At 40.6% G+C, this 104,606-nt stretch overlaps 1 protein-coding gene and 1 pseudogene across 4 annotated transcripts; both read right to left on the bottom strand.

The window, feature by feature from the left end:
• Positions 1-4,895: 4,895 nt before the first annotated feature.
• Positions 4,896-94,426, bottom strand: LOC122654701 (regulatory-associated protein of TOR 1-like). 4 transcript variants are annotated; one of them, XM_043848909.1, is made up of 23 exons: positions 93,751-94,420; positions 66,479-66,581; positions 60,223-60,305; positions 59,983-60,141; positions 59,765-59,890; positions 59,508-59,668; positions 57,999-58,153; positions 57,730-57,874; positions 57,508-57,586; positions 57,151-57,252; positions 56,679-56,762; positions 56,452-56,562; positions 55,076-55,429; positions 54,778-54,967; positions 53,339-53,959; positions 52,832-53,161; positions 52,613-52,736; positions 22,546-22,670; positions 22,292-22,437; positions 22,079-22,180; positions 6,433-6,518; positions 5,850-5,934; positions 4,896-5,676 (listed from the first exon to the last, which is right to left on the bottom strand). In XM_043848909.1, the coding sequence occupies exons 1-23, from the start codon at positions 94,039-94,041 to the stop codon at positions 5,338-5,340; spliced, it is 4,101 nt and encodes a 1,366-aa protein (XP_043704844.1). In that variant the 5' UTR covers positions 94,042-94,420; the 3' UTR covers positions 4,896-5,337. The 4 variants fall into 4 exon arrangements, 3 of the variants coding, with proteins under 3 accessions (XP_043704844.1, XP_043704845.1, XP_043704846.1); XM_043848910.1 differs by having other exon boundaries at positions 59,765-59,881; positions 93,751-94,419; XR_006331954.1 differs by lacking the exon at positions 4,896-5,676 and having other exon boundaries at positions 5,923-6,045; positions 6,324-6,518; positions 93,751-94,425.
• LOC122654703 lies at positions 67,177-85,364 on the bottom strand (annotated as a pseudogene).
• Positions 94,427-104,606: the final 10,180 nt, after the last annotated feature.

The raw sequence follows: 104,606 nt of genomic DNA, 5'->3' as shown, positions 1-104,606 counted from the left end.
TCTAGTGTAGACGAAAGAGGGGAGGTGATGCAACTCAAAGCCACAACCGACTTGACAGATCTCATAGTCAAATACCTACAAAACGCCACTCTCCCAACTCAGAAAGATGAAGCGAGGAAGATCAAACTAAAGGCGACATATAACACACTTGTAGATGGGGTCCTGTACTAGCGCTTCCATACCCATCCATTGTTGTGATGCCTCTCTCCAAGTGACATTGAGTATGCATCGAGGAAAGTACATGAGGGGATATGCGAGCAACATCTCAGGGCCAGAGCGTTAGCATGGAAAGTTCTAAGGCAAGGATACTATTGGCCGACCATGGAGAGGGAATCCAGAGAGTTCGTAAGGAAGTGCGAGAAGTGTTAGTTCTTCGCATCTATTCTGCACCAACCCCAAACATAGTTGGCATCCCTCTCCAACCCCCTACCCTTCGTGATGTGGGGGATGGACATCCTAGGAGTGTTCCCGCACGCCACAAGAGAGAGGAAGTTTGTTGTTGTGGCCATTGACTACTTCACTAAGTGGGTAGATGTAGAAGCTCTCGCGACAATAACTGAGAAAAACATTTTAGAGTTCTTCAAGAAATCTGTCATCTTCAGGTTTGGGATTCCCGGAGTAATCGTCTGTGAGGATCTTCATATTGACCATAGGTCCGCAGCAATTAGACATCCGCAAACCAACGGATAAACTGAAGTGACAAACCGAACTCTCTTGGATGGCATCAAGAAGCGTCTGGACGAAGCAAAGGGTTTATGGATAGAAGAGCTCTACAACATACTATGGGCATATAGAATGATGATGAGACTTCCCACTGGAGAGACACCATTCCTGCTAACATACGGACACAAGTCGTAATCCTTATGGAATAGGGATTCCATCCCACCGCTTTCTGCATTATGACGAGCAAACCAACGATGATGCACTTAATTAGCGAGAACCTTGACTTATTGGAGGAAGCGAGGGAGCAGTCCCATATCCGCGTTTTAGGCCACCAACACCGGGTTGCGAAATACTACAACTCCAGGGTCAAGGAGGGCTTGTTTTGGGTCGGAGACTTGGTACTTCATGGATTTGAGGTCTCTCACCCCAGAGAAGTGGGGAAACTATCACCAAAATGGGAGGGCCCCTACAAAGTCTTAAGTGTAGTTTGCCCCGGAGCATACCACCTCGAAACACTTGACAGAGGAAGAATCGACAAAATGTGGAATGCAGAACATCTGAGGGAATTTCACCCACAGGTCTGCTACCCCGCCTAAGTATCTTTTCCTTTATAATAACACCTTTTTGCGAAATTCTTTGATTCGCAGGTCATATCTAAATCATGAATGAATATTGTGTTACACCCATCGATTGTCGTCCTCCAAGTGTTCTAGGCATGTGTTAAGGCTCCCAGGACAAGCGCCAAGGCCTGTGTTAAGGCCACCCACACCACTAGGCCTATGTTAAGGCCCCCACGATAAGCGCCAGGGCCTGTGTTAAGGCTCCCCACGCCAAGTGTTCTAGGCTTGTGTTAAGACCCCCACGACAAGCGCCAAGGCCTATGTTCAGGCCCCCACGCCAAGCGCCAATTAGTGTATGATTAGATATTTTCAAGATATAGATTTTTTTCAAGATATATAATCATTACAAATCTAACGTTATGAAAATGATCAAATATTTAAAACAAGGAATGTTACTGTTAGCTTGAACGAACTTGGTACTAGATAAAAGAGTCATATCGACTGCCACTGCCTTGTCCAAACAAGTAATATATGTTTTAAACTAACGGTAAGAAAATGATAAAAAAAAAAAAATTTGTCTTAAAGGAAAAGAATTAAAAAAAAAAAAGAAAAAAAAAAAAGATCCAGATCTCCAATTAGTGCATGATTAGATTTTTTTTCAAGATATATAGACATTACAAATCCAATGTTATGAAAATGGTCGAAAATTTAAAACAAGGAAAGGTAGTGTAAGCATGAAGGACCTTGGTACTGGATCAAAGACCCGCATCGACTGCCACAATCTTGTCCAAGCAAGTAACATATGTTTTAAATCAACGTTAAGAAAAAGATTAAAAAAAAATTATAAAGAAGAGAATAAAACAAATAAACAAAATCGAACCAGATCTCCAATCAGTGCATGATTAGATTTTTTTTTTCAATAAATATGGACATTATAAATCCAACATAAACAAAATTGAACCAGATCTCCAATCAACGTATGAATAGATTTTTTTTTGAATAAATATGGATGTTATATATCCAACGTTATGAAAATGGCCAAGTATTTAAAATGAGGAAAGATAGGATAAGAATGAGGGATTTGGGTTTTGGATCAAAGCCTACACCAATGGCCATAGCCTCATCCACAAGAAGTGAAAAAAGGTTTATCAGAATATTTCCTATGTAACTTCTCAAGATAGTCTTTTTGATCGACAATGAATAAGGATCACAATAGTCTCTCTGTCTCTCTCTCTCATGTGAATAAGGATTACAAGATTTTTGCCCGAAAAAGTGACCAAGAGTGCTTTTCCAATTCATATTGATTGTTCTAATGAATTCGACCAAAAAGTGCTTATTTATTGCTATGATCTTCAAAGAGTGTATTTTCCATTCTTTCAGGATTGTAGGACTTCGCCAAGGAGTGCTTACCCATGCATAATCACCAGGGAGTGCTTTACTGATTCATTATTTGTGTAGATTTAACCAAGAATGTCTTATCTACTACTAGGATTCGACAAGGATTAATTTTCTTGTTCTATTAAGATTTTTGGATATTGCCAAAGAATGCTTAGTCAGTCAAGAATTGCCAAAGTTCTTTTTTAGTATCAATAACCTATGTCTATATAAATAAATAGGGAGAAAGAACGCCACCTGGTCACGCACTGTAGCTTGTTCCTCCGCCCAGACACAGGGGTGCATGAAATGATCAGCGCACCCCCTTGGAAAAGCGGAAATCACCAAGGGTGAGTTGGTCATTTCGTGCCACACCACAATGCTCGACCGGGTGGTGTTTCTTTTCCCAAATAAATATCATGAAAGTCTCTTTACTGTATGAATAAAGAATTAGATCTTATTGATGTTTTTTATTGGCTCCATATTAATAAGTACTGAGGTTCCCATTCTCCTATATATGAATAAAATTCTTTCTATTTATTACCCAAAAAAAAGAATAAAATTCTTTCTATTTCTGTTTCTTCCTCACTTTGCCCCCTTTATTTTGTTTCTAAGGTTTTTTTTTCAGTTGCTTAGTAACAATAGTTGACAACATTCTGCCTAAATATTAGACACAAATGATATAAGAGAATACTAAATATTCGAGCCATAGAATTGCTCAATTTTGACACAAAGGTCCTTAGATCGAATAAGTATATTAGATCTGATAAAATGATTTTGGCGTATCCAGAATAATACCAATCCAACCAATTTCATTAATACAATATGACCAATTAACCAACCAACAATCTTACAAATAAAATCTTGTTGTTGCATCTAAACGTATAAATATTGACTAATCTGACTACATTGAACTTAGTAAAATAAAATGGTTGAATAATTGAAAAATGAGATTATCCAAGAATACACATTGATTGTTGAGATTACGCATTGAATTTCTGGTAGTAGACCCATAATCAAAAAAATGTTTGTGATTGTTGTAGAAAAAATCAAACAAAAGATACGATATAACTAGGACATTTATTGTATGAAGTCTACCCAATCCTAGATGTTGAGGCACATAATAGATCGATATAAACATCATGAGCTGTACAAGTTAAAACAATAAAAAAAAAAGTGTATACCCAGTGCACAAGTCTCCCACCACTGCAAGGTCTGGGAAGAATCATAATGTATGCAGCCTTACCCCTGCTTTGCATAGAAGTTATTTCCCGACATGAACTCGAATTACTAGTAGTAAGTAATCTTTTCAATTCAAAAAAGGAATGTCTACATTGCCGCAAAAAACTCAAGATATCATGGCCCAGTTGTGCTAAGTTAGCCTGGTTTGGATCTTCATTTTGCCTTTCCCCCTTTGAGACTTACCTCTCTTTTGTTGAGTGAGTTAAATCCATAGTTTGAAGTCTCTGGTTTGGTTAAGAGAGATTGTAGAAAACTAGCTAAATTTAATGCTATTCTCTCATGGGAGATCTAGCGCACAAGAAATAAAAAAGTTTTTAAATGTGATTCATCTATTCCATATTATGCTTGGCTAATAGGATGATGCAAGACCTAGCGGCTATCTCCATTGACAACCCCCTTCACACCAACAATCCCTCTTTGGGAACTTCTTCTTGGGCTCCTATCACAGGTTTTACAAAGTTAAACTCCAATAGTGCTTTTTCAGACGGTATATCTGCTGGTTATAGTGCTCTTATTCGGAATTATCGAAGATATTTTTTGGCTAGTTACAAGATAATCCAAGAACGACCCTTTTTTCTGAATGCGCAGCCAAGAGAATGGATCTGCTTTGAAATTGGTTATCCAAAACATAGTGACAGAATCAAACTATATAAAACTGGTGTAATGTATCAAGCAAGTATCCAAACCTCCTTGGGAAATTTTACCTTTCGTTGCATATTTTGAGGTCTGCAAATTCCTTCACCCATCTCTATGTTTTCTTAGGCTAATTCTTTTCATCTCCCCTCCTTTTAAGTGAGTGGTTATGGCCCCCCCTCTTTTCTTTGGGATGTACATGAACTTAAACGTTCTTTTATCTTTAATGGATAGTTTGTTTTCGATCCACAAGAAAAAAATAAAAAAAAATAACCTTCATAAATTAGAAACATTTTTAATTACAAGAACGGAGGTTGAAATAGGATATGTGGTGATGAGCTGAATTGAATCGAACACAATACATGAGGGAAAGTGGCGAGCATATATAAAACCCCACATTTCTGGGGCATAGAACCTATTGAACCACTTCCCAGTCTGTAACACTCAATTTATAATAATACCCAAGTATATTTCTTTTACAAATTGAACAAAGGGATTGGGTAGGAAGAAAAAAACAAAGAAAAATAAAAATATGGAAAGGGGGTGTGATAAAGAGAAGCAAATATTTACAACTTTTACCTACATATCAGATTATTTGCAAAAGCCTTCCAGGATATGCAGCATTCCTGCCCAATATGCACGACCGTCTGCCTTGGAAGCTAATGAATAGAATATATAACATACAAGTATACAACTTTCACAGATCGCCCGACCAGCACTAGACTGCAGGGGGGAGAGGAGCCAAAGAAAATGACAACCCCCACAGTGCAAATGCACCAATTAAGCCACATCCAGCCACAAATAATGCATGTGCGAGTGCCTGTCACCCTGTGTGATGAATCTCCGGTGGTGGGTTGGTGCATGCTCATCTATTTTGGGAGTTCTCATCAGCATAAATAGAGACGAGAGCATCAGCAGCACCAGCAGAAAGCAGGACCTTGTAAGGATGGAAAGTGAGACAGCTGACAGACCCAATCTTCTGGGCCATGAAGGTAGGGTAATATCGGATAGTGCCAAGTTGGTCTCCCTCAAGATTAAAAATCTTGATAAGCTGCCTGGCAGAGCCACTGGCAATAATGGGTGCATGGCGATGAATGGCCAAGGCTGTAAGTGAGCCCCTGTGAGCATTGATTGTGAGGTAGGCATCAGTGTGATTTCTGACATCTAGAAACTGAATGTCACCAGCTTGTGATGCGCTGACAATCTGCATGGGGATCATATAAGCAGTGCATCAAAACATAGTAGGGCCTTTACCCTAACTAAAAATAAGATCTTCCAGAAAAGTTATGTAAAACAAAAATGATCAACAGCATTTCAGGTAATGAAACACCAGAATTTCACCTAAATACTGGCAACTAACTTCAATTATTCATGTACCTTTGCCGGTTCTAATCCAGGTTGAAACCCAATTCCAACCACCTTCTCTACTCTCTGTATGTGTGGCCGGGTTCCACAGACAAGCCTCCAAATAAAACAGTCAACCATAAGATTAGAAAGAATGACTACACAAAAATTGTAGAAGAAAAGGAAAAGAATAAAGTGAAAGCCCCAAACTAAACTAAGCATCTTCTATGTTTTGGTAGGGGTGTAAATGAATAGCCGAAATCCGTTTCCGTATCCGTGTCTGTATCCGCTTAGCACTATCCGAATCCGTCCGAAAGCTAAACGGATGTGGATACGGATAGGTTATAGCTATCCGAAAAGCTATATTTACATGCAAATGGATAAAATATCCGATCTGTATCTGTGCCCGTATCCGTTTAGCATTATCCGAATCCGTCCGAAAGCTAATCGGATGTGGATGCAGATATAGCACTATCCGAGCCGAATCCAATCCGTTTACATCCCTATGTTTTGGTCAATTGCAGGGAGTTAAACAGCTGGCAAAACTCCCAAATTGATTAAAATCCAAGAAACATGCATTCATTTAAGGGAATTCATTCTATTTGAGGAGACTTACATTTCTGGAGTACGGACATCATATAGTCTGACAGAACCATCCACAAAACCAGCAACTAGCTGACCACCATGAACTTGAGAAGCAGACTACAATGAAACACATTAAGTAAACTTGTTAGGGTGGAACTATGGCTGCTAACAATAAGAAAAGAAAAATGCATTGCTTTATAAAATAGCACCAACAGAAGGAACAAGAAAAGAAGGTAAAAGCGAACCCAACTTTTTAATAAATAACATATTATTAAGAATCAAAAGAAGAGGGTGGACCTTGGTGCAACATTAAGGTTGCTCCATTATGACCAAGTGATCACGAGTTCGAGCCTCAGGAAACAGCCTCTCCGAAAAGCAGGGTAAGGCGGCATACATTGACCCTCCCCAGACCCCGCAGTGGTGAGAGCCTCGTGCACTGGGTACGCCTTTTTTTTTTAAGAATCAAAAGGGTAAAGCCCCCATTATAGCCTTGCCAGGCAGAAATCAGCTACCCAAAAGCCACAGCATTGTTGAACTGGCTTCAACACACTCAGAGAGGGGGGGGGGGGAGTGAATCAGCGTATATAATTTTTAACTCCAATTCTTTTTTTTTGGTAAAAATTTTTAACTCCAATTCAAACCATGTAGAATACTGTCACTGCAACTAATCCTCAAACTGTATTACCCTGACTGAATTTACAGAATTACAGCAGGACCCTGCAATCACAAATTGGCTGGGGCAATCCCAATTTTATCAGTTGACATACAATCGTATGCACTCCCGCCTCACAACCAAGATTAGCCAGCCACTAGGAGTTGCACACCCACTTTGCACACTATAGACAATTGAGATATGTTTTCATTCTGATCTTCCAAAACGCATATTTGGTTCCATCAAACAGTGTGGTCCCTTGCTTGAAGAGAAACCTTTACCTAAACCATTGTGAGTTCTAATAGTATCTACCTTAGTTGATTAAGCAAATTGAGGTACCTATGTTCTGATACCAATTGTTGAACTCACTGTGACTCTAAGAGGGGGGTCAATCAGTATCTTTTAAAACCGTATTGCTTTATCAAAATGAGAAGCGAATCGCAAAGCACACACACAAACAAACAACACAACATATAATGTGGCTCACCTTTCAGTTACATCCACGGTACAAAGGACTGCTTGGACTACGATCAAAAGCCAGTCAAAAATATATTGCACAAACAAGTTTAGTAGCACCCACTACAAGGTGCACCAACCCTAATTTAACAGCACCCACGACAAGGAGCACCAACCCCTCTTCAAGCAACCACTTGAAGTTTACAAGATTGAGAATAAAATGACATACATATGTCTTCAATAACAGAGCATTTAGTGAGGTATTTTATCTAACAACTAACCTACGGAGTTGAGTTCTTTTCAGAAGAGGAGAGTTGATGCATGTGCACTTGACTGGTTGGACAAGCATGATCGGTTTTGGAAAACCTAACCCAAATAAAACCGGTCCAAGGGTTTTTGGTCCAACAAGGGTTGGAATTAGTTTAGCAATTAGTTATTTAATTTATGTCCTTTAATGGTTTGGGTAAGCTACGTAAGATACTTATTTCAGTTTTAGCTACTAGGATTTAGTTTCCTTATTCATTTTGAGTTTCCAAGTTAGAGTTAGTTTCCTTTCTTGTTGGGTTTCTTTTATTTAAATAGATGTAACCATGCTATGAGAACTTCTATTTGATTAATGAGATTTATTAGTGAAGCTCTGTGTGAGTGTGTGTGAGCGTGAGTTCCCTCTTCCCCTTCCCCTCCTCCGTCTCATTCTTCTATTGTTCTCTCTGTGAAGCCCATCATAGCAGATCATCACCTTGGTCTGCTACTAGAGTCAATTGAGCAGTGTTGAATAATGTAAACCAGAATACCGTGGGGGTATTATGATCTCTTTGGGGTTTTATTATGTGTTTTATGTACTGCCTAGTTAAGTCGGCTAAGCTAGGGGTATTTTGGTCATTAGGATGTAATTCTTAATGCTATAAATATAAGGCTTGCTTAATCAATTCGATCATTCAAGCATTCTCTTATTTTCTGTTTTGTTAACATGGCATCAGAGCGAACTTCTCTGATCTGGGTTTTCAAAACCCCATCCCCTCCATTTTTCTCTTCCACCCTCTTCCACTCGATCTTCTCTTTCTCTCTTCTTTTTTTCTTGGTTCTCTTCACTCACTAGGGCAGCACTAATGAGGTGATCATGCGATCTAGATGCTGCCCTCAATCCAACCTCTTCAACTGATGGTTCAATCACATATCAAGCTCGATAGCTTCTGCCCTGTGTCTCTGCGATTTTTTGAAGTTCTCCCCTACTTGAATATCGAGCTCTTTTTGTCATTGGAAGCTGATTTTCTTTATTGGAGATCCATCATAGCAGTATTAGACAGCAACTATCACAGGAGTTTCAAGTTATTTGAAGCCCGTACCCATTATCGATCTCCCTTCAGGGTTTTGAAAAACCAAAACCCTGACTCTAATCGATTTTTGGGTTTTCTCTTCTTTGCTTTGGCTGATCTTTGGAGATCTTATTCAGACTACTTCAAGGCCCATGCGACACCGTTGGTGTCCCTTTCTACTGAAGATTTTCCAGATTTCCAGCATTCCCCAACCTTGGATCGATTTCTGCCTATATCGATCAGGTTTTGCTGTTTTTTTTGGTTCACGGCTGCTGCATTGACCTTGATATTTGGCTGCTCTTACATCAGTATGGATGGGTCTGATATTACATCTGCTACTTCTGGTATTGAAGGACAAAATAAGCCTGAATACCTTCCTTATGCTTCAGCTATTAAGCTTGATGGGACAAATTATCTGATGTGGTCCCGTTCTACTTACTTAACTATTGTTGGCCGTGGCCTTACTGGGCATCTCCTTGGCACTTCTGCTGCACCCTCTGAACCTGGTCATCTTCTAGACCGATGGCTGTCTAATGATGCTATGGTTATGGCATATTTGATACACTCTAAGCAGCCTGACCTCTCCAACAATTATCTTTTATTGGAAACTGCCCATCACATATGGAGTGCTGCCAAGGAGACCTATGGACAGGTAGGGAACGCTGCTCATGTGTATGAAATTCGAAAGAAAATTCATGACACTACATAGAAGGAGTTACCTGTCTCTAAATACTATGCTGCCCTAAAAGGTCTATGGCAGCAACTGGATCACTACTCTGCTTTTCAGCCTTCCACTCCTACGGATATTGCAGCCTATAAAAAACATGTGGACAAAATTCGAGTCAATGACTTTTTGGCAGGTCTGAACATTGAGTATGATCTTATTTGTCAGCAAGTTCTTAGTAGGCTTCCCTTCCCTACCCTGGAGCAACATTTTGCCTTGGTTCATACTGAGGAATCTCGTAGAGCTGCCATGCTTCATCAGTCTCCTGTTGATAGGTCTGCCCTACAGGTTGGTTCCAACACTACTCCTATTGATGCTTCTCTCACTGCTACTACTTCCACCAAGGAACCTGTTAAGTGTGAGCACTGCAATAAACCTTGTCACATTAAGCCTACTTGCTGGAAATTACACGGGAAGCCTGCTAATTTTGAAGCCAAACATGATCGTGCTAAAACTAAAAACAAGGATAATCACACTGAAAGTGTAGCTCCAGCCCCCACTGCTGAAAATGGTCCCTCCCAAGAGGAATTACAGGCTTTCAGGCGTATGTTACAGACTTCCACTGCTTCTACTACATCTCTTCCTGCCAGTTACTCTTCTCCATCAGGTTCCCACTTTGCCCATTCAGTTATTTTCTTTGCTGGTCATCGTGTATCGATGGTCTCCACTCCATGGATCATAGACTCCGGTGCCACTAACCACATGACAGGTTCCTCTAGCCTTTTCCATAATTATTCCCCTACTTCTCGCAAGGATAAAGTGAAAGTGGTTGATGGCTCCCTCTCATCTGTTACTGGGAAAGGATCCATTAGTTGCTCACCTTCTCTTACCTTGTCTTTTGTTTGCATATACCAAATTTCACTACTAATCTTCTCTCTATTAGTAATCTTACAAAAGATTTGAATTGCAAAGTGACTTTTTTTCCAGCTCATTGTGTTTTTCAGGAACTGGACTCGAGGAAGACGATTGGATGGGGTAAAGTGCACGGTGGATTGTACCTGCGTGATGATGGACACCTTCCTCCAGGAGCATTACCTTCCAAGTTATGTCAGCTTTCATCTTTCTTCTTTGAACTACACCAATGGCGTTCTAGATTAGGACATCCCCCTTTAGGGACTTCATCCCATTTATTTCCAGCTTTGGTTAATAGTTGTAATAAGGAAAAAAAAAATATTTTATGAGGCTTGTGTCTTGGCCAAACAGACACGTTCAAACTATCCTATTTCTAATAAAAGATGTTCTTCCCTATTTCAATTGGTTCTTTATGATGTCTGGGGTCCTAGTCGTAAAGTGTCTCTTTCTGGTCATCGGTGGTTTGTTACATTCATAGATTGTTATGTTATTCTAGATCCACTTGGTCTACCTGATGTACACAAAAAATCAAATTTTTTCTTGTTTTCAGCATTTTCACAAAATGATTCAGACCCAATTTAATACCACTCTCAAAATCTTGAGAAGTGACAATGGGACAGAGTATAAGGAAGGTCAGTTCCAAAAATACCTTACTGCCCATGGGATTTTACATCACACCAATTGTGTTGATAGTTGATACCCCAGCCCAAAATGGTATGGCTGAGAAAAAATCGCCCATCTCTTGGAGGTGGCTAGAGCACTTATGTTTGCTCAAAATGTTCCCTTTTTTATTGGGGCGATGCTATCCTTACTACGGCCTATTTAATTAATAGGCTGTTTTCTCGGGTTCTTGGCTCCAAGTCCCCTGTTGAGCTCCTACACGGCTCTACTTTTATTGTTCCCCCTAGGGTTTTTGGCTATGTTTGTTATGCTAGGGATACTAGATCCCCTAGAAAACTTGAGCCCCGTGGTCTCCGCTGCATTTTTTTGGGATACTCTGCCACCCAAAAGGGGTACAAGTGCTATTATCCTCTTGCATGTCGTACCATGGTTAGTATGGATGTTTTCTTTCATGAGAATCTCTCATATTATTTGTCCCCACCTCTTCAGGGGGAGAGTGTTAGTGAAGATGTGCTGACCATAGAACCTCCCCTTCTGTATGATCACCATGAGTCTATTCCTGTTCCTCCTACTCCTAGTCCTCCCTCTGCTTCAGGAGGAGAGGTTCCTATACAGGGGGACACCATCACAGATACTGTTGACATTCCTATTCAGGGAGAGATAACTCCAGTCCAGAAAACCATTAGTGAATTTCAGAGGAGGATTAATGATTCTAATGTGCAGCCTTGTACAAAGAAACATAAGCAGCTTCAATCCACTACAGTACCAGTACCCATCCAGTTGCCGAACCTGGATCCAAAACCTGCTTCTCCACCTGGTAATACTTCTTCTCTTGATCTACCTATTATTGTTCGCAAAGGTGTCAGGGCTTGCACTAAGCACCCTATATCCCATGTTGTTTCCTGTGACTCTCTTTCTCCATCTTTTCGTGCTTTTGTTTCTTCTCTTTCTACCGTTCGTATTCCTAACAATTGGCAGGAGGATCTATCAAATGGAAAGTGGAAGGCAGCAATGATGGAAGAAATGGAAGCCCTAAAAAAAATGACACATGGGAATTTGTGGTTCTTCCACCAGGGAAAAGGACTGTTGGATGCAAGTGGGTGTTTGTAGTGAAGTAGGAGGAGGATGGCACTAAGGATAGATATAAGACACGACTCGTGGCAAAAGGGTTTACTCAGACATACTGGATTGATTACCAAGAGACCTTTGCCCCTGTTGCAAAGCTGAATATTGTCCGAGTTTTGCTATCTTGTGCAGTCAATCTTGGATGGGATTTACAATAGCTGGATGTGAAGAATGTTTTTCTCAATGGAGAACTTGATGCGGAGGTGTACATGGACATTCCACCAGGGTTCTCTTGTGAAAAAAACCAAGGCAAAGTGTGTAAATTGAAGCGTGCATTTTATGGATTGAAACAGTCACTTAGAGCATGGTTTGGCCGGTTTCACAAGGCCATGATTTCAATGGGCTACAAGCAAAGTACTGCTGATCACACTCTTTTTATAAAGAGGGTTGGTGAAAAACTTATTGTTCTTATAGTCTACGCTGATGATATTGTAGTCACGGCCAATGATGGTGATGAGATCAGCCATTTGAAGACTTTTCTTGGACAGGAGTTTGAGATTAAGGATCTAGGAAAGCTAAGGTACTTTCTTGGGATTGAGGTTGCCAGATCTTCTAAGGGCATCTTTCTCTCCCAAAGGAAGTATGTCCTCGATTTATTGACTGAAACTGGTTTGTTAGGATGTCACCCTTTAGATACTCCTATGGATGCTAATGTTCGTCTCAAGGAAAATGAGGGTGAACCTGTTGATAAAGGCCAGTACCAAAGACTAGTGGGGAAGTTGATTTATCTCACACACACACGTCCGGACATTGCTGTTGTTGTGAGTACTGTGAGTTAGTTTATGCATGACCCCTACTCTTCTCATATGGAGGCGGTTCTTCGTATTCTTCACTACTTGAAGTCATCTCCAGGGAAAGGCATTCTCCTGTCTCCTCATGATCACCTACGGATAGAAGCATACACTGATGCGGATTGAGCTGGTTCTCCTGATCGCAAATCTATCTCTGGGTATTGTTCTTTTGTAGGTGGCAATCTTGTCACTTGGCGTAGCAAGAAGCAGAATGTGGTGGCTCATTCTAGTGCCGAAGCAGAATTTCATGCTATGGCACAAGGCATTTGTGAGTTGCTCTGGCTGAAGGGTTTGCTACAAGACCTTGGTGTTCCTATTCGTCTTCCTATGATGTTGACTGTGACAGCAAGGCTGCAATCAGCATTGCACATAATCCGGTACAGCATGATCGTACCAAGCATGTTGAAGTGGATAGAAATTTCATCAAGGAAAAATTAGAAGGGGGGCTGATTTGTGTTCCTTTTGTTTAGTCTACTGATCAGCTTGCTGATATATTCACCAAGGGACTGCCTGGAAAGATGTCGCATCCTAATTTAGTCAAGTTGGGCATGTTTGACATCTTTGCTTCAACTTGAGGGGGAGTGTTGAATAATGTAAACTAAAATACCATGGGGGTATTCTGGTCTTTTTGGGGTTTTATTATGCGTTTTATGTACTGCCTAGTTAAGTCGGCTAAGCTAAGGGTATTTTGGTCATTAGGATGTAATTCTTAATGCTATAAATATAAGGCTTGCTTAATCAATTCGATCATTCAAGCATTCTCCTATTTTTTGTTTTGTTAACAAGGAGCTTTGTCGAGCACTTTACCTTCAAACTCTCCTCACAGGGGAGCTTGACACCTATGTTCACTTAACCACTTTGTTTGGCTATCACTTCATCTCTGTCTCAACTTTCCCTTTCCCCTCCTCCGTCTCATTCTTCTATTGTTCTCTCTGTGAAGCCCATCATAGCAGATCATCACCTTGGTCTGCTACTAGAGTCAATTGAGGACCTTTGTCGAGCACTTTACCTTCAAATTCTCCTCACTCTCAGATTTCAGGGGAGCTTGACACCAATGTTCACTTAACCACTTTCTTTGTCTATCACATCATCTCTCTCTCAACTTCCACACTTCTCTTCTCAGTCCTCTTTTCCTTGCACAACCCTCTCTTCTTTGCACTCACTGTTCACTCGTCTTACCTTCTCTCAACTATCTCCTCTTCCTCTTCTTTTCTTTTTGGCTCTAGGGATTTTTGGGCTCCAAGACTTCTCAAGCATCTTTTCAAGACACTCCACACTGCCTTTACATAGCACAAGGTGAGTCAAGAAGAAAGATTTTGCGGAGCCATTGACCATATGGGGGACCTACAGTGTGACCCACACTAGAAAGCTATGAACTGAAGATTTCATACCATGGCCCATTGACCCTTTGCTTAAAGACCGATTTCGTTGTATACAGGAAGCTTGTTCTGGGCTTCATCCAATAGTCTGGGCTGGTCCTATCAACTGCCTAGATTTTCTGGTTGACTGCCTGATCTGCCAACGAACAATGCCAACTAAAATAGTCATATCCTATTCTCCCGAAGTCAGATTGACCTGATTCTTGAGCCAGGTGAAAGCTTACTTAGAGGGCTTCAAACTTCATGTTTTGAGTTTCAATCGAGAATAAGTGCAAGAGTCAGATAGACTTGAAGCTGCTAGATGTGCAAGAGCAGAGCCTGAAGCTCGAAAACCATATTTGTTGTTCAAGCCATAACTTTCAATCCAAATATCAGATCAACCTGATTCAAATTCCAAATGAAATATAACTTGATTTCCAACAAATCTCACATTTACCACTCTAGAACCCAACATTCAGATGCTAAGATATAAGGAAAATAAATTACTCCCCTGACATGAAACCTGCAATCTGCAACTCCGCTTGCTTCAAACATCGCATTCATAAGAAGTGAGTGTGAGGATCAATTGAGGGTGTTAACAACAATGACAATACCTCGCTCAAGAACATCATCTTACTCAACAGGAAGTACAAGTAGTAGCACTATAGGATTACAAGCCTCTAGGGACTTGGGCCATGAGCCACCCAAATAAGAGAGATCTACACAAGAGAACAAAACTGGTTAAAGCACCCTTACAATGGAAAGGAATGCCCTGAACATAATTAAGGTCCAACAGTCCCTTCCTAGCCATCAAGTCTGCCATGTCATCGACTATCCTGGGCTTTCACCGAAAACAAGTAACCATCTAAGCTGGCTGAATGTCTTATGTTTGTGAACCTCCATTAGACGTCAGCAACTGAGATTGCCATACTAATATGCTATAGCTGAAGATGAATTGCCTTGCACTATACGAATAGAGTATCCATATCTAGTAGCAAAGACCAAGCCTGTACAACGTGACAGGATCTTAACCCTTGAAGAGTTGCCCTCTCCTATAGGGCTGTATTTCTATAGGCCTGTGACTGGTCCTCAAGATTACAGTTGAGAATCAGAGGTTTAAGGAATGACTTGACTTGTCATTAATGATAGAAGCCTTCTTTATTTATAATGAGATTACAACCCTAAAAGGGTAAAAAGGAAAAATAACTAAAACCCTAAAAATAAGGTGTTGATAACTTTTCCACACGGATCTCAACACTCCCCCCCAAGTTGGTGCAGATATATCATAAATGCCCACTTAGAAACCAGAGGATGAAACACATTACAATTTAAACCTTTTGTAAACACATCAGCTAGCTGATTAACAGAACTAACAAAAGGAATACAAATGATCCCTTGTTCAAGCTTCTCTTTGATGAAGTGTCTGTCGATCTCAATATGCTTCTTTCTGTCATGCTAGACTGGATTGTGAGAAATACTAATGGAAGCCTTGTTATCACAGTAGAGGCTCATAGGGTCTTCAAAAACAACTTCCAAATCACTCAATAGTCACTTAAGCCATATGAGTTCACAAATCCCTTGTGCCATGGCGCGATACTCGGCTTCAACTCTGGAACATGATACAACTAACTGTTTCTTGCTTCGCCATGTGACAACGTTACCCCCAAGGAAGGAACAATACATAGAAGTAGATCTCTGATCATCAATAGAACCAGCCAAATCAGCATCAGTAAATGCTTCCAGTCTTAAATTCCCATTGTTAGAGAAGAGAATAGCTTTCCCAGGGGCAGACTTTAAATATCTCAATATCTGGTGCATGTCTTCAAGATGAGATGTCATGGGATCATGAAGGAACCGACTAACAATGCCCCACACCGTAGGCAATATCAGTTCTAGTATGCATGGAACGAGATCTCGTCGGTAATATCTCGTTTTTTAAGGTTCGAGACGAGACCTTATACGAAATAAAAAAAGACATCGACTCAACTGAGAATTTGTGTCTCGGTCGAGATCTCGGTTCAACCGAAACCAGACCAAACCCAGCTATAAAAGGCCCTTATCTCAACCTAGACCAGTCAAGATTTCGATAGGTCTTGGTCATCTCAATGGGAAAAGTTGTGGACTTCCAAAAATTGAACTCCCCATTTTTTTTTTATGGAAAATTACCGAATTACTCCAAGAAACTCGTGGAAACATCAATCTATAACAAGACTGTAGTGATTTGAATAAGAGTGGAAGATTCCAAGGTAAGCCCTTTTTCCGTAAACATCGATCTTATTTAAGTTGTTTTACATTTTATTTTGATAATATAAGTTGTTTTACATTAATTGTATGCTTTCTACTACTAAATTATGTGTAGAAAATAGGGCCTATTAGAGACCGTGTACATCGTAGTCTACCAACCTAGGGTCCGAAATCAAACTCCTATTTGGACTTTGATTTTTCAAAATATGATAGTGCCATTGTGTTTAAATGGGCCCAAAATAGGCTGTATACCAAGTTTCATGACCTAACTAGGTCAAAAACCCACAGAAACCAAGCAACGAGTTCAACCCAAAAAAAAAATGCACCAATTCGGTTTTCTTCCTGGACGAAACCAGGTCCGAACCGAGATCTTGAACCATGCTTGTATGGGACAAATAGACCAACCAACCAACAAGTCTTTGGTACTACTCCCTGTCCACACGATCACCCATGGCACTGCACAGCTGATGATTAATTTCAATGGGAGAATATATAGGCTTACACCCAAGCATGTTTGTTTCACTGAGAAGATCCAAGACATCCTTTCATTGGGAAATAAAAATACACTAGTTTGACCTTGCAACTTCAATACCAAGAAAGTACCAAGGAGGTCCTAGATCTTTTGTTTCAAACTCCTTTGCTAATAGTGATTTCAGATGGGAGATCCCATCATCGGTGTTCCCAGTAATCACTATATCAACTACATACACAATAAGGGCTGTAATTTGATTACCAGTCCTTTTCACGAACAATGTGTGATCAGCTTGACTTTGTCGATACGCAAACTTCTGCATAGCTTTCAAGAAGCGACCAAACCATGTCCTAGGAGATTGTTTGAGACCGTAAAAAGATTTTTGTATATTGAAAACACGGCTGGTAGTAGATGGGGATGCAAAACCTAGAGGTATGTCCATGTAGACTTCTTCGTCAAGATCTCCATTTACAAATGTGTTCTTGACATCCAATTGTTGAAGGTTTCACACAAGATTGGCAGCACATGACGGCAATGCCCTAACAAAGTTCATCTTTACTACAGGTGCAAAGGTCTCTTGATAATCGATCCCATAGGTTTGGGTGAAGCCCTTGGCAACCAAACGTGCCTTGTATCTCTCAATAGTGCCATCTGCCCTTTGCTCGACTATAAACACCCATTTGCATCCAACTAACTACTTTCCTTCAGGGCAACAAGTTCCCAGGTACCATTGTTGTCTAAGGCCTGTATTTCTTATAGCATGGTAGCCTTCCACTTCAGACCTTTGATGGCTTCTTTCAAATCCTGTGGAATAGACACAGAGGACAACGACGAAACAAAGGCCCAATAGGAGGGTGATAAAGATTCATTAGAGACAAAATGGGAAATGGGAGGTTGTGTACAAGAGCAGACTCCTTTTCTAATAGCAATGGGACAGTCATCATGTATAGGGTTAACAACATCAAACACACTATCAGATGTAGGAAAGATGTACCTGATGGGGAGGGCGAAGAATCTGGTAGAGACGCCACAGTGGGATATGATTGGTCATCCTTGGTGTCCTTTTTCTTGGATCTATTCCAAGTGTAGGTTATCATATCCAGAATAGGCTAAACCAATGTCTCCCCCTTACCATTATCAATTGTATACTACCCTTGAATTGGAAAAGTATCAATAACCAAAGGAACTAACGCCAGCTCATCCTCAAGACTCTCCTCTTGATGAGGTGAGGTGAAATATGGTCCAAACTCATGGAATGAACATTCATAGTTACATAGAGTCGGCGAGAAGGAGGGTGATAGCACTTGAAACCCTTTTGAGAGGCCGAGTAACAAAGGAAAATTCATTGAATAGCACCAAGATCTAGTTTAGATCGAGAAGGAGTGGAGTTATGGACAAAGTAGACGCACCCAAATATTTTAAGAGGAAGGGAAGAAGTAATGGTAGGGTCCAAGATAAAAGAAAGTGGTGTCTTAAAAGTCAGGACACTAGAGGGTACCCTATTAATAAGGTATACAGCAGTAAAAACAGCATCTCCCCCAATAGGTTTTAGGGACACCAGCAGTGAACATGAAAGCACGGGACACGTCATGGAGATGACAATTTTTTCGTTCGAGAATATGCCATTTTGTTCAGGTGTCTTAACACAAGATGTTTGGGAGAGTATATCATGGGAATCAAGGTACTGTTGAAACTAACTATCAATGTATTCCATACCATTATCACTGTGAAGGACCCGAATAATGGCATTAAACCGTGTTCGAAGCATGGCATAAAAGGACTGAAAACAAGAGAAGGCATCAGATTTATTGTGGAGAAAGCAAACCCATGTGAGACTTTACAATTATCAATAAATGTAATGAACCAACGAAAATCATTGCGATCAACTATCACAGTGAATAACTGAAAAAGGTAAATCACTTTTAGCATCACTAAGGGGACAAGAATTTCTATTGTGTTTAGCAAATTCACACACATCACAATGATAGCTGTTCCAAACCACAAATTTTAACTAAAACAAGAAACATGGAACATAAAATACGAAAAGATGGATGTCCTAGATGACGGTGCCAGTGTGGAGTTTTGTTAGAGCGCTATCAGAACGAAGGGTGTGAGCTGAAATAGGGGAGGGCACCGTTGGTGTAGATTTCAAGTTATAGAGACCATCACGGACCCGACCATACCCAATCGTTGCGCCCATCACCAGATCCTAAAACAGGCAATGAGTAAAGACAAAGTGAGCAAAATAGTTCAATTCAATTGTCAAACGATAAATGGACAATAATGGCACATAATTTAGGAACATGTAAAACAGACGAAAGAAAGATTGTGAGGGAACATGAAACTAAACCTTTACCCGAGATAGAGGACATAGACCCATCAGCAACACGTACCTTATCACAGCCAGAGCAAGGAGAATAAGTACGGAAAACCTCTGAGTTACTAGTCATATGGTTTGTAGCACCCGAGTCAAGTAGCCATAAGGGACATGTAGTAGAAGACATATGGAAATTACCTGATTGAGCAAAGTTGGAGACAAGAGAGAAAGAAGAAATAGGGTGTAGTTGTGTCACAAACTGTTTGATAGCAGCCAATTAATCCAGAGAGAAAGGTATCATAGTAGGAGTAGTGGTATTATCAGAAACGTCAGAGAGATGAGCCTGGGAACGAGCATTGCCCTGTTTGCTAGTATGGCCTCCTTTGGGGCATCCATGGAATTTCCAACAAGTCTCTCATGTGTGCCAAGGGAGACCACAATAATCACATTTAACAGATTCCAATGTAGAATAGGGAACCTTAGAAGAATCCACAGCAGGTGGAGTAGGAGGTGTAGTGAGTAGGGCAGATCCCACAGGAACAGACGGTTGCATCATAACAGTCCGACGGTGTTCCTCTGACTAAACAATAAACAGGCTCCATCTCTCTCTCCTTCTTAAATGTACCAACATCATCAAGGTGGACCATGGAAACTGGGTGATAGAAGTCCAGTTGCTGCCACAAAGTGGTCAAAGCAGAATAATAAGCTATGAGGGACATCTCCTTTTAGGTTGTGCCACAAACCTGACGACATATCTAATAAATCTGGGCATAATTTCCTACATGTGAGTAAGTCTATCAACCTGCATCCCATAGCTCCTTGGCAAAGTTGAGGAGGACAAAGTTGGAACTGATAGAAGGCTCTGTAAAATTGAGCAAAAAAGACATGACCAACGCATCATTGGCTAACCAGGTGTAAGCAGGAGTGTGATCTATAGGCTTGAGAGTATCCCCTATGATAAGACCAGAGAAGTCGTTCCCACAGATTGTGAGAAGACAAGCGCGTGACCAAGTGAGGTAGTTCTGGCCATTCAACCTGATAAGGCAGGTTAGAGGGTATGATGGTGGCCAGGAAGACTAGAACGACTGGGAGGATGCACATCCGTAGCTCCGGTGGAGGTGGCACTAGTATTCTCATAACCCAAAGTACTCAAACAATAAGAGAATACCAATACCAAATAGAGATTGCACAAAAGCGACGAAGATGGAATACAAGATCACAAGAACCCAACAGGCGACCAAGGAGGGCCGCAGTGAAGACAAGCGGCGACAGCACCAGTGGCGGAGAGGCCCGCGGTGAGGCGCGACGACCTGGCGGGTCGCGGTGAGAGAAGGCGGCAGCAACGCCGACAGCAAGGCACGACGACCAAGTGGGTCGCAGTAGCAGCGCAAGCAAGAGGTGGAGGCTTGCGATGATGCGCGGTAACCAGAGGAGTCACGATGGAGAGAGCAACGATAGCAGCAGGACGACAAAGGTTGTGGCGATAAGGCACGACGGCCAGAGGCGATCGTAGCAAGAGAGGTTGCGGAGAACCATGACAGACCCAACAACAGCTGTGCAACGATGGCGATGAACGGTGATCATCGAAAGAGGGAAGGCGGCGGAAGGCACGGTGAAGAGGCACTATTGGTTAGTGGGTCAGTGAGGCATGGTTCGTGGTTAGTCTACCATGCTAGACAAGGAGGCAAGGGCCCTCATGGGCGGCGGTGGTGGTGGAATGGAACAATGCTAGAAAACAGGAAAAAATTGTCTAGGGTTTTGTGCTCTGATACCAAGTTGAGAATCAAAGCTTTAAGGAATGACTTCACATATCATTAATGACAGAGGTCCACTTTATTTATAATGAGACTACATCCCTAAAAAGGTAAAAAGGTAAAATAACTAAAACCCTAAAAATAAGGTGTTGATAACTTATCCAAACGGATCTCAACAATTACACCTACACCCATGGAACTAAATCTCGGTCGAAACTGCACAACTTGCTGTTTTGACTGAGATATCTCAGTTTTGACAAAAGACGAGACGAAACTTAAGGTCAATACTGGATGCATAGTTATCAAGGCAAAAAGGCAACCATAGCGTTTTAGATGGTCAAAAATCAAGGTGACAACGCCATGGCGGCAAGGCGCCCAAGGCATCCAAGACGACCAAGGAGCCTGGACACCAAGGCGACGCCTTGATAACTATGACTGGACCGTACTAGGTTTTAACCAATTTTGACCATATTTAGAATATTTTGGTAGGTTCAACCAAAAAATACCGAGTTTAGACTAGTTTCAACCAGCCCATGTCATTTCGAGTTTGGCCAAAAAATTACCAGGTTTTGGTAGAAACCTGAGAAATCACGGTTTTGGCCTGGGTCGAAACCGGCTTGAAACTGAGATTAGAACCTTGTCTACACCCGACAACCAGAGATTGCCTAGACGGTACTCATAAAGATACAATTCACAAATCACTGCAACCACATCTCTAACCTTTTCCAATAATTTTTGCACTTCATATGATGAACTATCAAAATTTTCTTAAAACTAAATCTAGAGTCAACCAACTGCTTCTGTCAAGATGAATATCTGAGCATATAAGTAACGCAGCAAAGGATTGAAGCAAAACAAACGTAAATGTTAACTATAACCTCTAACCTGTAAGATGTCCAATCTCTGTCAAGTTTCACAATATCATTCATTTGTGTTCCTCAAAGAAAAAACAAATTAAAAAGATACCCAAGTCCATACAAAGAGACAAAGCTCACCAATGCTGAAATACTGCTTTCTGATGATGTAGGAATAGAATTAATAAGCTGCTCCTTATCCAAATCCCATAGCATGATGGATGATATCTCCCCAGAAGCATACTGGTTGTAAGTTATAACAGAAGTTTATTTAAAAGAAGGAAAAAAAAAAAAAGAACAATACTCGGAAAGAAATATCATAAAGCAGTTAACATTATTGATGTGAACATGTACCAAATATCCAGACTGCTGCTGCCAATCCACAATAGCATTAACACTTCGTTGACCAGGTCTATGACCTTGAATCGAAGAGAATGCAGTTACAAGCTTTTGTTTACTCTTCAAAGAGTAATCTTTCCATATACGGACATTTCCATCACCTATATTAAAAAATACAACGTTGATTTAGTATGGAATACATAATCCTGCAGAAGTGGCTAACTATAACCACTGTTTTCCTTATCAAACATACCAGCATTGAATCTTACATGAGGCAACAAGAAGCAACGTGTCATCTAGCTCATTCACAAGGCAAAGTTTAGAAATTCCTTTCTCAGGGAAATCATGGTTATCGAAACTGTTGAGAAGAGTAGCTTCCTCATAGTTCCATATCCTGAGAAGAAAAACTCAAAAATTAAAGAAACTATCAACCACAGTACAAGGATATATCAAAATATCAAGAAGAACGTTAAGCCAAACAAAGGCGACATTTAGATAAATGGAATTGGAGATACAGGGGATCTCCAAAACCCGGATTTAGAGATCTGCTCAATTACAATTGCATAGATTTGGAAATTTGTTGCTTGGATCGAATTCAACAAATCCACAGAACTGGATTAGCTATTCTGTTTTCCATCATTCGATGACCAAAAGATTCTATAGATTTTAACATTGTGGATTTTCATCATTCAAACTTTATTATAACAATTTTCATTCAATACATCTGATAATTTAATAAACAGTAGATTGGGAAGAGGTTCTGCCGGCCATGCAGGGGGAAGGGGTTCCTTCTACATGGAACATTTTCCTTCACATTGAAAGGTGATCTGGTCATTCTAGCAGTTCCATAGATGAGGAATCCCTGGATAGACCACATTGAAATTTGATGGCCTACCTTAATTGTGTGGCCCTCCATATGGGTTTCTGTTGTGTTTGTCACTGTCCTATTTCATCAAACAAACGTCATAACAATTTTCAAAGCAATTATTGACTTATATCGTGAGAATCAGCTGAAAATAAAATCACAGTTAGATGATGACATGGACTACATATCAATAATTCAAGGTCCACCAATCCCACCCAACACTGTCAGGAGGCAGAATAGAGGGCTGAGAGAGTACCTCCTCCAATTGGCTTGCATTTGGAACACAATTCCCAATGACAATCAAATATGTTTATTTCATTAAAAAATTACTTTAATCCTTATATTAATATGTGAAAGCATTAATCTATCCCAATATTTTAACTTAATATAATTTATTTTTATTATATTTACAACTAACTTGAGTTAATGTTATTATTTAAATTAATGACAAAAGTATGGTTGAAACAACACCCAAATGTGTGCACAATTTATTTAGAGGCCTTCTAATTATATGACCATTGGTTGTTGCACCAGAGTGCCGGAGGGCTTTAAACTAAGACAAACAACTCAGTTATCTTGTTTATCTGTATCAATTCCATTGTTTAACAAGCAAGATATATCTACAGATGAGAAAGCTCCGCTTTTTTAATCTAATAATTTCTGAAAATGCAGCTTAAACTATAACATTGAATCATTTGCAACTCTATTTGGGGAAATCACCAATCTCACCCTTTTCATCAGGCGAACCATCGCAATTGCTTATAATCAGAATCTCCAGTAAATAAAGCATGCTTTTGGTGAACTCAGAGGACTCAAAGAAAGAATTGAAAGGGCACTTCTACTGGAATGCAGAAAAGTGATAATCTGGACGAACTCTGAGGAACTGAAAAACTGGTTGACCGATGCTGATGATCATCCCTGGCCATGGATATAAGTGCATCATTTAAGAACTTTCTGATTAAAAAGGTCTTCAGGTTTGGTTACAGCTCGAGGTTAACATACTGAACACATGACATATCTATGGACATGAATGTAGATGATGCAGCCAACCAATCATAATCTGAGATTAGGAACCAAGGATTTGATTGCCCGCAACACGGGCCTACGCTTAAGCTATTTTCATGACAAACCAGGGGTTAAGGGCTTGCTGTTTTGTATATTCCAGCAGCCTGTGATGGAGAAATGAAAGGGCTGCTGCCTAGGGAAGAAAGCATATGGATAGCAGGGAGAACAGAGGTGCACTGGGGAGGGTCATAATATACGCAGCCTTACCCCTACTTTGCAGAGAGGCTGTTTCCAGAGACTCAAACCCGTGATCACTTGGTCACAATGGAGAAACCTAAACCTACATTATTACAATACATCCAAATATCAAGTACAAATCAAAAAGGCCCAAATAAAAAATATCAAGCCACATCCAATGGTGGTGAACATGCTCCTGCAGTAGAGGACCAGAATCAACAGCTTGACTAAAATATCTCTTATTTTATAATAAAAAAGAACATATTTTGGTCATAGGTTGAAATCTCAGTCAAAACCACCGAGATTTCGTGAATTTTCTCAGTTTCGACACATGCTGAAACGAAATCTTAGTCAACCTTACAGGTATACCAAGTTACGACCAAAATTTCAACACTGCAGTCGAAATTTCAGATTTGGTGACACATCTTGTACAAAATGATATATATACCTTTGGTTTAAATTCAAAATATCAATCGAAATGGATTGACATTTTGACCCTTCTTTTTTCCTAAATCACCTACAAATCTTGGTAGAACGACGTGTTGGAGAGTACTACAACACATCTACAGCAAGTCAGCAACGACTTGCTCCATTTGTGAGAGATTTGTTGAAGACTAAAACTTTCAGTTATACCCTTTTTCATAAATTTAATTTTTGCAAAAACTTGGGTAAATATTTAGTGGTTGGGCTTCAATATTTTATATGTCAGACATCGTAGGCCGATCTACGACTTCACAGAGTCGGATTTAATTTTATGTTTTAAAATTATCTGGTTTAAGAAATATTCTTTAAACAAAATTTTGAAGAAAAAAAAATATGGTTGATATACATTGGTCAGACCCCACAGAGGCGGGAGCCTTGTGCACTGGGTACGCCCTTTATACATTGGTAGAGGCTCAATTTGATATATAGTAGACACCATTGGCCAATCTTCGACATCACAGTGTCACTCTTTTTTAACCAAAATTGTTTTTTTAATATTCATGAATTAAAAAATTATGAAAAATAGGGGAAACTATTCTCTTTGTTTTTTTGTTTGAAAAATCATAAAAAAATTCTGAAAGTATTGTTTTGTATTTTCAACTAAAAATGGTGACTGATGTGTTGTTCCATACTTTGATTGATGTATTATTTTAAAAAAAAAAACTATATAAACTAGTTTTAATCAAGAAAAAAAATGGTCAAGTAAATAATAGGATATAGTTTTATTATTGTCAAAGGAGTTTTAATTGATTTAGAAAAGTTAATAATGCGGCACTTTTGTTGCAACAGTGTAAGAAGATTACATAATGGCTGCTCAGGGAGATGGGGGAAGAGACATAGTATAGAGGCATGGCATACCCATTGGAAATGATAAAAAGAAGTTGCAATGCCATTACTGTGGGAAGAAGATCCTAAGAGGTGGGGCCACTACACTGAAGTGGCATTTGGCAGGTAGATACAAAGATGTGGCCAAATGGCCTAGGGTCCCTAGTAAAGTGCAGAAGGCCTGCCCTCATGAAGGGAGGAATACAGAGGAGGTTAGATGAGCAGAAGGCAAAGGGAAGAGTTTTATTTTCTCTTTCTTTCCCACTTTTTTCCCCTACTTTAGTTCTTATACTATTCGTTTCTACCATGAAACCAAGTTGTGGACCCAAAACATATTTTATATTTTAAAACTTCTAGTTCTGTTACTGATCACCATGATAGAGATGTTAGTAGCAACCTCCTAAAATCTCAGGCCAGACCGAGATCCATGGTTCTAAGGCAGTTTCGACCGAGATATGCTGCAACTTTAAAAAAAAATCCCTTAACTCGATAGGTTTCCACCAGTTTCGACCTGTCTTGACAGAGATGTTGGTAATTTCGCAAGTCTCGACACTTATGTCCATTAAAACTTGAAGAAACCTGGCTCGAAAGCAAGACAGACATTTATTTATGCCCAATATCATTTAAGTAAATGAAATATATTTGTTATAATTGCTTAAATCTGATTTATATTGAAGGAGTTATGCATTTGTCAAACCTTATTTGATGTGCGCAAATGTTGTCAAAATCGCTCTGAATGGAAATATTTTTTTACATATCAAAACAAATGAATAATTTACCACACTTTTGGTTTTTAGCAATGTTTTACCATATTAAGATTTATGGAATTTATAGATTTGAGAAAACTCCCAGCATTTAAAAGTTGAAAATTGCACCTACCACCGAAAATCCAATTTTTATTCTTGAACTGGGAGTTGACTTTTTATCCTTTTGTAGTTTGATTTTTTATCTAATGTTATTGGATTCAAGTAGGGGGAGTATTTTCTTATTTATGAATAATATCTTAAGTAAATGTTTACATTTACTTGAATGATATTTAGCATAAATAAGTGCCTCCTTCATGAACATTAGAATAATTGGTGGCGCACGATAATCTTTCTCGTTCACATGGGTTAGGTCATGGCTTCTCCCCCTCCTAGGGAGAAGCGCCCCCCTAATCCCTCTGCAGGGGTTGTCGCTGGTGAAGCCCAGGCTGTTTCCTTTGCTGCTGCAGTGTCCAGGTCTTTGGCAACCCAGCCAGTCGCGATCGAGGTGAAGAAGCCCACATCGTATTTTGGAGCTCCGGCAGTTTTCTTCTCTAAAGATGAGATTCCCCTATCGGAGAGGGCTTTCTCGGCAGCGTTAATCGCGAAATGCAGCCACGGTAGGCCATCTCTGTTTGCACTCAAGGAGCATTTGCAGAAGGTTTTTTTCTTGAAAGGGCATGTTGTCGTCTCCTCCCTGGACCCGCGACACGTCCTCCTACGATTCTCGAACTCGGCAGACTACGTTACTGTGTGGCTGAAAGCTCATACCTACATCCAGGGCTATCGTCTGAGATTCATGAAGTGGACGGCAGAATTCGTTTCTGGTTGGGAGTCGCCTTTGGCTCCGGTATGGGTCTCTTTGCCGGGACTGCCAGTCAATCTCTATCAGGGAAATTTTCTGGTGTCCATCGCTGGTACTATTGGGCGCTTCTTAAAAATCGATGGAGCCACGGCGAACTGCACTCGCACAATCGAGGCAAGGTTCTGCGTTGAAGTCGACCTGCGACCGACGCTTCCTTCGAAAATCTGGATTGGTTATGGGACACAGGGGTTCTACCAGAAGGTTGTCTACGACAAGATTCCTCCCTACTGTATTGCCTACTCGAAGGTAGGCCACTTGTCAGAAGCTTGTAGAAAGGCGTCACAGGGGATCGATGGCGAGGGCTCGAAGGCAACTGGAATTCAGGCTGTTCAGGGCCCTCCCCCTACCGCGGTGGAACAGGGTGTTGTTGGTGACAGAAATAACGAGGGAATCTTCATTCCAAGGGGAGAGGATCCCTCCAACGGCGGTGGCAGGGTGCCTGGTCAAATTGATCAGGTAATGCCTCGGAGGCGGAGAAGACGAACGGGGCGCTGGAAGACTGTGGAGCACCAAGGCGTGGACCCTCAGTTGGTACAAGGGGAGGCGCAGCGTGACTGCGACGGCAATGGTGGCAAGTCGCTGGTTGTGAATGACCTTTGGGGAGACGCTACTCGAAATGAGGCCGCTGGCTCGCCGACAGTGTCCTCTACTGAGGGGGCAGCGCTTGCGATGGAAGAGGGTGAAATTCCAGCAGTGGCCAAGGCTGCTACTGGTAGTTTGGAGGTAGTTTCGTGTGGGGACGATGGCACTAGTGGTGCTGCTGGCCTTATTACGGAGAAAGATTGCGCGCAGTCTGTTGGAGAAGCTGCTGTGCCTTTTTTTGAAGACTTTGAGGGGCCCATGAGGGCGAGGGCAAGGGATGATGGCCATGTGTCATAACAGGTTGCACATGCTGAGCCAAGTCGAGAGGCAATGCTGGAGAGCTTCAGGCGCTTTCACGCTACCATTACTGAAGGATCCGAAGGTCCTTCGAAAGGAACGGCGAGGACAACATGGAGACAGTAGCTACAGGTGTCCGCACTGGGAGACGGCTGCCCCCTAGGACTGTGAGCCTCAGCGCTGCCCGTGTGTATAAGAGGAACAAAATTAGGAAGGCTAGGCGAGGACGACGTGTCACAAGATCCATGAGATCATTGAACTCTTCTCCCCAAGGTGACAGATGAGTTGTCTTTTCTGGAATGTGCAGGGCATAGGAAATAAGCCTACTTCTAGGCGCCTGAAAGCTTTAATATGTATGCATAGAGTGGAGATTGTTGCCATAGCTGAGCCCAAGGCTCAAGTTAATAAGGCAAGGCCGGTGATGCAGCTCCAAGAAGGAAGAAGAAGAAGAAGAAGAGGCCCAGAACTTAGAGTTTGAATAGGGAGCCTTAGATTAGGGTTATTATTTTCCATACTTAGTTTATTTTCTTGTTTTTAGATTGAACCGGTTTACAATTGGTTGCATCCAATTGGTTCAATGGGTCTAATTTAAGTGAAGTGTTCCTATTGGTTAATAGGTTCTTATATCCATGGTACTAAATCTCGTTTCGTTTCGGTGTTTCGGTCTGACCGAAATTTCCGAGATACCGAAATTTCGTCGAAATCTCGATCGAAATATGGTATTTTTCTGTGGGTGTAAAATGCCAAAAATGTCCGATATTTCCGAAATTTCCGAAACGAGATGACCGAAAATTTCAGAAAATTTCACCGAAATTTCCAAAATATTGCATTTTTTCATTTCGGACTTGCGTTTCATTTCGGACAGGTCGAGATACTCGAAATATTCGATATCTCGACCGAAATTTCGCGAGTTTTAGTACTATGCTTATATCCAATTGGCTAATATGGAATCTACTTTAAATTAGTTGTTTTTAAGTTAGATTCTTTTATTTTAAGTTAGTAGGGGTAGTTAGGACATTTACTGTTTTAATTTAATTAAGTTAGATTAGATCTCTCCCTTCCACGATTTTAGAAGGAAGAGACATTAATTTGTACTAGGATTTGGCTTAGGCCTTTATTATAAATAAAGTAGATCGTGGAGGGCTCCCCCACAGATTATTTGAATTTAAAAAAAAAACAGATTTCGTGGCTGCCATTGCTGCTGTTCCTTGCTCCCTTGTGAGTGTGTGCATCCTTCTAGATTTCAAGGTGAAAGGGTGGGTGAATTTCTGCGACTCCTTACGCCGTGACGGCTAGGAGGATCTTCTCTGAAGGTGGCTTCATCCTTCGTCACTCAAGCTGCTGCCGGTGGATTCCAGTGGTGAGTTTGAACTTTAATTTCTGTTCCTTTTCATTCCTTCTCCTTCCCCATTCGATCTCTTTAATTTTCTGTTTTAATTGCATAAACCCTAGTACTCTAAATTCTGTCCAGCCATATCCTATCATCAAAACCCCTTCAAAATTCAGACATAGCATCCTTATCCCAACCCTTTCATTCGATCCAGCTTTGGGCTTGATCAGATCTGTCCAACCCTAAAATCCCCCAACTCCATTAAACCCCAAAACCCTAAAATTCCAGATTCAGCACTTCTAACCATCAAAACCCTCCCCTATTTGGATCGAACCTTCCCTCCCCTGTTTGGTAAACTCGATCCCAAGCCCAGCCCCTAAATCCCACTTTAAACCCTAATTTTAGTAGTTTTCCTAATTTCGAAAACCCAAAACCCTAACCCTAATTCTGCAGGAATTTTAAACTGAACCAAATCCTATTTTTTTATATCAAAATAGTCCCCTAGACCTGCTGATCATTACCCTATATTACTTTCATCCATAACCCTAGCCTAAACCCTAGATTTGCCCAAAACAGCCCCAAATCTGCCCCAAACAGCAGACTTGATCAGAATCTGATTTCACCTGGCTCCTAGTAGGATTATCTCCTATTCTAGGACTACATTAGCCGGATTGGGATGGAATCGCTGCACACGTCTGATAGGATTTGGGTTTTCTGGAAGGCCATGATTCAGGTTCGTGTGCTTGAGGAGCACCCCCAGTTTGTTTCTCTGGAGTGTGTGGGTGTTAGTGGGGTTACGTTCATCTTCACCTTTGTACATGGGTTTTGCACGGTGATGGAGCGGTGGGAGATGCGGGAAAGGCTGGAGCTCTTTTCGAGGGGTAATTCCCTCCCTTGGGCGTGGGTGGGGACTTAATGCAGTAGCTTCTTGTCTGAGAAAGCAGGTGGCAGGCCGGCGTGCTCAACGTCGATTGAGGAGTTTGGGTGTTTTGTGAGCTGCTCGGGGCTTATTGATGCAGGTTACGCCGGAAATGTTTTTACTTGGTCGAATAACCAGGTAGGTGCAGGAAGGGTGCTGGCCATACTTGATCATTTCTTGGTCAATGCGGGATGGGTTGGGGCTTTTCCTAGGTGGGAAGTCGCTCACCTTAACAGGACATACTCTGACCACGCTCCTATTTGGCTATCTTTCACATCTGAGGCCAGCCAGGTCGGCTTTGCTTTTAAATTTCAGCAAATGTGGTTGCTTCATCCAGGTTTTCAGGAGTTTGTGCAAGGAGAGTGGGTTAAACCGGTAGTTGGCTCGCCCTTGTTTGTTTTGTACATGAAACTCAAGGGTCTTCGTAGTGCTCTCCACAAATGGAACAAGGAGGTTTTTGGCAATGTGCACCAGAAGGTTAGGGATGCAGAAGACTCGGTGTGCAGGGCGGAGGCAGTGGTTGATATGGGTGCCAGTGATGAGGCCAGGGCAGCCCTAGTGGAGGTAAAGGAGGCTTTGCAGGGTGTGCTCCTTCAGGAGGAAATTTATTGGAGAAAGAAATCCAGGGTAACCTGGCTGAAGGAAGGGGATCGCAATACGAAGTTTTTTCACTCCATGGTCAATATCAGGAGAAAGCAAGCTTGTGTGAGTAAAATAAAAGGGGGTGGTGGTGTGTGGATTACTGATACTGAGGGGGTGCAGGCAGAGGCAGTGAGACACTTTTCCGAGATCTTCTCTTCCCACGGGTGCCAAGGTGATGATGATTTATTGGCTTTGATTCCCATGACTGTGTCGGAGGCGGACAACAATGCTCTTTTGGTGCTCCCTTCTCTTGAGGAGGTAAAGGGGGCAGTTTTCTCTTTATCAAGCGATAGTGCACCGGGTCTAGACGGGTTCTCGGGGTAATTCTTCACAGCTTGTTGGGAGGTGGTGGGCCAAGATGTCTGGGCGGCGGTTGTGGATTTTTTCAGGGGGGGAACCTTCCCTAGGAGTTTCACTCCTGCCAATTTAATTCTTATTCCCAAGAAGGACAACCCTGAGGTAATGGCTGATTTTGGCCCCATTAGTCTTTGCAATTTTTCCTACAAGATTATTGCCAAAATATTTGTTTCCAGGCTGGCAGGGCTTCTCCCGTCATTAGTGGCGGAGGAGCAGGGTGCTTTTGTGCAGGGTAGGTCTATCCACGACAACATATCCATTGTGCAGGAAATGGCTCATGACCTGAATAGGAGGGCTCGAGGGGGCAATGTCATCCTCAAACTCGATATGGCAAAGGCCTATGACCAGCTGGAGTAGGGGTTCCTCTGGCGTGTACTCTCCAAATTTGGGTTTTGTGGCACATGGATTGCTTTGATCAGGAAGACAGTGGAGAATTGTTGGTTCTCAATAGTCCTGGGTAGCAGCATGTCAGGGTTTTTCAAGTCTTCAAGGGGGGTCAGGCAGGGGGATCCTTTATCCCCAGCCCTCTTTATTTTGGCAGAGGAGGTGCTGAGCAGAGGCATCAGAAACTTATTTGAGGAGGGGCATGCTTCTTATCTCGGGTGCCTTGGCATTTCGCACTGTCTGTTTGCTGATGACACCATAATCTTCACCAGGGGCTTGAAGAGATCTCTCAAACAGGTCATGGGGTTTATTAACAGATACGAAGGTTTTTCGGGGCAGCTAGTAAATAGGCAGAAGAGCTGCTTCGTCTTGGGGGACAAGGTCTCTTTGGCTAGGGCTCACATGGTTGGGGTGGTGACCAGGTTCCCAAGGAGGTCTCTGCCAATCGCCTACTTGGGGGCCCCTCTCCACTCTGGAAGGCTCAAAATTTGCTTCTTTGACAGCTTGGTGGAAAAGATAAGGAATAGAGTGGCAGGTTGGACGGGCAAGCTCTTGTCTTCTAGGAGTCGGGTTACGCTCCTCAAGCATGTACTAGCTTCTATCCCCATCCATGTTCTCACTACTCTGGACCCGCCCAAGGCAGTGTTGCAGAGGTTGTATAGTATTTTGCAGATTTTTGTGGGGCAGCTCGGAGTGGGGATAGCGCAGGCACTGGGTTTGTTGGAGGAAGGTCTGTAGGCCGCTTGAGGAAAGGGGGCTTGGAATCAGACTTTTGGAGGACGTTGGTGTCTCGCTCAGGCTTAAGGGCCTTTGGAGAGTGTTTACGGGCCATTCCCTGTGGAGTGAGTTTTTCAGGGCAAAGTTCTTCAAGAACATCCATGTTGCTCTGGCTGGATCATATTGGACAGGTTCAAAGTCTTGGCGTTGCACGTTGGCCTACAAGAATTTTCTTCTGGAGAGAGCACGGTGGCTGATTGGTACTGGCAAGGTTTCTTTCTGGCTTGATAACTGGACAGGAGTTGGGCCTCTAATAGATTATGTGGATAATGGCCTACTGGTGGACATGGGGCTGATTGTGAGAGATGCTCTGGGAGAGGACGGCAGCTGGAATCAGGAAATCCTTGACCTCATTGATTCATCTGCTGTCAAGGAAAGCATTATGGAGGGGGGTTTTGCACTTACAGATAGGGATGATGTCCTGGCATGGTCCCCCTCGAGTGATGGGTGCTTTACCACCAAGTCTGCATGGAATGAGATTCGGACTGCCTCGCCGACGGTGTCTTATGCGAAGTGGATATGGAACTCTTCTGTTCCGGTGAAAATTGCCTTCTTCTCATGGCAGCTTCTAAACGGAAGGGTCCCTACGGACGAGACGCTTATGTCAGTTGGAATACCCTTGGCCTCAAAATGTAATTGTTGTGCCAATCCTAGTTGCGAAACGACTGATCACTGCCTGCTTTATGGGGGTACAACGGCCAAGGTGTGGGACTACTTTGAGCGGATTTTCGACATCCATTCTGCTCCTTCTTAGAATGTCAGAGGGCGCATAGGGCAGTGGCAGAGCTTGGCACGCTGCAGATCCCTTAGCGCTTACATCATAGGTGTTCTACCGTCCTTGGTGGTTTGGTAGCTATGGAAAGAGAGAAATAACAAAAGGCATTGTGAGAGCAGGCGCACAGCGAGCTCCATCACAGCAACCAATAAAACCTGGGTGAAAGATATGCACATCCCCCCCCCCAAGGTTGGCCGGTCAAGGTCTCTGAGAGAGGATCTAATTCTGCAGTGCTTTGGGCTAGCGCCTGTAGCCCCCAGGTTGAAACGCCCCGTGGCAGTTTATTGGTGCCCGCCCTTTGCTTTGGTTAAGCTCAATGTAGATGGTGCATGTAGGGGCAACCCGGGCTTGGGAGGGGGTGGAGGGGTCATAAGGGATCCGGATGGGGAGGTCCTAGCTGCTTTCTTGAATCACTATGGGGCTTGCACAAACTCGATTGCCGAGCTACGAGCATTGAGAGATTGTCTTATGTTGTGTCGTGGTCTGGGGTTCATGGATGTAACACTTAACGTGGACTCTGCCTCCACGGCCAGGATGGTGTGTAAGGGGCGTTGCAGCCTTGGGAAAGGCTGCTACTGGTTCACATGCATGCCATTAATCATGTTTTAATCATTTCAGCATTTAAATGTGATTTCTTGCCTTTGTACATATTTTGGTCCTCTAGGGGTATTTTCATAATTTCGGCCATTTTGGCTCTACATAATCACCTAACTTAGGGGTAGTAATTAGGATTAAAACATTAATTTTAATTAGCCTAATTAAGTCCATAAATTTCAACAAAGATAATCAAAACACAAAAAATAAAATAGTTTAATTAGGTGCATAATACACATAACACAATAGTGTACAATAGAGTTTGGTCTAGGAAGACCGGCCGTCGGCCGGGCGGTTGCTGGGTGCCTAACACCTTCCAAACCCGTAACTTGACACCTACCCAGAGATCTGGAACAGACCATCCATTGAGTCATTGGAGTTAATTAGCGCCCTTCTCTGAAGAACGGGCACCATTTGTGGGTCCTAGACCCTGATCTAGGTGGCGACTCCCTATACCATCAACAACAATCCCCGCACCGCTCCCACACTAGAAAGAGGTCGCGGATCGATCTTCATCCGTTGCGCCTACAGTGGCGACTCCACTGGGGATCGTCAGACTTCTGATTGACCATACGCTTTGTTATATACTTGTTATGTTATACATATTTGTCTGTATATATCATAATTGTATTGATTACATCATGCATCATGTTCGGAGTGAAATCAAACGACGAGGGTACTCCCTGTTGTGTCTCTACCCCCAGGGAGGTGAGACACATCATACTAAGTACTCTGAGATCGGATGATACCCGCTTCCTACATAAGAGTGTTCGAAGTGAAATTAGGCAACGACGATGTTCCTTACGGATATTCTGAGCTCAACTGATGGCCACTTTCTGCACTACACTCATGCACACACTCACGGCATGGAATCACTTTAACCACGTGGTTTAGTCATTGGAACCCATGTGTAGTCATGGGTAATCCACGGCTAAGTCACACCCCTTGATACTGTACTTTACGGGTTTAGAATCACCGGCGAGGGTGGTCACTAGTGTGTTGTGGGGTACATTCGATACTCAAAAAAGGCACTAGTTTGATCATTCTGAGATCGACTGATCTACTCCCTTGGTATATCAAAGGAACCACGTACCCATGACTCGCTTATACGAGCGATAGGTATATCGGATCTGTCAAGGGTGACCTGTTCTGTCCTATCAGCCTACCCTTTGCATGCATCATGTAGTGGATATAGATCTGAATCATTAGGAATGCCACAAATGTAAAATTGTTTGAGACTTGGATTAGAACTCCCCATTAACTAGTTCTACCCGTTTCAGTCTTCATCCACCAACGGATAAACATGGTCCATCTTTAACGTTAAGATTTGAGTGTTGGTAACTACATCAGCGTTGACTTATGTGTCCACACCGCATGGTTAGTACCGTAGGGTGATGCCTACACAATCGATCCGGTGTGACGAACATTTCAACCTAGTAAAAGTACCACGTCTCTATCTCGATGTTAGGGACAGACCAAGTTCATCCATTACATGGTTCTCGATCATTGATTCGACGTAGGATTGGAAATAGGGTTTATTCTTACCTAAGCCATCCTTGTATAGTTCGGTCATTTTGTTTTGCGCATGATTCTTGCCTTGTGTTCTATCAAAGGAGTGAGTCCATCCCTTAACATCCCTTATAATCTATCATTGAGTCATCTCACCTCAAGTCAAACTTTATCAGGGTGTGTTTCTCAGTTGTAAGGCACCATTTCCCGACAACAGAATCAATCTCTGTGGGCCCGGAGGGACGGCCATCTTGTCAGAATATCATCACCACCAGTTAGTCAAAGTATTTCATTCACCATGAGCTCAACCGGAAATCCCCCGTCGGAGAAGAGTCTTTGCAAGAGCGGAGCGAACAAATTGCAAGAGGCGGTGGCCAATTTGTCGGCAATGTTTCGATCGCGATTTCAGGCTAGTAGACAACCGAGTATGAGCAGAGTGTTCCTCATACCCCACGGAGCATCCGACACGTGATGTTGGATGAAGAGGAAGATGTGGTGTTCAAGCAACACCAAAATCCTGAAGAACCCCCTGAGACAGAGAGGGAGAAGCTTATGCGTGAGAAGTTGGAGAAGCTCGAGTTAGCTTTCAAGAATGTAAAGGGCATCGAGGATCAAATTATTGATGCGGAAGGAATATGTTTCTTTCCTGAAGCGAGGCTTCCTTTGAATTTCAAATACAAGGGTGACAAATTTACTAGAAAAGGAGATCCTAGAGCCCATCTCAGAGCATATATTGGGCAGATGAGGATAGACAAGCTTAGCCCTGAACAGATGGGGCAGGCCTTCCAGCTGAGTCTCAAGGATGCAACTCTCCAATGGCTCATGAACCTTGACCCGTCTCAGACTCGTACCTGGAATGACATGATCAAAGCGTTCAACCACCAGTACTCTTATAACACTGATGTTGAACTGACTCGTCGGGATCTCGAGAGAACAAAGCAAGACCCCAATGAGACCTTCACAGCTTACTTGATAAGGTTCCGCGATAAAGCATCACTGATGGCAAATCGCCCCACTGAGTGAGAACAAGTGGCAATGGTCGTCAGAGGATCGCAACCCCACCTCAAGAAGTATCTGTTTCCACCCGTTGACTTCATTCAACTCATTGATAATTCTTGGGCAACAAATTGAGGATGAATTATCCCATGGGTCGCTTCCAGAGATGGATCGTTATGCCCCTAGTTCAGTGGGGGCTAGAAGAACTTCCCAAAGAGGGCCCCCGAGGTGAACCTTGTGCTTCCTACTCCAGTCATGTCTCTATCATCAGCTCCACCTCCCACCACTTATGCACAGAGGGCGGCTCCACCAAAGAAGCCACCGAGAGAATTCACAAATCTTGGAATGCCATTAAGTCACGTCTTCACCAAACTACTCAATGCAGGTCTGATTGAGGCAGTAGAACCTCGATTTGTCCCTCAGCCTCCACCACGTTGGTATAAACCTGAAAAGTATTGTGTGTACCACACACAACATGGGCACTCTACCGATGATTGTTGATCCTTCGGCACAAGATACAAGACTTTTTGGAAGCTGGAACATTTGAATTGCATCCCAAACAGCAGCAGCCTAATGTGATGATCAATCCCCTCCCGACACATCCAAAGTTAGGGAAGCAGAATCGCCCGAAGGCGTTAAACTACGATCATTTAATTGATGAGAATAGTCTTGCTGGCTGACTTAAAATGATTCCAGGCTCCCAGCCCCGGCTAGAAGGGCACCTTTTGGCTACTGCACATTTCGAGATGGCAAATGGCACTATGACACTACTGCACGGAGACGGAGAATGCACATTGAAGATGTTACCAGGTCCGGATATAAGTCCCTTAGGTCTTTAGATTCTCCTTTTGTCGAGTCTCCTTCTGTAAATGCCTCTTGATGTGGTTATTCCATCAGTTATCAATAAATTATCTCTTTTCTACATAAACATTCTTCTCTACTCTTTGCTTTCCCTCAATGTTGAAGATGATCTTCGTGATGATAAAAATGAAAAGAAAAAAATAGTGTCGAAGTCTTGACAATAAAAGTTCTTGAGCTTTCCAAACATCTGATCCCCTTCAAATGAGCACGGAGCTTAGAAGGAGATTTCACTTCATTGAACCTGTTAAGGGAGGCCATCCTTGACCGCTAGCAATGCCAAATAAATCCTAAAACATTGGAATCCACTAGTTACTACTAGGGGTGTCAATACCCAACCCGAACCGATGAAACCGGCCCGGACTACACCGGACCGAACTCTTAATGGTTTGGTTCGGTTTGTGGATCCAGAAAGGCAAACGGTTTGGTTTGGTTTGGGCTAGCCCGATGGTGCACCGGTAGCCCGAACCGTTAGGCCCGAACCCAAACCGAACCGACCTAACCCGATAAATGAGTAAATCAGTAAATGCCTAATGCCCCATTGCCCCCTAAATGTGTTGTGATAGTTTCTCACTTTATCTTATATCCTTTGTTAGTGATTACCCAACCAATTGTATCCATAGGCCATAGGACATAAGATACAAAGATGCATTGTATTTGAAATATTTTATGTATTTAAAAGAGAAAGAGAAGAAAAATTAGCACTAACCGGACCTTACTAGTTATAAAAAACCGGTACCAAACCGAATCCAAACCGATATCAACCCGTTATCATAAACCGAAACCGACACAAAACCAAACCGCACCGAAACCGAATATTTCTTAATGGTTTGGTTTCGGTTTCTATAAAAGTCACACCGAAACCGAAAAACCCGAACCGAAACCCGCCCGAACAGGCCCGTTGATACCCCTAGTTACTACTTTGGGCCTCAGCCTGCTCATTTGGAACCTATTTTAGCTTACCCTCTAACCCATCACCAAAGTACTCTTGATATACTTAGTCCTAACCGCTCCCAGGGTCTAATTGGAAACATTTTCATATCAAAGTTTGACGTTGTCGGGAGCAATAAAGGGAAAAGGAGAGTCCCCAAGATTTAGATTGTGAAAAGAAAAAGCTTATTCTAGAGAAGATTCAAGAACCCAAGCTAGTGACAAAGAAAAAAATGAGTTAAAGAAAAAAAACTGTGATGACAATCCAAAAAAAAAAAGGAACAAAAAAAATTCAAAAAAAAAAAAGCAAGAAAAAAAAATCAAAAACTCAAGGGAATGCATTAGTCTGAGCAAGGTTGAGAAAAATCTTACGAGTAACCGGGGGTAAAATTGTCATATTTCTCGGTCTAACTTTTGAGGAACAAAATTGTAAAACCTCTTAGTCAAACCTTTGAGAGGAGAAATTGCCAAACCTTTGAGGGTGGAATTGCCAAGCTTTCAATTAACCTTTTGAGGCAAAAATTACTGAATTTTGGTTGGATCCTGGGGGCATATTTGAGCATTTGCCATCTCTTAGAACCCATGTCCTAAACCCCCTTACAACCTAATAAGTCCTAGGCTAATAAGTCTTCGTCGTGGCTCTTAGCTCACCCAGATGGAACTTAATTATCAAGGCTTTGACACCACAAAGCACGAACTCGTTCGATCCACTGGGATGTAGGCGCTTTCTGCTCGGCCCACCACCCATCACATCTTTCCATCAAACTTCATTTTCTTACCATCATCAAGATAGAACTACGGTTCGACCTGATTCCTCAAAGGGAGGATATGTAGGCGGCCTAAAAAAAAAATAACAAGATAAGAAAAAATCATAAAAAAAAAGAGTCATCACTCATATCATCTCTATCATTCTGCTTTCTTCCATTCCCAAAGTTTAAATCTCTTCCGATCTTAATCTGTCAGATTTCTAAACCCTTTTCTCACCTTAATGTTCATCCACTGTGCACCTCCTGATCTCACTAATAAAGTCATCATTCTCCAATCATTCTTCATGAAATCTGCCAACCTAGCCATCAACTTCATCATCACCTCTGGCTAAGATAAGTCTTTTATCTCAATCGGAACATCCCACCTTGTAATCTTCTATTGTTATCCGGATCCAGTGGCATGATTACACTATTGAAGACTCCGTCAGTTATTTCTAGTCTTACATGATACACTGCATAGTCTAAGTAAAACAAAAAAAAAAAAAAGGAAGAAGAGAAAAGAAAAAGAGATTCTCTGTCTCTCTTGGATTAAAAGGTAGTCCACTGATACAAATTCAACCGGCAAGCTATCATTGGATGATTCTGTAATAGCTGAGTCAGAGGTCAAGCCAAGTCTAGGGACAAGAGAAGATTTGACTTCAAGAGTCACAAGCATAGACACAAAGTAACATGCATCAATGAACATGTCATGTCAACACAGAAGACCAGGGGGCATCAAGAAAGGGTGGTCTATGATTTGGGAAGGTGTTCATACAAATGATGAAACACATCTATCAATCCATTAGAAAAAAAAAACATCAATCTCAGCCATCCGAAGATCACCACCAACTCACTATACAATCAAACCATCCAAAAACCATTGCCACAATCCATCATCACTGTCACCACAATCTTCATCTGAGCTTGGACCCTCTCCTTTGCATGAACATAGCGTTAGGATTGTGCGCATGAATAAATGTTACGAATTGCATGCTTTTGTTTTGCAGGGAATAAATCACCAAAGTTCGCAAGCTCCTTCAATTAATAGCATTGAGACCATACAAGTCAGACACTTAAATTCGAATTTGCCGATTGAGTGCATTTTCACCCAACATTCGAATTTGTCAACTGAGTGCATTTTCACCCAACATTGAATTTGCCGATAGAGTGCATTTTCACCCAACATCGAATTTGCCGATAGAGTGCATTTTCACCCAACATTCGAATTTGCCGATTGAGTGCATTTTCATTCAACATCGAATTTGCAGATAGAGTGCATTTTCACCCGATATCGAATTTGCCGATCGAGTGCATTTTCACCCAACATCGAATTTGTCGATAGAGTGCATTTTCATTCAACATCGAATTTGCCAATTGAGTGAATTTTCACAACATCGAATTTGCCAATTGAGTGCATTTTCAACCTTCGTGTTGTCTTCTAGTCTAATCTGCAAAGGAGTGCCGCTACTAGCTGCACAAATTTTTCCCAAATAAGTGTATTTCTCCCCCTAGTGAGTCACTATTTTGTATTACTATTGGAAACCATTAAACCAACATCCACTGTCATTGTTGTTTGTCATAGTGTTATTAGTCTATTGCATCCATGTATCTCTTGCCTATTGCATCCATGTATCTCTTGCAGGTGTACCGTCTTGTTTATGTCGTCTGTCAGCCGATGGAGAGCCCCGTCAAACTATATTAGTCACAATACACTGTAAGCTTTACCTGTTTCCGTTGTGGCTAATCATATGATAAATTATTTTGATTTCATTGAATTTCATTATACACCGTACTTCATCGATGGTTTCAAATTCCCACATTCATGAGCAAGATGTGGGAAGCTTTCGTTTTTGCTCTCCTTGTGCCAAAATTTGAGTCATTACTTTGACTTTTGTACACTGCATGCCCTCAGTCAAAGGGGGGCATTCTGTAGACGCTGAATTTTGGCACCTTGGAAGTGTGACTCGATGATGATGATTAAAGCTCGACTGGCTTGCGTGGTGACCAAATGGTAGAAAATTACCAATTTACCCTTACCCCACTTTTTGTAACCAAACTGTCCCAAGTAGAGCCCAAATCACTAGGATAGCCTTGTTTAACCATTTTAAGCCCACATGTGAAATTTCACTCCAATCTGACGCCTTTTTGTCAAAATGATTGTCTTACCCCTGGCCTGGTTCTCGGTATCTGGACTGCCCGATTTGGCCCAAAACACTTTGGATGGCCTTATTTGGTCATATTAAGCTTTCACGAAAAGTTTCGGCCAAATCGGATAACTTTTATGAAAATGACCATTTTGCCCCTGGCATGGTTCTTGGTACCCAAGCCACCCGATGTGACCTGAAACCATTTGGATAACTTTATTTGGTCATATTGTGCTTACACATAAAATTTCATGTAATTCCGGTATCATTTGGACCTTGATCACTGTGAAACACCATTTACGTGCTTTCCTCGATATCCGTGCCATTTTTAGGCAAAATCTGACCATATCTGCCACACGGATGGAAAGTACATGTTGAGACCTTCGCGGCGATATGTGGCGCATCAAAATCGGCCATTCGAATCAAAAGATATTGATGTTTGAATGTGGACCTTTAAAATGGAATCTCTAAAAGGAATACATAAAAAAATAAAAGATGGGACAAACTGAGTTGACCCGAACCAGCTAGGACTGTCGGTAGGGGACAAAGCCCCACCATTTAGGCTGAGCCACACAAGGCCCATCACCCATGCCCACCTGCCCAGCAAGCCTAGGCACACCCATGCCCAGGTTGCACAGCAAGCCTAGGCACACACAAGCCCAGGCTGCGCAGCAAGCCTGGCCACACGCAAACCAGCCCATCACTCACCTTATCCCAGCCATTAAGGCCCCAAGGGTCTTTGAGACCTTTCCTCTAACAGATTTTCTCCTATAAATAGGAGGCCATTTGGAGGGTTTAGGGACCGAGAAAATTCATGAAAAAATTATCATTGTGAAGTTCGTTCTCCCCTCTGTCCATCCATTCCAGAAACATCTCCATATCATGCTTCCATAGACATATAAAATTCCTCAAATACCCCTTGTTCACCACTCTTGCCATTCGGGGCAAACACACTTGGAGTGGCTTTCGGTGCCTTCCGGCGATAATTCCGGCCATCCAAGGATATGTAGACTGAGCCCAGACACTTCCATGCTTCAAGGGTAGGTTTTATATATCTTTATTTAGTTTTTATGTATTTCTTTTGATTTTCTTTAGTTAAAAGAGGCTGTTTTCAGTTAAAAAATCTTCAAAAATAACACAAGAGTGGTAAATTTCTGAAAATTTTAGGGAAGATGTTCCCCACTGTGCTTGATGTCCATTAATTTTCTCAAGCTCCAAATCACGGTTTTTGTGACATTTTTGCCCCTGTGAAGGATTTCGGATTATGTAAAATCTGAACCTGTGGGTGGGGATTTGGACAAAATCATTATGACCATGTTAAATATCATGTTTTGATTAGTGGGTGTGGGCTCCGGTTTGATCCAATTCGGATCTGTGATGGGGATTTTGTATTTTTCTTTGTTTTCCCTTCTTTTTAGCATTTCAGAAAATATTAAAAATAGTATAAATGCATAAAAATTCACAAAAAAATTATGGGATACATATTTCATCAGGATTGATTTTATGGGATCATTAATCACTGACATGAATGTTCGATCATTTTCATAGGTGTTCCTTACCATGTTAGGGATGTAGATGTCATTTTTGTATTTGTTGTGAAAATCCAAGAAAATCAGAAAAAATACATTTCTAAGCATTAAATTCTGTTTTAAGTTGTTTTAGAATGTTTTCATATGCATACATGCCCACCATGAATCATAACCATGCATAAAAAGTCACTTCTGCCCTCGGGGGTATTTTGGTCATTTTGCGACCAAATCATATTTAGGGCCCTGGAAAGGTTTCTATCACTTTATTTGCATGTTTTAACTTTCATAAGCATGTTTTAAGTATAAGTTTGCATTTTCATGCATATTTGTATTTTTGCCTTAATAGGGGCATTTTGGTAATTTTACCACTTTGTAGTATTGTATATATTTTAATAATTCACATGCATGCCATTAATCATGTTTTAATCATTTCAGCATTTAAATGTGATTTCTTGCCTTTGTACATATTTTGGTCCTCTAGGGGTATTTTCATAATTTCGGCCATTTTGGCTCTACATAATCACCTAACTTAGGGGTAGTAATTAGGATTAAAACATTAATTTTAATTAGCCTAATTAAGTCCATAAATTTCAACAAAGATAATCAAAACACAAAAAATAAAATAGTTTAATTAGGTGCATAATACGCATAACACAACAGATACAATAGAGTTTGGTCTAGGAAGACCGGCCGTCGTGTGGGCACTTGCTTGGTGCCTAACACCTTCCCAGCCCGTAACTTGACACCTACCCAGAGATCTGGAGCAAACCATCCATTGAGTCATTGGAGTTAATTAGCGCCCTTCTCTGAAGAACGGGCACCATTTGTGGGTCCTAGACCCTGATCTAGGTGGCGACTCCCTACACCATCAACAACAATCCCCACACCGCTCCCACACTCGGAGGCACCATGCCAGAAAGAGGTCGCGGATCGATCTTCATCCGTTGCGCCTACAGTCTCGTTTGCCTATCGGGAAAGCAATAGAGAGGTGGATTGGTTAGCTAACTTGGCTTGCGATTCTGGGTCTTCTGTAACCTTTCAGCAGGATGGCTTGCCTGCAGGTGTGTTTCAGGTTATCCTCCGTGAGGACAAGGAGGGTCTTCCGGTTCTCAGAAAATAGGGTAGTCTCCCTATATCTTGTCGGTGTGTTGTGGAGAAGCCCTGTGAGGGCAGCTCGGTGGGTTTGGGGTGGTGGAATGTCCCCCCCCCCCCCCGTGTATGCTCTTATTCTTTTATTGATTATTAATAAAATTCTAAGGGCTGTCCCGAGTCCCAGTTAAGTTCAGGAAAAAATAAAAAAAAATAAAAAAAAGGTGCCTCCTTTGACAACTATGATTCTTAGTACACTATGCATACACTAATAAAATTGATTCAAAAACCACAAGTACCACTTTGATTTTTTTTTTTTGTGTGTGAAAATAGTTCATGCATTGTGTTTAGAATGTCAAAAATAGACTGTATACAAAAAATCAGATCAAAAAAACCATTTCTGGGCCTCGAAACCAACAACTTGGTTGGAAAAAAATCCCTGGTTTCGATCAGATTTGGACCATATCTCGGTTTCTGCCTGGTTGAAACTGAGTTTTAGAACCTTGCGGAGATCTATTGTGATAAACCAAAGCAAGTTTGTTTTCCACCTCAGAATTCTGGGTTCTCTTCCTATTGTAAGATTGAAGGAGACTGCTGAAGTGATTTTAAAGAACCCCATAACCCTGGTCTTCCCATATTACCCCTCCCTTCTTCCTTTAATCTCTTCAGTCCTTTTTTTAATCTTCATTCCAAATCTACCCTTATCCAATAAATCAAATTCCTTTTGCATCCTACCTACATATGTCTTCCTAAGTAACCCTTTAAGAATTTATTTATTTACCAAACTGCCACTACCCTTGTAAACTTTGGAATTTCATTGCGTTGCCATTATTTTGGTCATTGTACACTTGGGTGGGCCCATAGGTGATCGAAACCAGGTTTTTGGAACCTTGGATTGCATCAATTGGTATAGAGCCGAAGTCGTCCTCCATACCCCAATTGTGGTGACCAATAATGAGGTTATTCAATGATTTAACTCTCATAAGGAAGACATGAAGCAGCTATTGCCCATTTTACAGAACAGTTTACTTCCTTAGAGAATTTCAACCACTCACTGAGGTCTAGTGTTGACAACCTCAACTCCTTAGTTACTTCTCTCTATAAACCATAATGGAATTCTTCCAATTCCGTACCACAGGCTCGGCCTCACACTGCACCACCACCACTGCCACCACCAAAAGGAGCTAGTAGACATGATGATCCCCTTTCTGGGTCTGCAAGAGGAGTGAAGCAGAACGTCCTCAATTTTAAAGAGGATAACAACCCAGAACAGTACCTTGATTGGATCCATAGCTTGGAGGTATTTTCTGATGGTACGAGTTGACTGAGGCCTGCTAGCTTTTATTTGTTGAAGGGAAGGAGAAGGGTACACATGAGTCTAGTCGATCAAGAATCAGCAACAGAATCAGACTCAAAGCATTGAGTTGATAAACACTGGGGTTGAGATGCAAGAGGCCACGAATCGGCGCTTTCTACCTACCGACTACAAGCAGCCATGCACCTCAAGTTTGCACAGTTGACACAGGGTGAAATGAACAATGAAATATATGTGGCCAAATTTTATTACTTAGCCACTCGATCTGATTTTAAGTGGGATGAAGAGGTTTTGGTGGCATAATTTTGGAAAAGCTTGCACCCTGGAATTAGTGCTCCATTGGCTTCTAGACAACTGCCTACGATGGAGGACGTGGCAAAAGTAGCATATCAGATGGAAGAGTCTGAAAAGTAGGAGCTTTCCAGATACCAACTCCAAGGTAATAGTACAAGCAAGAAACCTCCACCAGAGAAGTCCTTCAGAAAACCACCGGTTGGTGCATTACCCTCCACCTCAAGGTCGTGGTTCTGACAAACCGTTTGGTAGTTTTTCAGAGTTCTTGCTCCAGAAGAGCAACAGAATCTCAAGATAGTTTGTTTGGAGGCAGAGTGTGAACCTTGTAATGCCATGCATTTCTGTTTCTATATTTTAATATTGAATTGGATTATTTGTGTGTAGTTAATGTTTTATATTTTGTTTTAATACATTTTAAAATGTTATTTTAATGGGTAATAAAATATTTATATTTATATTATAATAAATGTATGGCATATTATTCTGCTATTTAGATATTATAAGGTTATATTACAATATAATACTCTAAGGTCATTACTTTACATATTCTGTTATCTACATATTATAAGGTTATATTACAATATAATACAGTAAGGCCACACACACACACATTAAAGACTATGTGAACAGTATTTGTATCAACAATATAGCATGTAGTTAGTGGTTAAAGTGGTGACAGCTTATTGTTAATAGTGTAATACGATGGGATTAGCTTAGGCAGCCATCTAGCTCTTGTGTTGATGTGTCAACAGGTGGGTTAATTTAGAGTTAAGCTAGGTTTGACTGAATTAAATGGGATTAGTTGTAATTAGGTAATTAATCATTAGTTAAATGTTTTTCCTAAATTTAATCAAGATTAGTTGATCAGTGCTCTGTTTAATTTGCTGAAACTCAGAACATTGATCGGTTGTGAGATTGAGAAGGAGAAGAAGAAAAAGCAAGGAGAAAGGACGAAGGAAGGAAAGAAGCTGGGCTTGGCTGTGGGTCATTGAGTTGTGGAGATGAATTGGGTAAAATAGAAAATATCGGTATTGGAAATTGAAGGATTGTGGAAGAAGAATAGAGAACTGAAGTCAGTTTTAGAACTGAGATTTGGTAAGTAAAATAATGTGTTATTGTTATATGTTCTTATTGTTATATGTTCGGTCCGAGACCACCCAGCAAACAGAGCAAACAAAGCTTAGATTTTTAGTTAGGAAGTTAGAATTGGGATTGATTTGGGTTGTCCTATGCAAATTGAAGGAGGAGTTGGGAATTGAAGTTGCTGGAATATTAATTGGACGAAGGAATTCAAGAATATTGAGATAAGAAACAGAGGTTTTCAATAAGTGCATCTATCTACTATTGTTAGTTGATTCCAAATTGATTTCTTTAATTATGCTTGGAGTTAACGGGTTTGATGGTTTAGTTAATAGAGACCCTAGTTGTGTTGCTTGCTTGGTTGGGGGTCGATCTCCATGAAGATTCCCATGAAAATCCCCTGTTTTCCCTGAGTTTGAGCTCAAAAACTCAGTTCTGAGCAAGAACCGCTGAGCCGGCTGGGCATCAGGTGGTCACTGGTGGCCACTGGAATCAAATGCCCAACAGGCTTTAACTGGCAGAGGCAACCAACGAGGATAGCGGCAAGGGTGCTGGCGAGCCGGATGAGACCCAGCGAGGACCGGCAGGGATCCGGCGAGTCCGGATCAGCTTATTTAGGCCGGTTTGAATGTTTTGTAGGGTTGAACCCTTTGGGACTTTGACTGTGGGCTTAATGTGATTGTATTGGTATATTAATGTGATGTTTTGGCTTGAAATTATAGGACTTGGGAAACCTAGGTGAAACGATAAATGAGTTGAAGTTGTGATTCGTGTACCAAGCAAGGTGAGGGAATCATATTAGTATTGCTATATAAATGCATGGTTGGTTTGTATAAATGAATGTATTTGTAACATTGTTTACTATTTATATATGCATAGAAATGTGATGTGAGAGAAAACAAATGTAATGTTTGACTTGTATTTGTATTGTAGAACGAATATTTGTGCAAGTATGTGAGGAATTCATGTTCTATTAATATAAGTTACACATTAAGAAATTACATATATGGATTTGTGTTGTAGGGTGTAATGTAGTCCTAGATTGGTAGGAGACCAACTAGGAGCTAGTAAACCAGGATCTGTAATGAACTGGTGAATCAGCTAGGTCAAAATAGGGTTTTTGGTGAATTAGGGTTAGGATTTGGTTAGGGTTAGGGTTTGATGTGTGGGTTATGTCAAGTTAAGGTAGGGGAGTCTATCAGTGAAGGTCCTGAAATGTTTTAATGGAGGGAAGTATGCTGATTTAAATTAACAGCAATATAGGGTTAGGGTTTCGGGTTTTAGAAAAGAGTAAAATAGGAGAATCTAGGGTTTGGAGTGGGACGATGGGGCTAGGGTTTGGATCGAGTGCTATAGGGGCAGGAGTGGAGAGTTTGATCCAAAAAAAGAGGGATTTAGTTGGCTAATTTGGTCTGGGAAGAATTTAGGTTATGAGAATATTATTCAATGATGGAGGGGGTGTTAGGGTTTGGTGGTTTAAAGGATTAGAAGAAGGATGCGGATGGGGATGCTTCCAACTTACTTGTAATGGCAGAAAATTATTGGCAGCAGCTTATTGATGGAGGAACTTGAATAAAAATTGAATCATTGACTGAAACTAGAAAGTAAAACTTGAAGAGAACTACCCGGACTTCCCACTGCAAGGTGTCAATCGGATCAAACATTGATTCCTTCAAACGATCCACCTAGGCTTCACACCGCAAGGTGTCGATTGGATCAAACGCCAATCCCACCAGCCTTGATCAAACACAAGACAAAAATCTTCAATGGGGAAGAAGAGCAGCAAATAGTTTTTCATTAATCAAAATTCGTGTTCAATACTTGCCCCACTTGCAACGTTATGTAAAAGACTTAAAAATAGACTCCACTAAAAAGGAAAGGACTAACCCAATCCTTAACCTATTAGGTAACTTAAACTGACTAAGAAACTGAAATAGACTCAAAACAAAGTCCTAATCCAGCCACACTAAACACTTAAAAAGAAAACTTCTAAAATCACTTAAATTGAACCATTGGTTGAACCAGTTCAATTTATGAACAAAAACACCAAAATAAAACTAAGTATGAAACTAAAACAATTAATCCCGTATGCAACCTAATTACCCATAGTTTAGGCCCATAAAAGTGGCCTATTACATTGAAAACCCATGAGACCAAAGGCCCAACATGCATAGGACCCAACCCTAGACTTATTCCTAATAAAACAAGCCTATTTTGGTGATGAATCTGCATCAGGGTGTGTATTGAATAATGCCTAAATTAAGTGTGTGTATATTGTTTTGAATGGAGTATTTATGTGTGAGGGTCACAAGCTAGTCTTGCTGAATGATTAAATGTACTATGATATCGAGTTTACAATGAATTGAAAGTATGGTTATGTAAATGAGTAGGACATTTATGAGTAAAGTTATGTAATGATGAGTATGAGTTATGTGATCAAAGGTAAGAAGATTGTAAGGTATTATGTGAGAACATGAACCTGTGATTACCATCCCTTTCCAGTAGGAGGTTAGGTACTGGATGAGATTTCTGTTGAGCTAAGGACTCAGTAAAATCCTGTATGAGCTATGAGAACGAGCTAAGAACATGGTAAAATTCTGTAAGAGTTGTAAGTATGAAAATATAAGTCATTTTATTCCTCTGGAATCACAGAGTTGATTTATTAGTACAAGTAGTATTATTTCTCTAGGGTACAGAGTTGATTTATTAACATGAATCTATACTATTCCTCTGTGGTGCGGAGTTGATTTATTAACACGAGGGCAAGCGAACCTTATCTTTGGGTGCACCTCCAGTATATCACATTAATGACTAAAGACCTAATTACCAGTAATATGTTGGGTGACCATCTATACACTGCTTTTACTGCACATGAGCACATGTTTGTATATAAAATGTTTTCCTCATTGAGTTGTTAGCCCGCCCCTGTTGTATATATTGTTTTACGGATGAAGATGAGACAGGATAATGTAGTCCTAGATAGGCAAGAGACCTACTAGGAGCCAGACAACATGATCAATAATGAAAGGGGTTGCTGGTTCGAATGGACAGCACTAGGATTTAGGTTAATTCTAGGGTTTAGAATGGGAATTTGGGAATGGGTCTTATATGGCTTTAATATGCAGGTCTAGGGGATTATGGGATAAAAATAATTGGATTTGGTTAAGTTTAAAAAATCTGCAGAATTAGGGTTAGGGTTTCAGGTTTTAGGAATTAGGAAATAGGCTGAATTTAGGGTTTCTAATGGGAATTTAGGGCAGGGTTTTGGATCGAGTATAGGTAGGGCAATGAGGGTACTGTGGTTGAAATTTGATGATACACTAAAGGGGAAATTGATCTGAATTGGGAAATAGGGTTTAATGGAGATAGGATTAATGGTCGTCGATTGGAGAATGATTAGGGTAAACTGTAAGGAATTAGGAGAAGAAGATACTTGCAGAAAATTAAATAACTCACTGGTTTTGAAGATCAACAGCAGTAGGAGCTTGAGAATTGATTGAAGAGTACCTCCCGATCATAACCAGATGCAAGGAGTCACTGGAGTCCACCAGCCCTTCACCTTGAGATCCACAAGGCAGCAGCACTCACGATTGGAGCAGAGGAGCAGCAGCAAAGGCAGCAAGCTTCAACGAAATATTTTTTTAAACTCTGAATATGTCGGGGAGCCTCTTCCATGTTTCTATTTAATAATATGGCCTAAGCCTATTCCTAATACAAGTTAAAAACCTCCTTCAGAAATCGTGGAGGACTATAATCTGAAGTTTAAAACAAATTAAAAGAGAAAGACCTAATTACCCCTATTGACTTAAAACACTTAAAACTCTTAAAATAGCTGAGATTCCTCATCAACCAATAGGATATAAGATCCTACTAGCCAATAGGAGCTCTTCACTTAAACTAACCCAATTGAACCAATTGGATGCAACCAATTTAAGCCGGTTCAATTACAAAACAGAAAATAAAACCAAGTATAACTGAAATAAACTAAGTATAGGCTATACTAAGGCTCCTACTATAACCCTAGGTTTAGGGTGGCTTCTTAATTCGAGGAGGCTTGGATCTACATCACAGGAAGTGTTAAACCTGATGGGGAAGAATGTACAGATCTGGATAGTTTGGGTTGTGAGAGTACTTGGTGCTCTAACCTAAGGGATAGAGCATGAAGGCTGTGTTTTAAGTCTTGTTTTGAAAGAAATACTTTTTGTTGGAACCTCTGATGTATATATATGTAGTTTATAATTTTAAACCCAACTCCAGCTACTAAAAGTCTTTCTATGTGTGTATGAAATGTATGGAAATTGAGGTGTGTACAAGAGATGTGAATGGTGATTTCTGATCAATACCCGTGAGGGCAATACCTTATACCCTATCCGGGTTTGGGATTGTTACAAACCTGGTGAAGGCAACGATAATGATAGTGATGGGGAGTGACAACCTTGCTATGTTCTTCATCTTGTTTTAACAACTCACCAGGTTTGTGACAAGATAAGAACCGCAACAGAATTTTTTTAACCCAAGTGAAGTACAACAATCAACTATATAGCATGGTGATTGATGGAGATAGTTGTACTAATGTCTTCTCTAAAGACTTTGTAAACTTGGGTTGGAGACAGAGCCACATCCAAATCCCTACAAGGTTGCATGGGTGAATACCTACTCTTTCAAGCACGACGGCAAAGAAGTGATGCTTCTTCCCACCAAAGACCTCCCCGAAATTAGCCTCAAGAATGTAGTGGCCTTGTTCCTCCTCCAACAAGATGACTCGGACGGCATCCTTGGTCCTTATCCAAACTCTACGTAATAAAGTTCTTTTCAGAGGAGAAGATTTGATGCAGTAGCGATGGCATGGTTGAACCAACACAACTAGATCTAGACACCTAGACTGAAACGAACCGGTCCCAAAACTGTCTTTTAGTGCAAGGGGGGCTGATAGAGATTTATTTCTATGTTGGGATAAGCAATGTAATCCTTTTATTTTATTTTATTTTATTTTATTTTGGTAGGAGATTGTACGAAGGAGTTGTTAGTTTCCTAAATGTATTGTTTCTTAGATTGAGTTAGTTTCTAAAATAGAGTAGGTTTCATTTTTTGAGTTGTATTTCCTTCTTATTTATATACATGTAATCCTACTAGTTGAACAGGTTATCAATGGAAAATAATAAGATTTGAGTTTAGCAGCTGCTGCTGGTTGTGGTGCTCTTCTTCCCCCTCCCTTCATCGATCCAAACCTGTTTCTTCCCTCAGGTACTAACTCTAATCTCTTCCTCCTTACTTATTATTTCTTCTATTCTTTATTTTTTCTTCCTACCCCTCATTTTTCCCCCTTCTTTAGTTCTTATACTATCCCTTTCCAGTCTACTCTATTTCTGGCGCTAACAGCAGTCTAAATAGAGTGGGCCAACTTTCATCAAACATTATCTGTTCATTTTGGAGTTCTGGGGATTGATTCTCCACTAGAGACATCTAGTGTCGAGTATGATGGGCATGATCATTACACCTCTTCATCATCTTCATCCCCACTGCTTATGATGGTCAGTCTTAGGGTGTGCCATTTTTTCATTTTTTGCGGATAGCTTCTTCTCATACCCAAGCCCCCAGCAACCATATCAGCCGGGTCCAGTGCATCCACATTTACATCATCTACCCGGCCCGGTGATCTATATCCTAGGTTGGGGTACCTAGAGTATGTTGATGATGAAACCTATCAAGCTGTTGTAATGGACTTTGAGCGTTTATTCAGACATAGCATGACCTGGCATTCTTTTGAGATAGAATTGGAGGAACGGTTTCATCGGCGGCAAAAATCTTTCTCAGCTTTCGAGCCGTCCCGAAACTTTTTGTGGTACTAACATAGAGTTGGAGGAATGGCTTTGTAGGGGTCTTCTGAGTTTCACCTTGGTTGTACACTTAAACTTGTAAGTGGCATTATGTTTATAAATGCTTAATTAGGGTTTCCCTGAAGTTTCAGGCCAAAATAAGGTCATTTGACCACCAAAATGCCCTATCAAATCCATCAGCCGAAACCTGCAGGATATTGCCCAGGTTCAGTCAAACCCCGTGATATTTTGGTTGACGAAACTGAAATCTCGAACCTTGATTTTGGTTGTGATGAAAATACAACATTCACATGGTTTGATAGCAGTAGTTAAAAAATAGAACTCCATACCTGATTCGTTCATTCTCATCAGCGGCAATTACAACAGGAGAAAATGGCTGCAGCAAAGCTGTTCTTGTACCTGTGTCAAACTTGGTATCCCAACTAGCAATTTGATTGCTCAGCTTGTTTACAGCTGTAACAAGGAGATAAAGAACATGTAAGTATATCTCTGCAGCAGAATGATAATTATAAAGAAATTAAAAGCAATGAGAGTAAAGAAGCCCTCACAAAAATGCTGGCATTTAGCTATGCAATCCAGTGCAATTTTTTCCCTTCCTTCTCTTGCAGTCAATATGTTTTCATTGTCATCTGCTGCGGTAAGCAGTGGTCTTGAGAAATGACTGCAACTCCAATTGTAGATAGTCGACTGAGGAAGCAAACTGCGCTCTGAAGTACCAGAAGTTCCACCACAACCTAGAAGAGGATCAGCTAAACCCGAGTCTGAGGAGTTCAGCAGGTGTGGCCTGAACTCTAAAGAACAAACTCTTCGCATTCCGGGCAAGTAGCTTTGTCGAGGGGGACTAACAGGAGGAGTTCTAAATGTCAGAGGTAAATGACCTGTCAGAAAGTGAGAAGAAAATTCATGATATAGCGAGCAAATGTGGAACTTAATGAAAATTAATCAGAAAACTATAATTAGCTGACAACATGAATGGATTCCATGGCACATGCACATATCATAAGTACTAATTAGAGATGCAAGCAACACTGTAAATAGCACCATTCAAAGGTTACCTCCATTCATATCAAACCAGGATGATGACCGTGCCAGTCCAGCAAGGTGAGGGGTTGGAGTTGCAGTTGCATCACCCTGCCGAACACTGCCACCAGTAAACCGCATTGACTTTGTAACAACTTGTTTGATACCAATAATAGATAGTATTCGCCGCCCAAGGCCTGCAATGCGAGGAGATGGATCCTTGGCCAGACTACACATTGCCAACACACAGAGAGAATAAATTCCATCGTCAAGGGGTCTAGGTCTTGAATAGTTAATGACCCCATTACTAGAGCTCTCATTTCCTAATATTCCAGAATCAGAGAGTTGAGATGAATCATCTGACAATGGAGACCCGTGCATCATTCCAGAAGCGGAAAGAGGACTACTAGCAGAAACCCTTCCATCTCGACCCCCAGATATGCTGTCTCCACCAACTCGCATTACAGGACCAATTTGGGCAGAAATAGTACTTCCGTGCTGCATGTATTGGCTCGAGTTAGTATAGCCACCACTTGAACTTCTAATAGTAGCCAAAGATGGTAAGGAGCTCAGCAGAGAGTTAGATTGTGGCTTCCAGTATGCAGCAGCAATTGATTTCAGGTGCTTATTGTGGCCAAAGGCAAAGCGTGAAAGAGCTGTCAAAACAGAAGCCCAACTCATTGACAGTTCACGATTAATTCTAACTGCAGAAGCAAAATAGACATCACAAAACCACAACACATTCCCAACCCACCAAGCCCATGACACACACACACACGCATATTCACCAGCAGGTGTACATCTACAACCATGCATTCATACTTGTGCAGAAACAATCTTAGAGCATATTTACAAACTACAACCCATGATTACACAGAACTGCTATATAAGAGACAGAAATAGAACATGATATTTAAGGATATTATTTCAAGAAAATATTAAGAAGCATCAATTTACAACTGCAAAATTATGGCACTACTGCAATTAATTTGTGACTACTACTGTAAATTAAATATGCTTTTGAAAAGATATTTATCTACCACTCCAACATTAGGTATTCCAAATTTTGCAGTCATCTGAAAGCTAAATAGACACCAAGCCATATCATAGAGGCATAGTTTACCCATATTATTCCAACAGAACTAACAAAATTATTTGCCTTGTATAAAAACATACAGGCAGTTATTGACATATTATTTGTTAATCCATGTCTTCTTTTCTATAGCATATGTTGCTTTCTCATGCCGCTGCCATATTTTACACAAAACTGCAACTGTGGCTCATGTAGGATCATTATCGTTCTTGTTGTCATTGAAACAATTAGCTACACAATTTCTTCCAAGCATTCAAAAGCTTCTTTTTTAGGACAGAAAGGAAGAAAAACAACAGACTTGGAGTTACTATAAAGCACTAGCAAACCATGGAGGTTCCTATCATGTCGAAGAAATTTGTCTCTAGAGGCCCAATCACATACCTACAGCAACCTCTGCCCTAACAAGTGGGCATCCATCTGAAACTACATTCAGAAGGCTTTTAATAATATTTATCTCAGCTTTAAACTTTTCATCATCATCACAGTCTTCATCACCTCCAACCCCATCCCTGGGTGAATCAGATCCAACATCAAGAAGGGTACCCAGCGCAAAAACAGCAGAAGCCCGAACCTGAAACATGTGTTGTAATTTATCATCACCCAACATACAGTGAAAATAGAAAAGAACTATCAGAAGGAAGACCTAATTGAGGTTGTGCAAAAGGAAGAAGATGGAAACCTCAGGTTGGGGCTCTGACAGTAGGGGTGTACATATTGTAGCTGCATCTGCCTGCAAACCTATTATCTGTGCCTCTGGGAACTCATCCCACAACTTTCCTAGACATAGACAAAGCCACTGAAGTAGCAATGGCTCAGTTTGTGCTTCATGAGGAGTTGCAAGTTGAAGATGTTTCAAGCAAACATGTATCAGATCAGCTTTGATACAGGCTTCCTGTCCCCGTCTATGGCCATCAACAATGACAGCTAAAACAAATGCAGCCATCGCACGCTGTTCTGGAAACGCATCCAGGCTATCAAGAGACCTTATAAAGTATATATGCCCGTTATCCTTTACCAAATCAACCTGACATGACTTTACAACAAGAAAGAAATCATAGAGAGTTAATGTTATGATAAACAGTTGTATAGCATGAGCAGACAAAGACAGGAAACATCTTTCATCATGACAAATTCAAGAGGGGAAAAAGAGTATGCAGTTGAAATTTTAAAAAGGAAAAAATTGAGACGTTAGAATAAAACTTTTGAAATACAAAACTTCTATTATCTAGGTAAAGGGGGGGGGGGGGGAGGGAAGAATACTTCGAGATAAAAGAAAGAATATCTCGAGGCAAGAGGAAGAGGATTACTTCAAGCCAATGAACACAAACTGCCCAAAACCTACAAAGGTGGAAAATGCTATATGTGTGTGTACACGTGGGAGAGAAGAACCAGATGGAAGAAAATGAAAGAGAGGTTCAAAAGTGATCTTTGTTTCTTCTAGAGAAGGTTACCCTCTTCTTTTTTCTTATTTGTTTAATCTTTTCCTGGTTTACGCAAAAGAAAATAGTCAGATACATGTTGAAATTGTCAAACATACTCAAGGTTTAAAGTATCGGTATCGGGTATCGTATTGGAAGGATGATTTTAAGAGACGTATCATATCGTATCGAAGAGACGCAAGATACACATGGAAATGTTTAAGATACATGTGAAATACAATTTTGACTCATAAAACACTATAAATAAGTAATATGTAAAATATAGTTTATAAGAGATGTATCAACTGTATCGATCAATATCGACACTATACAGTTGATACTTTTTTTAGGTATCGTATCGTGCCGTATCATATCGGTACTCTAAAAATAAGATACATATCGGTTAGTATCAGCAGATACGTTAAGAGACTTAAAACCTTGAACATACTCCTACAAGGGACTCTTATACAGCTATACTACGAACCATATGCAGTTTTTATGCTATTAAACGAACACAGAAAAACACAGCATGTTACGTCAATAATGAAGGGTTGGCGCCACTAGATATTAGCAACTAATTACCCACCCCCAAAGTTGTACATCATATGAAAAAACAATGAAGCATACAAGGAGATACCTTATCAAGAGCAAGGATCTTTGTCCATATGAAAACAAGAATTTGCCTCAATTCAATTGCTGTTGTTTGCAGCAACTTGAGTACATAGGGAAATATTCCAACTGAAAGTGCCTACAAGAAGAGCAGCATTCATTCATGGGTTCATTAAGGTACGATAACCTTGAAAATCAAATCACATATTCAGTGGACTAAAATGTACAGCAGCAGCAAGGAAATCATAGAAGTACCAGATCCACAGCCCAAGGTCCCATATCGAGGAATCTTCCAAGAAGTACCAGTGCCCGAAATCGATGGCATTGACTAAGCAAAACCTGAATGAAATCAACTTACAACTACGCATAAAAATACATACATCAAGAAAAAGTGGAAAAGGGGAAAAATGAAAAACCAGAAGAACTAAGCACTTCAAAAAGAAATCAATATCATATTGTAGAAGAGAACATGAATAAGGAAAGCTAAAGAGCTTGAACCTAACTCCATGAAACTGAAGTACTGATCTTGTGAAGGTTTTCTCTTTCAAACATGACAATAGACCATAGATTCTCATAATTTATCAAAACAAAAAAAATTTCAATTGAGGTCTCATGAAATCAAAGACAAATCAGTGGGATTATCACAATGAACTGTGGAAATCCCAACAGGGAGGCCTCTTAACATCATTCCTTCAAGACCATCTATATTTATTGGCAAGAAGCTCACCTGAAGAACAATTGGCAACTGCTCCGGTGGTTTTTTATGCTCTGATCCATGGTCAAGCCACACCTCAAAAGCTGTCAGCTGCTCCGTGAAAAAAGGACTAGGCTGACAATCATCATTGAGAAAAATATAAATATTAAGCATTTTCATGTATGTGATCCACGGTAAAGCACAACCCAAAATCCGTCAGCTGCTCCGTGAAAAAAAGGAATTGGTTGACAATCATCAACGAGAAAATATAAACATTATGCACTTTCATGCATTTTCATGTGAGTATGTGACAAAGTGAACAGGGAAAAGGGAACACAAGATGTCATCAGTTTTTCCCCCCTTCAGCACCCTTAGTCACCAAACAGATACCTGAAATTCCGCATAAGGTTCCTCAACCAATGACTGAAGCTGAGAAAGGCAAATTTCAGCAGCCATGTCCCATGCATCCCTGTAGTGAAAATAACATAAATGATAAAAGTATCTATATTAAAAGCTTAAAAAAGAGGACAGGAAAAGAGAGAAAAATAGAAACTCATAAAAGGGAAATAACTGGGAACTCAAGAGTCTTTGAGAGCATTGTTGGATACGTACCACATATGATGCTGATGAGTTGAAGGTAACATTGGATACGAAATTGGGGAACAGTTAGCAGACCGCATTATCCGCTCCGCAAGTAAGAAGTTCCGGAACAAACTAGCGACCAGCAGGTCTTGCCTGAACAACCTCTGAAAAAGATCTGCAGGAAAGCCAAGTTCAACATTGACCACATTGTCCCATAAATAGACGAGATAGGAACACTAAATTCAACGGTTTTAAGTAGAGAAATTTACAGGTGCATCAAATTATTAGCAGTGGATTACCATGGGGGAGGACATTCCAAGCAATCGTGTCAGTCACTGCCGTAAAAATCCAGTTTAGTTCCCCAAGAAGAGTTTTCCGGTCACTTTGGAGGCCAGGAATTTTGTCTATGAGAGAGTAGTCAAGAGTATCACGAAGTAACGAGCGAGAGCAGAACCTGAGAGGCAGATGACAGTGCATCATTTGATAAGCTCAAGAACTACTCCATGCACTATAAGTAAAATGAATACATAAATGAGTATGAGCACAAGTAAATGCTACCAGCTACCAGAAGAAAACACAAGTATGGCACAAAACGTCAATTCCATGCTGTCAACAATACCAATAACCAGGGTTTTAAGTATCAGTAGGTATCGTATCGTATTGACCGATACGCCTCAGTATCGGTAGGTATCGATACGATACTTATTTTTAAGAAGAGTTTATATCAACCAATACGGGACCGATATAGTCCGATATGGTCCGATACAGATGAGATACGCCTCCTTTAAACCTGCAAAACAGAAACCGTGAGTGAGACACGAAACTGAGAGCAACCGAAGGCCTTGAAAACATGTTTTTGTCTTCGATGTGAGTTGGAAGAAATCATCTAATATAAAAATCCTCCAATCTCACCATTTCAACAAGTTTTAGGGACTTGGTAGTGTTCAAGTCACAGATCGAAAAAAAATAGGGGAAAAAGGGGTAAAGTTGCAGATCTCTCTCTCTCTCCCCTTTTTTTTTCGGGTGCTCAAATCTTTTCTTTTTCTTATTATTATTATTTTTTTTTGGGGGGGGGGGGAGTTTATGCATCACTGCATTTCCTGACCATTTCCATGTGTATCTTTAGCATATTTTGCATCTCTCTGATACAATACGATACGTCTGTTGAAATCAACCCTCCAATACGATACGTCTCTTAAAATCACCCCTCCATTACAATACCAGGTAACGATACTTAAACCCTTGCCAATAAATGCTAGCAGCTACCAGACAAAAAACTGAGAATGTTCAAAAGACGAATGAAAGAGGAAATAACCAAGAATAAAGGGGGGAAAGCTGATGATGATTTGTGATCATGAGAAGAAAATTAAGCAATAATGACTTGCAAAATTACAACAGTCCAGATTTACTTTATCCATTATGTAAATTACCCCTTCACTAGAAAAAAGAAATCCACGCCAGAATCACCAAAAACATATTAAAAAGTTATTGAAGAAAAGATTAACATATGAAACAAGGCAACCGAATTTAGTTGGGATAAGGCTGAGTTGTTTGTATTAACATATGAAATAAAGCAATGGGGTTTACAGGCCACTTTGGATTTAAAACTTGTACACTTGATATGTCCAAATTTTCATTATAAATTGTCATCAAGCATCAACAAGAGAGTGAGCTTGTGTGGGTGGGCACGTGCGCACACGAGAAAGGTCCAATCAGAAGGAGAAGGAGAGAGAGAGAGGTCCAATCAGAAGAAAATAAACCAATAGTAATAATCTGACTGAAAGCAATAGACCTAGAAAAGAAGTTACCATCTTAGTGCCATCTTGATAGGTGTAGTCAGGCAAGACGTAAACACATCAGCAGGAAATTCAGCACTCTGAGGAAGAGTCTCATGCGCTTCACAAGCCGCAAGAAGAATACAATCCTTCAAGGAAGACCCAGATGAACCAGAAGAGTTCCAATCTTGGCGCTAACCGAAGACAAGAAATAATATCAGAAGAGAGATAAAAGCTATTCCAATAAAGACCACCTCTCTAGCAAGTGAACCAGAAATAGTGCTGCTAACCTCTATAAAGGCATTAACAATATTTCCTGCCGCAGAGCAGTCTAAAACATATATTGATGGTGTTTTCAGCCAGGAATCCAGGTCACTGACTGGCAGAGGAATGTACTGTGTATAACTCTGATCCAACTCACAGATTAAAACCAAAGAACCGCACCTCAGAAAGAGTTCCAACTTGCAAAAGACAAATGGCACAGAAATAACGTTAGAACACCACCAACCTTATTGAAGACCCAAATTTCACCATTTGCAGTTGGTTTTGGGACACCATGACCATTGTAGTGGAAAAGCACCCTCTCAGATTTGGCATATTTACGACAGGCAGTGCAGAGCTTCCTCACCTCATCCACGGTAGGATCAGGCTGAAGTTTGTAGCGAGCCTGCTCAAATCCCAAGGTTGCAACTTTACATAAAGGATTCATGCAGTAAAACCTCATCTAATACATATCAAAATCTCTTACCCTGGCTTGCCATCTTTCATATTGATCTTGCAACTTTTTACCAATTGTTTCAAGTGCCTTTGGAGCTGCCATAGAAAACGGATCTACCAACCAACCGCAAGAAGAAAATAAATACGTTATAAATACCTAAGCGAACATCCTTGAGCAAAAACATGAGGTAGAAACATATTTCATATGAAAAATATCTCCAGTTTATCCACAGACCACCATCTATCCAACATAAGCCACAATTTTAGTCTCCTTAAGCATATGAAAATATAGAACACATCTCCAGTTCATCCTGAGCCAACCATCAATCCAATGTAAGCCACAATTTACGCAATTTTACACATTATTCACGAAATTCAACAAGCACTTAGAAACTTATGACATTAGAACAATAAAAAATGAGAACAACTAAATTAAGAGTTCTCAAACTCGTAAGTCCCACCAAACCATCCCATATATGGAAGGAATCAAGACCCAAATTTCCTGAGCTGAACCCTCCCAATTTCATGACTGAATGAAGGAAAACATTACTTTTTACCAGTCTATGATAAATTCAAACATGTACCTCAATTGCAGAAGGCAAGTTCCCAGCTCACAAAACTCCATGAAAATCAAACGGTGCCAATAGATACGGTGCACTACCACCCAAGAGAGAGGGACAAAAAATAATCTGATGGCATACCAATGCACATGCTGCTTCCTGAAACAGCTGGACATTCTAAAGAAGCTCAAGCTTTATTTATCAAAGGTAGCTTAACTAATTGAAGATTTGACCACTGGGTGGATCAAAAAGTAAGTGAATTATTTTGGCTATTTCTGGCTGCAGAGAAGTGAAGTTTATTGTTCATCAAAAGTCAGTGAATTAATTTGTCTATTTCTGGGGGCAGAGAAGTGCAGCTATATGTTTGTCCTGAATAAAAGAATCTACCAATGCCTTTGAATGTGAAATCAGAAGATCAGTTATAGAAGAAGCAACTGCATCCTACATTTCTTCTAGTAGTCTAGAAGAGTTTGCATTTATCTTCCTCATCTCACCGATAGAATAAACACTAAATGCCATCTTACAGTACAAACATTCCCCACTTTCATTTCAAGTCACAACTGCATCAGATTTACTAAACATAAGCTCAAACCCTAATTAGATCATGTTGGTTAAGAAATGCAAGTGAAGCTGGGCTGGAGACGCAACACTATGCACTTTGGCACGTTTTGAGGTAGGAACCATTTAAACAACCAAGCACAAATTCAACTTTCACCATTTTCCAACTGTGAAATAAAAAATTTTAAAAAAAAAACATAAAAAAAAAAGCTTTAAACTCTCCCCGAGTGTGGTCAAAATACAGGCCAACTTTGGTTCTAAGAAGTTGGTATCAGTAAGTCGATAACCTAGAGTCAACTATTCATTGATTTGAACAGGTCAACTAGCTGTTAACTTGTATAGTTTTATTTTGAGAGACATTTAAGGTAATTAAATTTAATAACTTCATTGACTACAAAGACATTAAGTTAAAAGCTGTAAGTTAACCCTAGACAACATTATTTGAATTGTGTCTAATAATGTTTTGTGGCAAATTGTTCCTAGAAATATAAAATGAATCCCTAAACATAGAAGATAGCCCAGTGTATATCACCAGCCGCAGATTATTGTTGCCCTTACGTAACAGCTAGCTTTTGGGGTAAACAGTTGTAACATGGTATCAGAGCCAGGAGGTCGGGTGTTTGATCTCTGGCAAGTGCAAAGTGTTTGCATTGTGTGTTGTTGGTTTCCTATGCCTTGTACCCTTGATGCCACGTGAAGGCATCACCACAAGATGGGGTCATGTGCAGACTGCAGTATCGTGTGTTGCCCGGGGGGGGTGGGGTGGGGGGTGGGGCTGCACATGCAGGGGGTGTGATATGCATTGTTGTTTCCCTTGCTTAACAGCTTGAACTTTTGGGATAAGAGGTTGCAACAGAAATCCAGGCCTAAGTTAGGCCATCTAGTCCAGCAAAGGTAGAGGTGTCATAAATCTGACAATTAAATTATCCTCTTTCCTCTTACTTTCATTTTTCATTTATCACTTCTCTTCCATCTTTTCTTCATTCCTCATACCTTCATTTCCCTTCGTGGGGACCTCAGTCTTCCCTCTACTTTGTTGTGAAAGGATCCATGTAGCCGACCTTTAGTTGGGAAAAGGCTGGGTTGTTCTAGTTGTTTAACTGTTGACAGGTACTTGATAGAATTCTAGTTCCAGTCATCCATTGGAATCTTTAAGTTAGAATAGGAGATTTAAATTGACAGCAGGTTATTTTGAGTCATGTTTTGAGTTTAAATATTTTATTCTGAGTGAGAGAGTAACTATGAGTCCTTATGACAGTCGAGTTAGGAATTTTAAGAGCCTACATATATGTAAGAACACCCCCCCATCTACTGATTGATTTGAGTAATAATAGTTGAGTTTCTTCTAGAAAGCTACTTCTGCACATGTGTGTGAGACGGGTGACAGTTTCTATTTCTTCTTTTTTTTACTTTGGATTACTCTCTTTTTTCAGGTGTGACCTTTTAGACTTCCTCTCTTCTATTTGTCTTATTTCTTTATTCTTATTTCCTCTTCTTTTTGCTGAAATCGGTACCCCTGTTTTGTCAACCATTTCAGCTTGCTTTAATCTGTTATATCTCATCCAATTCCAATTAGTTTATTCTGAAACTTCTAAGTTAACCTTCCAATTACATTCCCTCTAGATTTCTTTCATTAGTTTCTAGTTTCTTTGTCCTTTTCTGGTATATCTACACTCCCACACCTGTTTTAGCTCTACACCCAACCAGTCTCAATCCTCCTCTCTAAACATCTGTTAATCTACCCTTTTTTGTTCCAATTTACCCCTTGGAAAAAATCAATCCCACTTCCAGAGTTACACTTCAGTTTGACTAAGTTTTAGGAAACTAGTGCAGTTCTTTTATTTACCTTGTCCACCAGTCCACTCTTCTTTTAATTTCTGAAACTATTAAATTATTTACTCCTAAAAACAGTCCAAGTGTGATGCTTGGTAATTACAGGATAAACGGCTCATCCTGAAACTGCAGTAAATTCCAGATTTCTATCAAATTCGTCAATTTTCTTCACTTCTCTCTCATGTCTCACCCTGTTAGTGTTGATTCTTTTCTTTTGTTTATCAGAATCAGACTCTTTCTTTTTAAGGGGGGGGGGGGGGGGTTCACTTTTTCAACAACGATGGGCCCCTCCTTATTTGTGCCTTTGTTGATTTCTAACTATGTAGCATCGGACCACTAGACATACTGCTTAACAGGTTATTAAAATTTTCAGTTTGGCATTCAGTACTTCAAGATGCTAAATCTTATGCCCTTTCTGTTATGGTAGTTTTAAATGTCATATATTAGATGTTTCATAGCTTCTTTTTTTTTTTTTATGAAATCTTACTAGTTACAAGTGCATTTCCCATCAGTCATCTACTAGTTACCGACTAGTCGAAATTTTTCCTTGGAAAGCCCCAAACAATTGCAAACAAAATAAAAATGGACAACAAACATTACAGGAAGTCAGATAATGTTAGTGAAAACCTCTTATACAAAGAAAACCATATTGCACAAACTTTTTATATTTCCCAACACTTCTCCCTCGGTATCATTTTCTTTATGCTCACAGAAAATAGGGCTATGAATGGCCCAACATGGGCCCAGTTATATGGAGATTTTTCATGACAAACCAGGGGCTGAAAAGGCCTTGTTAGTCCTACAAAGAGCCCAAACCTAATTACAATCTAATTAAAGGCGTACCCAGTGCACAAGGCTCCCGCCACTGCGGAGTCTGGGGAGGGCCATAATGTACGCAGCCTTACCTCTGCTTTCGCAGAGAGGCTGTTTGCAGACTCGAACCCGTGACCACTTGGTCACAATGGAGCAACTTTCACCGTTGCACCAAGGCCCGCCCTCCTAATTAGTAATTACAATCTAATTATAAAGAAATATAAAAAAAAAATGTCCTAGTGCACGAAGCTGCTGCTATTGCAGGGTCTGGGAGAGGCAAATGTACGCAGCCTTACCCCCGCTTTGCGGAGAGGCTGTTTCCATGTTTTAAACCCGCAACCTGATGGGGCAGTGAGTATAGTTGTCAAGGAGTCGTCGCACAGGTGCCTCATTGGTGTCTCCTTGTTTTTTACCTTCTTCTAACGCATAGGATCGCCTAGATGCCATGACAACTATTGTGGTGACCATGCTCTTGCATCAGCAGCAATATTCTCCATTTCTTCAATAACAAAGTAGTTATCATATAATTGTCACAAAACAGACAATTAGACATTTATAAGAAATAAGCTATAACACGGTTCTCTTGTTGTAAGTGGATGGTGTGCAATTTGCCTCTTCTATTTATGTAGAACAAATTATATTGGTCTCAAAACCTAGTTTTAACCATAGACCACTTTGGATGTTTTTCTTTTGTCTTCCAATAGTATTCCTAGACGTATATTTATGCCTAAATAAGCATCCTTAAACTTCCATTGCAAATTTAAATGGATTTCCACATTTTCCCAAGCTTCGTCGGATTTCAAAATTTATTACTAGATATCAAGCCAATTTCATAGAAAATTTTCAGTTTCAACTACATGACAAATGGGCTGCCCTGTCGAAATTTGGAACCTTGGGCATCACGATGTGCCAAAAAGATAATCAAGCAATGCCTATTACTTCTTAACACCAATAAATAACTATGGAACCTAGAAACTCAATAATCATAACCATCTTGTGGTTAATCATAGAGTACCCATGGGCCATTGGTGTTTATATCCCTAAAGAAATAACATTGTCACCAGTTGGTCTACGCATTAATTGGCACAAAAGGAATTTATTAAAGAAAATTAGAGAATAGAATATATCCAAACAGGGAAAAACAAAGGCCAAGAAGGAAAGATAACCGGCTATTTCAAGATCTCCACCAGCACACACCACAAAAAAGATCCCTACCTCCAACGCCATGGACCACCCAAACAAAAACTCACACACACACGCATCAACAGAAACAACTCATACACCCACATCCTACCAGGCTGAAAACCAAGAGATGGCAAGAAAGAGAAGGAAGAAAGTCATGAGAAATTGTAGCAGAGGCAAAGATTAAGCGCATGTTTGGGTAAGTTTCTGGGAGGCTTCTCAAAAGCCAGATAAAAGATTCCACATTTCAATTTTATCGACACGTTTTTAACTAGAGAAGCTGGCTTCAGCAAGCCCAGAAGCAGAAGCGAAAAAGCCAATAAGCTTACCCAAATATGCCCTAAGAAAAACTCCCTTGCCAAAGTTTGCTTACTCTTTTGTGCTCATCCTTCTACCAGTCAACTAAATCAGAGCTACCCTCAATACAAAAACACTCTCTTACCCCAATCCTTCTGAAAAATTGGCCCAGTACTCCACCACCCTTAGAGCAATGAGGACATTTTCTTCTCAGATCAAGAGCCCCTGCAAACGATTCTATAACAAGGGACTTCCTCTCAGCGAATTCTTTCTGCATTACCTTGTTCAATCCCAGAGTTTCTGTCTGCCATGGCCCACGGGATTGGATACTTAATGACTCATTAGTGTCAACTACAACCTATAGCTTCAATTGTTGAATTTTCTTATCTGAGACTTTAAAAATAAATAAGGTTCTAAAATGGAACAAATACACATTAGAGTTAAAGTTGCTCATTTAATCATCCTAACAATTTAAAATGTCAGTTAAATTAACTTGTCCAAGCCACCCATGCTGCCAATATCACAGTTCTCACCGTGAGTATCTCAGCAATGTTTCTCTGCCAGGAAAAGGAAATCTTAGCATTTCTAGCACCTCTTTTCATTAACAAAAAGATACAGGACTACCAAGTGTAAAAATGTAAAAACCTTTTAGCATGACTACTCCAGCTGATCACTAATCTGTATCCTCAAAGAATATTATCAAAAAAGATACAGCACTACCCAGTATCATATAAGCAGCAGTTAGGAGGATCCCAGCTCTTCACTCTTCAGGATCCACCATCAAACTACTCCAGACTGGTGATTTTCTTCCCTGAATAACTAACTGGAAAATGTCTAAAATAAATTACCACACCAACAAAAAAGTGACACTCATGGACAGCAGTAATAAACAAACAACTGAACTGGCACAAGCAAGAACACGCATGAAGGTAAGAAAGAAAAAGCAAACTAGCAGGTAAACAGAAACAGAGACAAGAAAAACAAGAAAGTTTTACAGCTAACGGAAGAAAAATAAATTACTACTATAAAATGGTGAAACCCTACCTGTCCAGCACTCCATCCTAGCACATGGTGAGATTTTAATTACATCAGGTGGATCAACATTAATATTTAAACATAAAACAAGCGCCACACACCCAGTCTTCATCTGCACTAGAAAATTGAGAGTCAAAACTAACATGGACATTTAATTGCAGCGCTGAAAAAATCCTCAAGAATCACTAACCAGTGAAAATAGTAGAACAATAGAAGTAATAAATAAAAACAGCCAAACAAACAACAGAATTCTATTAAGGGAATATAGCAAATAACCAAGCCACATTGATAAGATCAGTGAGAACACTATGGTAACTGATAAATAAATGATATAAATTTGGTGTGTCAATCAGTACGGTACAAAAAACAGATACCAAATACCGATACCGTACCATACCATTTAAGAAGCTATTTTTCAATACCAATACCGTACCGCAATGGTACGGTTACAGTACGGTATAAAAACGGTTTCAAAAAGGGTATGAATTTGGTACGGTTTGCCTAAACTTATTTTAGATTTTTTTTTCCTATTTTTCTTTTTATTTTTTAGGAAGGGAAATTGAGAATCAGAAACCGTCGTCTATCCACCAATCTCCGCATTAAACGATGCCACAGCAACACTAACCATCACTGACCATTACAATAGAGAAAAAAAAAATAGAGAATCCCTCAAGTTTAAACGCAAGCAAAGATGGAGAAAGAGACGATTATTTATAATCGAAACACTAAAACTTATTCTAGAGTAAGGTCATTGCCATCTACACAGATAAAGCCCGTCATGCCCTCCCCAATTAGACATCACAAACCCTAAGCCGAACCCAAAGAAAAGACCAAATAAGGAAGAAACCCTAACCCAAACTACGACCCCACTCATGGTCGGATTACGAAGATCAGAGGATTTTTCTAAGAGCTCTGACCGCAATTAGCGATCATAACTGGCTTGGATGTCCTTCCACTAGAAGAACCGACCTTCTCGATTGCCTTCACCACGTCCATCCCTTCACCACCTGTCCGAAAACCACGTGCTTTCTATCGAGCCACTCGGTCTTCGCAGTGCAAATAAAGAACTGAGATCCGTTAGTGTTAGGTCCAGCGTTAGCCATGGACAGAATGCCAACTCCAGTGTGTTTCTTGATGAAGTTCTCGTCGGCGAACTTGGATCCGTAGATCGATTCGCCACCGGTACCATTTCCGACAGTGAAATCACCACCCTAACACATGAATCCTGCGATCACACAGTGGAAGAACGATCCCTTGAAGTGCAAGGCCTTGCCACTCCGGCCAGATCCCTTCTCTCCGGTGCAAAGAGCACGAAAGTTCTCCGCAGTGCGAGGGGTGACATCGGCGTAGAGCTCCATGACGATTCTACCAGCGGGAGCATCGCCGACCGACATGTCGAAGAAGACCTTAGGGTTAGCCATTGCCGATTGAACTGAAAGCGTGAAAGGAATTAGGGATTTAGGGTCTTAGGAGTTAGGACTGTTAGGAGTTTAATTTTACATATATACCCCACAACATGGTATGGTTTCGGTACAGATTCGATATAACGATACGGTTTCGGTACATACCATCAGTATTGTACCCAATACCGATACCGTACTGTACCGTGGGCAATACCCTTTTTTGGTACTGAACCGTACCATTTCTGCAATGGTACGGTTTTATATGGTCGGTTTCGGTTTCAAATTGACACCCTTAATATATATGCGGAGCAAAACTGATGTATCAAGGCTGTACTCCAAAAAATACAGTCGCAGGTGTAGGGATTCTCCTACACTAGCAGCACAGTAGGTATATTGTAGGTGTAGGGGTTACCCTACACCAGCACAAAATCGTGGGCTGATGATGTTAGGTTTTATTAGACTTTTATTTAGTTTCCTATTTATATTGAGTTGTAATCCTAATTGGGAATCCTAGTATAGTTTGGAATCCTAGTCCTAGTTGGGAATCCTAGTTTGGCATGCTAGTTAGATTCTAACTTCTATTTTCTAGTTTCTATTTTCTTTTGTCTCAGCCATGAGGGCTATTTACATGTAATTGCTCTGAAGAGCTTCCCATGATTTGAAGAAATAAAATTCTTGATGTTTGCAATTTGATTGTCCTAAGAAAGGCAGTGAGGGTGAGATACCCAGGCTGAGATAGCCACCTAATTTTTGTTGCTGGTTCTCAAGACTGATATCTCTGCAATGAAAGGGACTTTTCTTCATCAAGCTTGGTAACTGTAATTATCCATTCAAGAAGTCCACTCAATCCATACTTGTGGAGGACCAGACTACAGATCTGGTTGAGATCAGAATTTTCTCATTGAAGATATCGAGTGACTTGGTCGTCAAGTCTCTACTGCTGCAACTTTCAGACCTCCATATCAAGTCATCAGAATTCAATAATTTTTGGAGCAACAAGTCCATGCCAACACCATCTCAACCCGATCCAAGTCTGGAGTTAATCTGCTGGCTGGTTTGATAGTTATTCACTAAATTCTAATTCTGAGTTTAGTTTCTAATTTGGTGAACTGTTGATTAAGACCTCTATTGCTGGGACTGTTTATACCTTGCCGTGAGTGATATTTGGGGTTAGGATTACTTGTAATCTAACCTAACATTAAAAATGCTACTGCATACTTTGCAAAATGTTATAGCGGGCTTTCTTGGGAATCCTGATATACATGGACCCACCTAGGGTACTTTTTAGGTTTGAGGCATATGCCACTAGATAGGGTTTAATAAGTAGGATATGGAACCATAACATATGGTTATAGGCCAAGCAGGTTAGAAGCTCAGTTCAGTCAAAGTTGCATTTGTATAGCAATGACAGTACAGTAATTACATATAGCTGTATATATGGGCCTTGGGCTTAATTAGTTTTCCAGTTCAAAGAGTTAATCATTTTACATGGCTTTAGTGATGCAAATGGAGTTATTTTGGACTTCTAGAGCTTTTACATATGCCATAGACATTAAGTGTGGCTGCTATTTTTTTGTTAGTACTTTTTATTCAGTGACTTAGCAATGATGTATATATAAGCCATAACCAAACACAAATTGAATGAATGAATGAAGTCATTTTTTCTCTTCAGCATTCTGCCATTGTATTGTGCAGTCAAAAGTCCTGGTTAAAGGTGGATTCCTTTGAACAGAGGTGGATTCTCAGCGAATATCTCCTCTTCCCTTCTTCTTCTTATTCTTCTTTCTATTTTACTTTTATTGTTAAAACAGCTTCTTCAACCACAAGACCAGTTCTTTTCCACCATTGTTCTCATTATCAATCAATCCGCTTCACACCCATAGCTTGCTAACAACAATCCAAGCAATCTCACCCTTTTTTTGGGTGAATAAATATTCATTATCAAAGGAAAAGAAAATACAGAGCAACACTCCAAGAAGGGGGTAAGGAGAAAGAAACAATGCTACAATACAAAGGGCAAACCACACCCTTTCAGGAGGGATGGGAGGATGGAGCAGGGAAGAGGGAAGGCCTCAAGAGACACAATATGCTCGTTCTCTGGGGAGCTAACACAACCAGAGGAGACACCTGAAACTTTGGTTTGACATCAAAGGTGATGGAGTCCCAAATGTGGCGTAAGGATCTCGAATTGGAGGTCCATCTCCTGAGATTGCGCTCCATCCAAATATGAGAGACCACCGCTCCGAAGGCAAGCTTCCAACCATACCACAGATAGACTTCCCCACAAGGGTCATGTTCACCCAAAACCACTCTCTCTCGAAGGGGAGATTCTTCTCCTCCTAGGCCAACATTTATCCAAGATCCCATACCAAATCGAAGAAGTGGTGAGCAACACCTTCAGAGGCGTTCTAGCAAAGACAGCAAGCAGAGGAGACTGCAATCTGCCAATGAATGAGAAAGGACTGCGCTGGGAGGCAGTTAGAGAGGGCTCTCCAAACACAGAAATGGTGAGAAATATGGCCCTTGAACCAAACCAACTTGCGTCGAGGGGCGATGGGCCCTCGAGATCTGAAGAGGTCCCAGGCCGACTTAGAACTGAAGAGACCTGAAGAAGAAAGCAACACATAAGAGATTCCAGATCCTTGATAGTAAACTAAGGCAGCCCAAAAATGCCAGACCAATAAGTGTAAGAAGATTGAAGGACCGATCCAGACGACCGGCATAAAAGAGAAGCATGCCCTTTCAAAGTAGGAGCCTCTTGCGCATAAGATATAAAATTTGAGTACAATGATGAGCAATCAGCCTAGCAGAGATAAGAGGTAACCCCTAGTATTTGACAGGAAGTCAACCAAAGCGGAAGGCTGTTTTCTCTTGAAGGATACACTTGTCAACATCAGAGAGCCTCGCCAAAAATAAAAGAGATTTCAGGGATTGATTTGGAGGCCTGACAACCTTTCAAATTGGCTCAAACATGACATAATAGTCTCGATCAAGAGGATTTAGCCTTGGAGAAGATCATGAGATCATTGGCAAAGGCCAAGTGGGAGATCATGAGATTCTTGCACTTGGGCATGGGGGAGATAAGCTGTTGGTCCGTGTTGCACTAGATCCCTCTGGAAAGAACTCCTAAGGCTAGGGGGAAAATAAGAGGAGACAGGGGGCAACCCTAGCTAATGCCAACCGAAGAGGAGAAATATCCAGCAAGGCTACCATTGACAAGCACTAAGAATTGAGGAGAGGAGAAGTAATGATAAACCCAATTGTTAAACACTGGAGGGAAGCCCATCTTGTAAATGAAACTGACAATATGGTCCCATCTCAAGGAATCAAAGGCTTTGTGAATGCTCATCTTCATGAGGGGAGTAGGGGGGTGCCCTTCTCTCAAAACCACAAACCAGCTCATTACAAAGAAGAATGTTGTTTGAGCATGGTTCGAGAACTCGCGAGATCTCGCCGAGTTTATTGGTTTTTCAAAAACCCAAGACGAAACCTAGTACACATTCTAAAACTGCAATATCTCGCCGAGATCTCGCCTATCTTGGTCTCGGTTTCAGATATCGGTTTGACCCATTTTTTTTTCCCATTCATGACCCATCTACCTCATTTAAGTCCACCTAACCATGGACAGAACTCGCATATCTCGGCGAGTTCTGTCCTAAAGCCTAAAACTTAGAAGAAAAAAAACCTCCAAACTCTATTTTCTTATTCTTTGCTTCAAATTTTGGATGGATTGCATGGTTTCAAGTGTGATTCAACTACGAAATTGAAGATTCAACTCCAATATTGCAAGAATCATCACATATTTGAAGATTTTTCAAAGGTATTCCCTCTTTTCCCCAAATCTACTTTTTTCAACAAAATTTATGCAATCCTTGATAGATTCATGTGATTTTGAGATGTGTTAAACAACTTTGGCTGATCTATCACTTGATGGAGTTCGAATTATTTTTCTATTATTAATTTTTTTATTATAATTTTTGCAAAAATAAATGATTTATTTGAAAAAAAATTGAAAAAAATAGGTGAATAGTGATTGTTTGGAAATGATTTTCATATATCTTGAACAACTTTGGATGCTCTACAGCCTCGTGGATCAGTTTTTTATTTTCACCCATTAAAAAAATTATTTTATTTTTCAGATTTAATAAAAATATTATTAAAATTAAAATATATATATATATATATATATAATATTAAGGAAAAATACTTGTTTTTATCGAAAATTATGCACAACATATGTACATAATGTTCAACTTCAAATGGTGTCAAATACATCATTACATTATATTTTTCTTATACTTTAAGGTATAAATATTTTTAATAAAAATTCTAAATATTATTTTTAATTAAGAAATAAATACTAAGGTTAGGGGATAAATAAGATATAGTTATTTGATTGTTCTAGTAGCTTGACATTATGTTTAACAACTATGAATAGAATACTTTAAGTCTTGAATACATTACTTTAAGTCTTTAATAATTATTAATACATGCTTTTTTATGTAACAGTGTAAAATATAAGACATTTTATGCACAATGTCTGATATAGCATGGCAACATGGAGTCCCGATATCCGAAGACAAAAAAAAGTCCAAATGCAATTATTGTGGAAAGTTGCTAGCTGGAGGACCCACCAAGTTAAAGCAACATTTGTCTGGTACAGGCAAGGATGTTGCCTCAGGCCCAAATGTTCCGACCCAAGAGAAACTGGCTATGGCACAACACTTGAGAGAAGGAAGAATAAAGAAAGCTAAGAGGGAAATAATACAACAACAATTTGATGAGGCAGCACTAGAAAGGCCTGGTGTAGAGGTCCGTGGAGGAAATGATACTGAATTTAGGCCTCCACCTAGTGAGTTTCAATCAGCGGCTGAATGGAGAATTTACTAGCAGCCTTTGGCAGAGAGTAGACAAAGTTTGCATTTTGAGAATGTGAGAAGATATGAGCAAGCAAAAGGAGCTGGTGGATCTGGCTCAGCTACATCAGTACAAGAAGCAAGGTACTAAAACTCGGAACTCGGTACCAACTCGGTCCCTTGAAAAACCGAGTCGAGTAGATCGCCGAGTTGGTGCATTTTTTTTTTTTCGACTCGAATCCTCAACTAGGTGGGTTTTAGAGCTAGTTTGGGTCTAAAATTTGGTATTGAGCCTATTTTAGGTCATTTAAACACAATGGCACTATCAGATTTTGCAAAAACAAAGTCCAAATAGGAGTTATGTACCGGTCAAGCTTAATTTGGTGTGCACGAATGCTGTCAAAATTGCTCTGAATGAAAATATTTTCTTGGACATCAAAACAAATGAATATTTTACCGCACTTTTGGTTTTTAGCAATGTTTTACCATATTAAGACTTATGAAATTTTTAGATTTGAGAAAAACCCCAACTTTAGAAAGTAAAAAATTGCACCTACAGCCGAAAATCCAGTTTTTGTTCTTGAACTCGGGGGTTGACTTTTTTTCCTTTTGGAATTTGATTTTTTAACTATTTTAATTGGATTCAAATAGGGGGTATTTGCTTATTTATGAATAATATCTTAAGTAAATGAAATACAAATACAAAAGCATTTACATAGGCATAAATAAGTGTCTGTCTTAGTTCCCAGCCTAAATAAGTATCTGTATACCAAGGTTTGTATAGATAGGTGTCTGTATACCAAGATTTTCCACCAAGATCTCAAGATCTGGCACTCATATAAAGGAGTTTGGGTTAAGATTCTCGAGATCTCGAGAACTCGGCGAGATCTCAGCGAGAACTTGGCGAGGTCTCAGCGAGATCTCGGTCGAGTTGTTTAACTTTTGCAACTTGTATGCCAACTCGTCTCGGTTTCTCAAAAAATCGAGAAACTCGGCGAGATCTCGGCGAGATCTCGCGAGTTCTCGAACTATGGCAAGAAGATGAGAGGAGGAAAAGCACTAGGACAAGAAATATACCACAGCCCCCAACCTGACCACGAGCACATTCTCCAGATCCCATTTTTTAGCAGGATGCAACAATTTTAAGGCAACAAGATGCCTACCAGCCAACCATCCCGCAAATGTTTGGTGGTAAACAAGAGGAAGCACGCAAAGCCTTCAACAAATTCATGCTATACAATGGCATTCCAGCTAATGTAACACAAGGAACATAGTATAATGCATTCCTTGACGCTACAGGGAGGGCTGGCCCAAGATGGAAGGGGCCTTCACCACATGAATTATTTAATATATATTTGCCTCAGGAGGTACAGGAGCTGAAAGAGTACATTGATGGTTTGATGCCAATGTGGGAGACATATGGGATTACTCCTACGGCTGATGGTTAGACTGGACCTACTAGACTGTCCATTATAAATGTCATGGTGAGTTGCAATGGGAAGACTGTATTCTTGAAGTCTGTCGATGCATCAAAGCATGTAAAGGATGCATCATACTTGTATAAGGAGTTGAAGCAAGTGGTGGACGAGGTAGGAGGCTAGGAGCAAAGAACGTTATCCAAATTATGACAGATAACAGTTCCAACTTTAAAAAGGCTGGAGAGAAGTTGATGAATAAGAAGAGAAAGAGGATCCGACTCTTTTGGACTCCATGTGCAACACATTCTATTGATTTAATGCTGAAGGACATGGGGAAAAAAACTTTGGTGGCATGATATTACATTTATGAATTATAATTTTATCCCTTTAGAATGTACATATTCTTAATATTCTATATTTGTAATGCATCCGACTGGTGGATGCTTTATGATACAAGTTCACCCAACCTGAGGAAGGTAGCAGTGAGAGTGCTCTCACAAACTTGTTCATCCTCCGGATGCAAGCGCAACTGGAGTACATTCTCATTGATATATTCAAAGAGGTGGAACAGATTGGGTAGCGAACGACTGGAGCAGCTTGTGTATGTGCACTACAATATGAGATTAAGGATGAGGCACATACGTGAAGGAATTGAAGCCAATGACAAAGAACCCATTGAACTGTCCAACATTTTCCAGGACTCTGATGATGATGAGGATCCCCTATTCCAGTGGGTGAGGGATCGTGGTACACACCCGATATGGATCAACCTGGGGTAAACCCCGACCCTACCATTGCGTCTGTAACCGATGCTGATGTTGAGGACTATATGTCGCAAGAGGGGTGTGCACATTCAGAGTCGCCGAGACCTTTTGAGCCTGTTGTAGGAAGTCCTGCTGATGATGATGATGGTGGTGATGATGATGGAGGTGATGGTGGCGATGGTGGTGATGGTGATGGTGGTGGTGGTGGTAGTGGTGGTGGTGGTGGTAGTGGCATGCAGAGTGGTGGTTATTATAATGATCGTCATAAGGGGATGCGCAAGCAGTACCAGTATGATGTGGAAACACAAGCGGACCCTGTGCGTTTCACAAGTGAGTCTCAGTTTACGCATACCACTCAAGATCAAGACCATGGTAGCTACACAAAAACGTACAACAGAAAGAAGGGTCGCAAACACTCACATGCTCAAGATGATGACAACAATATGAACACCATGCTTGCAAGTTTTGGAAGCATGAGTATAGATACTACTAGTGAGCATCAATCATGGCATTCATCTCAGCATCATCATGGCTATGCATATGGCCAGAAGAGCACCGGTTATGAATATAGTGGCTATGGTCAGTTTGGGCAGTCAGCAGTTGAGTTTGACAATCAAAGCATTGGGTCAGGTTTTGGGTACATATTCCCAGTCCCAAACCAACCATACACGCCTCAAACTCAATATGACAGTAGCAGTGGCTCTCAAACCTCATACCAACAGCCTCCCAAGTACCCTAGGATAGGGAGTTTGGTATATGTTGATGACAACACTTATATGGAGGCTGTGTCACACTATACGCAACACTTCAGCAATTCTATGACATGAGAATTCTTTGTGGATCAATATGGGGAAGAATTCATTACTCGATCACATTTTATGTAACAAATTCAGAGAAAATTGATGTAATGTACTCTTTATTTGAATGTTTTGATTGATATATACTAAATTGAATGTTTTGATTGCTAATTTGCTATGTATTACTAAATTATGTGTAGAGTAGGTTGTTTTAGTACGACTCATCGCCTACCAACCTATGGTCCAAAATGAAACTCATATTTAGACTTGTTTTTGGGGAAATCTGGGCATGTCATTGTGTTTAAATGGCCTGAAATAGGCTGAATACCAAGTTTCAGACCTAAAATATGTGTAAAACCCACCGAGTTGGGGGTCCGAGTCCACAAAAAAAATGCAAGATCTCGGCAAAATCTCAACTCGTCTCGGTTTTCCAAGGGATCGAGACTCGAGTTTTCGAACTATGTGTTTTAGATACTTCTACCAGCAATGAAGGCCAATTTGTTATCATTGACAAGGGAGTCTACAACCAGCTAGACCCGATTGGCAAACACTCTAGAAATGAACTTGTATAAGAGATTGCATAGAGAGATAGGCCTGAAATCTAAGATAGAGGAGGCACCTTCCTTCTTAGGGATGAGGCAGAGGAAGTTTTGGTTGATACCTTTGATTTGGCTGGGATTGGAGAAGAAACTTTAAAGGGCTTTGATGAGGTCCACTTTGATGATATCCCAACAAGAGGAGAAGAAACCCATACTAAATCCATCAAGAACAAGGGCTCTGTTAGCCTTGTGAAAGAGAACAGCCGCAAGAATCTCTGCTTCGGAGTTCGGACAGGATTGCCTGAAGAGTACTGGTAAGGGAGCTGGGGATGAATTTGTTGAGCAAGACCTCTTGGATAGGCTCCATAGGGGCACTGGTAGAAGGATGACACAACTACTTAAAGTAGCCAACTATCTCTCCCTTGATACCAGCAACCGAGCTAAGGCAGGAACCATCCGTAGCCAAAAAGCAAGGGATAGAGTTGATGTTGGTTCTAGCTTCCGTGGTTCTGTGGAAGTATGCAGTATTGGCACCACCAAGTTCTAACCATTTGACCCTTGATTTTTTCCTTGAAAAGCACTCCTCTTGAACAACTAGGGAAGTGAGATCCAAAGAAGTTATCTTCTCTTCCTCAGCCAGAAGGGCATTGAGAGTGTCAGATTGAAGTCTCATTTGGATGTCTATGAGCTTGGACCTGCAATCTGCAACCAAGGAGGAATTGTTCCCAAAGGAAGCAGAATTCCAATCTTTAAAGCACCCTTAACATTACGAATCTTTCTGGCAAAGGATATAAGAGTGGAGTGGGCATGGACAGGTTTGGTCCAGGCAGATTGGACAATGGAGATGAAATCTTGGTGAGAGGACCGCATACCAAGTATTTGAACGGTTTGGGCCAAATGAGATATAAGATTGAATAAGAATAAAAATAGGGCTATGATCCGAGATGCAAGGGGCTTCAAAGGTGGCATGGGATGAAGAGAAAATGGATAATCAGGCTTCATTGACCAGAATTCAATCTAGCTTGCAAGCAATCTAGTCACCACGTCTTCTATTGTGCCAAGTAAATTTCAAGCCGCACCATCTTAAGTCATTCATATTGATATCATCAACACAGTCATTGAAGGCTTCCGCCGATGAGACATCAAGATGGTCACCTCCATATTTTTCATGACCAAACCAGACAACAGTGAAGTCACCCCCTAGACCCCAGGGAAGGGTCCCAACCTGCAAAGCAATATGGCGGAGGTCTCCCCATAGGATAGCTCTCTCCGAGGGACAGTTCAAAGCATAAATGGATGTGAAGTTAAATGAGTTATTCCCTTGAACATCAGAAAACTTGAGGTCAAAAAATTGGGGAGAGGAGGACAAGTAGTTCTGAATTTTGGGAGTAGTTGGAACAAAAGGACCAAGAAGGAGCAATTAAGGAGGCAATACAAGATGCATTGGCTTCTTTAACCCTGGTTTCAATCAGGCAACAGAAAACAGCATTGTGGAGGTTGATACGAGACCAAACTTTCGCTTACTTAGCCGAGGAATTGAGACCTCAGGTGCTTCAGAAGAGGCCCTAATTTATTGGGCAACACAGAGGATGCAACAAGATCCTCTCAGGGCTGGGAAAGGGATGGTGGGAAGGAGGGATTGCTTTTGTGGCATCGGTGGTATGATCGAACCGGGACAGAATGGGCTCAAAAGGGGAGAGGGGATGAGAGGGTGGAAGGGGTGGTAGTACCAACCGCCGGAGAGGTAAGGAGGTAGGGGTGAACCTATATTGCATGAGCAGGTAAATCCAGAAGAGATTGCAACTCCCTCACGAGTAGAGATGATGGGGTGAGTGGATCTATGGGTTCAGAAACCATGCCTGCTATCAAAGGATCCATTCACAAAACCGAAAGGTCAGAGGAGATGATCAACTGGGTAACAGATTGGGCCAGCTCCTGTTGGGAGGAATGGGTCGGGCCAGACGGAGGGGGGTGGAACATGGAGGAAAAGGATTAGGACAGCCTGTAAGAGACTTGAGCCTGTTTGATAGGATGGACAATGGGAGGAGATACTGCACTTGAAATGGTAAGGGGCCCGACAAAAGGAGAATGGTTGGGCCCATCTCAAAAAAAGGAACTAAAAGGAGCAAAAGGAGATACCAAGAGGTACTACATGGAACCGACAAAAGGAGGGTGAGTTGGCAGTTGGGCCCATCTCAAAAAAAGGAACTACAAGGGGCAAAAGGGGATATACCAAGAGGTACTGCGTGGAACAAATCCCGAAGGAGAGGGGAAGATGAGGACGATGGCACAATCAAATATATTCACAGAATTGCCGAAGGTAGATTGAGTGGTGAGTCTATATCTGCTAGAGGACAGTCACCCTGCAGCTTCAGTTCTTACTCCTCAGGCTCATCAATTGGACTCTTCTGCTTCCGCTCTATCAGAGTTACATCGGTGGCATTGGCCTCTGGGCCACCCACCTCTTAGGGCTTTATCTCTTGTTTTTCCTAGTTTTATTTCAGAAGTGTAAACCTAATGACTTCTTTTGTGATGCTTGTGTTTTTGCCAAGCAAACTCATGTGGTTTATCCACTTTCAGAACATATGAGTACTGGACCTTTTGTTTGAATACACTCTAATATTTGGGGCCCTTCTCGTTGTGTATCTATTTTTGGTTGTCGTTATTTTGTGACTTTTATTGATAGCCATTCTCGTGCTACTTGGTAGTTGGCACTAGGCAGGAGACTCAACCCTTGGGTTTGCATATTGATCTTTTAAATTACTGTACCCCTTTGGATTGGATTAGTCTTACCATTGCCCTAGAAGTTACTGTCTCAGTGCTAGCAGAATTGCTCTGTATATTGCTGTATTTTGTGCACATCTACTTGATATATTGTACTGTTGCCTCTCCTTGCTGTATTATCTCTGTTTGCATATTGTTCGTTTACACCACTGTACCCTATTGGATGGAATTATTCCTACCATTGTCGTAGTATTTACTGAACCAATGCTTTGCATTATCTCTTATTGCACTTTTGTACCCCTTTGTATAGTGTGACTTACTGTATAGTAGCCTGGTCTATCCTGGCCTGACTTGAATCTGGTTTAACAGACTTGTTTAGCTTACTTTGTCCTGTTTTTTCATGCTTTACTTTGTCGGCATTGCCTGTATAATGTTTAAGTAATCTCTTGGTACGTTACCCTATTTACCTTACTTTTCGTACTGCATCTATATATTATATAGTATTTCTCCTATATTGGTGCGTCAGGTAGGCAGCCGGCACCATATTATATCCAGCCAATCCCTTTTGCATGGATCCTAGAACATTCTTTTCTATTAATTTTTGAGTATCCATTATCCTTTCTTACACCATGTCCTTTAATACTAATCTTGGTCGTAAGCATAGGACTAGATTTGCATCCTGGAACATCGGATCTTTAACAGGTAAGAGTATGGAGCTGATAGATGTTATGCGGAGAAGAAGGATTAATGTTGCATGCATTCAAGAAACGAGGTGGAAGGGCAACAAAGCCAAGGCATTAGATGACTTCAACCTATGGTACTTGGGAAACGAATGCGGGAGAGGTGGAGTGGGCATAGTTGTAGACAAAGACCTTAAGAACAAAGTAGTGGATGTTAAAAGATTTGGAGAGCGGATCCCATCTATCAAACTGGTGCTAGACAACGAGGTTATCAACATAGTGAGCGCCTACGCGCCCCAGGCAGGATTGGATGAGAGTGTTCAAATACAATTCAGGGAACACATGGATGGTTTTGTGCAAGGTATTGGCCAGGGAGAAAAAATTATTATCGGAGGTGATCTTAACGGACATGTGGGCAAAGATCGTAGAGGATATGAAGAAGTTCATGGAGGCTACGGAGTTGGGGAGAGGAATGAAGAGGGGATCTTAGTGTTAGATTTTGCGACAGCGTTTGATATGTGCATTACAAATACATTTTTTAAAAAGAGAGAAGAACATTTAGTTACCTACAAGAGTGGACAACATGCAAGCCAAATAGATTTCTTCCTAACTAAAAGGTTTGACAGACTTCTATGTAAGGATTGTAAGGTTATACCTAGAGAGAGCTTGACTGCACAACATAGACTCCTAGTCTTAGATATGCACCTTGGTACGAGGCAACATAAGAAGGTGAAACAGGTTTGCCCTAAGATAAGATGGGGGCACCTACAAGGAGTTCTCTTAGAGTCTTTTACCGATAAAGTAGTTCTACAAGGAAAGTGGGACTTCGAGGGAGATATCAACAAGATGTGGATTGAGATGACGACTTGCATTAAGATGGTTGCTAAAGTACTAGGGATTTCAAAGGGTAGGCAACTAGCCCCTAGAGAGACTTGGTGGTGGGAATAAGGGTGTCAATTTGGGACTGGAACCGGGAACCGTCCCAATACCATCCCGCTAAAACTCGGTACCGGACCGTCCCATTAGTAAATGGGACAGTACGGGTATCTGATTTTGATACCGAATGATAAATGGGACAGGACGGTTCTGGGATGTGATTCCCAACGGTTCCAGTACCGAAATACCAATTAGGTACTGAATGGTACCGAAACTACTAGTACTGTTTAAAAAGAAAGAGTATATAAGATCTTTTTTTTTTCTTTTTTTAAAGAAAGGGTATAAGAATTACGACTCATTAGGGTTTCACTAATTGTCTTTTGAATTCGAAGAGGAACAACAGGTCAACAGCCGTAGCTTGAAGTCTCTCCTCACAGAACCTGCTACAGTGCTACTCCCTCCTCCCTCCTCCCTCCTCCCTCGACCAACTACATCTACCAGGTTCTTCCTTTTTGCACTTCGTACTTCGTATCATACTACCATGTGACATGTGTGATAAATAGAGTTTTGTTTGGAAATATCAAAGAGGAAACACAACGGGATTCTTCCATTTTGTAGGACTTCTCTAAATTTAAAAAAATGAGAAGCTTATTACATGTGATCTTAGGGAGTTTGAAGAAGTAAAACTATGATTTCATAATTTAAGTTGCTTTATAAAAAGCAGTAGACAACTTAGATTTTATGATAGTGAAAAAATTCCACAACACTAATAAACCCGCCTTGTTAGAAACAATTAAACTTCTTCTCCCTTTTTCTACAGTGCCTAGAACCGTTTAAGAACCGGTACCATCTCATCCCACTAGTAATCGGGACTAGGATCTAGGTTTGGTCCCATTAACTAAATGGAACGGTACTGGGATTGGCACTTTTGATATCGATACCGGTACCGTCCCATCCCAAATATCGGGAACCGTCCCAATTGACACCCTTAGGTGGGATGACGAGGTCCAAGCAGCCATTAAGACTAAGAAAGACCGTTTTAAGATCTGGCAAAAGACTAACGAAGCAGAGGATAAAGTGAGATATTACGCGACTAGAAAAGAAGCTCGGAAGATTGTGGGGAAAGCAAAAGCAATATGATGACCTTTATGAAAAACTTAATACAAAAGAAGGGGAAAATGCAATTTATCGGATAGCTAACATAAGAGAAAGGAAAAACACAGATCTGCACCATGTTAGATGCATTAAGAGTGAGGACGGTAGAGTACTAATACGAGATGAAGATATTTTGCAGAGATGGGGTGAATATTTTTACAACCTACTAAATGGAACTATCTTGACTAATAGGATGGATTCGGAAGTGGAGAGGAATAGTCTTGAAGCCAACCCACATTATGGACAGCTACAACGAGTTGGCGAGGTCGAAGTTAAAGAGGCCCTACGAAAGATGAAAGTAGGTAAAACACCGAGACCTGATGAAATCCCAATTGAGGTGTGGAAGAGCTTAAGAGTACAGGGGGTATCTTGGCTAACGAAGCTGTTTAACAAAATTTTGAGTACAAAGAAAATGCCAGATGATTGGAGGAGAAGCACTGTAGTTCCGATTTATAAGAATAAATGTGATATCCAGAACTGCAATAGAGGCATAAAACTAATGAACCATACTATGAAATTATGGGGAAAAATCATTGAAGCACACATAAGAAGAGACACTGATATATCGGAAAACCAATTTAGTTTTATACCAGCGAGATCCACAACAGAAGCTATTTACCTCCTTAGGAGGCTTATGGAAATTTTTAGAGCTCACAAAAGGAACCTCTATATGATCTTTATCGACCTAGAAAAGGCCTACGACAGAGTCCCTAGAGAGCTCAATTGGCAGGTCCTAAGCAAGAGAAGAAGCTCAAGTAACTATGTGGGTATAATTAAGGACATGTATGAGGGCGTGGTGATGAGTGTCAGAACTGTAGAGGGCCAAAGCACTGAACTCCCAATTACAATTGGGTTACACCAGGGATCAGCTCTAAACCCTTATTTGTTTGCACTCATCATGGATGATCTAACTAGACACATCCAAGATGAGGTTCCTTAGTGTATGCTATTCGCTGATGATATTGTTTTGATCGATGAGACAGTAGAAGGGATTAATGCGAAACTGGAGGTTTGGAGATCAAACTTGGAATCAAGAGGTTTTAAGTTAAGCAAAACAAAGACATAATATATGATGCGTAACTTCAGTCAAAACAGGAGAGGTGGTGAAGTGGTGAAACTGGAGGAGTAAGAGCTACCACAAAGTGAATGCCTTCGATACCTGGGGTCAATCATTAACAAAGAGGGGGATATAGAAGATGATGTGTCCCACATAATTAAAGTAGGGTGGATGAAGTGAAGAGGTGCTTCGGGAGTGTTATGTGACAGATGCATGCCTGTTAAGCTTAAGGGGAAATTCTACAAAACAATAATAAGACAAGCTATGACCTATGGGGCGGAATGTTGGGCAGTTAAGAAGAGTAATATAGATAAGATGAGTGTAACAGAGATGAGGATGTTGAGGTGGATGTGCAGTAATACCAGAAGAGATAGAGTAAGGAATGATTGTATTAGAACTGATTTGGGAGTTGCACCAATCCAAGACAAGCTCCGTGAGAGCCGATTGTGGTGGTGTGGTCATGTCCAACGGAAACCCATTGATGCACCAGTTAGGAAGAGTGACCAGATTCAGCTTGACGGAGCCAAAAGAGGTAGGGTAGACCTAAAATGACTATTGGAGAAGTGGTAAGAAAGGATATGCATGTAGTAGGGCTTGATCCTAGTACGACCGCAGCTAGAGTTGTTTGGAGGACAAAGACCCGTGTAGCCGACCCCTTGTAGGGGATTATTCCTAGGATGCTGCTTTGAATATTGCTTCAACTTCTACGTTTACCTATTTTCTTCTAACTCCCTTTTACTCCTTTTATTTCTCCTATGTCCATTACTGTCATAGCATCTATCGGAATCCATGTAGCCGACCCCATTTAGTTGGGATAAGGTTATGGTTGTTGTCTCGTGCTATTTGGGTATATCTCATGCGTCATAAGAGTAAGATGTTTCATTGTTTTCAACTTTTTCATCGTATGATTAAAACCCAGTTTAATGTTGTTGTTAAAGTTCTCCACAGTGATAATGGTGGGGAGTATTTTAATGGATCCTTTTTCAGTCCTATCTGGCTGCTTAAGGCATCATTCATCAGACTAGTTGTGTAGATACTCCTACACAAAATGGTGTTGCGGAACATAAAAATCGCCACCTGTTGGAGACTTGGAGGTCGCACATGCTCTAATGTTTGAAATGCATGTCCCAAAGCATTATTGGAGTGAGGCCATCCTTACTACTGCTTGATTAATTAATCGTATACCTTCTCATGTGTTAGGTTTCCAATCTGCTTTGGATGTTTTCCAACACCCGTCGTCTTTTATACTTCCTCTGCAAGTCTTTGGTTGTGTGTGGTTTCAACCGCAACCATCATCTTGCTAGCAAACTTGATCCTCGGGGACTCTAGTGCATTTTCGGCTACTCTGCCACCCAGAAGGGCTATAAGGGTTACCATCCACCCACTCGTCGTATGTTTGTTACTATGGATGTCATGTTTTATAAGTTGGTAAGTCCGACGCTTAGGCAACATTTGGTAACTCTCCCAAAGAACAGTTTTTCTGTTCTTCTATGCTGCGGGAACATGAAAACATCCAAAAGGTGTTTGGTAAACCGGTCCGTTCTTTTGTTTCCCTAGCACAAACCGGAAGCAAAAGTGTGCTAAAAAACAGTTAGACTTGTTATTCTGTTTTTCAATGAAACAACACCAAAATTGTTACTCAGTGTTCCCGATAAATATTGGAGGCATTTGAGTTTGGTCGACCTCAACAACGAACTCCACAAGGAGAAGACCTCCGTCGTCACTACCCACATCGAACTCCATCGAAGACGATCCTGCTCACTCTCAATCGGTGAATGTAAATGCAATCCTATACTAGTGTTAACCTTTCTCTCTCTCTCTCTCGATCTGTTGGTCTCCCTGACAATAGAGTTCAGGAGAGCACCACTTTCAGGCAACGTCTACTGTTGCTGGACATTTCAGCCCATCCGGTAGAGTTATACATGAACGAAATCACAATTCTCCATCTGATGCTCCGAGAGTTTTTCCTTCACAGGTATGGATTTTAGGGTTGTTCATTGTACATTTTAGGGGTTTTACGATGAAATTGATTATGGTTTAAATTTCAAAATTGTAAGAATTTCGTGAACAATCCCCCCAACAGCTGCTCTTCCCTGCCGATTCCACTCATACTCGACCTTCAAGGTATGTGATTTCCACTGCCGATTTGTTGTGTGTGTTTGCATCCACCTTGAAAACTCAATCAAGATGATTTGTTTTTGTATATTTCATTTGTTTGGTTGTAATCTGGGTCCCTCGCATTCCTAGCACTGAAAAACAACGATTGAACACCAATATGACTGATGTTCACCATTGATGACTATGCTAAAACTGTTAGAGAAATATGGCAAGAGAAATACCCACATTGTGGAGCAGAGAGAATTCTCCTGGTTTCACCAGTAATGCCCCTCCTAATGGTCCATTCAACTCGAAATCCAATCCTGATGAGTCTAAAGAGTCAAAATGGGTAGATTAAGAAGGAGACCTCAAGCCAAAGTGACTATGTATGTTCAGAACAGACCCTTGTGGTGAGACTCTGAACTGAACACTCTCTTCACTCATTTTAAGGAAACTGAAGTATTTTAGCATTCTACTTGTATTTTTTTTATTTTTTTTTTGGTAATTGGTTCCACCTCTCTTTCACAGACCACAACAAAGCCCATTGACTACATGATCGTTGTTGTTCAAAAACATAAAGGAGATTACCTGATATCTCCTCCTCAAATGTTAGGACTGTTTAGGACTCCTTTCATGAGTTATTTACCTCAAATCCATGGCCTCCTCTGACTTCTAGGACTCTTTTCGTGAGATATTAACCTCAAATCTCCCCTCAGATTTTAGGACTGTTGTCATGGCCTCATCTGACTTTGAGGACTGTTTCCATGAGAAGTGTTTGGCCTTGTTTGAATCTCTCCTCAAATCTCCAATCTAATATACATGTGAAGTGCTTGGTCTTGTTTGAATCTAGAATTGTCTTTAACTCTTTATTTCCATTAGTTTTTATTATTCCCTTGCCTGTATTTGTCAATGCTTCATCTTTTGGCTTTAGGTAAGATGTCATTACCATTTGCCTGACTAGCAAAAGTTTAGTCAAGTTGGCTTTAGGTAAGATGTACCATTTGCCGAATTGTGCAGTGTTTATTGTCAAATAAACACAACTTCCAAAGGCAAAAATTTTGGAAAACAATTTTTCAGTGGTAAGAAGTGATGTTCAATTTTCCTATGAGTGGACCAATTTAAGTTATGTAAATGTGGTAAAGGTCAGTGTACAGTCAGGATATCCAAAACACAACATAGTAGTGGACGACAATTCTGGTACTGCCCACTCTCTACTGGAGTATGACTGACAACTTCTTTCTCTTTTATCTTCATTAATTGAAAATTAGTATAAGAACTACACATTAAATTTAACAACAATTTATCCTTTGCCATACAGGCTGAAAATCGAGGTTGTGGATTTTTCAAATGGCTAGACGAGCCCCAATCAGGTTCTTCCAAGGATCAAGCCACATGTTCATCTGAGGTTTCTGGGACCTTAACATCTGCACCTACTCCAACCTCAAATTAATTTATCAAGGGATTCTTAAAAAGAGCAATTAGAGGCTCCGAGAGTCATACAATGATGTTAAAAGATGTCTTTGATTCTATTACCAAGTTAGATTTGAACAAAGGTGGAGAGTGATACCATTTTTTAAAGGACTAATCAAACTTAATTCAGTGGATGAATTATTTTAATTACCATTTGGCCTGTGAAGTGACCTTTATCTATATTATTTTAAGGTAGTTAAATTTTTTTGGACATGTATGTAATATTATGTTAGCCTAATACTGATGGAAATGAAATTTAATTGGGTTAATTTTGATGATAATGACATCAAAATTAATTGGGTAAATTGAGGTAATTGGGTTAATTTTGATGATAATGGCATTTTAGTTATTATTGGTAACAATATAATGAAACTGTTCCTAAACAGGTTTTACCAAACGCCAACGTGTTCTGTTTTTGTTTCGGAAACAGTTCTGGAACGGGTTTACCAAACGTTCATTCGCAACTAACAAAGTCTTTTAGCATATAAACAAGAAAAAATGTTACTGCTAAAGAACAGCGTTCCCAGAACAGAAACGTTACCAACCGCTGCCTTATTATTTGCTCGGAACTTCTTCAGGGGGAGCCTTCAAGTGATGATGTGCCGCTGATTGTTCCTCTTGATAGTCCTCCTTGTCTCTTCCTGAGCTCGATGTACACCCCTCCGTGCAAGGGGAGCATCCTTCTACCGACAGTTTACCGAGTGCTAAACCATTGCAGGTGTTCACTCGCACTCACTCTCAGCCTCACAAAGATCCAGCCAATAGTACCACTGCTCAGTCGCTCTCCTAAAATTCAGGACCACCCATCATCTCACCTGAACTTGGTAAACTTCCTCCTTCCAGTGATGACTCATTGAATTTGCCTATTGTTGTCCGTAAAGGGAAGAAGAGTTGAACCCAACATCCTATTTCTCATGTTATGTCTTATGATTCCCTCTCTCCTTCCTATTGTGCATTTGTATCTTCCTTGTCTTCTATTTCTATTCCCCAGTCTTGGCAAGATGCAATGGCAGATTCGAGATGGAAAGAAGCTATGATAGAGGAGATGAGAGCTTTTGGAAAGAAATGATACATGGGACCTTGTCTCTCTTCCTCCAGGCAAGAGACTCGTGGGCTACAAATGGGTATACACAGTGAAACAAAGGTTGTTGGAATAGTGGATCGATACAAAGCCAGGCTAGTTGCAAAAGGGTTCACCCAAACATATGGGATTGACTACCATGAGACTTTTGCACCTATTGCAAAATGAACACTATTCACGTTATCCTTTCATGTGCTATTAATTTGGGTTGGAAACTGCAGCAACTTGATGTTAAGAATGCCTTCCTCCATGGAGAACTTGAAGAGGAGGTATATATATGGAAGTTTCTCAAGGATTCTCAAATAAGGAAACTCAAAGGAAGGTGTGCAGACTGAAGCGTGCCTTGTATGGGATGAAACAGTCCCCTAGAGCCTGGTTTGGGTGTTTTCATAAGGCTATGGTTACTGTTGGGTACACTCAAAAGTAATGCAGATCACACCTTGTTCATTAAGCGGTCTGGTGGTCACATTATTGTTCTCATCGTTTATGTTGATGACATCATCTTTACTGAAAGTAATTCAGCTGAAATAGCAAAATTGAAAAAGTATTTGGTGCAAGAGTTCGAAATCAAAGACTTGGGGCAGTTGCGGTATTTCCTTGGGATAGAAGTTGCTCCTTCTTCTAAGGGAATCTTTCTCTCTCAAAGGAAGTATACTTTGGATCTATTCAAGACTGGGATGCTTGGTGGTCGCCCTGTTGATACTCCTTTTGAAGCAAACAACATCTAAAGGGCAAAGATGGTGAGCCAGTTGACAAAGGAGGGTATCAGCGACTAGTGGGAAGATTGATATATCTTTCCCATACTCGACCAGACATTACACATGATGTGAGTCTAGTGAGTCAGTATATGCATGACCTATACTCAACTCACTTGGATCTTGTGTATCGTATTCTAAGGTACCTGAAGTCAACACCAGGAAAAGGGGTTCTTTTCTCTCCTCATAATCACATACGTACAGAGGCCTTCACTAATGCCGACTGTGCAGGCTCTTTTGCGTCTTGATGATCGAAGGTCCACGTCTGGCTATTGTAACTTTGTAGGAGGTAACCTTGTGACTTGTCGGAGTAAGAAGCATAGTTGTCAAGGCGTCACCTTGTTGGTGTCGCCTTGGTTTCTAACCCCCTCACTCGCCTTGGTTCGCCTAGGCGCCTTGACAATTATAGTAGAAAGCAAGATGTTGTTGCGCGGTCCAGTGCAGAGGCTGAATTCCGTGCTATGGCACACGGCATATGTGAGTTATTATGGCTTTAGGGTCTTCTTCATGATCTGGTGTTAGTACCAGCTCTCCCATGACACTGTACTATGGTAGCAAAGCTGCTATTAGTGTTGCTCACAATCCTGTTCAGCATGACAGGACAAAGCACGTGGAGAGAGACCGACATTTCATCAAGGAGAAACTGGATCAAGGAATTATAGGTATTCCCTCTGTTCAATCTGGTGATCAACTTGCCAATATCTTCATCAAAGGGCTTAGTAGTAAGGTGTTTCATTTTATTGTGTGCAAGTTGGGCATGTGTGATATATATATATATGCACCAACTTGAGGGGGAGAGCAGTAATTTGGGTATTTTGGGTATTCTCGTAATTGTGTCAAGTCCCAAGGGTATACTTGTAATTTTGCTCTCTTTTATTATAAAATAGGACTTGGTTGTGAACTTGTGATCCCTTGGGACACAAGCAATCATTCTCCCAAATCTATTTCATTAGGTAAAAATCACCTCTAGGGTGTTCTGTAAGCCCGGTTTGTTCTTTAAGAATGATAGAACGAACCATTTTGCCAAACAACATTTACATGTTTTTCCGTTCTCGGAGAACGAAAGAACGCCCAAGAACGTTCCGCAGACCGTAACCAAACGTAGCCTTAGTGGTCAATTGAATTCTACAAGGTCTACAATCACTTGCTTCTGACTTATATGATCCCTCTCAAAAACTAAATGTTTATGTTTTAATGATGAAACTATAAACACTATTATAAATGAAAAACTGATGAAACTACAAGCACTAAGGTTGTGTTTGGTAGGATAGAAAAGAAAATAAAAAATAAATGTATTGGTGTTTGGTTGGCATAGGAAAAGAAAAGAAATATTTTTATTTCAATGGTTGATTGAAAGAACCGCTCTTCTTCTCCCCTATTCACTCTACCATAGAGTTGGAGTAATGAATGAGGTTGAAAAAGATAGAGGAGAAAGGGAAAGAGCTTTGTGAAGTGAACATGATAAAATCAAAGCTTTGAGCTTTGTGAACTAATGGACATCTGCAACTCATCTCTCTGAGCTCCACCACCATCGACGAAGGTGAGCACCCCTTCCTATCTCTCCATTTCTCACTCACTGGTCTTGATCTTGATCTTGATCCTTCAAACCCACAAGTTCTCACTATTTTTTAGGCCCTAAAACTCCTTACCCAAAAGCCCCAAATCCCTATGCCATTAACCACCTACATCTTCATTCTTACTCACAAAACTTCTCGTTACCTCACTTTTCTGTCCCAAATCCTTCTTCAACGAACCCATTCCTTCAATTTGCGGAACCCCAGATGTCTTCTGTTTTTCAGTCCTAGAATCTCCATCCTTTGGTATTCGACCAACCTTCGAAGTCTGAAGAAGTGCAAAATTGATTCTGCTCCAACCAACCTCGTCCTCATTATTCCAATCCAAACTCTCATTAATTTTGAGCAGATCAGAAACAGAGGGCTCTCTGCCCTAAACCTTCGAAGAACTGTTGCTATTCAAGATGTTCCCTGTAATCTCCCATTCTATTCGGTCTTTGTAGACTGGTTCCTGTAGGGCTTCGTTTGCAAGCTTCATCCATTCTTCGAATGAACACAGGGGAGAGGAACAAAGTCATGAAGCACGTAATAATCTCCGACCACCATTTTCGAAACCTTCATTGTCTCACACGGTGGTGCTGCTGCTGCAACTCGGCTATGGTCAGGGATACCATGTTGCAGGAAAAAAAATTCTCACCCAAAGTGAAGTTTTCTCGACTTTTTGGCGCGATTTTTGTTTGACACAATAGAAAATTTCATGAATATCGATGTAAAATTCAAATTTTAGGAGGAGAATCTTCCCTCACGAGAGAAGCAACCAAACAACAGGAAAATTCCTTGAGACAACAAAAATCGTACAATATTTGTATGGCTTTCTTTTCTATCCTACCAAACACAGCCTAAGTGATGGGATCTGCTCATGTAGAGCTTTTTAAACAAAACACTCATACAGGAATAAAAGCATGTTAAATATTTGTTTCTAAGTTGGAAGACAAAAGCTCTTGGACTTAAGAGGTTCGGCTGTTGTATAGAGCTTTTTAAACAAAACACTCATACAGGAATAAAACCATTTTAAATATTTGTTTCTAAGTTGGAAGACAAAAGCTCTTGGACTTAAGAGGTTCAGCTCTTGGACTTAAGAGGTTCGGCTGTTGTGGAGAATGTAGTGGCTGCCATGCAATGGAACTAAATCTCTGTCGGTTTCGACACTTTCCAAGACGAAACCTAAGGTCTACACTGGATCATACTAGGTTTCGACCATATTTCAAATATTCCGGTAGTTTCGACCAGCCCATGACATTTCGAGTTTGGCCTAAAAAAATACCAGGTTTCAACCAAAACCTGGTCGAAACCTAGGAAATCTTGGTTTCTGCCAGGGTCGAAACCGGCCTCGAAACCAAGATTTAGAAGTTAGAACCTTGCTGCCATGTGCTGGGCTATTTGGCTTGAACCAAGAAACAGAGTCTCCAGGAAGGTTACAATGTTTAGGCTGTCCAGAGCCTTGGTTTGGAAGAACTGTAGAAATATCTACAATTAGGATGTTGATGAAAATGGAATTCATTGTTAACAGCTTTTATCTTTTAACAAGATTTTCAAATGCCAAGGCATGATGGGAGGCGTTCTACCTACCAGATGTAAGGGATAAGCCATACAGCCATGCCTTCTCCGTTTCTTTTATTTCTTCTCATCATGTACCATCCTAAAGTTAAAAAGCAAGTTAATTTTCAGAATATCAGCATAGCAGGTTTCCTATTTGATGAAACTACAAGCACCAAGTGAATCCTTCTCCCTCTATAATGCTCCTACTTTTGTTTTTCTTCTTCTTAGGATTGAACGCAAGCTATGAAGAGTTTTCTCTTCTCACAAACCAATTGCAAGGAATTCACATTTCTCGGTCCGAGTGGCGATAGCATTTCTCTTCTGCATGTCCATCAAATTTAACTCCAAAAGGTTATGTCTTGGTCCGAGTGGGGATAGCATTTCTCTACTACATGTCCATCAAATTTAACTCCAAAAGATTATGCCTTGGTCCAGTCCCCCAAGTTGATTCCCTATCCCTCTTCCTCTCACCCCCTCTCTATCTATTATACAAATTCTATTTATCTTCCTATTTTTAATCATGATAAAGAGGAGCGCAGACCTCACCTGTAACACAGCTTTGTTGGATTTTGGTTGTACATGACCTATTCCATAAAGAGGCAGAGAGTGAGAGAGGGTCCCACGACTCCTTCAAAAGGTTCTCTGCCATTTCCTTTGAGGACCTTGAGCTCCATCTGAGTGAGATATTCAATCTGGACGCCAGTCCAGAGGCCCTCATCTCCCTAGTTCAAAGGTAAAAACCTATGGCACCTAAGACAACCCATAATGATCCAGAGACTTATTATACACCAACCAATGCAAATCTCAAGGTAAAAACTATGGAACCTAACCTGTAATAGTCCTATCTCCTTCCTCAGAAAGACTCGCTCACCAAATGCACAGTCCATGGCACTCGTTTGTGGAAAAATTATCAAGTCTGTTCAGAAATATGGCTTAAATTGTCTCCAAACAGTGTTCTAAGAGGATTGTACACAGTAGATATTAATCTCAGTATGATTCATGTATCTCATCCATACATGTTCTAAATATAAGAATTGAAGAGATAGAGCATGAGGAAAGATTTGCGTCCAGCTTATCAGAGGAGGGAAGGGGTAAAAAGAAAAGCATCTTGCTGTGGCAGCACAAGTTGTACAGAGGAAAGCTGACCTCGCCACTTTTAAGAGAGTACATTTTGAAAACCATTCCAGCTCCAGATATTCCAATTTCCAAAGTGCGAGTTCCCACATGATACAACAACACACAAAGCAACTGACCAGTACTCTGATTAAAGATATTTTTCTTTTCTTTTTGATAGGCAAAGGCATAAGGTTTCCATTACTAATGTGAAGAGGAAAACACGTAGAAAAAGTATATAAGTTAGGAATACAACTAAATGCAAATGAAGACAACATTATACATGCCCCGCAGACCACCAGCTGTCCTTCTAGTCTGCTCTTTCAAAATCTTCAAATTTCAAAACTAAATGCCAATCAATCCTGAACACCCTTCCTGTTTCTTTCATTTCAAGGACATAAAAAATAGGTTTAAAAATTTGTTTTTCCTTCTTTTCTTTTCTTTTCTTTTCTTTTCTTTTCTTTTTTTTTCTTTTTTTATTTTTTGGGGTGGGAGGGGGTTGGGGGTGTGGGAAGGTAGGGTTATAGCCAAGGTGGTCAACCATTAGTTGTTAGAGGTGAAGAAGGTAACACTGAATTTGTTATTAACTTGAAGAATCAATAGGCCAACCAATAACCAAGTAATGTCTAAGGTGTAGAAGACTATCAGATGAGTAACTGGAAATTTAAGGCTTAAAGGTGGAAGCAGCAATAATTATACAAGGTTCCAGACAAAAGAATAGGTGAAACCATTTTCAAGCTTGAGTGTGAGAAGGTGCTATAAACCTTTTCATACAACTTAGGACATATTCTTTAGAGAAAGAAGGAACCATGCAAACCCTAGCATATATAGTCTGCTCTCATCCTATGGTTGTTGAATATACAACCATCTATTTGGAACTCTCTGTAACCTACGATAACTAATGAATATTCCGGTGAAAATGCAGGTTTCCTAAGTCTTTTTCAAAAGAAGTACATACTGCTGGGCTCTCAGTATAATACCTAGTCTAGACCTATATATCAGTTTTAATCCACGAATTTGGTTACCACAAGAACAAGATTGTGCAAGCAGATACCACGACCAAAGGGCTAAAAAGTGAGGTACTATAATATCAACAAATAGAACAACAGGCCACCAACTCCTCCAACCAAGTCCCTTTTTCCACTGTCCTATATTTGAGTCATTTGGGAATTGTGGTGGGCTTCACTTCACCTGGCCAATACACTAGCCACAGCAATGCTAAATTAACAATAGAAGCACGTATTCATCAAACAAAACAAAGGGCACATAAATCATGCGTATAACAGTTCAAACGCATCAATCCAAAAACCCTACTGACAAATACTAATAATAGAGCAGGGGTGCGGGACAAAGCGAAAACCAAAGAGCGGCACAAGAGCTTACCCGGTCCTTAGGCCTCCACTTCGACACAAGCCCAGTCTCAGCCGGACCAGACGGTATGCAAGCTTCGAAAGATTCATGCCGAAGCTCACACAGCACAATAGTCTGGGGCAAATAAGCCATGCTCGTCGTGGTAGTCCCCACTGCATTGCCACCACTACTACTTGCCGTCTCCGAGTCCCTTATGTGACCACCAAAATCTTCATCTTCCCTGCTCGAGAACTCATCCAAGCGATTCGAGACGGCAACTGAAGATTGTGAGAATGGAGACGCCATCAGATCTCCCAATGCCATTCAAATCCCGCAAAGAATCAAACTTGCGCTAATCGTGCCGCTGCGACCATGACCGAACGGCACAGAAATGATAGAATCACAGAAAATCCACCACAGAAAAAACTTCAGTTCCTCACTTTCTACGATCCAGCTCCCCAGCTCATCCCCTTATAGAAACCTAATCAACGAAGCCGCTGAACCAGCAGCGCATAGAAATTCTTCAAAGAAAAGTTAAAGAATCCAGCCCGGGTAAACCCTAGAAACCAGGAGCAGCCACTGAAAACTCTAGAGGGCTAGACACCCTAATTTTCGAACGGGAAGGCCGTGGCAATGGCGGCAGAGCAAAAGAGGTACAGAAAAGGATTTTGGGAAGAGAGAGTGTGGGGATTCTGTTTCTATATTTTTTTTGCATTTTTCCTCGTTTTTATTATTACTGTACCATTTTCATGGGTTTTTTAATTTTATTTTATATTTCTGAACGTTCGAACATAAACTAAAGGGAATTATTATAAATTTGGGAAAATGTTCTCTGTGCCGCAACTCAGCCTGCGCCTAGGCGCATGGGCAGCCTGTGCAGTGGGTTAGGGTGGCCATTGCACCCACCCCCTGTGCCTGGGCGTAGGCTATGCTGCGGCACAGAGAACAACACCCCTATAAATTTATAAGGTTTCTTCCATTACCGAAAAAAAAATAAAGGGAGAAAGTTTTCTACACGGAAGTGTGGCCTACACCAGCACTCCCATGTGTCTATCTCTCTCCTCCTTAAAACAAGGGGCCAAAGATGTCTTTTCACATGGGGAGGAGAGAGATAGACTCATGGGAGTGCTGGCGTAGGCCACACTCCCACACAAAAATCTTTTTCCCAAAAATAATAATAAGGTTTTCTCTTAGCAACTTGCCACAACCTAGCTGCCAGCCTCTTAAAAACACCTCAAACATCATTGTTTACTTCATTACAAAATGTTATAGATAAGAGAAGAAATATGAGACAAAACATAAAAAGAAGTCCAAACCCAAAGCGGGGGTTAAAAGGCTCCCGTAATATGTCTTGTAAGTCATGTGAGACATTCCAAATATGAAGCTTAGTCCATCCTAAATTAGCACTTATTGTTAACCCTTTTAAAATAACTCAACTTATTGTTAATCCTTTTAAAAGAACTTGGGCTTTGGTCTCAAAAAAATTTTGTTTGACAAAATGTTATCTAATTCTATAAAAGTAAAAAAGTTCTGAAGAAGGAGACCTCTTGTGTTGGAATTTTATATGATTTTAAAATTATAGATTCAAATTATTATAAAAGGTATGTTAAAGGGTTGAGTCCTTTCCTAATAGACACCTAAATAGCCAATGGGTGTGTCTATTGGAAGTTTTGTTTGAATGACTAACAAACAAGCCTTGTGGGAAAAGGCACATGTTTTGGGGTATATCTTTTGGAGACATCTCTTAGAAATGTCCTTCTTCTCCTATATAAAGAGAGAAGGCTTTGCCTATTTTTCTAACATGGTTTTGAAACAATCTTACATTTTGTTTCTTCTCTAACATAGTGAGTCTGTGTCAATGAACTAGTGAGTATTACCTTCGGATACTCTGTATTGTAATCACACTTGGGGTACTACCATTTGTGATTGGAGTTGTTTTATCTTGGAGGTGAGAACGTACGGTCAACCCAGTCGGCACATATTTGGGGCATTCAAATACCTTAAGGAAAGTACGTTAAGTACGACTCAACTCAAAGTACAGATTTGATGATTCAAGTGATACAAAATGATGATATTGGTGTTATCAATCCCTTCTCCAATTTCTATGAGGATATTTCGGTGACATATAAAACAGATAAATCTTATACTTATGCCCATATTGTTATTTTCTAACATCTTTAAGTGGTTAATGATATGTTGGTATGTCCTGCATAAATTAAAATAGGATAAGTTAAATGAGAGCAATAAGATTTAAACAAAGTACAATTATATGTACCATAGTTGTAAGGTAAAAGAGAAGAATCTTCAGTTAAACAAGGAGATAATCGCATGTCAGCAATCCATCTAGTGATGTTGTCCAGAATCATCTGCGGAATAAGTGATATGTTGGCCATGACAACCTAATTCATGTGTTTCCAAATAAAGTATGAAGTGACGGAGATAACACTGAAAATCCACTTACATTCTGCAGGGGATACGAAATGAGTAGTAAATAACTCATACAAAAAAGGCCAAACTGATGTGTGCGATGTTCATTCGGTACGAAGGCCAAGAGGACCAGCTGTCCAAATCTGTATGTTGAACTCATAAGAAAAAGAACATGCTATGATGTTTTAAAGGAAAGGTTGCGAAAAGGAGATTTCATCTCAATTTCAACCCATCGACCAAGGGTTGCACTAGGAGTGCAAGTTTGGCCCCATCGACCCAAACCCGCCCTGAGCTCGAACAGGGTTAAGCCAAAAAAATTTGAACTTGACGGCGGTTTAGGGTCGGAAATTCTAGCCCTGAGTCAGGGTCGGGCCGAGCCAAGGTTGAGGCCTCGGGCTTGGCCCGACCCTGAGCAATGACCATTTTGTATATATATGTTTTTATTTATAAAATTATGCTATTTCTAATACTTATATTGGATTGTATACATATTACATGTGTGATGCACTGAATCAGTTTGTTTATTTAAAAAAAAAAACAAAACAAGACAAAACAAAAAAGCCACAAGTCGCAGACCCTCACCCTTCATGATTCCCGCTTGCCTTCTTCTCTCCTCGCATGAATAAAACCCAAAATGCTTGAAACCCTAGTTGTTATACCTGCACCTTGGGAGTATAATTAATTATTATTTTCTTTCCGTGACGTGTGGTTACCGCTGCCATATATGCTGATGAGCTGTTCTCACTGGTGGTCAAACCTATCTACAAAATTATTGACCACAGTACGGGTTTGCTTGTAGAGGAAACTATCGGGGTCATGGAGGACAAACCATGTCGGCTAAGAGGTAAGTTATAGCCCTTAATTTTATTTATTTACCCTTTCCTTTGATGTCCTCGAAGTGCGGATCGGGGTTTGAACCACCCGAGCTATTATGCTTGAATAGGGAATATTTTAATTGTGGGTCCCACTTATTTAAGGGACCGTGTGATGGGCTTATAATTCCATGGTGGATGGATCCATCCCTAAGTGCGCTCTTTTCTATTTGAAACCAGTGGGTCGACCCATTTAGCCCATTAGGCCCATTTGACTTGATGAACTAAAAATGGGTTTCTATTCTAATGTTACCCAACCAAACGGGTCCTAAAGTCACTTTTGCCTATTTAGAACTAAAGGCATTTACTTCTCTTTACTATTCTCACCAAACCTAAAACGTGAAGGAAAGAGAGAAGGGATAAGAGGGGTGGAGGAGCTTGATAGGGGGTTTGAGGATCTTGCTTCTTGGAGCCTCAACGCGGGTACCACTTCCTTGAGGTAGGTAAGCCTTTAAGGCCTTCTTCCTTTTTTATTTTGGGTTTTGGGGTTGGGAGATGGGAGAGAACCGGTCTAGGGTTTATTTTGAGACCCAAGGATCGATGTGAACTCATAGCCATGATCATGGTAGAGCTATCTTACTCCTTTGGCTAACCTCAAAGCTCCCAATCCCATCCCAATGGAAAGACCTAGGGTTTCTACCCTATTATGCCCTAAATGAGGTTCTCCTTGCTTGCTTTTATTGAATCCTTGGGATGCATAGGCCTAATGAGGTCTTAGGACCCTAATGTGCCAAGGAGGAAGCTCTCTTGGTGTTTCATTTCCTCCAATCTACTTGAAAATGGAAGCCTTGGTGAAAAATCCTTTGATTTTAGTGTTTGGAGACATGTGGTTTTTCCTGCGGTTTCAGGACCTACGAGAAATCGCCCCTGCAACCACCCTGAGACCATCCTCTTAAGAAACTCTCGGTTAAAGTTGGTTTTAGGTGCGGTTTCATATACCCTGAGAAACCACCCATAAAATCGCACCTAGCAGAACCCTTCCTAAGCCCCTGTTAAGGTTGGATTTACATGTGATTTTAGGTTTGGGCATGAAACCACCCTACCTTTAAAGTCTATAACTTAAGTAATTTGTGGGGGACCTTTTGGGGATCCTCCCCTTTGACATAATTAACCCTATTCTCACTCTTTCACTAGGTTAAATCTCCAATTTTTGTAATGTACTACTTAATCGCGACGACATCTCATAACTTCGGGATATAACACCTAGGGTGAGTGGGTTTGGTTGTTTGGGCTTGATATTATTATTGTATTGTATACCATGTCATTAGTATAATTTATTAAGCATACTCGTACATATTGCATACTTTTATATATGATTGAGGTGATGTTGTTTGGAGATGCTTTACTTCGATGGGTTACGGTGTCGGTGCCAAAAACCCTAGTATTTATATTTATGAAATACCATTATTAAATGTCATATTGAACTGTATGCGCCATGTCGTGCTGGTACCCGGGTGCGAGATGGTATGGGACGTTTACGCACCCGGATTACCTCTCGGGACGATAGAAATTTCATGTAGTATATTTACGGTTAGGACTTGTATACCCTTATGCTACGACCCTTACCAACAGGGGTTCAGTTGTTGGGTAACCAGAACATCGGATTCTGTGGAGGTGGGAGAGGCTAGTTATGGTAGTAATGGTTATCGGGGTTTGCCACTGGGTGGTCTTGGAGCCTTCGACCGGCGTAGGCCCTTGGTGACAATTGAGGTGCATTGTGGCGATAAGATAAGATAAGTGACCCACAGTGACTCCCGAGTTGTCACAGTAGCATATACTTTGACTTAGTTGTGATGATAGGTGAAAAATATATTTAACATATGCATGCATCATGGGACTATGTGATCTGTGTGTTTGTACATCCCCATCCCCTCACTAGCTCAGTGGAGCTAACCCCCTCGTGTACACACTTTTTAGATTATGATGCAGGTGGCAGAGGAGCACCGTGATCGATGTCCTCTAAATGATGTTGCCTACAGGGCATATTGATGGTTGGGACTTGGTCCCTTTTCTGATTATTTTAGGACTTAAAGCCCATGTATAGACATTTATTATTATACCCTTATTGATAGTTATTAGATGGTCATGGAAAATGTATTAATTACAGTATTTATCATTTAGCCTTTGAACATCTTGTAATTATTTGATTTTATACGTTTCTGCAAAACTATTGATCTTTTGGAATGTAATATTCCTTTTCCGCACTCTGATATTATATTACTTTAATATTGGTTATGACTGTGCGTTGGGACACTATGTTAGTAATCTTGGCAGCTTAATGGGATGACACGAGTCATCCTAGTCATCCCTTATAATGTATAATATTCCTTGTCTGGGATGGGGGTGTGACAGAGTGGTATCAGAGCAATGATGCTCTACACCGACCACAGTCTCGCGGATTCTTGATTTACTCTCCACAATTAGGTTCTAAACAAAAAAATCTTCAATAACATAAATGATTGTGTGCAGACATAGGAGAAGACTGATTGTGGTGAAATAAGAACTTAAAAGATAATAGGTAACATGGAACTTAGGACTTGAACCATAGACTGTTAAGCTATAACTATGTAATTGCTTGGTTAAGTCTTAAGTAGGTCATAGATGGGCAATTATATGTTATAATTCAGAAACAATAATGAATCAATCATAACCAACCACAATTATCAACAATGATTTAAATAAAAGAGAATTAAACAAATACATAGAGATATATATAAGATTAATTACAAATATCCAATTGTTCCAAATCTTCCTGGAAGGCAACCATATCCTTCTCATTTCAACATTCATGATTTCATCCACTCCAACAAAAAAAAACATATGACTCCATCCTGATCAATCAAAAGATACCAATCTAAACACCATAATTTTTTCAGATTCTCTGTTTGGGCATAACTGTGCCTTTCCCAACTCAGAATGCAAGTTCCCAGTTGTTCCAAACAAACTGATCAAAAAGAAGAAAAAAAAAAAAAAAAGAGAGAGAGAAAAGGGAAAACTAAAGGAAAAGTAAAAGAGCTTCATAAATATCCATCGTAAGACAAGAACTAGAAGAATTGATCCGAGATAACTTCAATTTGTTGAGAGAAAGTTGGGCTAGTCGGTTGCACTACCGCCACTACCGCGATCAAGAAAGGTGTTGATGTCATCTACCCCTCTCTCGATACCCTCTAGGCGTCGAGTCTGGTCGGAGAGTTGTTTCGTGACCTCATCGAAGCCATCTACCACTCGCAGGTTCAGCTGCCTGATGGCCGTTAGAATGTCACTACTTCCTGCTTGATGATGGTATATGGGTTCTTTCCCTGTGAGCAATAGGTCTTCGCTTCCCCAATAGACACATTAAGAATCCCCGCTAACTGTGCTGCTGTGAAGGCTATAGGGACCCCCTTGACATATGAGACAACCCGATAATTTTGTGTGCCCAGGTTCTTCGTGTCCAGATTTGCTTAGAAATGTCGAATGAGTTTTGGGTAATATGATTCAGGGAGGTTGAGAATGTTGGTCCACCCCAATGCCTCGAATCTCTGTTCCACCTTGTAAGCTTTGAGATCATCCAACACTACATCCCGCCCCTTCCATAATATTTTTGAAGCGGAAATAGTCTTGGTAAAGCTCTTGGTCCTCTATCTTTTGAAACCATAGTGGATCTAGGATAGTTGGTGTAACTTGTTCAACGCATACACGTCGTGTTCTTAGGGCTGTTGATTTGTTTTAACCTGCAGCCAAAAGCCAAACATATATAACAAGTTAGTACCTTGAATGCTAAGACCTAAGTAGATGATCAATGTAAGATTGTGAAGTTCAAAATCTAGCCCTTGATTTTTTCTTTCAAAGCAAATTAAATTACAGCAGGATTCTTAGGCTAGAAAATTCTGATTTTATCAAATTCTGATTTAAGAAGTTGGGGAGAAAGGGAATGCATGGCCATTATGTGAATGACATGATAAATAATGAAGATTCATAGTCATACTATGCCTAGAAAATAATATTTCAAACAAAACTATGGGTTTAAGCAAGAAATGGGTTTATTCAATCATGGAGCATGCCTTAAACTTCAAAAAGAATTTTTAGATTTTGGGATTTGGGATTTTTGAATCTTGAGAAACAAGTAAAGTTGGTTTATGACAACTCAAAATCGTGTAGATTAAGCCTACATAGCAAAACCGATTCAAATGTGGCAAGAAGGAAGAGGAAATTCGATTAGGGTTTGGGTTTTTTCAAAATCCAACCCAAATCTCTGGATTGATGCCATTAGTCGTGCGCAAGCCCTTTTATAGGTTGCTTAGGGTGAGAAAATGGTTAAGATTAGGCTGTGAGTAGCCTACCGAGCAAAAAAAAATAAAAACCCTAAGTTTTCAAACCTAAAATCGTGTTTTGGGGTTTCTCCAAGAGAAAGAAATCGATGGGAGAGAGAGAGATCTTACCTAAATGCTATTGGGTATTGTTGAGGAGTAATTTGGAGCACCAAAATCCACCAAGAAGTGAGGAGAGAGAAAGTACGATCGCAGTTAGGAGTACTCCAGAGTTTTAGAGTTGTGTTTTGAAAGGAGAAAAATGGGCCTTTAAATCGTGGACTTTAAATTTAAAGAAAAAGGCCCGACGGCTTTACATACGGTTTCAGCCCAGGTAAAAATCACCTGAAAATCCGCGCTTAGCCGAGGCTGTTTATTCTAGTTTTAGTCTCAGTCGGATTTACCTACGGTTTCATAATTAAGTAGAACCAGGCATAAAATCGCCCAAGCCAGAAAGGATTTTTGGCCCTGTTTTGTTTAACCAACCTATTTTAGGTGTTTGTTACCTTCATTTGATGTTTTGCTCGCCCCTCTTGTGGCCTATGTTACCCCAATAATTTAAGCTTTTTGCTTGGCAAATAAAATTATAGAAGTGAAATATCTACAAGATATGGAAACTGTGTTGCGACAAGAGCATATAAGGAAAAATGAGATATGATAACCATAGGAAGATATTTGGAGTAAAGAGAAACGAATAAGATCAATGCACATGTAAAATCCATGTGAGATCCCTAATGCATGGAAGTGAATAATGAGATCAATGTGAACAACATGTGCTTTTGGTTACTTTACATCCTAACCAATATCAAACAAGCAAGTTATTGGCTGAAAATACCCTAACAAGAGACAAGAATTATTTATTTGAGGAAAAGAGGAAGGATTCCAAGGATTTTATCAATAATCATGTATACAAGAGAATATGCTTGAAGATAAAACAATGTGATAATTTTCTATGAGATTATATTGCATGCAAAAGAATTTATTTTGAACTTGAAGAGTTTTCCCAAAATATTGTGAATTAATGATTTTACCACAAACAAAACCTAGAAATAATCCAAGTAAAATTCAACTGGGCATGATAAACCTAGCAACAATCTCTAAACTGCTTGCAAAGACTTAAAAATTTATAAAAGATGCAATAATCAAACAAGGATCCAACAACTTAGTGTCATCGATCAAATAGGGCTTGATTTACACCCAAAAATCTTAGTCCCAACTGGTTTGGCATGGATTTGGTGTACATGGCCATAGGATTACAAGTAAAATCAAGACTTGCTCACGACTTGAAATGATTCATCCCAAATCCAAGAGAAGAGAAAGTAGAAATGGGAAGAAAGCCATAGCTTGAACAAGTGAGAGTTGAACCTTGAGGCTTGAGATTACAAGAAAATCACCTAAGGGGAGCTTGAACGGAAGTCCCTGTAGAGCTTTTTCTCCCTACGGTTATGTCCCTTTCTTTGGAGCCAAAAGTGAGTTTTAAAACTCGCGGCTCTGTTTTGTTAAAATTCTACGAACAGACGAACGAACGGATCCACTTGTCGTAAATTCACTCTGCACAAAACTTGAAATTATCATTTTAAAACTGTGCGGATCAACGAAAGGATCCATACTCATGTGTTCGTCCGTAGATCCGTTCGACTTAAACCCTCTCGGCCATTGAGACTTCTGAGACCGGACAAATGAACGGATTCGCATTCCACATTCGCCTGTTAGTGCGCTCTCCCTATTTTCACGAAGGAGCCACGAACGCACCCGGAGTGCTGACGCCGCTCTTGAGTCCACCCGATTTCTTTTAGAATTTTGAGTCCATATTTTTGGAGACCTTTTGACTACACCAATATGTAATGATTATGTGCCTATACCCTGGATCGGACACCCCTGTTGTGTGACCCATTTGTGTGGACTACTTAAGTCTAGTTAATACCTTAAAATTGAAAGAGGTTAGCACTTGTACCCGACTGGGCCAGCTAATAAGAACTAGTAGGCATTGGTAACCGCTGTGACTCTTCTCTTACATAAAAGGAGAAGAGTTACCTTTGAGGATGAAGACCTTAGACCCTGTGAATTTAAAGACCCGAACCTTATGGATAGGGAAACCTAAACCTATACGGGTAGAGACCCTTAATGGGGTGCATAGAATCTAAACCTGTAGATAGATATTAAGAAAGGAAAGTAATAGGCTGATATCTTTGAATGAGCCATAATTGTCACGTGTATTTGGAAGTCACTCATAACACCTCAAGCTAGTGACGACTCTATTTGAACTTTACTTGGTTTATCCAAACCTTGTTTAGACTCATAGAGAAAGTCCTACACCGTGATTTGACTTTCCAGAAAAGGACTTAGCGAACCGTACCTAAGAACTTCTTGTTCTTATGGATTGATCTAGATGACAGATATGTCCATAGGGATGTGAATGTAATTATTAAATTTATGCGTATGTATTGGTGTGAAAATAAAATATATAAATATATATAGATATCCCATAGAACCTTGGACTTGTGTGACTAGGAGTTTGGGTTTCATTACTCAAAACCCTAGAACGTGACCTTTGAGAGTTCAATCCCTTGAGTTCTCTAAGTCCAATGAGTTTAATGATATAACCAGGCCCTAGTGGACCCGTGGACACCCTTCCCTTGTCCTTGGGACTTAAAGATCCAAGTGGGACAAATTGAGTTAAAGAACATCTTCAAAATTTGTGACATGCCATGATCGAATGCAAGGGCGGATGCAAGGCCCTACCTACAACCGTGCTTGCATCTGATGCTGCCCTAAAGGGCAGCAACCTAAGTAATTTATGATACTACAAGTATGACCTTACCTCGACCTTGCTGTGTAACTAGTTGGAGCCCTGACCTTGGTTGACCAAACTTTAGGGTAATGAATAATGAATTTAATGACTGAGTAGGTTAAATTATTGACACCTCCTTGAAGAGTTGACTTGGACCAAAACTATTAAAAGGTTATTGGTTCTCAAAAGAGGACTGATGTGGATTCTTCCCCGTGGGATAACTATGTTATAGGTTTAAAGGTTGTGAAAGCAGAAACTGAAGGATGTAGCAAAACCTCCTCCAATAACAGATATGAATGGAGTAATGGGTCACCAAATGCGTTCCCTCCATACTGGGAGTGAACAATAGGAGATTCCATCAATATTCCAAATCATTCTAGAGTTGGGTTAGGTAATGAGATAACCTAAAGTGAAAGCATTCTGCATGTGAACCCTATGTTGGAGACTGGACAGGATAAATCCTGTAACCTAAGAATGACCAGAGTAGTGAAGGACAGAGTGGTATCACCT

The sequence above is a fragment of the Telopea speciosissima genome, chromosome 3 (genome assembly GCF_018873765.1).
Source record: "Telopea speciosissima isolate NSW1024214 ecotype Mountain lineage chromosome 3, Tspe_v1, whole genome shotgun sequence".
Taxonomy (NCBI): Eukaryota; Viridiplantae; Streptophyta; class Magnoliopsida; order Proteales; family Proteaceae; genus Telopea; species Telopea speciosissima.
This window is presented reverse-complemented; position numbering and strand designations above follow the sequence as displayed.

Excerpts from the sequence above, each read along its gene's own strand:
- LOC122654701 (XM_043848909.1), bottom strand. The coding sequence starts at position 94,041 with ATGGCATTGGGAGATCTGATGGCGTCTCCATTCTCACAATCTTCAGTT. Across the intron at positions 66,582-93,750 it reads AGTGGAGGCCTAAGGACCGG|ATGAAGACTGGGTGTGTGGC; the intron begins GTAAGCTCTTGT and ends TTTCTAGTGCAG. Across the intron at positions 22,671-52,612 it reads GATGAGAATGAACGAATCAG|GATATGGAACTATGAGGAAG; the intron begins GTATGGAGTTCT and ends TTTTCTTCTCAG.